This window comes from Canis aureus, chromosome 4 (assembly GCF_053574225.1).
Source record: "Canis aureus isolate CA01 chromosome 4, VMU_Caureus_v.1.0, whole genome shotgun sequence".
NCBI classification, from domain to species: Eukaryota; Metazoa; Chordata; class Mammalia; order Carnivora; family Canidae; genus Canis; species Canis aureus.
This window is the reverse complement of record NC_135614.1, coordinates 40386622-40498571: the sequence shown is the minus strand read 5'-3', so window position 1 is coordinate 40498571 and position 111950 is coordinate 40386622. Positions and strand designations below refer to the sequence as shown.

Sequence of the window (111950 nt, the reverse complement as noted above, 5' to 3'; positions counted from 1 at the left end):
TAAAACAGACACAGGCAAGAGCAAGAGATTTTTTTTCTTTCCAAATGCAAAACCCAGATAATACTCAACACATATACAATTTGCATAGGAGCTAAAATTTTTATAGGAAAGGCAGAGATTTTTTGTGCCAGAGTTTTGGGGGCAGATGGCTGGGGGAGGTGTTTATAAAGACAGCTTTATAGCCTGTGGCCACTTCCTCATGGTGATCAGCCCATGGGCTCAAAATACAGCAGCTCCCTTTTCCCCCAAGTTGCTCATCCTCTACACGGCTTCCTTTCTCCTCGGTCCTCTTTCCCATATTGATACTTTCTAGTGGCCCACCCTGGGCTAGCTACAGAGATGAGGGATAATCAAACCTGGCCTAGGGGCTCCAGGCAGGTAGGAAGACAGGAAAGGAAAAACCAACAATGAAAATCCAGGGTAATAAAGATGCAGATGAATGCAGAGCACTGTGGGGACCACAGAGTGGGGAGGAGGGAGGAAGGATCCAGGGGGTGTTCGAGGTATTTTATGATCGGTGCAGACAAGGCTGAGGGGTTGCCTAATGCATCAGAATAGATCCTGGCCTTTACACAGAATTGAGTGAATGTCAGCCTGTCGTGGACTGAGAGAGAGCTTCGTGGAGGCGGAGATGCTTGAGCTGAGTTGTAAGAGCATGTTCATTAGGCAGACAGACTGCAAAAGAGGGAACTGCAAGCCCAAGGAATAGTCAAGGCAGAGAAGCAGAAGGGAGAGTCTGGTGCGTGATTTGAACACAACAAAGCTCCTCAATGCAAGCCTATACTTCATTGGAGGCTCAATCAAAGGAATAGCGATCTGGTCCAGGAATGGAAACTAAACAGTCTAATTGTATGGCTCACATCTGATGAGCAAGTCAAGGAATTTTCAAGGGTGGTTTTTACAATATGCAATGCAGTATAAGCTTTTGGGATTTAATGCCCCAGTAAGATGCAAGTGTGCTATGTGCAGCCTCGCAGGCTAGAAATGGTCAGCTGGTCTTCAGGTTAAAGGCCCATTGCTTGTTGGTCATCCTTATGCCCCTTTGTCCTTGGACTGTCTGGAACCTTCTGATTCTCAGTGGCCCGAATACCTAGATTTTTGTCCAAAACTCAGCACAGGTTTTCCCAGATGTAGGAACACAATGAAAGTCTAATCAAGCCCACTCTGGTCTTGGGGATGCTAACCTCTGATTCTCAACTGCCCCAGTCTTTGTATAATGAACCTCTGGACCCCAGAAATGAAGGCTCCATGACAGAATTGGAAGGTCCTCTCCAGGACAAGAAGGAGTGTCAGTGCTGAGACCTTTTCTTTTCACAGTCTGAATGTCAAAACTCAATTGGGTACAACAGACATTGCTTGGATCCGTAATTCTAAAGTGGCCCAGCCTGACAGGCACCAAATAACATCCAAATTTTACCCCACACAGCGAGAAAGAAGGAAAAGCAAAATCAGGCTACTTCATCAGTTTTCTCTCATGAACGCATCTTATGAATATTTTGCTTTAAAAGACTAATGTGCTGAGGACTTGGGAAAATGTATTTGTATGCATTCATTAAGTCTCCAACTCAGAAACACATTCTGGGACTAATTATTTTTTAACTAACTAATCAGCATGTTTCATTCATAAATTGGGATTTATCAGTATAGCACAAGAAAGGAGAGAACATATTATTATTTTAATTTGGTTAATATGCAAAAACGCGCTGTGTTTGTAATGACCTGCTTTCACTGAATAGAGGCAGCCTGGAAACAGTAGCGGCTTCCTGTAATGAGGGTGCTGGCTCCCGGCCCCAGCTGTTCGCCACTAGACACTCTGTTTGCTCCCTGACCTATCAGGGCCTGTGTGTCTCCTGCAGGGAGGCAGGAGCGATTTCCTCACAAGGGGAAAAACAACGCCAGTGTGTTTGTTCTGCTGATAGAACCAGTTACACCCGCTTTGTTAGTGGGAAGAAAAAGCCTGGAGCACGAGGGTGGAGGGTAGTGGGAAGGAGTGTTCACTTCTGTTGGCTATAAAACACACACACACACACACAGACACGCATGCACACATGCATGCATGCACACACACACACCCTGAACCTGTCAAGAATAGGGCCCAAATCCATTAGTAAGAGAGAGATACCCCTGTAATCTAGCGATTCTTGTCTCCTCTCACCCTATTGTGCCTGCCATCCCCTGTGCTGTTTGTCTGTCATGCAAATAAATCCTGTTCTGAAGTCCCCTGATAAAGGGATTTATTTATCAGCCCGACCTGAGTATCCCATTTGTTCCTGCAAATGAGCGGCTCCTCATTGCTCCCACGCACCCTGATTTAGAGCCACAGGAACCGGGGCTGCAGGTTCACCCAGTTTATCAGGAGTCTGGACTATCTCCCCACCCCCTCCAACTGTCAGGTCCTGCTCTGAACCAGAATCATCTGGCCCCTCTGGCTTGCAGAATTGCTCCAGCCTAACACAGAAGTACAGTGTGGGGACGGGTGTGGGCAGAAGTCATCGCCGGCCTTTCGGTGACATACTGGAGCAGGGTCCAACTGCATTCTTTCTGCCCAGCCCTGGTGCCAGTCTGCCTCCGTCTCCGCCCGGGGACATCCTGATGTGGCACATTCTAGGCCAGGCGCTGCTTTTGTGTTTTAAAGAAGGACATTTCCTTTTCCATTTTTTTTTTTTTTAATTTTCACTCTAGGAGCTATTTTTAAATTATGAAAGAGATACACACACTCATTGTAGAAAGTTTAGGAAAAGCAAAAAACTGTCCATTAAAAAGCCTGTAATCCCACTACCAAGAGACAATCAGCACATACACTCCTAGCTGGGATGTTTCCTTGTGCCCCTTTGTACCTATGGCAGAACAGGCCCTCTCCATAAGAGAGAGCAGTCTGAGCTTCCTCTATTTGTGGAGCAACACTTTAAAGCAAGATGGGAAAAAATCGTGCTGTATTTTAAATGTTTACATGCAACAATCAGAGTCACATGATTGCTAAATGGCAAGAGTGTAACTGTGACTGTGTAACTATTCAGGATATCCCTGTGATTATTTATAAAGCTGCATTTAGAGATCATGTCAAAAGGCTAAATTTGAGACCAAAAGTGAACATGAGACCCAGTCAAATTGCTCTCCTGGGTGGCCCAGCCCACTCCCATGAGTCTTGTAGATGTGTGTTTGTGCTGGTATTATGTTAGAGATCACACTATCTTCACATTTCTGTATTCTGACTTAATAGTTACTTTGTTAACATTTTTACAAGTCAATAAAGACTCTTCTGCAACCAAGTTTTGATGGCTTCCCAACATCCCATATGCAAACTTACCACTTGAGCTTTTACCCATTATTGAACATTTCAGATGAATCCTTTTTTTCCCCCACTGCAATAAATAATACCACATTGAACATCTTTATATGAAAAGCTTTTGTGACTTCCCAGGTGACTTCCTTTGGATGGATTTCTAAAAAGAAAATGACTGAGTGACAGGGTAGGAACATTTTAGTGTCTTATTTCATCTTGCTCAATTTGTTCCCAAATTGGTGGTACTGATTTACCATGAAAGTTAGAACATTTTTATTGTTGTAATTAATCTTTGATTGCAGAAGTAATTCACAGAACATAGGGCCCTTGTTAAGGAAATAGAATTTCTGGGTCTTGGGCAATGCTCATTTTTGATAGACATTGCCAAATTATAGAGGGCTATTTATTTATTTATTTATTTATAAGATTTTACTTATTTGACAGAGAGAGAGAGCATACAAGCAGGGGGAGTGGGAGGCAGAGAAGCAGGCTCCCCACTGCGCAGGGACCCTTATGCTGTGATGCAGGGTCAGGGCTCGTTCCCATCATGACCTGAACCCCAAGGCAGACAGACCCTTAACCAAATGAGCCACTCACGCACCCCTTGAGGGCATTTTAAATTACTTCTATTAGGGATAATTCTAGAATGCCTCGAATTTAGGCTTCATTATTGGGATGTAGATCTGAAATGTTCCATGAGGTGGGATGTCAGCCAAAGGTCTATTTACGTATTCATTCATTAGCCCCTCCATCTCTAGCCTCTGAGGACCCAGCATGGCCCTTCAATAGCTAGTACACAGTCATCGATGAATATGGGTTAGGTGCTCTCCTCCTCACCAGCCACACCCTCAAGGGGCCTCAACCTGACACCTGATTCCTTTCCACACCTGCCAACCCCTAGCTCAGCTTTCCAGACAGCGCTCAAATTTCCCCTCTTCTCCGAAGCCCTCCCTGGAGCTCAGGCTGAGTAAGGTAGCCTCTCTCCTGTGTCCCCACAGCACCCTTATTTACTGGCTTGTCATGCAATATGGAATTTAGTTATCTCTCCCCTATTGCCCTGGATAGTCTCGGGATCTTGAGGTAGCACGCCTTGGGGCATCACCTGATGGACGTGTGTGGATGGGTGATTGAATCACAAGCACATATCCATGGCAGTGTGTCAGCTTTGAAAGGGAATGGGCCAAGTGTATGCAGCATTTTTCATACAGACCTTCACAGAAAAAGGTTGTAAACAATTAGATGGCTAATAGTTGACCTTTGATAGTGATCATGATGTTGATAAAAATGATGAACGATTGGGAAATAGAGCATATCATGAACTATTTCACACCCACAAATTTATAACCATGTCATTCACCTCTCTGGAAAGTGTTCATAATGCTCCTTGCTTCAATATTTCTTCATGAAATCAAGAAGTTTCTTAGGCAATTTATCTTTTAAAATGCATAGCAAGGATGACAAATGGCAGCAGGAAACCTGCTCAAATAGTTGGAATGTGGCAGCTCACCATCATCAATCTCTGGGTAGGGTCTCAACCATGAAAAGAAATTGATGAAAAAAGATTGGAAGTAAAGATATTGAAATGTGAATAATGGTGGCATCAGTGGAGTTAGGGCAACGTGTGAGGTTCTTTTTGCTTTTTTAAACCTTTTGGACTATTTCTCCATGTATATAAATTCATTTTAAATCTGAAAAATAGAAATCACCCCAAAAAAGATCTAGCAATAAATGGCATTGTAAAGAGAAAATTTAAAATAATTGTGACGTGTATACATAAATGACAGAAGAAAATAATTCCAACAGGATTAACCTGAGATATCAGCTCTCAGATTACCTAGTCACTCATTCAATATTCACTGGATACCCAGGAGGACTGTACTAGGGGCAGATTGGTGGGTGCCCCCCTCATGATGCTCACATCTAGTGAGAGCCACAAACTCAAGTATGAATGGGGGTCAGGTAGCAAAGAGAGAGAAGTGAAATCTACCCACTGGCCCAGTCCTAATATTTGCTAACATTTGCAGGCCTAGAGAAAGAAAGAGTATAAATGCAAGTCTGTCTACCATATGCCTAACTACTTTTAAGTTATAAATAGAACTAACAAATTGAAGTATGGTCTAGTCTCCTATTTTGACAAACACACCTTTATAATGGAATCTGGAAGGCCAAGTTCAAGGTTAGAATTCTCAGACTCCTCAGACTTCCTTACCTGAAAATGATGATATGGTCCTTAGCCCAAAGTTCCCCCCAATTACCCAAGCTTTCTCTTGGCCACCCCTAAGGCCGAGGGTATGTACTCTTGCAGTGGTATTCACCTTTAGAAGCACTATCTGAGAAAGAGGTTTCTGCAGGTTCTGGAAGCAGGCACAGGTCACATGGGAAGGCAATTCCAGGCACCAGCAGTGTGGTGTAAAAGAGGCAGTACAGGGGTTCCTTGGCTCCATAAACTCCTGGAAAAGGGTGCCTTTGGAGCGGAGCCAGAGTGGTGCCTCTAAGGCATGGGGCTAGAGGTGGGATGCCACTTGCCTGGTTCCTAAAGCAACATGATCAGCTGGATGGGCAGGGACTATAGTGAACTGAATAGTGAACACCCCATCTTACGAGAACAGCAACCGCTTAACTCCAGCCCCAAATTGCCATATGTAGGAATCCAGATGGCCACATCTTCCATTTAAAAAAAAAAAGATACAAATCTGGGATTTCTTATGAAATTGCATAATCTCTACATGTTAACAAGTAATGACTTTTAAAAAAGCAAATTACTCAGCAGGCCCAATCTAAAATATCTGGGAACCACCTGTCTGTGACATCTATGGAAGGAAAGAAAATTAAAATTCCATTTATATGTCGCTTGACCACTATTTGGCTTTGAAAATGATATGCACCAATTCATTAGTGTCACTTAAGCCTATAAGTAAATAATGATATGTCTCCATTGCTGTATATATGTTTGAATTTCATGCATCTTCTGTTCTCCAGCAGAAATCCAATTTACTTGGTACCTTCTAGTACTGATGAATATCCTTGTAACCCAGCAGGAAAGCCCTGATGTGTGGATTTGCACCTTTTGTTTTTGTGATGCCGACTTTCCTCATGTTTTCCTCTAGCTTGCCATAATAACCTGAGCACATACCCCTCATACTTCGCTTCGCATACACTGCTGTCTTTAGGTCTTTATGTCTGTCACTTTGAGAATTATCTCCATGTCTGTGGGGCCTACTGCAGAGCCTGTCACATGGTAGACACCTGATTTTGTTTGTTCTGAACTGAATTTGTTAGTGGTTGGTGCTCTATAATCACATATCTCCCCAGTCACAAATTAATCATAATCATAGCTGACAGTTCTTGGGCATTTGCTATAGGTTAGGTGCTATGGCGAGAGCTTTACATGTATTGCTTCATATTGTCCTCTCAAAGAACTGCTTGACAATTTTTATCCCCATTTTCCAGGTGCAGAAACTGAGGCTCGACAAACACATCTGCTCATGGGTCATTCAGCAAATGGCAAATGGCACTCTGGTAAATGGTAGAGATGGGATTTGATCCATTCCTGCCTCATTCAAAAGGTGTGTGTTCTTAATCAGTAAGGCAGTGCTTCCCTGAAAGTGCCACTGACAGTCTTTAAGATGCTTTCAGGTGGTACACAGAGGAACTTTGAATTGCTAGGCATTTGTTTGACTCTATCTGTATTTATTTCAGTGTATGTCAGGAAAAAAATAAATGGTAGCATCTGTTTATGACACGACATTGATTTCTCTATTTACATTAGTGATATAAAATTTTCCTTTTAAACTTATTTAGTTAAGTTTTAAAAGTTGAGTCCATTTACAAATAATGCTGGGTGAATAGTAAGATAGGTCATATAATAATACAGCAAAAAATCCTGTGTCTGAGTATATTAAAAAGACTAAAATTTGAAAAACTCTGCCTCATAAACCACCATACAGGGATTAAAAAGAAATACACATATTCAATGAAGTGAATGTTTAGACCCCCACCACGCACTTACAGATTTGTAAAACGTTGCTTAGAAAATGCATCCCAGATCTTGCCTAACGAGGGCTCCAACCAGCCTCTGAACTTCTAAATTTGAAGCATGTTTATTTCTTTTTCCTTTTTCTATTTTTGGAACTTAAATGGCCGAATGGATTAAAAAAATTGCCTCTAAATAAAAAATGAGCTAGGGGCCTGGAGCTCTCCTCTGCCTCATTTCAACTCTGAGCAAATGGTGAATTACAACACCCCTGGACATAGTGGTTTCTAACTGCCAAGCTGCCAGGCTTTTAAATAACAGCCACACAGAAGTGTGGCCATAATGCTACCTATTTCCCTTGCTAAATTATTTATGCATTTATTTTATTTTACTTGGGCTGTTGAACCTGAAGGTACTTTTGTGGGGGCCAGGTCATATCAAGAAACCCATTACTGAGGATCAACTCAGCTACATTAGAGACTGGCACATCCAACTGTATATGATATTGTTCATTAATATTATATAATTACTGCCTCTGCAGTTGTTTTTGGGTGGTGATAACCTTATATGTATGCCTGTGTGTGTGTGTGTGTGTGTGTGTGTGTGTGAATGCACTATCCAATGGCTTCAAGGCAATCCACTTCATTAAGAAGCTGTTTAACATTGAGGGTATATCAATACAGACTAGCTTAATGTAATCGTGGAATGGTACCTAAACTGACTCGGCCAAATGAAGCTATTACCATGTATAATGTGTTTTAGACAAGATTGAAGTGGTTTACTAAGTTTATAAACCACTTGCCAGGATTTACAGTGACTGATTTGCCAGAAGATCAGCAGTGTGGTAGAAGTGCTATGCCAATAGTAACTTGATGCATGCTAATAGGAGATTGCTGTTATTTTTCATAACACAATACAAAATGCAACAATAAAATCTAGAGTGCTCTTTGTAAGATTTTCCAAAGTACACTTCTTGTTATATTCAACCTAAAATTTATTACTTTGGAAAGTTGATTAATTCAACCTTAATTCAACAAACACCCAGTAAAGAAAGCCTACTATGTGCCAGCATTATGCCGAGACCCAGAGGATACAAAGGAGATAAGTTGCTGACCCAAAGGAGCAACTCTAGTGAGTGAGATCTAAACTACCATTTACATGATAGTCAATTATACGGCAAAGTGTCTCTGCCAACTTAGGAGAAGACACTCACCTTTGTTGGGAGGTCAAAGATGGCCAATGAGAATGCTTGAGTAGGAGCTCCCCTGGCAAACAAAGTAGTGTTCTTGGCAGACACATGTGGAAAGGCCTAAGGAAGTTGTGTGGGAAGCCTAAGAGACACTTTTTGACTTCTCCAAAAACTCTCCCTTTACCTTTGCTAGCAGAATCCTGGTTTTATGCTATGTTTCACATTTTGGAGGTTCTTTAGTCTTGGGGAAGGTGGGCCCAGGTCTGGTCTAGATTGTGGCATGTGACCCAACCAGGTTCTGACCAGGTTCTTCCTGACCGTAACAGGAAGTATGCCGAAGGGCCCTTGGGAAAGACTTACTCTCTTTGATCAGAGGAAAGCTCATGACTAGAAACTCAATTCTTTGAAGCCCTTGGTTTCTTGCCTCTGAGAGCCACAGTGTCATGACTGAGTCTGTGACAGACATCTTAAGGCTCTGAAGTAAAGGACAAGAACATCCAGAGATTCCAATCCAGAGCCCTGACATCATTGACCAGTGAGCACGAGCAACTACCCACCTCTAGACTCCTTGATGTGTGAGAAAAATAACCTTTTATTGGTTAGGTCATCCTTACTCATGCATTCTGTTACTTGTAGTAAATAGTATTCATGACTGATGGGAAGTTCAAGGAACCTCAAGTTTTTCAGGATGCTTGGAACAATGCTCTGGGAGAGTTGCCAGATGCTGAAATGTCATCCAGTCTGTCAGGTGCATAGGATGACATGTTAAGGAGCCTGACAGTGCTTTTCAGACAGTAGGTCCTTTTCCAGTGGGGTACACAAGATGATTGCAGGTGGCACCCTGACAAGGCAGTGCATACTTTTAAATCGTGCTGTGAGAAATTTAGTTTCCTTTCCATTTTCTTTCAATCCCTCTAATTATGTAAAGAAGATCTTTAAAGATTGGGCTAGTAAGTCTTTAGCACCATTCTAACCTTATTAATCTTCCTTTTTTAAGAAAAAGGAAGAAGCCCTGAAAATCAGAGCCTTTGAAATGCATATAGGATCTAGAAGAAATTCATAGCATTATTTTGTTTTCCATATTTAAACATGACAATTACTTTTTGGTGATAGTAAATATAGTTGTTTTTCATTTTGAGTGGTAAATCACACTAACTTAAACAAGTTTTTAAGTTTTTTTTTTAGAGGGTAATCCAACTGACAGAAACATTAAATGTGTGACAGTGAAGGAGCTATACCAATATGGCAAAAATTGTGATACTGGAATGAAAATCACTGAAGTTTGAAGAATACAGTTGAGGGGCACCTGGGTCAGTTAAGTGTCTGACTCTTGTTTTTGGCTCAGGTAGTGATCCCAGGGTTGAGACTGAGCCCCATGTTGGGCCCAGCACGGTGTCTATTTGGGTTTCTCTCCCTTTCCGTCTGCTTCCCCTCTCAAAAACAAACAAACAAACAAATCTTTTAAAAAAGGAAAAATATAGCTGAATACATCAGGAAGCTACTTAAAGTGTTTAAACAATGGAGTGATGTAAGTAGACTCCCCATTTAGAAAGATTCAGTGAGCAAAGCCAGGTATTAAGCCTGAAGACAGCATCTGCAAAAAAATTCAGGTGAGAAATGATTAGATATGAACCAAAGAGGGAGACAGAGAGAAGGAGGAGATGCTGAAGAGAGAAATGTCGAAAACCTGGGACCAACTATAAAAGGATGGAGGAGGAGGAGAAGAAGGAAGAGTTTAGGATGACTCCTACATTTGGCTTAGCCAATTGAGAGAATGAATCATAGCACAATTGAGTAAACCAGAGAAAAGGGGAGGAGGACTAAGGCTGGCCACAGTGAATCCGAAGTCCTTCTTAATCCCAGGTGGGGATGTTCTGTGGATCACTGGTTCTCAAAGCATGTTTATCAAACCAGTGGCATTGGCACCTAAAACTTGTTAGAAACATAGATTCTCGGTGCTACCCTATCCCTATTCAATCAAATTCTGGTTTGTTTTAACTTGTCCTTCAGGTAATTCTGGAGCATGCTAAAATTTGAGGACCACTAGGTAGAGGAGGAGCTCTGAGTCAAGATACCTGGGCAAAATAACTGAGTTATTTTAAATAAGGCCCTCCCCTGGACCTGTTTCCTCAACTGCAAAACAAGGGCACGGACTTGGCTATAAGACTCAGGCCAGTCACTAAACTTATCTAGGCCAAAGTGCCTCGCCCATCAGTATCCACCTCCCCTTTTCTTCATTGGTAACAGAATGTCACTTTTTAACTAGGTACATGAGTGTGAAATAAACACCACATGTGTTGTCCAAGTTGGGACCATATAGCCAAGTTCCCACCAGAGGGAGGAGAATGAAAGTGATGTTTATGTCTTCTGAAAAGTTTCCTCAAAGAGGAAGAGTCATGTCCTTCTTCATCTTCCTCCTTTCTTCATTTGAAAACACAGACGTGATGGCTGGAACTTGATCAACTGTCTTGGATCATAGGCAGAACTTATATTTTGAGGAGAGAAGCAATGGGAGAGAAGGAACCTGGCTCTGGTGGTTCTTGAAACCACCCCACCAGCCCTACATTGACTCTCCCAAACCTCTTTTATGTGAGAAAGGAACTTTTGTTTTGTTTTGTTTTAGCCATTCTTATTTTGGGTTTTCTTGCTCTTGCATTATTTTGAGAAAAATCTCTTGAACTTTAAAATTTCATGGGAAAATAGGATGAGAAAACATAATCAGAATATCTTTGGGAGGACAGGGCCTGGAAATCTGCATTTGATGGGCTCCTATAAGGACCGAAACACACTAAAGTGTGAGGTTGGATGCTTATGAATCCACTCTTCTAACTGTTCTTTAGAAATAAATATACTCTAAGAATAAGGAACCAGGAAATTTGGACATAAAAGAAAAGGAACATAGTAATTTTATAGATGCCTTTCTTTGAACCTTTATTGCTTAAAGGTTCTAAAGTGAAACTATTTAGATAGTAAAACTTCTGGCTGAAAGGAAATCATCAGACAAATTGAACCAGTGTTTGTGAGTTTACAGCTATGTTGGAGCTAGAATTTTGGTCTCTGACTCCTAGCTCTCTGACCTCTGGACCCTGAAGCATCTCTGCAAGCTCGAAAAGGCTATTCTTTTTCCAGTATCACACATGAAAATCTTCCAAGCCTATCCACAAGGGTGTAAGATGGCAGCTGTTCAACAGCATGGCCAGGGTTTGGTGCAGGGAAGTGAAGTGTACCCAATCAAAACAGCAAGGAGTAATCTACGTCAGCAGCCTATCCACACAGGTGGCTGAGGCACTAAAGAACCCAAGTCATCCCATGTGATGCATGTCACAGTTTAGAAGGTCAGCCCCCTATTCCTGGTCACCAAAATCTTTGCCAGAATAAGACAATTTCAAGTGAAGCATGTCTGTGTCTTGGACTTTTCCAAGCCATTTATTCAGTAACAATGCATCGGAGGAACTGGCTTCACCAGTCCCACCAAAATGGCTTGTTAACTATGGACTCTATGTTAATGATAATACCTTAAATGGGAAAGCAGGAGGAAAACAGTGTTTAAAATGCAAAGGGTTTGTGCAGATTATAAAAGAACAAATAAGAAGGGAAAATATAACCCAGCAAATTAACTGTAAAAAACCCACAAACACAGTAGTGTTTTCTAGGTAAATGTGCACACCTTTCAATATTAAAACAGGGTGAAGATCAGAGGTGGGGTTTAATACAACCTGCTTTCAAGACTTGGTTTTGTTTCTGTTCAGCTTGCCTTCTGGGAGTGAGCGTCCAGACACTTTTGGAAAAGAAGATACTCCAAAGGTAATTCCACTCATCTCTCTTCCTCTACCTGCATAGGACCTCCGTTGGAATATTATTGTTACATTTTTAAAAATTTTGGTAAAAGATATATTCCACCCTACATTAGAAGGCTTATTAATGAAGCTAAGCAAAGTAACTGCTGAGTATTAATCTCTTAGGGACGGGACCATGGACCTGCCCAGACTTGTCTTCTCGCTACAGCTCACTACTCAGCAACACCAAGGACACTGTGTCCTTCAATTCCATCACAGAAAACTCCTGGGCCACCGACTCTAAACTATAAATGGACCAATTGCTTTAAATACTTCTGCAGGCAATGAGCATGTGCTCATGTATTTTATGGTAGTATCTAGTCGCTTTTTTGTATGGGTGTCATATTTCCATAAGGTGCCTCTGTTTTACTCAAATGAACTGAAGCAGGGTTGCCACACTGTCCAACTCCAGGGTGTGATATTCACATAATAGTCTGTGGTGCCCTATGTAGTTGTTTAGTGCACAACATGAGTGGCCTTGGGTGGCAGCCCTGGTTACTAAAGTCACCAGGCAGGCCCCTGGGGAGTTGGGTGTGTGCTGTTGGGAGAATGCTGACAAATGCATCAAGGGCAGTGGTGGAGGACATCAGAATTGGAATGGGGCAGAGTTCATTCTGTGTGATTATGAGATGAGATTTATATCACCTGCCAAGCTTTAAAAGAGGCTGGTGAAGGAGATATTAGAGCCATGCTTCCTGGGAGGCTTGGATTTGGGGTCTGACCCCAGAGGGGCCGGGCAATAGCCAGCAGGGTACTTGCATTCACTAGTCTACAAGTTCTCTGAAGGTGTGTCAACCTCTTGCTGGACAGGGAGGGAGGGTTTTTGTTTGTTTGTTTGTTTTGTTTTGTTGTTGTTTTTATCTGGTAGTACCTTAATGTTTGGACAGAGCTTGCCTTCTCCGCAACCTGAAAGGCTCCCAGTGAGAATGCTTCACGGAGTAGCTCTCTTCTGCCAGCAAAGCGTTCAAGCCAGCACTCATCTGCAACTGTAGATCCCTTTGGAGATCCTAAATGGAGCTGCTGAATTGTTGTCATGGTTACCCAGACTGGTTTCTGTGGCCAGAATGTTTTTAAGGAGGGCAGTCCCAAGCTGGGTATCCTGGGTTTCTGAGCTGACAACTAACCCAAAAGAATTGTTTTCTCCTTCCCTCTCCCATGCTCCTACTCCCTAACCAGCAGCCCGATGTCTATAGTGATCATCTTAGCTTCATTTCAGCCCAAACCTACTGCCCACATTTGACTTAGTCTTAAAAGATCAAGCTGACCTAGTAGCACCCTGACTGGGACTCGGGTGTGCCTCCTCCATCTACAAACCAACACAGGTTCCTGATTCAGTCATGTACACAGCTGCTTCTAGGCAAAAGACACTTGTGAAGTACAAGTTCTCTATGCTTCATATGGTAATAAGGAACTAATTTTTTTTTTCAAAACCTCAGCCCAACACTTCACATGTAGTTTATATAATTTACCAACCCAGTGAGACAGGAAATATCATTCACATTTTATCTATGAGGAACTAGGGGCTCATAGAGGTAAAGCCCAGGGCAGTGCAACTAGGAAGTAGCAGGGGTAGGATTCAAATTACAATATTGGGTTTCAAAGATAGTCCCTTTTCTTCCGAGTCATGGCTGCCATTTTAGCCACTGAGAATTGGTAGCTGCAAAAGACTCAACCATACGCTGGGTACTGAACGTTCATTCATTCATTCATTCATTCACTCAACAAGCATGTTCCCAGTCTGCTTTGTACCAGACCCTATGCTGGCCATTATGGCTGGCCATTATGGCTACAAAGACAAATCAGATAAAACCTCTGCCCTTAAGAAACTAACTTACTGACATCTAGCAGCAATTTGAAGAGAGGAATCTACAATATGTTAGAGAGAGGGGCAGTCAGGGAAACCATTCTGTTGGCAATGACACCTAACTGAACCAGCAAGTCTCAAGGTATGTCCAGTTGCAGGTATGTCCAACAGCAGAGTAAGACCCAGTCCCTACGCTCAAAGAACTCAGAGTACAGTTGCAGAGGTAAGATTCATGGTCGTGATGTGAGAAAAGAGAATAAAAACCACTTCTTAAGGCTCTAAATAGGTATTGTACATGGAACCGTTAGCAGATTGAGAGACTGAGGCAGAATAAGTTAGGGCCATTCAGGGAGGGCTGTAGAAATGAAACGGAAACCACCTTTGTTCCTAAGATTCTTCTTAAAAGTCTTTGGTCTCTCTTTGTTTTCCTACTCTGGCTCTACTGTGATTTCTTCTCTCTCTTCTTTTTTTTTAAGATTTTATTTATTTATTCATGAGAGACAGGGTCACAGGCAGAGGCAGAAGCAGGCTCCATGCAGGGAGCCCCATGCGGGAGTCGATCCTGGGTCTCGATCCTGGGTCTCCAGGATCACGCCCTGGGCTGAAGGCGGCGCTAAACCGCTGAGCCACTGGGGCTGCCCTTCTCTTCATTTTTCATTTCTTGTTTCCTACTAAAGGAAAACGTTCACGTCTGTAGAGCATGTGCTGAGAGCATGTGCTGATGAGCATGTGCTGATGGAGGTCGTAAGTGGGAATGTGCAAAGGTGAACAAGACGCCCACCGGCGCGGCTAAGGAAGACCTGCCCATCCAAGTTTGAGAGATGAGAACTCCAAACAGCAGAAGAAATGAAATAATTCGGACTTGGAAAAGCGACTGTCATTCAAGGTTAACTTCACCATCGTTGGTTGGTTCATTTTTTCCAGCAGCCATCCCGCAATGCCTCCTCCAGGTCCTCTCCTCAGTGAGCCCAGGGCGGAGCACAGGTCTGGCCGACAGAAGCAGCCATTACCACAGCGTGATGAACGAGCATGAGAGACAGACACAGGACTCAGGAGCCATGGATGCACTTGAGAGAGAGTGGGTAGCTTTCGAACGGATTCCTAAAACGAAACAAATGAAGAAAGGAAAGGGCATGTCAAAACGTTTGGAGCAGCTTAGCGTGGGGCATTTGTTCGGAGATGAGGCGTTGAAGATGCACTGGCCAGAGAGCGGAAAGGCCTTGATTAGCAGACTAGGGGGTTTGGCCTCGTCCACAGAAAGAGATCTGAACAGGTGAGGACCACGATGAGATTTTCGTGTTGGCAATGTCCCTCTGGTACAGCCCGTGCGGTGGACCAGAACAGGACGGGGAAGAGGGCTCCACCACGTACGCTTACGGCAGCTCTATCTTTGTGCTTGAGAGGCTGCACCAGGCGGGCAACCAAGCCAGGCTGGGGGGTGGGGGCGGGGGACTGGAAGGTGAAGGGAGAGTCCGCGCGGGGGATACAGCCAGCACAAGGACGTACGCAGTTCTAGGCACGGCACAGCGGCTGGGGAGACCCGCCTCCCCTTCCAGATCCCTCTGGGGCGGAGCTCGGGCCAAAGCACGTGACGCCTGGGGACCCACCTTTACTGTGGGCAGGCTTCCCGTTCATCCGTGGTTTCACCGGCCGCCACTTGGATCCCCAAGACTCTGACAGTTTTTCCCAGTGCTAGAGGGATCCCTTCTCTTCCGTGTATCCCTATCTGCAACTCCTGCAAAGCGTGGGGAACGGAGAGAAACTGCGAAGGAGTCCCTCTGCCCACACTAAAGATGGCCACCTGCCGCGCTCACTCTGGGTAGGGGAGCGGGTTCCAGGCACCAGGCCTCGCTGGGCGAGGCGCAGACGGAAGGGGCGTCTCTGGAGGTAAGTTTTCGACCTTCCTAGGAGGGAACCTGAGCCGGGGGCGTGGCCTAGTCTAAATCCTAACAGCTGATTGGTAGTTCGGCAGGTGGGCGGGGCGCCCTCGGTACCCTACCCCGCCCTCATCGAACCGGAAGTGTCTCTCGGTCTTTCCAGCTGGTTGTCATTTCACTCGGCTAGGTCCTGAGGAGAAGGACTCAGCCGCGGCTGCGGGACCCGGGCACCGGGAGGCGGTGGCGGCGGCGGCGGCGGCGGCGACAGCGGAGGAGGAAGAGGAGGAAGAAGGAGAGAAGAAGAGCCAGGCGGAGTCCGCAACGACAGCGGGGACTGCGGGACCAGGGTAAAGCGACGGCGGCGGCGGCGGCGACGGCCCAGCAACCGTGAGGAGAAACAAAAGCCTTCTAAATTATAGATTTCTCTAAAATCCGGGGGAAAAAAGAGAGAGCACAAAGGGGGGAGGCCCTTCTCTTTTAGAATAACTACACTAGTGGGTTTTCCCTTTTTTTCCTCTTTTTTTCCCCCTGCGGAGAATCGAACTGAGAGAACTGAACAAACCGCCCCTGGGTCCCATGAGGGAAAAAAACCCCGGAGCCGCAGAGAGGGGAAGAGGCCGAAACCGCAGGACCTTCCAGGTCGCCCCGTTGGCCCCCGCACCCCCGGGCCGCCAGCTCGCCCTCGCCCTCGCCCTCGCCGAGTCTCGCTAATCCTTCCTGATCGCGATCTCCGCCCCCCCCGCCCCCCCGCCAGAGGGAGAAACGGGTGTTTCCAGCACATTTCATGGGGGAGAGGAGGCCGGGGGGAGCCCAGGAACAGCGACCGCAGCAAGATCTGCACCCGAAGCCTCAGGAACAGCCCCAGAGGCCAAAACTGCACCCCGTGAAAGAGCAGAAACAGGACCAGGAACAGCAGAAACCTCCCTGCAATCATCTTTCCATTAGTCAATGCTGATTTCCTCTCCCGCAACCAGGAATTCACCTCCCACCCCAGATAACCTAATATAATCTATATATATAAATATATAATATATAATGTTCTTAAATTATTCCTGATTTTTTTTTTAACCAAGCTGCCAAGAAAAGAACGTATTCTCCTCTTAGCCCTATTCTAATTTTTATGTGAGTGAATCTAAACTGCTGAGGAAGACCATATGTGATTGTTAAATTATATATATATATATATATATATATATTTTTACTCCGCGCAATGCTTATTCTTCTACATCCATAGATGCTTGAGAAGCTGTGTTTTTGTCATTCATGTACATTTTCCTTTGGAAAAAGAAAGCGCCTATTTTACTAACCAAAGACTTGATTTTTACCCTCTTCGTTTTTATTCCCTCCTAGAAATAAGCCCAGTTGGATTCATGTCAATGTTTTAAGAGTTTTTTTTGTTTGTTTGTTTGTTTTTTTAGTTTTTATTTTCTTTCAGAGACCAGAATTCCAAATCAGAACTATTTCAAGTGATAAGCTGCGATCTTTGAGCTAGCTATAAATAAGACATTTCAAACAAACGACTTAAATTTTGGGTAGAGGATACAAAGACGTGAGACATCAGGTTGTCATTTTTTATTGTAAGAATCTGATCCTAAAAATAATAAATGGGGGATTACGGGTTTGGAGTGCTAGTGCAAAGCAATACTGGGAATAAATCTGCTTTTCCAGTCAGATTCCATCCACATCTGCAGCCTCCACACCATCACCAAAATGCCACCCCCAGCCCTGCTGCTTTTATAAATAATAACACAGCTGCCAATGGCAGCAGTGCCGGGTCAGCTTGGCTCTTTCCTGCTCCAGCTACCCATAACATTCAGGATGAGATCTTGGGGTCGGAAAAAGCAAAAAGTCAGCAACAGGAACAGCAAGACCCTTTAGAAAAGCAGCAGCTCTCCCCCAGTCCAGGTCAGGAAGCTGGAATACTGCCTGAATCCGAGAAGGCAAAATCAGAAGAAAATCAAGGGGACAATTCTTCAGAAAATGGCAATGGGAAGGAGAAAATAAGAATTGAGTCACCAGTGTTGACAGGGTTTGATTATCAAGAAGCCACGGGGCTAGGTACTTCAACCCAACCCTTGACGTCTAGTGCATCGTCTCTTACTGGTTTCAGTAACTGGTCAGCAGCGATAGCACCTTCTTCCTCTACAATCATCAATGAAGATGCAAGTTTCTTTCACCAGGGAGGGGTCCCGGCTGCTTCAGCTAATAACGGTGCTCTGTTGTTTCAAAATTTTCCCCATCATGTCAGCCCTGGCTTTGGAGGCAGCTTCTCCCCTCAGATCGGGCCTCTCTCACAGCACCACCCTCATCACCCTCATTTCCAGCATCATCACAGCCAGCATCAGCAGCAGAGGAGGTCTCCTGCCAGTCCCCATCCCCCACCTTTCACACATAGAAATGCTGCTTTTAACCAGCTGCCTCATTTGGCGAATAATCTTAACAAACCCCCCTCTCCATGGAGCAGCTACCAGAGTCCCTCTCCTACACCGTCTTCTTCGTGGAGCCCGGGAGGTGGTGGATATGGTGGCTGGGGAGGTTCCCAAGGCCGAGATCACCGCAGAGGGCTGAATGGAGGAATAACGCCCCTGAACTCCATCTCGCCTTTGAAGAAAAATTTTGCAAGCAATCATATTCAGCTGCAGAAGTACGCTCGCCCCAGCTCTGCCTTTGCTCCTAAATCCTGGATGGAAGACAGCTTGAACAGGGCTGACAACATTTTTCCTTTTCCGGTAAGATTATGTTCCATGAATAGATTAAGATGAATAAGGAAATTGCGTGGTGTAATATCTGTTTAAGAGAGTTTGAATGGTCTATGTACATATCAGAACTCTTCTTAGCAAATGAGTTAATTACCAAATGTTATGGCAGGACAGGAGTATAATTTGGAACAAAATACTTAGCCGTTTTTTGATAAATTTCTAATTGTAATCGTCCCCATGATAATAGTATGAATTGGCATGATTCTGAAAACAGGTCGCTGGTGATGTCATAATTATTAACTATAACATCTTTTTAGCCTGACAAGATCATCAGGGCTGGTTTTTCCCTACTTTTTTAGGTGAGAAAAAATAATATATAGATATAAGTATATACTTCGTTGTGGAAACTGATGATCATTTTCTGCCCAGATGAAGTAACCGTATAACAAAAAAAAATCATTTTTTTTTTCTTCACTGTAGGGTAGTGATTCGCTGAAAACCAACTATTGAATTATAGTTTTCTCACTGGTTACATTTTAAACCTGGAACCTCTTTGAACCTTGCAGTCTGAACAGTCTGAATTCATCAATTCAGCAATTCCTCTTAAACCTCTTTGCAAATTCCAGCCTGCCCTATGTCAGTAAGGACTGGTACAGAAATGATCTAAATGTTTTCTTCATCCCCATTTATTTTCAAATACCATGAAACTGTTGATCTCAGAGTGACTCTTTTATGATGCCTTTCATCCATTTGTTTATTTTCCAGTGTTAACACTAGGGGTGGAGATAAACCATTCCTAAAAATAGATCCAGGCAAAGATCACTTGTCTTTCTTGCCACCAGTGTATCCTTATTCTGCATGAGTCACATGGCTTGATGTTTTTGAATTAATAAACAGCTGGTCTAGTTGATAGATATAAAATAAAGGGAATTTCATAGTTAATTGAACATTAGACGCCCCACTGAGTTCATATACTTTGGGGGTATGATTGTTTATATGTGTTTAGGAAATTTATATGGGATAATAACCTAACATTGAATCAGTCCTCTCAATGACCCCTACAGGGTAAATTCTATTATCCCCATTTTGCAGATGAGAAAATTGAGTATCAGAAAGATGTAACTTGCCCAAAAGTACACAGCTGCTAAGAGTACAAACTCTAGGTTAAAAAAAAAAAAACAAGGATTAAAATATGTATCTGTATACATGTATACATGTATATATAATATATACACATGCACCACAGATAGAGGGTTATTTTAGAGCTCTTTCTGCAAGGGCTAAAATAGATTACAAACCAGTTTCAGTGTTCCCAAATACGATATCAGTACAAGCAGAATTATCTGTTTTGATTAATAATTTGTTTACTGTTAAGGCAAGTTTGCCAAGAGAAGCTTATTAAATGTCCAAGGAATTAAATGTCCCTTTCTTGAAGGATTCGGGCAGAATAGTTAGAATGTATCTTAAAGTATTTGATCAAGTTTAGTTTTAGATTTTTAAAAATAATTTTTGCCTAAATATCAAAAAAGCTGTTGGCTTTTGCTTTAAAAAGGGTTTTTACTCAAACTGAAAAGCAATTATCTTGCATTAGTGGGAAGGCTTTTAGACACTGGCAATTTCATGAAGTCTATTTTTTAAAAATCGCTTTTAATATTCTTTGGAACATAAATTTAAAGAAAAGTTAGTGCAAAGGTGACTTTTTTGAATTACTCATATGTTGCTAATTTTAAAATCTAAGATGACTTACCTGGATTAAGATTGGCTCAGAATTGAACACTTTTTTTTATTTTGCTACAGTACACTGACAGAATGAATTTCTATGACCTCATGGCTTATTTTCTGTTCTCAGTTTACTGGTTTTTGATAAAGGTTTGCTTTGGGAAAAACAAAAATTTCAGAAAATGAGTAAATTATACACATGCATATTATCAACATTTTGGGGGGCTGATGGAATGTGTTTACATGTGAAATCTTTTGGATCGGTTGGAGATTAAGCTGGTTTATGAAATAATAATAAAATCGACCAAGATTGATACTAAAAAATACTGCTAGAAACTATTCCTGTAGAACTGTTGTCTGTTATGCTGAGGATGGAAAAAGGATGAGTCAATATACCTGGCTCAAATATGGTAGGATTAGAAAGTAAATTGTTGATTTCTGCTCATCATCCCCCACCATTTTTAGGAAAGGGAAGAGGGTTCAGGAACCAAGACCAAGTGTGGGGGTAATTTGAAAGTCACAATAGGGTTTGGGTTTTGAAAAAAGATCATGAGAAGTTAGTAAACTGAGTACTGTATACTTACTTGAATGTAGTCCTGTGTGTGTGTTTTAACAATTACTCTTTTGAATTGTTTTTTGGCAAAAAAGAAACAATACAGTTTTGGGTTGGTATGAATTACTTGGTTAAAGTTGATATGAAAAACTTGGAACATTTATTTGACTGGGAGCCTCGAGCCCTAGGTTGTGCTCTTGGCCCTATCAGTATCAAAGCCTTTGGCGGCCTCAGTTTCTTCATAAAATTCGAGGGGTGACAGAGGTGATGCCTAATCTCCTTACGGTTCTGAGGTGAGCTACTGTGAAATCGAGATTGGTGCAATGACAACCATACTCTTTCCGAACTGCTGCCATCTTATTTAAATTTATTACCCTAAGCACTATTAATTTTAGGGAAGAAATTTTACAGATATTAGTAATTTAGTTTTTAATGGCTGTTGTAAAGAATTCCTTAGGTGTTATAGAGAGATCTGGAAATATACCACGAAAATTACAGAATCCACCTTACATGGCTACATTATAATATTAATATTCAATTAAAGGCCAGCGTGGTTCTATTATGTTGAAGGGAATGAATTTACCTGATACGTAACTAACACTGGGCAATGTTTATTTTGAAATAAATCAGAATGTTTTTTTACATTTGTTTAATGCAAGTTTGGTTATATACAGTGAATTAAAATTAATGATAACATTTTTAGTTAGTGTTTTTGTCCAATCTTAACATTCTCTTTTACCTATGTTTGTGGAGCAAGAACAGAGATTTCAAACATGAAAAATCCTCTAAATAACTGATACGGCAAGGCATTACATTTTGGGACTTTTTTTATATCACAAAAAAATTAAGTCTTTTTCTAGTTTTTTTTCTTTCTTTTTTTTTTTTTTTGCTTAGTTTTCATTATATGAACTCAAATGACATGCCTCAAATCCTGTTTTCACATACAACTAAATTAATATATATTGAGTAATAGCTAACATGCGTATGATTTCTAAATGTTTTATATTTATTAACTCATTTAATTCATTCAATAATCCTATGAGGTGGAAATTATTATTACTATTTGTACACAAGATTTAGCTTTTTTTTTCTTCAGGATTTGGCTTTTTAACCAATATATTACATAGCCTCTTCACATAAACATAATACAAGTGTGTGGAAAGAGGGAGGGGGAATGCCTTCCAGAAGCAAGATGAGAGGAAACATTTTACAGTTTGAATGATTGATGTATGATCATCAAGAACTGATTGTAGATAAAGTTTTGAAAGTGGAAAATAACCGAAAATAATAGACAAAATAGAAAAAATAGACAATTTTTTTTTTGTCTATTTTTAGTGCATACTATATACCAGGCACTGAGCTAGGTACTTTCACATGTTATCTTACTTCCTATGAGGTTTGGTTCTATTGTCCCAATTTCAAAATGAAGAAACAAGGTCCATATTCATGTGACTAAAGGAATGATTTGACCCTTACATTAGGGAGAAAAAAAATCCTCTGTGTCCTGCCAAACATATCCTGGAATTCCCATGTCCAAACCAAATAATATATTGGGGCACTTGCCAATAATTTTATTTGAATACAGCACTTCTTTGGAGGGTTGCCTAGATCTTCTGTCCTTACAGGAAAGTAAAGGAGAATTTGTATAGCATATATTCTGATAGTCTTTTATCTTCAGCTCGATTATGCTCATACCTCCACTAGTCACAAAGACCATCTTAAAACTTGATAGGGAGACATTTTGGGATTTAGAGCCCGTTTGCTCTTTAGACACAGTCACCATGGATTTGTTACATTGTCTTAAGCAGGCAAGTAATTCATGTCACTTTAATAACTCTACTTGTGTTGTCAGTTTATCGATCCTTAAAATTATATATGGCATCTTATATTTGAAAACAGAAAGTTACTGTATTGCTTCAGTTCTGAAAGTCATGGTGAATCATTACAATTGTCTATAAGTACAACCTTGTTACACTTTTTTGTTTTTTAATATAGTCCTGAGAGGGATCTTTGTAGGGGAAACATTTTCTTTGACTTTGTATTTATTTATTTTAGAAGAAGGGAAATGAATTTTTCTAACTATAAAGCATGAGTTGGATGGTTTTGGATCCAGCAGAATTGAGATACCGGAAAAACTTTGGGAAAAGCATACCAGACACAATTTTACACCTTTTTGTAGAAAGCCTTTTAACTAGGTTTAATTGCTTTTCTAATGGAATCAAAACTTGGGTGGAGTAGAGTTTTTTTATTATTTTTTGTTGTCTTCACAGAAGCCATGGAATATGATCAACACATTGTTCCACATCTTTCAGGAAAAACCTGTTTATAGCAAGCTGAGTGAATATGTTTGTTGCTAGTTACAACTAGAAAGATGCTCTTAGATCATGGGTTCATGCTTTTGAGAATAATCCTTGTTGGCGTTTGTGAGAAAGAAATGGAATAGTAGTCTTAAAGTTAATATATGCCTAGTTTAAATTTTATGGCCTATATTTATTATGTTATGACTTTATCTTGCTATAAGGAAAATAAGCTTGAAGATCCATGATCACATTTTTGAGCACTACATTGTACATCAGTTTCTGGTCCCATCACAGATAAGATAATGTGTATAATGTGTTTCTTTAAGGTAGGGAGCCCATAATATGAGCATTTGTTTTAATATTTCCTGACAAACTAATTTTATATTTAATTGTTCAAAGAAAATTATTCTTACAGAAATGAAAGTATATTTTTACCATGATAAAGTTATAGCAATATTTAATTGTTTTACCTAAAATTTAGTAACGATTCTCATCACATTTTGTATTATTGAAACAGGAGTTCCACTTTCAGATTTTCAGAAAATTCTTAGTAGATAGAATGATAAAGGTGTAGTCCTATTTTAAATCAGTTTCTGAAGGTGAAACTTGGCTAATTACTGAGAAAGTCTATTTTATGAGGCCAAGCATGTAGTAGCGTGAAGTATAGGCTCTGGATCCAAGCAGACTTAAGTTTGACTCTGCACTCTAATTAGCTGTGTGACCTTGAGCAAATCACTTAAATTCAGGAAGAAAACCTCATCAAGATAGTAATACCCAATAGTGAAGGGTTTTTGTGAGGTATCTTAAGTATGTGGCCATAGTAGGTAGCTTAAATTTTCTATAAATTTCAAGTATGGCCCTCTAAAATATGTAAAGTAATGAAATTAATTGCAAACACAATATCTATGAAAGATTTTGAACAGTCCTTTGTTTTGTTTATCATCTTCTATATACTTTGCTTCTTAGATTACTCCTTTAGAATAAGCTAGATGCAACTTAGGACAGATAAAACATTTAGCAGAATTATCAGTTTTCTTGAGAAGTTTTATAATGTATATATCTAAACTTTCATTAGAATTGGCAGACTGTATTTTTCCGTATTTTGAAAGATTTTGCCTATGGTTATTTTAAGAAATTTAGAACATCTGATTGCTTTTGTATACATTAAAGAGACTATTTCAAAGAAGAATTTGTTTTTTTTTTGTTTTTGGTTTTTTTTTGGTTAAGAGATAGGAAAAGGTACTATAGATTTGAATTGGGTATATTTTAGTTATTATCCTGGAATTCAGTTTTATTTTTTATATTTTAATTATTTCATACATATTTATTGAGCACCTCGTATGTTATAGACTGGGGACAAGACTAGATAGCTCATAAAGTTATTTTGGTTTGATTTATAATGTATTTCTGATCTGTGCTAATCCCTGAATGATACTAAATATGCTTTTTTCCCCTCATCATAAACAAATTAGCAACTGATAGTTTCCTGTCATTTTAATCATGAGCTGTTTTAAACTTTAAGGCAAATTAACAGATCCAACTTTAACAGATCCACATTGTATACAAAAACAATGTGTAAATGGTGTTTTCAGACATTAATAGTCACATTTATAAATGTATTACTTGTATGCTTGTATGCAGTGTGTGCTTGTTTAATTTCCGTGGCAAAATGGTACCACAAGAGGCAAACTTTATCCTTTGGGTAGCAGAATTCAGGTCTCATTACATGTCAAGAAGGAAACTCCATCAGCCACTTAGAGGTCCTCTCCTCATGTCTGCAAACTGAATTATTAAAGTTCAAAGTCTTAATCTGTATAAGTACTTTTCATATTGTAGAGTATTTGGATTGGGCAATTTCTGTTTGCTGAATATTTACCAGAAGTATCCCAATCATTTTTTTATATATATCTAAACTAAGTTATAGTTAATATTTCAGTATTATACATTTTAAAGCCATATTTATATTTAAACATTATGTAATATACTTTTAATAGTAGTCCTTTCAGGTGTTTTTGAGGAATGCATCTAGTGCTAGTCAGTAAAATAGCTATTTTCATTTTACATCTGTAAGAACCTTTAAAAAACAAGTCAGCATAAGAATGTTGCTATTCAGAAAAATCTCCTAATTATAGTATGGAAGTCAGATCTGGGTTCTAAATATGGGGCTGCCACTTACTAACTATATGACCTACCTACCTAACTTTCCTGATCCTTCATTTTCTCATTTGTTTTTACTGGTCATCAAATAGAAATATTAATTCAAAATCTTGAAAATAGCATATATTTTTAAAATATGAAAGCCAGTATATATCTTGTGTGTGGCAGTTTGAGCTTAATTTTAAAGAAGAATTTCAGGCAGCCTGGGTGGATCAACAGTTTAGCCCTGCCTTCGGCCCAGGGCCTGATCCTGGAGACCGGGGATCGAGTCCCATGTCAGGCTCCTTGCATGGAGCCTGCTTTTCCCTCTGCCTGTGTCTCTGCCAATCTCAATCTCTCTTTCTCTCTGTGTCTCTCATGAATAAATAAATAAAATCTTTAAAATAAATAAATAAAGAATTTCATAAACTGAATTATAATTTGTAAGAATAAAGTCACTGTACTTAAATAATAGTGGGAATCAGGCTAGATGATGTCCTCGTTTTCTTAAACACTGGTAAAAAATTTAATGACCAATTTTTTTTTCTTCTTTTTTCCCCCTCTCTCTATTTTGGTAAAGTATTTTCCTTCATGTCTTTTAAATCTTTTATTAGGGAAAAATTTAAGCATATTGAATAATAGACAAAATAGTATAGCAAACCCCCATGTGCGTGTCATCTGGCTTCAACAGTGATCAACTCCTGGACAAACTCCTATCTTCTTCCTAACCCTCTCCTCTTTCATGTTATTTTAAAGCAGTTCCCAGATATCGTATCATCCCATTTGTAAATGCTTTAGTATGTGTCTCCAAAACATTAGGAATCTTTTTTTTCCCCACGTAAAAACAACAGCAACAAAATTTCCTAGTGGTTTTTTAAGAAAATATGGTGAGAAAACTGAAGCAAGGCCCACATTTCTGTTGCACCTGTGCAGCGTATTTCACCACTCAAGCTGGTACTAGTCTCTAAGGACATCAGTGCTAGCTGGCATCATCTCCTTCCTTCTGGGCAGACAAGGGTGCTGGTGGTCTTAGGCCATCAAATAAGAAGGGGGGGGAGGAGACATCCAAAAAGTGCCAAAACATCAATTGGGGACCAGAAATCTGGGAAGAGATTGTTTATAGTTTTTCTTTTTCCAGCTTATTCTTATCTTTACTCCAGGTTTAGGCTTCCATGGACTTTTGTGGAAAGGATCTCTAAAAAGAGAGAGAATAGAACAGGACTGGGAGATCTTTGTTGTATTTTTGTCTGTTTTTGTTTTTAAAGAAGAATTTAGAGGTTTGAGGCCTTTTGCTGACCTTTGGACTGCATCAAACTTTTTTACATCTCACTTTCAACCTACAAAGGTTTGGTATTTTCAGTGGCCCATATCCTGGGAATACATGACCAAGGCAAGCATGTTCCTTCTCCTCATGATGTGTACAGTCTGGTGACATCTTTATACCTGAGTGTTTAGAAGTGCCTTCTGCTCAGGAAACTCTTGAGAGCTAAAGTTGTGGGGGTGGGAGTGTGAGGGCCCAGAAAGAAGACTATCACTGGGCATAGTGGGCATAGGCTGCTTTTTTTTTTTTTTTTTTTTTTTTTTTTGACATTGCTCTCAAGACTCACAAGAGATTTTATGGGTTATAGGACACAAGCAAGCCTCAGTTTAGGAATAAAGATTGTGCATCTGTTGACCATTTTCTTTGCTGACTCTGGACCCTGATCAGGCCCAGCAGACATGAAACAGAGGAACTCTGACGGCCAGTAAGCAGCCAAAGACAGAGGAAGGGCCAGAAGGGTCTAAATGACTTCATTCCTTAGGGTTGAGTTTTAGTAATATTTGCCTATTTTCCTGAAACTAGTGACTTCTTGACCTCAGTAGCTGATTAAGTAGGAGGAATATTTTTTCTATTTCATTTTGTTATGAAAATGGGCTACAGGAAATAGCATAGAACAGCTGAATTATTCAGATATAACAATATCTAATTTAATATATTAATTTCAGGCTCTTGCCATTTTACCAGAGAGAGAAGCAGCAGAGGGAATGCTTATTAAATGGGTCTACTAACTGCTGGGCATTTTGTACAATCTGCCAGATACCTTATTTCATTTCTCCTCACCAGTTTTATAAGGGAGGGTTATTATCCTTATGTTGCTGATGAAACCAAGGTTCAGAGATTCTGCACTGTCAAGATCACTTGTCTAGTAAGTGGTAATTTAAACTTAGATTGTGGAGACACTTGGGTGGCTCAGCAGTTGAACATCTGCCTTAGGCTCAGGGTGTGATCTCAGAGTTGTAGGATCAAGTCCCACACTGGGCTCCCTGTGAGGAGCCTGCTTCTCCCTCTACCTATGTCTCTGCCTCTCTCTGTGTGTCTTTCATGAATAAAAAAGAAAAAAAAAACTCAGGTCGTGGAACAGAAAAAAAAATACACACACACACACATATATATATATTAGTTTTTAGAAAGAGTACATGAGAGTCAACCTGGGGGATGGGGCAGAGGGAGAGGGAGAGAATCTTTAGGCTGCACACTCAGTGCAGAGCCCGACATGGGGCTTGATCTCATGACCCTGAGATCATAACTTAAGCTGATAGATATCAAGAGTTGGATGCTTAACTGACTGAGCCACCCAGGTGTCCCTTGGAATAGAATAGATTTTAATTATTGCTCTCTGCCAGGCAAGGTGAGAATGCACAAAATAGTCAAGAGAAGAACGAGTCTGTTGATCCAGGCACTGACTAATCAAGTCTGGAATGGCAGTTTTTTAAATTCAGTTAAGTGGTGACAAGAAATGTGTATCATTTCAAGGATTTCTAATGCTCAAAATCAGTATGGTTTATTTAATGAAGGTGGAGTTAAAGAAAATTTTCTCAAAGGCTTTCTGGAGAGAGCTATTTAATCCATTCACATGGGAGTGAATGGACCTGTTGATCCAATCAGAGTAGTACACCAAAGACATTCATTTATTTATAGGTTCTTATAGGGAGCATTTGGTATCCTACAGTCTGTAAGATTCTGCCTTCATTGTTAAGCCATCATAATGAGAAAGTACTGATTGAAGACATAACATGTTAAGAAATACAAGATGCTGAACTGAATGTGGTTTTTTCTACTTTAGATAATTACCTCTTGGACTTTAACCTCCGACCCTTGTTCTCAGCATTCAGGCCCTCTATATATGAAGGACTTCATACCTGCCAGGTGTTTTTTTATACATTGAAATTTCTAGGTCATGACAAGAATGAATGACTTATTTAAATGAACCACTTTTCTGAGCTTCTGCTCTGAAGTCAGACTCCTCCACTTACTGTGTGACTTTGAGAGCAATTAGCTAACTTCTCTTTGCCCAAAATGGGAATGATAATTACATACACTTTACGTGGTGGTTGTGCGGAACTAATGTCTGTAAATCATGCATAATTCACATAAGATGTACAACAGTGAACCAGGAGAAACATGTTAGCCACTTTAATAATGGTGGTGATGATGATGACAGTCTTAGAGTATGCTACACATATGCTGCAATGTGTGGCTATGGAGAGATGAGTGACCCTCACGGTCCACTGGGGGCATAACTGTAAGGGGATTTGTCAACATCATATGAAATGGCAGCATCCGGAGGGGATGGAGAAAAAAGGACTTGTGCCTGCACAGGGATGCGAAGGTCATCCGGAAGTGGAATCTTGAAAGTTGACTATGTAGTCAATTTTTGATGCCTGTGGGCTTAAATATTTAATCCAAGAAGAACATTTACATTTTGGCACATCTCAGATTAAAACACCCATAGTACCTTTGATTAATTATGGGCTCGTTGGCATTTCAAACTTCCTATTTATTTTGGCAGCTGACATACTGGCATAGACTTTCCTTTCAAACCAAAATATTTTCTTTTCCCTTCTTCACTAGGGAAAGTTTAAGCCAGAAAGAGAATCTTCATTGACTGATGCAGACACATAGCTGTCTGAGAAGTGATGATTACAGTAATGTCTGTCTTTATAGGGAGCGAGTGAGTAAAGGGAGTAGCTGACTTCTGACATTGGTACTTAATAATGTGGTAATATTTGATTAAGTACTTTTTGTGTTTTAGACCCAGTCCAGTGATGTGAAAACATACTAACTCAAGTATAAAAAGACAAGACCAATAATAGAGTGGTCATGGTGGTTGATTTGTTGAAATTGAACTTGTGATCTTTTTCCAAGTTAGGTATCTGAGAGCTTCAAGAGGGCTTTGTTTTGGGTTCTGTGAGTAGAGGCTACCTCTTCACATGGAAACCTTAAAATGGTTGATGTAGAATATTTTTTTAAAAGATTTTATTTATTTATTCATGAGAGACACAGGGAGAGGCAGAGACACAGGCAGAGGGAGAAGCAGGCTCCAGCGGGGATCCCAGTGTGGGGCTCAGTCCTGGGACTCTGGAATCACCCCTTGAGCCAAAGGCAGATGCTCAACCACTGAGTCACCGAGGCGTCCCTGATATAGAATATTTAAGCTGGACTGTATTATGGCCAGTCAGCTACAAATCACAATGCCAAGTATCTAAGGAAATTAACCTGTTGAATATACTTGCTTAACTCAGTGCTTTTCAAAGTGTGGTCCCTGGCTTCACTTAGAAACTTATTAGAAATGTGAATTCTTGGACCCTACCCAGACCTCCTGAATGAGACACTTTGTGGATAATCTATGATTTGACAAGACCTCCAGATGATCCTGACAGGCTCCCAAGTAAGAGAAATAGTGGCTTGGAGTAGCCATCTGGATGGATATTTAAGAAAAAAAGCGACGGATAATGATTTAGGTTTGTGGTATAATTGCAGTCTACAGTTGTTTTTTCTGCTGGCAATAAACCAACAGGTTCACATATTTCTTTTGGCTATTTCTGGAATATTATGAAAAGTCAGGTCATCAGTTATTTGCTGATGTCCTATTTTCCCATGGAAGTCAGGATTACTTTGGTGTAAATTAAAAGGATGGGTTCTGATTTTTGAAATACTAATTTGTTTTATCGGAACATTATTTTTTATCAGCTTTGATTTCCATATTGACTTGTATGGTTTTTCCTTTGGAAATTGTCCTGTGAAGTAGAGATGACAGAAACCAAAGCCAACCAGTAACTGACATGCAACTCAATATTTTCAATACAACAATCAAGATAATAAAATGAGGTCTAAGTATGGTAATCAAGTTTGCTTTGCTGAGCCTTGAAGATAATTGGTGCTCTTCTATTTTCATTCATGATGGTTTAGCTTACATGTTGTAGAGTCAGAAGGCCTGGGTTCAAATTCTACCCCTCCACTTACTTTGCATTGATAGAGTTACTTAATCACTCTCAACTTGTTTCTTCATCTGTGAAATGGGATAATTTTACTGAACATAGCTAATTGTGTAGGATTTTTGTGAGGAATAAATAAGATCATGCATATCAAGCATTAGAAGTTGATAAATGTTAGCTGCTGATTTTGTGATTATTATTATTACTGTTACTACCATTTTGTACTTCTGTGGTTGGCAGTAGATAATCTAGAAAGGCATTTGTGGTAGCTTTCTAATTTGTGCACCACATCTTTTTTGTCACCTCAATAGGAAGAAGGAAGATAAGGCTTCTTATCTTTTCAGTACCTCTGATATCATTCCTGTATTATTCTTACACATACATTTTGTGTATTTTTGATTTATTGAGAAATATCTGAGTGACTACTATTTGCTAGGCACTTGCACGTTCCTGCTCCCAGGACCTTTAATAGCAGAGTGTCTTATTTATTCAAATGTATGTCTTAATTAGTGTGGTCCTTTGACTTCCATGTTCATTACTTTACCCAAGGAATTATCGCCTGCTTTGGAAGGAGACTTAGGCTTGAATCCCACCTAGCTGCTGAACTATCCAGTAACCTGTCTGTGCAGTAATTATGAAATTTCCCTTAATCTTAGTTTTAATTATTAAAACAGGAATAATGTCATCTAATTTATAAGGAGGTTTGAGGGTGAATTAAGATAGTATGAATAAAGTACCTAAAATAATGTCAGGTACTTATTAGATAGTCAATGAAAGATAGTTCTATTTTTCTACCTTTAGACTGTCAGGAGAAACTGATGATGGTGGGTTGAAGCACATTTGTTTGCTGATATTTTTTTGTTTTGTAATGGATTCTCTGCCCTATTATCTGAAATCAGGCCATCCTACTTCAACAAATCATTTTAAGTAATTTTTTTTATTTAAAAAGCTTATTATTTTGCATTATGTATAGCATAAGAAGATATAGCAACTGTCCTTCTAATACTCTAAGAGTTCATTTTCATATTACCTATGATTGGCCCTTACCTTTTTTGTGGGCACAAAGTGATGAGCTTTCATTAGTCATTCTCATTTATGTTTTGCTTTCTGCCATAATCATCACTATAATTTAAACTAAATCTTGGGAAAGCATAAGCTGAGGGTATTGGAAAGCTAGAATACAAATATATTTTAGAGCTACGAAAAGGACATTATAGATTCAATCAAACTCTTTCCCTTTTCAGATCAGCAAAGAGGTTTAGAAGATGAAAGTACCCAAGCTCACATGACACACCACTGGTGGAGTTGGGGCTTCCTAGTATCTAATGCTCATTCTACCAATTTATGCTGATGCTCATATTTTGGTTGTCAGCTCAAGTTCAATCCAAAGAGTTGTCACTTAGCAAGGTTTCTATTTTATAGTTAGTTTACGTTCTGGAAAACAGATCCAAGAAAATAGAGGAATGATTATGATAGTTGGCCCAATTAGCAATCAAAAAGGATAAAATCAAAGAATGAAATAGGGACATCCAAACCCTCCTGATTTGCCAGTTTATTTATTGGGTAGGAAAACCAGCATCATTTGTGCTGCTGTTCTTATTCCTTGGATTTATTTATTTTTGCCTACTCCTCCACCTACTTCCTAGTGGCACACTTATATTTTAGTTTTTTGTTTTCGTTTTTAATTAGAGGTTAAAATTGGATGGAAAAGATCAGTGAGAGGGAGTAAATCAAGAAGGATAAACTTTAGATCCTCTCTGAGAAGAGAATGTTTACTTGACAAAATATTTGGCTTTTGAACTCTTTGAATTGCCAAAGCACCATAAGAAATAAAATGTTATACAAATGTCATCATTTATAATAATTATAATAAGGTTGGACTGTGGTGATAAATACCTATTAGGTCAGGGTTGGCAAGAATGTGGTAACTGTGCCATTGGGTCCTGTACCTTGCACTTAAATCATCAGCAGTCTATCCAGACACTGTTCCCTTCTGAATCTGTACAGAGCCTGAAAATCCTTCCGAACACATTGCATCTGAGAGTTGATACCAGTTGATCAGAGTTTGTATATTGGTATTGATTTGTCACTCTTGTATTAAATCATGACAAAGGAAAAAAAAATCATGACAAAGGAAAGTTAGTATAAGTGTAAAAAGGATGAAGGGTTTGTTTTTAATCCCCATAAAGCATTACTTGAAAATTTAAAAATTTCACTTGGGATTTTGATATTAGTGTATTCTAACAAATAGAAGTCAGGCAAAAATCTTTATGTTTCAGGCAATATGTGGGGGCAGGTGGGTTACAAAGTGGCTTTGCTGAATTCCAGTACCACATATAGAAACTTATAGGTAAAAAGGATGCTTCTTTACTTAATAGAAACAGCTGTCATAAACCAAAACACACTGTGTAATATTCTTTATCAACTGCTTCTTTTCAGTGATCTTGTTATTTGGCGATTGGCAAAATTCAAGTTCTGGAAATTCGCAAGGTTGCTTACTTTAGTTGCATTAAAAAAAAAAAAAAGCTGAATACTCCCATCCCACTACCCATTACAGTTATTTTGGCAAATGAAAACCTGCAATTCTACAGCAGGAAAGGGAAAATGTAAAAAACCTTAAGGAAGTAGAAGGGAAGAAATATTTTAAATATTTAAAAATTACTTGAAGGAATTCATTTATTCGTTGCTTTCGCAAACGTGTGCTTTCTACCTGTCACTTTCTGCGTGAGGCACAGTGATAACAGAAGTGTAGGACAAGGCTTCTCAACGTGTTTCACCTCCTGACACACATAGAAAACATAATACTGAAGCAGAAGTCACCTGCTAGGAAGTTCCTGTGGGCTTAGGAGATGAGTATCATGGCATACTGTCATCCTTTGGAGTTGTGCACATTGGGAACATTTGATGTAAGACATAACTTCCTTCCTTTGGGAAACTGGCTGAAGACATAGGCAAGTTACTAGACACTGAGAATTATTGCCTCCAAGATTGGTTTTGTATTGGAGGTAGCAGAGACAGTGGCTGGCCTGGTTATGGGTGTGGTTCATAGATTTCAGAACAGAGGACAAATCTAGTAACTGTAGAATGAGATAGTGGAATTTTATATTATTCTTTTTCAAATTATGCCTCACATCCACTTTGCTTCCAAAAGAAAATGAAGTATGAATTTTGATTTAATTCAGTGCTTAAGATGAGGAAGGATAAAAAACAGAATGGTGTTTCCCTTTTTGTGAATTAGAAATTCTAATTCTGGGCATGTGTCCTCCTGCTTCTCTATTGACCATGTTGAGTAGATGAAGATGAGGAGGAAAGACTTAGGAACAAAAGTGGGAAAGATGTTCTGGAAGGAGTTATACTATATTAAGGTACCTGCTTCCGATCCCCGTCTTCCTTCTCTCTGCACACCCATCACCCCGCTGCCCCCCCCCCCAAAAAACCCTGTAATACTCTCTGTTTTAAATATGGATTATATATAAATATAACTGTCCTTGCATTCCTGAAGTTGCAGACGTAAAAAAAAAATGGTACCATAAAACAATTCAGTGAACATTCAGAGTATCCACATGGTGGGGTAGGGTTAGGAGAAGTGATCCCTATTTCAGAGAAATAAGACAAGTAGCATTATGGAAGGACAGAGGAGAGAAATGTCAGGTCAATAAAAAAATGCTCTCTAATGGAGAATGTGCCCTATCAGCCTTAAGGTTCTAAAAGTTAGCTGAGGGGGTGGGGAAGTGAGATTCAACAAGTTAAAAAAAAAGAGTGGGGAATAATATCAGGTGAATTCCTTAAAAAGCCCAGAGCTTTGAGTTATAAGTAACGTAAGAGAAACTAAAGCTGGAAAGAAGGTTATAGAATCCTGCATGTCAAATTCCTGTGGGAGCCCCCTTTTCTTTAGTATTCTTGCAGTTGTGTCTATGTGTGTACCAGTTTTATTCTTCAAGTGGGTCAGAAACCTGTATTACTGCTTCCTTTCAGAGTTTAATTTTAAAATGTTTTCATCTCCTACTTTTCACTTATCAAGCTACACTTTAATTTTTGTTGTTTCTAGTACTTTTCCTCCAGAAGAATGCTGGAGCAGTTGGGTCATTGTATATTTTAAGATTCTTCACCCACTCTTGAAATGCATTTTGTTAAACCAGGGTTTAGACCAACAGTGTTGACACCCTGTCTCCCTTTAATTTTAATGGCAACGAAATCAAGACCACTTTGCCACTTAGTGGTCTTACGGACCTTGGATAACTATTTTCACGCTTTGGCTTAAAAAATAATTACAGCTATTCTGAATAACTATTCTGAATATAGCTATTCAGTAGCAGTATCTACTGAATGCCAGCCTAGTATATAACTGCCAGAGCAAGTTTGGGAAGTTTTACCATGTTACTACAATCTTAAGTGGCAGATAAAGATTATGAATTTTATTTTACATTTGCTTCATGTTGTTGACTATATGGAAATTGGTTTTAGTTGCCTCTGTTTTATTAGTAAAAATTATACTTTTATTGAAATAATTATTAGAAATCAAATCCCTCTTTGCTGAGCCCTGGCTACTTTTATGATTTTGATGTTTTGTAAGTGTTAAAAGTAAAATGCAATAATAATGTACCTTATACAGAGAGGGAGTAAAATTGTCCCGTTTTGATCTGTGTCCCATTGAATGTAGCCTATTGTCTCCTTTTATAATTAAAAGTTTTTTTAAAAGTGGTTTGTGGCTGTTGTGTTTACAGGATCGCCCCAGGACGTTTGATATGCATTCACTGGAGAGTTCACTCATCGACATTATGAGAGCTGAAAATGATTCCATTAAAGGTAATTTTAAAAGTCTCACTATTTGATTTTAGTGAAGTTAAAAATTTGTATTATCTATGTAATCTCATGAGCAATATGGCAAATATGGTTTCATATTTTGTATGTAGTCAGTTCCATCAACTTTATACATGTACCTCTCATTAAAAATTCAAATATGTTTGATGGGCCATCATAATACCAATTAAGAGAACTATAAGAGTACTACTCAATGAGGTGGGCAGTTAACTGGAAAGACATGAACCTACAACTAATTTTTTTATGTCTGAGGCAAAAAATGCTCAGTGCCTCAAATCTGTACGTCTCACCCATGACAGTGACTATACATTGGTAAGAGTTCAAATGTTGATAGAGTTTTTGGACTACTTTTAAAGAATTGTCAAGGGTTTCAAAGTTGAGATGAAGTTTTTTCTTTTGAAATATTTTTTATGGAGCATGTCAAAAAAAAATAATGCTACTTGGATTCTGATTTCAATTCTATTACTAACTAGCTGAGTTATCTTGAATAAGACATTTCATTTTGACCAGGTCTCAATTTCTAAACTTTGTTATAAGGGACTTATACTGGGGAGCTTTCTTTTTCTTTGCTCGCTTTTTAAAAGAAATTTGGAATAGTTGATATATTTGGTCATCCCACTTGTTTGTTCATTCATTCATTCATTCATTCATTCCGTGCTTAGGGTCCTGCTTTGTGCCAGATGTGGCTTTGCACTAGGGTCAAAGGTGGCAAGACAGACTTACTTTAAGTGGTGACCAGCCTGGTCTGGTTTTCCCTTGAGTTTGGTTTATTACATTACTAATGCAGTGAAACTTTTAAGTATTTTTCAGCAGACCAACAATGGTAACTTTTTTAATGAGGAGAGCTCTTTGAGGTCTGGAGAGATGAAAAATAATATGTGAAAAATATGCATCCAGCTGTTAAGATAACTTTGGAAGAAGAATATTTTTTTTTAAGATTTATTTATTCATGAGAGACAGAGACAGAGACAGAGACGTAGTCAGAGGGAGAAGCAGGCTCCCCGCAGGGAGACCAATGTGGGACTCGATCCTGGATCCCAGAATCATGCCCTGAGCTGAAGGCAGATGCTCAACCTCTGAGCCACCCAGGTGTCCCTGAAATAAGAATATTTTGAAGATCTCTACTGAACTCCCCATGAATTCTGTTGGGTGACTCTAATCTAGATACACACTCTGTTTCTGAGGAAAGATGATCTCATTCAGAGTCAGCTTTATTTTTGCCATTTCTTAGCACTCTGACTTTGGGTAGTGTTTCAGCCTCTTTGACCTTTCTTTTTGTTTTCTCATCAGAAAAATGAGGAGATTCTTAAGGCCCTTTTAGCACCAGAAAAACTGCACACTCTTAAAAAGTAGCTAAAGGAGAAATTTGGATATGGTTTTTAGATTGTACCAATGTCAGTTTCCTGGTTTGTACTATAGCTACGTAAGATGTCACCACTTGAAAGACTGGGTAAAGGGTATATGGGATCCCTCTGTGCTGTTTTTTGCAACTTTCTGTGAATCTGCAATTACTTAAAAGATAAATACAGAAAAAGGAGTAAAGGTAGAGGACATTTGTTTATTCTTAATGTATTGGATTCCTTTGGCAGCTTTCTTTTTTGGGGGAGAGAGCCTCTTATGTACTTGATACTAGGAATAATAAATAATTAGAACTCATTTTCATGATAAGCACCTATTTTTATTTTATTTTTTATTTTATTTCATGATAAGGGCCTTTCAGAGAAAACAGTTTAAAAACAATATCAGATATAAACCATTTATTATGTAATGCTTCTAAGGAACAAGCCTCTAACTAGTACTTAAGTTAAATGTAAGAGTTTTACACATTATTCTAATAAGATTAACAGTAGTATTTCCTTGATTTATCAGATACAGCTAGATGTCTCTTGGGTTTATTATTATTTCTTCTCCTAGTTTTCTAAATTACTGTGTAAAGTTCTGCTTTTATTCTGTATTCCCTTTTTAATTTCTTCTACCAACTTTTACTTAAATCAATTTTCTTTTAGCTAATTTTGTAGGGATAATGAAAAGTTAAGTCTGATGACAGAAAACATTAAATCTGATTTGCCTAGTCTGGGAACATAAAAGTTTTATAAAATAGTTATTTATAAAAGGAAGTGTGTGGCAGAGTGGAAAGGCCATGGGTTTCGGAGTCAGGTAGATCTGGATTTAAATTGCCATTCTGGGATGCCTGGGGTGGCTCAGTGGTTGAGCACCTGCCTTTGGCTCAGGGCATGATCCCCCAGTCCCAGGATCGAGTCCCACGTTGGGCTCCCTGCATGGAACCTGTTTCTCCGAACTCTGCCTGTGTCTCTGCCTCTCTCTCTGTGTGTATCCCTTAAATGAATAAATAAATAAAATATTTTTTAAAAAATCGCCATTCTGCCACTACAGTTTGTGGTGGTTGTGAGGATCAAATGATAGGATATATCTATGAACTGCAGCATACTGTGTAGCTTATAGAAAACACTTAGTAAACGGCATAGATTATTACTAAATATCTATTAAGTCTATTTTCATGGTTATCAAATGAGAAAGTTAGTTTCGATATAAACTTAAGTGCCAAAGTGACTTAAGTATATTAAATGAAGTTTGTCCATTTTTTTTCCTTCAAAGAGCAGTAAAGAATTCATAGATGAATTCATGGGCCTAAAATGCCAGATTATAGTTATGCTTGATTTCTTTGTAAACCGAGATGATGAACTTTTTATCACCTAGTCTATCACTATCAAAATGTAGTTTGGCTCAAGGGAATACTTCATTAATTGTCAAACTCTCCTTTGCTTTAGATAGCTATTAGGAAAGCTGTGCTTGATTTTGACAGTGATTCTATTGTGAGATTTTGTTTAAAGATGATAGCAAAAGTTGAATATCTTAAAAACAACATGTTGTCCTTTTAAAATATGAAACCTGCTAAATCATTTTGAAGATAAAAGCCCTTCCATGTGCTCTACTATTTTAGAAATGAAGAAAACAGAAAATGGACATGGATTCTGTAAGATTAGTAGAAAAATGCCTCTCAGAAAAATATTATAAGAATGCAATTAAAATAATTTGAGAACTATTTTAAAAAGAGCCCATGATAGGGAGGCAAATTTTATATTTGGGCTTATTTTATCTTAAAAATAATTTCATAATGTATATTATGAATGACTTCATTTATTTTTATCCTTCATTTGCAGTTCCTTATAGAAATGTGGTTTGTTGTATGTGTTCAAATAATAAAGCCTAGAGTTGATACCAGAACTACAAGTCAAATGGATTGATACAGCTATTAATACTATAGCTGTATTAATCCTACAAACAAAACTGAATTTTGCTTTTCCTTTTGAGCCAAAAAAAAAAAAATCTCACTTAATGTAGTGCAGTTTAAAATTTTATTTTCACAGTCAACAGACAAAATGTTTAATATACCTAGGAACCTTCAAATATAGGTTTTGAGTTTCTTTATGAATGTATTATTAGATTCCAACTGGCTTGTTGAAAACCTTTCATTTTTTTAAAACATTTTAACAAACATGCAAAAGGAGTACCTAGGCTTCATTTCATAATTTATATTAGTTTTGTTTACAGTTTAAATAGTTTCTCTAAGAATTTTAAGGCTACTATAATTTTCTCTATGTACAGAGAATTAGCTTTTTGGGTGGAAAAAGGTCCTCCCACTGCCTTATCTCCATGTCCTTTCTCTGATCAGCCGGCATGTCTGTATGTTATTTTTATTCACGAAATTGTACATTGCCTTCTCCATAACCAATGCCTGTAACAGTCCACAGAAGCTCTTCCCCAGAGACCGATTTCATTTTCTTTACTGCACACCCTGTCTCATAAGCTAAGAGCGTAAGCTACAGATAGATTTTGAATTTTGATATCCCAGGTGGCACCTTGCTCATTGCTGCAAAATTATTAGGTTTATCAAATATTTTCTTCACCTGGACAGAATAATCTTTTACTATTGTAGATAGTCAGCTGATCATTTGGGAAATATTGTATCTTACTGTATTTGTGCCTTTGCTTGACTGTGAAATTGGTACTTACTATTTAGAAATGGAGCAGCATGAAATACATTAAAACCACATGCAAGTACATCTGTTTTCAGCCTTCTGAAGCATAGGTTGGACACAGTGAAATAAAGATTCATGAAATTATATTATATTCTGTATATAGTAGGAAAGACCTCTGAAAATTAAGGAGCCTTTTTTTTCTTTTTGTGTGTGGAGGAAATAAAAATATAGATATAAACCAAGAAGTAGCAGTTATGGAGTGGAAGCAGAGGGAGACCACACTGGAATAAAGAGGGGAAAAAAGTACTTGAAAATTATCAGATTATCAGATGGAGCTGAACAGTCCACAGTTTGATAATAGTTGTTGAAATGTATTTTCAATCCTATATATGAAAACAATTTAGTATCCAGTTTGCTTCATTTCACTAGAAAGCCAAATGAGACAGCAAAATTATTGAGAGAAAAAAGGCAATCTATAAATTGTCAAAACATTATAATTGTTCGTCAGATATTAACTAAATTATGAGTCAGAATATCATTTTTCCTCAGGATTGTGAAATTGGAATCTTTTTGTCTTTATACTGTTATAGAATGTATCTTGCTTCCAGTTTTTGGAAAAGGGAACTCAACATATCCACCCAACCCCTCTGAGTTTCAGGCATTTTAAATACTTGATTTGAATGTAAGCAATAATGATTGCATTCCCAGAAATGCAGGTTGTTTCAAGTGCCAGTGTTTTACATATCCCATGGTGCCCAAGAAACCTATTGCATATGGAGAGTAAGTAGTGGAAGTATGTTATACAGTTAGACATTGCTGCCACACTTGCTTCATGCATTCATTTAATAAGAATTTATTTTAAGAGCTGGATCTGCTCCAAAGATACTATGTATTTAATTCCTAACTGCGTAGGGTATTGTGACCCTGTGTTTTAATATTTTTGATATATGTTTTCTTTCTTTACTACACATTAAATTGGGGGGCCCTTCCCCCACTAGTTTCATTGCTGTGGGTTTGTTTGAAACAAATGCTTAAATGAGTAGGCAAGCGTTGATTCCATCTGTGCCTCTTTTCTTTGTTGCTAAGCAAAAGAATTTATAATGATCTTTCTAGAAGAAAATCATGAAACTCTGCTGAAAGTTTAGTACACAAGGCCTGTTTCATTTATTTTGTATGAGTTTTTTTTTTTATGTCACTGTAAGAGAATGACCGTTGGGATAATTTAAATTCTTTATCTTTTCTGTAGGGGGAGGAGAAAGTTAGTGCTACTTAAAAAAAAAAAAAAAAAACATAAAAAATAACCAGGAAATCTTTAATTTTCCTTTGGTGCACATTTTTTTTTTAATATTCCTATGTTCCAAATTGCAGCCACGTAGTTCTCTATTTTAAAGAACAGATGTTGCAGATACACGTTTTAGAGCATATACAGCATACCAACTTTATGTGGCCTGAGATAGCTCCAAAAACTTTCTACAAGAGTTACTGAAAATAGGACTAAATTTAATATCGCTATAGATTTGAATTTTGGAGTAACTAAAATTATAAAAACAAAAGGCGCTTTTATTAAAATAAGTTCTGTTGCTGTAATATTAAGATGATTTATTTCAAACGGTTATGAGTATTGTTTCTTACAGTATTTAACCTTTTTCTGGTTGAATCAGTTTGCCTCTGGTAATCTGAGAAAAGACTTCTATATCTTACTCTGCACCCCACACCTCCATCACTTTTGTCAAAGACTAGATGGACATTTTCCTTTAAGGAAGATATAACGGAGCATGATATACAGTACCATAAAGAAGAAATGGATAATGCAAACCAGCTAATTTTACTTGTGATTCTTAATCAAATTTCACCCTTCAAGTAAATTACTATTACTTGGTGTCAGATGCCTTCTTGTGACTTGCGGGATCTTTAAATATTACCCATCTTGAAGCTTCAGAGTCCACCAGGCAGCTGCTAGGAGAGCCCTGCAGGAGCCTTCCTGAACTCAGCTAGTTCCTTCTTGCTCTGTTTGGATGATACCAAGTAACTCAAAGCAACATGGCAGGGGAGTGGCCGAGGCCTCCAGAGAATAAAAAATTGCCTTCTAAAAGTTTCATGAGTAATGGAGTAAGGTATATAGCAAATATAAAGAAAATAAGACAGTTTAAACTCGGCTACAATGGACTTCCTGTGTGGCCATTTAGAAAAGAAGTAGTTTCTTCTCCTTTTGCACTCTCCCTTTCATGGCTGCTGAAATGGAACATCCTAAACAGTCTTTCTCTTTTGCTTGGCTTAGTTGGGCGGCAGGATGGGACCTGGGCTTCTGTGTTGAGGTAACTACTTTTGTGAGCAAGGAGAGGATGAAGTAATGGGGCATGATTTTCTTTGTATTATCGATACAGGCTGTATTCTTAATTTTGAACAGCCTTTCTGGTTTCCTACTGGTCAGGATATGTTGGATTCCTCACACAGCACTGTGTAGGCAGAGCTTTCAAAGGTGTGGATTTTGAATAGTGTGACTGCGCTTTTTCAGATGGGGATTGCTGTTGCTCTTGGTTTGGTTTGGTTTGGTTTGGTTTTCAGCGGGAGAGGGGAATGCCTGGGAGAACAAAATGTGTGTGAACATCGATGTGCTCATAGTGTTGGATTGAAGTCCTCATCCTAGCCTCTGAATTGAAACCAGCTCAATTCATATTAAATACTCCTTGTACGGTGTCCAGATCCTCCTCTGCCTAATTTATTGACTTAACATAGACTGGTAAGTAGAAAGTAGTGATCCTTTGCCCTCTGCTCTCCACACATTCGTGGTAGAATATTGACCCTTGTTTTTATTTGTTCTGAAAAATCATGTAAGCAGTTGTCACAAAGGGGGAGTTTGTCTGATGTCATCTGTGATGTTGGGTCCATAATTACTACAGCAGGCCTCTTAATTCTGAACATGGAACACAGAGGCTTATTTTGAGCCCATGAAAACGGAGTAGTCCTCTTAAAACATTGTTAATCTCTGATTTTACCTGGGTGAGAGGTAAGGGTAAAGGGGATGGGGGGAGTAAGTGAGAGTGAACTTTTTATGAGACTAGAAGGTTCAAGATCCTAAACATTTCTTTGAAAGAGGCTTTTAACTTAATAACTTGTTTTTTTTTTCCCTTTACAAATTGTGTTAAGGCTTACATATCTTATGCCTGTTGTGATTTAATTTTGTTGGATACACATTCAGAGCAGGGACTGGTGAAAGGAATAAACTACATGTGATAGTTAACACTTAGAAATAACAAAATAATAACTTAGAAAGCAAGAAGCAGTCGGGTAGCAAATTAACAAGTGCTTTTCCATAACATTCCCTTTCACGGTGTTGTGTACAACTTACTAAGTATGGATATTACAATATATGGACAGAAATTAATGTTTTCCATTCAGAAATGAAATCAGAATGACATTTAAGTAGTGGAGTTTTCAGACTTTGTCTCCAGTTTGTCAGTGTTAAATATTAGGAACCTCCCCACACTATAAAAATCAGAAAAGGAGGTCTAGAGTATTTAGAGAGATCCATTTTGTTTCTGCTCTAATAGTGTATTTGCACCTTTTGGTACTGTCACTTATTATTTTTCTGTTTTCCCCTTCTGTATTATAAAATTCTATGGAGCGGTAACTTGCTCTCTCATTTCGTGGCAGGTACTAAACCAGCCCTGTATACCAATACTTGTATAATGAAAGCTCTTTTGATAGTGAAGTAATACAATAGTGAGCTGTCTGTGAAGGTCTTAAGACTTTCCTTGATCTCGTTATATAATCCTTGAATGTTATTTGCTGACTTTGGGGAAGGGAAGCAATGCCATCTGATTCATAGCTGTCATAAAAATATCCAAGATTCTCTTTGCACACAGTTTAGTAACAGGAAGGACAGCACAGTTGCACAATTGTGCCACAAAATTATTTCTTCCTTGATATGCATGGAATTTCTACCTGAATATGTATGCAGTAGATTTATTTATCACCTTTGTATGTCTCATACAGTGAATTTCTCTACCCCACTGCTCTTTATTTTTTCCCCTCACGTTGCCACTGTCCTCACTACTAAAGTTAAGGGTGGAAAAGAGAGAAAACTCAGTGAATTTGTTGTTTAGCAGTAAAAAATTTGCCAAAGGAATACTTTTTAACTAATTTTGAACTATTACTACTTTTTAAAATCAGGTATTGAGATGGCTAGTCTGCCTCTGGGTTTTATTATTTTGTCTAATTGACTGATTCTGAATTCAGTCCCACGCCAGTGCACTCTGTTCTAAAAGCAAGGCTTTGTTTTATTCCGGGTATTACCTGGTAACCAGTCAATTAAGAACATTAGTGGAACTCTGAAGGGAAAGCAGTTCTATAATCTCTTTGGAATCCAGTTGGGCTGATGCCAGTTGCTATACATTGGGAAAGAGAAGGAGGAATCAACCAATTAGAGGACCCTTTTTTAATTCTCAAGAAACCAACAATAAGTGCAAGTCTTAATTCTGAAGAGCAGCCATGATTAATTGAAGTATAAAGAACTTAAAAAAAAAAAAACTAACTTCTACTGCCTCTAATATTCCAAAGAATAAGTGCCTGATATGGTTAATTAAATACAGATATTTAAATTAGCTACTCAGTCTCTTTGTTGTAAATGATTCAGTAGTTGTTAGATTATAACAGACTTTCCCAAATTGTAAGAAGTGAAAAGAGAAGTTTAGAATTGCGTTTGAACTTGGCTCCGTTAGCAGTTATATGGTCTTAGGTCCATCGCTTCTCTCTAGATCTTGGTTTCCTCACCTAAGAATGGAAGGATTGAACGTAATGACCTTTACATTGATAGTAGCAATTCCATACAATCTTTCTGACATGGTATTCCACAGTGACAAAATTGAGGGTTTTTGTAGTTTAATGACTAAAAGTAGTGTATAAATTTCATGTGAATTTGGGTGTGGCAGTGTTTAATATTGAGTAGTTATAGAAAGGGTATACCAGAAACCAATCATATGTAGTCCGTTGAATGAAGGCTTTGTTTTTATTTTTAGACTGCATCTTTTCTTTTTTGAGATAGGCCTAAAAATATTATGTTTAAGAAGCAGTTGCTTAAACTTGGCCTCATGGAATATTTCTGTTTTCAGGTTGTGGGCTACAGGCCTCTTCATCCATAGGAATTATTTGATAGGGCCTATGAATCCATTAGGACTAAGTATTCCAGTTAGGTGATATGTCATTTACATGTGCAGGATTATCTTTCAAAGTCATGTGCAAGCTGATGCGCAATTAAAATACATTTAAAAGTGTTGCCAAATTCACAGTAGCCTTGTACTATTAAGGTTGTTTGTTGTTGTTTTATTTGTAGTATTCACTGGAGTGAGGTGGGGGCCTCAGCATGGCATGGAGGCTCTCTGTAATATTTTGATTGAAGTCGGTCTTAATAATTACAGAGTTTATGAAACACTGCTTTAGAGATGTTCTGCTTTAAATTGCCATTAGAATGTACCCCATTACCAACAAGAATCTAGCATAAGAAGGAATTTAGTAGAGAAGATGGTGAGGATGAAGATAGAGGAGGGAGGAGGTAATTTGCCCTATCCTAGATGATGATGATGATGATGATGATGATTATTATTATTATTATTATCATCTCCACCAAATCGCATTTTTGAACTTTGTCTCTGACATCTACAACCGTCTATTTGCCCTATGAGGCAGGGCTAGGAGTGTGGGCTGTTTAGGTTGCATCTGCCATGATGCTAGGGTGCAAGGGGAGCCATATGACAAAAGGAATGCCCTCTGGGGTTGGATATTAGGGGGAGACTGCCTTCTTTAAGTCACATAGTTTGGAAGTATCTAACATTTTAGCTTCTGCTTATATTCTAGTTCCACAAATATTTGAGCACACTCTATATACCAGGTAGTAGTAGATCAGAGGGCACATCTGATGCCAGTCTACATTTCTCTTTTTTGAGATAGACTTGGACATTCTGTATGGAAAGCAGTGTTAACAACTAGTTCCAAGTGAAAGAACACTTCCTTCTGATACTTCTCTGACTTTTACTCTGTGCCCCTTCTGAGATTTATATAACTTAAATCCTTACAATAACCTTTTATGTGAGTTTTGTGATCTTCATTTTTTCAGTTGGAGAAATTGAAGTTCAGAGAGACACAACAGCTTCAGTAGTCACTCAACTAATTGGTACCTAGAGGATCAAGATAGGAACACACAGCTTCTGATTCCTGGTTCAGTCGTTTGGATATTTATTGTGTGGCATTTAAGAAGGAAACAAACATAAAGAGAATTTAAACATTTTCTTTTTTTAGTATGCTTTAGGCAGAGAGTATGCATTAAAGTTTCCTAATTTCTACTTAGGAGAGTGGGTATAGAATTTAAGATCTGGATTTTATCATGATCTTCTGTAAAAGATTCAGATCTGACATCTGCTGGTTTCTTATTAAAAGGTACATTATTGGGAGTGGAAGTCAAAATAGAATCACTGAGGGAACTTTTCCAAACTGGCTTATTATTTTCCCTGATTCTGATTCACCAGGTTTGTCATGAGACTTAAGCATGTGTATTCTCCAAGTGATTCAAATACACTACTCTCTTGCCCTACCCCCGTCTTCACTCCTTTTGTGAACCACTGTGATATAAAGTCCTAGCCATGGGAAGCAGTTCATAGCAAACACATATCAAGAATCAACCATGTGCCTGGCACTATTTTAGGCTGTTGAGATATATCAGGGAATAAAAACATTCTCCTGACCTCGTGCACCTTATCCTTCAAATAATTAGCAGATATCTCTGAACGGCTTGTTTATTACTTAGTTTTGAAGGCTAAAAAGTAAGAGGAAGAGTCCATGCCTTGAATATTGATAGGGAAAAATAGAAACTGGGCCTTCTGAGAAATAACAAAAGGTGAAATTACAGCAGGTATGAAATTCAAGCATATTTTTCGTTAAGGTTCAGTAAACTCATCAGAATTTGTATTAAATAAGTGATTAGAATTGATGATAAGAATGTATGCAGAAAGCCAAATAATGACTTTGCTGATTGCTTTTGGGGGGTTGGACTTCAGTAACCAGTTTTAAGGACAGATTATTACTCTTCTCTAAAGTTCTCAATCTTTTGCCAGCGACTTGGCATATGGTCCCTAGTCATTTCATGTTTGCACGGATCTTTTATGTTCATGTCAGTACAGAGAGCCATTTCTCAAAATCATTTTTACCTTGGGCCCCGATCTATAATTCTTTATGTTTATTCACTGGTTCTTTTAAAATGTGTCTCTTGTAACAGATGCCTTTTTAAGTCAACCTTTTTTTGCAAGGTAGGAGAATTTTAATTTACTGCCTTGACTTTTCCAGATTACTTAAAACTTTTCTACTACCTGTTGGTCTGTTTTATCATTTTTCTTTACATTATACTATCCTTTTAACTGGCTTTTGTCAGTTTAAATTTGGGTGAAAACTATGCCTCCTTTTTAAACTTGAAAAATTATCATTAATCAGTGGTATCATAACATCCTCTTAAGGCAAGTTATCTTGTTGCTCTGTCCTCTAAATGTAGCATCCAGAGTCAGAAGGCCTCTGGCAGGGATAAAAATAGCCTTCCTGCTTGCTGGCTTGTTGTTGGTTTACTGGCAGTAGGAAATCTTTTGAATTCCTTAATTGGGTCAGCTCTTTGCTAGTTCTATCTAGCCATTCCCTTCTGCCTGACATTCTTAGATGCTTTTACATTTTGCAACTTTGTACCTACCGTGAGTTGCAGTCAAAGCCATCCTTCTCTTATATGAAACCTCCTATAATCTATAGAAACTTACACATTGACTTTTCCTTTATCTTATGGATAATTTTTTTTTTTTTTTTTGGTCACTATTACAGTCTCAGATCACAATTGAAAAAGTAAATTTGAGCCATTGATACAAAAGGAAGACCTCCTTGGTTTTTTTAAGAAGAATGTTTTTCAGTTGAATTTTCAGTTTTCATTTCCTAAAATACTTCTGCTACTTTGCCAGTTTAGCTATTATAAAAGTAAGGAGTTTGATTTTTTTTTTTCTTCTTTCTTGCCTCTTCCTAAGAAGAATGACATCCATTTGTAACCAAGAACACCACCAGCAAACTCTCATTTCTTTGAAGGTGAAAAATCCCCCAGATGGCCACTCCCTTCTCCCAAGTTTTCAGTTTGGATCTTATTTGGCTAAAACGAATCCTTCCTTTTTCTTTCACAAGTGGAAAATCGTTGGTTATCTCTGGCATATAGTCTGAGAGGGGAAGAGTTTTAATATTAAATAAAGCACCTATTCTATACTGGGGGGTTTTTCTGAGCATTCCGCAAAAAATTGTCTCATGAATTTCTCAACAGCAGCCTTGTGAAGTAAATGGAAGTATTTGTTTTACCGAGGTTCATGGAAGCTAAGTAATTTGACCTAGTTCACAAGATGGGATTAATCTGACTCTCTACCCTTTCCACTGTGTAGTCCGTGGCAGAGAGACTACCCGTTGCCGGCTTTGCCTCATTCATTCATTCAACAGCTGTTTATTGAACATCTCTGCTCCAAACTCTACGATGCAAGACCCAAAATTTGTCCTTAAATATTTTGTTGCCATAGAGAAAGATTTTAGAAATAGATAATTTTAATATAGAATAATAATTGTAGAGAGTGTTGTATGGAGCTCATGAGGTCATCTGAACCAGAGAGCAGGTGGTTTAGGGCAGGGAGGACTTTCTATAGGATGTGAGGCCAAGATAGAAGTTACCTGGGCAGAAAGATGGTGACTTGAGTGGTGAGACATTGGGAACAGAGAGAGGAGGGCATTCCAGACAGAGGAGTGATCACATAAGTAAAAGTTAATGGGCTAGTAGTTCTGAGTATATCTGGAGTACCTAATGTGGAAAGGAAAATGGTGTTGTGGAGAGATGAACCTGGAGAGAGAGGCAAGAGAAGTCAAGAATTTTTAATAATCCCTGGCTTTTAAAAAACTGAAAGCTACATCTTTCCCAGAGAGGGGTTTTGTTTAGCCTAAAATGTGTTTGTGTTTGTATGATTTAAATGGCTCTTTGGATGGGTGAGGGGCAAGATTATCCAGCTGATGCCATTTGCAACCAGCTTCTTTGTGATATTGCATGGAAACATCTTTACTGAAGTTGGTTGTATCACAGATAGGTAAAATAAGGTACTGATTTTGATTTGGGGAGTTATTTCTAGGTCAATAGAATAAATTATTAAAAATAATTCTTGTTATATCATTAAGTGATAGGATATATTGGACACATTTTATTAGTTCATATTGATATGTTTTCTGCATCTGTGTAAGTATAAGCTTGGTATTCAGAAACAATTTATTACACATTTCTTGAGCCTTGTGCTGCGTGGTCTAGGTCCCCACAGCGCCATCTTGCTGCAAGTCTCAGACAGTGTTGGTAAAAATAGCAACTGCAGAAAGGCAGGTGAAGCAGCACGCTTACTTTACACAATTATTTGTAGCAGTATAGCTTTGACTTACTTAAATGTGAACTAAAGAAAATTAGCACGGGTAGAAGCAGGAGGAACACTTCTTACAAAACAACAACAAATATATGTTTATGTATTTATGTGTGTGGTGTGTGTAAATCTTTGCTCTGCCTTAGAAATTGGTCTAAGCCCCATACTTATTATCCTTTTGCTGTTAGAAATTTTTAATGGTGTCTACTGAAAACCCTTTCCTTTTATTTGGAGTATCCAAGCTTTCATAGTGTAAGTCAATAAAAAAATTAACTTAGAATTTCACATTACTTGTCACTTAATAGGACTGCATGCTATATTTTGGATAACCCTGCAGTAATCCCATATCATCCTTCCTTAGCCTACACACATCACCAACAATGCTTGTATGACTGAAAAAGAGAAGGTTATAGCATGAAATCTAATAACACTGTAGAACATTTGATATATTTTAGTGTTTGTATATTTGAAATAGCATTTATTATATCATTTCCTGCTGAATCATCAGTAACAATAATATCTGGGTTGTGTTTTAGAAAATAACTTTCTCCAATTTTAAAAGTAATACATACATTTATATACTCTAATGTATTAGAATATTTCCTTCTAGTCCTCCTTTCTTTCATCTCATTGACTAGGTTACTTTAGTTCGTCTTAAAAGAATATGATAGTACATACTGTTCTTTTGGGCACTTACTCCTCCAAGCAGTTCCTAGTCTGGTTGGTAAACATTGGTTCTCCAACTTGCAGATGCTTGGCATAGAATTGCCTAGTTGAAGTACAGATCTTTTCTGGGCTGTAGAATTTGGTAGTGTAGTTCCCCAGAGTCACACTGTATCAGTTGCCTATATTTGGTGAGGTTGAGTCATATCACCAAATATGGTCTATGCCTTCTGCATGATGTATGCCAGGCTTCTGGCTCCAAATGCCACAACTGGCCTCCAGAGACAACTACTTTCCTGTCATAAGATTAGGACTGCTGATCAGGCAGTATTTCTTTATATTTATAACACAATCAATGCCAAGAGCTTTCAAAGATTGAATTTTATCCACCAAATAGTGTTCACTTGCCTGAAATCCCAAGGCTCTCCATCTCCCTTGAGAAATTCAATTCTAGATATTGCCAAAATCTGGGTTATATTTATAGGTAGATGAGTTATCAAAAAAAAAAAAAAAAAAAACACCACAAACACTGGATTATATTCAGATTCAGATAGCTCATTTATTTTTATTTTACTTCATTTTTATTAATTTGAAATGCTAGTGTTTTAAGTTAAGTGGAATGAACCCATTGAATGCTTACCTGCTATCAAACAGGAAACTCAAGGTACCTTAGTAAAAAAAAAAAAAAAAAAAAAAAGCTCTTCTTAAAGGGTGCTATTCCCTAAGAAGGTTGGCTGTTGCAACATAGCTAGAAAGAAAAGTTAGTGAATTAATCTAAAAACAGGGTTGCCTTTTCTGGAAAGTTGCCCTGGAAAGGGATGAATCAAAGAAAAAAAAACTTGAAAAATACCCTACACTGGCAACAAAGGAAAATGGCATTATCTCAGATAAGAGAGGGGACTGTCCGTGATCTAGCTGTGGAATAGAAAATGCAGAAATGCCTGTGTAAATTGGCATCCATAGGACAGAGAGGATCTCAGAGCAGAAATGAAGGGTGTACAAGGAAAATGAAAAGATGTACAGGACAATGAAAAGAAGACTTGAAAGTCCCATGGTGTTTTTAATGAAAGTTTATGGAAGATTTCCAGAGAGGAAGTGATAATGTGTTATACAGAATCGATGTCATGAATGGATGACTCTACATATTTTAATTTTAGAAAAAATTTACAGAAAGATAGGACAGGCAGGTTAAGAAAGCATTATGAAGTTGAAAAAAAGGTTTTTGACAAATGTCATTCCTTATATTTTTAAAATTGAAATAGAAGGCATTACTGACTGGTTAACAAACTGTCACAAGCATATTTGTTACTCAGAGGCCAAAATTGATTGGAGCCTGACAGGATTCATATCACAAGACAAGATTAGAAAATTAAAAACAAGTATCACTTTCAGAGTTAAACTATGAACTTTGCCAATGATTCTTCAGTGCCCTATTGTCTTAGCTGAAGGGTAGAATTACTGCATTCAGAAGTCTGAAAAGCAGAAAAAGTATCAAAGGTCACGTACCTTGGCAGTAGAGGGTGGGATCTCTTCAGGAGCTGTGCATTGAGGCAAACAAACTCTGGGAAGTGAGTTAAAGGACATTTTTGTGCCTGTCAAGTTGAAATATTCTTATCTCTCTCTCCTTAAAAGAGGTACCCAAAAGGTGAGTTTTTGATAAGGTGGAACTTGATTTTAAACTGGGCCAGCCAGGTTGATAATTTATTTTTTGGATTCTCATTGTTGATTATCCCTTCTTGGCATCAAATGAGAGGCCATTTAGTTCATATGGAACAGTTCTGATTTCAGTTGAAATGTTAGCATTAAAAAAATTAGAATATCTTCTTCGAAATAAAAAAATTTCCTCTTTGTTTAATATAAGTACTTTGTGTGTTGACCTATATCAACTTTGACTTTGTGTGTTGACCTAACTTAAAAAATGTTTTATGGTTAATAAAAAATGGTATGTGTGATACTTCTGTTATTTACTAGAGGATTTTTACAGCTATAAAATGTATACAAGTGTTCCATTACAGAAAATCAGCTGCTACTTTGAGTTAACTGATGCAGAAACACTACTCACTCCCTCTTAACTTTTCTAACAGTTAAGATCATGTTCTTTTTCCAGTATCTCCAGTCTGTGCTTTTTAAAAAATGTGCTTGTGACAGATCATATGATCCAGGTTTATAGTTAAAAGCAGCTCAGATGAGATTCACTGGATTTGGATACTTGGCTGTGTATATTAGCCTTAAATAATTGAACCAATTTTTAGGAAGGAATTGAAATATTAACATTAATTTTTTATTTTCCCCATCTCCATCCCTAGCTTCTCTCTAAATAGGAACAAGCTGAAATTGAAGTGAACTAATTAACAATTTAGTGGCCCATGTATTTGGTTTTAAATTGTAGGAAAATTGTTAAGTTCAGATTTTGTTTTGTATTAGACCCCCAAGTTTTGGATATGGGTTAATTAAAGCTATTAGCAATGGCATGAGTTCATTTCTTTAAGAGACTAATTCAAAGAAGCAGAATTTTGGAAAATTGAAAGATAGTTGAGGCCTAAAGTTCCTTTCTGAGGAGCTATAAGTATATGGCTGGTGGATTGATAAGACCGCATATTAACTCTGGTTCTCCTAGTATTCAGTAGAACTAGATGGAGCCTTCCTGGTGCTTGGAAGGCCTGCCCCAGCCTTAAGGCATGGGAGAATCTCTGTTTCCAGAGCTTTTTCCATAGCTTTGGAGAGTCTCTTGTGATTGTGTGGGGTTCGAGTTTAGACTGCTGTTTCCTAATGGAATGTCTGTAATTATGAATCAATTTTAAATTCTCACACTACTCTCTGATTTACAGAGTACTGCCTATGGTAGATAGTTAACAATCACATTCTCCTATTCGCTTTTTAGATGAGCAAGACCTATAGAGGGTTTTCCATCATGTTTATTAAGGTGGGTGTAGATGGGCATGTAGAATATGAAGACTTAAAAAAATATATTACCCTAATTTTTTTTTTTTTTTTTTATAACTTACAGCATAGAACTAGGCATATGGTATGGTACTCAGAAGTAGGTACAGGGTATGTAGTCTAGATACCTTAACTAAATATATAGAAACTCTTCCAAAATGGAAATGTAATTCCTGATAAAGGGAGAAATCCCAGTGCTATTCCCCCCACCACCCTTATTTGTGGCTACCAATTTGGAAGACATTGCATCCTCCAAAAATTTTAGTACCATCACAAATTCTTTTTGATGGACATCTTGGGTGTCCATTTTAGGTTTAAAACTAGATTTTGAACCACTTCAACATAAGAAGGAAATGAATTCAGCAATTTTTGAGTATCTGCTGTGCTCTGGGCATTGTTCTATGTGCTTTGATATTTTCTGTCACATATAAGTACAATGATGTTTTCCTTTACTTTCTGTTACTTTTCCTCCAAAGTAAGAATTTAAACCCATCAGTCTGTACCTGTAGGCATAAGTTTGGCACTTTTGTTACAAATTATATGGAGAAATCTTCTTGCTAGTTATGTACTTTAAAAATAAAAATAAAAAACTACATACATGAAAACACTTTTACATTTATGGGGCAAAAAACTTATTTTGAGTTTATATTAGAATATAATGTTATAAAGAAAATTACTTTGTATGGGAGTTTGGAAGTTAGAGACCAAATAGTTAAATATAAAGGATATTTTATTTTCCCCACTTTCAAACTTGCCCTTTTTAGATGTTTGTGAACATGCTGATTGATATGTCCTCTGACTCATTGTGTTCATTAGCACAGCAAAGTTTTATCCCGCAAGAAAGCTTTTTAAAAGTACCTTAGCTATTAAAGCTATTAATTCAGCTTTGTTACTGAATACATTTAAACCATCTATGAAAAAAATAATTTAGTAACGGCCTTCTTTTACCTTCAGGTCGTCTAAACTATTCATATCCAGGATCCGATAGCTCTCTGCTTATTAATGGTAAGTGATAATTGATTTACCTTAGTGAAGTTCACAGAACTGAAACAAGTTAGTCCTAGATGAGAAAATATAGTAGGTATGCTTTGACAAGTGGAAAAAATGACATTAGTTTGTTCTGTAATGATAATTGCAAGTTACTATTAATTTATTAGTGTATAATGAATAATTATTTTTCCTCCAAATTGTGGCAGTAATTTTTTTAAACTTTGAAAACTGACTATTCTCTGTCTTGAAATTAATGACAGAATAAATGAGAATCCCATAGTGATACATAAAAAATGGTTTAATCTACCATTAGATTCTATAGAGTGACCTTTGAAATGTCAACATGAAAACCATTTCCATGTAGTTAGAAAAATGTTCCAGGAGAAAGGGAGGGTAATCAGAAATCTGAAACCAGAAAAAGCAGCCTGAGACCACAGGGCTTGACATTGTAAAGGACAAGGTCATTCACTGTTTGTTGTCTAATGAGAACAAGAAAAATGAAGTTTTACTGGCCTTTACAGTGCCTTTGGTAAATTTTCCCTTCTGGTTCTAAATATTACCAGTGTGCTGTTGAGTTCCCTTTTATGTGCATAAGCTGTAGCAGACTAAATTTCACAAGGAAAGGACATTTCCTCAAAGAAGGAATTAAAGACTCAAAAAGTGTGTTTTGTATAACTATAGTTTAATTGGGTAGAATACAGAAGTCTTACTTCTTTTCTACTCATATGCTATTGAATATGTATTTTAAATGTGTGTGTTCATAATGCCTTTCATCTGTCAAAGCTCATTTTAAGTCCACCACCTCTGAGAAGTGTTCTTGACTAAGTAGCTATATTCTCATCATTCCAAAAACAAAATGAAACCAAAACAAACAAATAAGCTTTGTACTCTTTGTCTATGGTATGTTGTGAATGGAGGATTAAAAATTATTTTTATGACTGGAATACTTTTGGTTAGTATTTGCAATTAGTATTCTGTAGAACATAGGATTGTTGAGCCAGGAAAAGTTAAAAGAAAATTTGATTTATGACAGTTGCCATGGATGCATCAGATCCTCTGGAGACTATATATACAGTTTATAAAAGCCTCACTTACTTATTCATCAGACTTTGGTCTTTTCATGCTACAGCAATCAGAAATAATGCCAAAATATAATATTTCAGCATAAATGTGGGTAGACGAAAACCAAACCCAGTGGTGATAATGGCATCAAGATAAGAGGGAATAATATAAGGGTTGCCATTATAGCAGGATTTTAGCTTTTCCTGTGGAACGAGTTCCAGAGTCTGTGTGCTGGAAATGGCAGTGAACCCAAGATTTGAGATACTGATGTGTGATCTTAGGCAAAGTGGTCAACTCTTCTTTGTCTCAATTTCCTCATGCAATTGCTAAATTAGATCAGTTGCCCCTGGAGTCCATCTTTGTTAAGGTGAGACTCTCTAAAGGGTTTTCCTTAAAGCTAAATTCACTTCATTGTTTCAGAGTCTGTTAATTGTGAGATTGCCTCCTCTACCCCTGCCATCAATATTCTTTCTTTTATGAATAAATTATTTTTTGTCACCCTTATTTGGCAAAGAAAAAATAAAGGTAATCCCCCCCCCCCCCCGAGTAATTGTTTTAAAACTTTACTAGTCCATAGACTCTAGAAAGGGACTGGATGGTTTTTGTAGTCATGTACATGGAAGTTGTGTTTATTAGAAAGGTATACTGGCTGAGGTTGATATTGTCTCAAACTGAAAGATAGGAAGATAAAGAACAAAGAGATGTAAAAGAGAGAGAACTTGCTGATTCCTTAAGCATAATCCCAGAGTGGGATTATGACTTCCATGGTCTCAGATCTAATGTTCATCTCAGAGGGTCCTAGAACTTGATTTTATCATATTTGATCAAGTGTTAGTCCTTAACAACCCACCAGCTAGGACCAGATGCCAAGAATAAAGCTAGGTAGACCAGATGCTGGAGGTAACTGACAAGAGTCATTTTCTCTTTGATAGCAAAGTCCAGATTATAGCAGATTAGTTTAAAATCATGAAATAAAGCAAAGTCACTTTGGTGTGGGTGAAAGCATTGCCCATTCTCTTCAGTCAAATTTATGAAACCTCTATGGTGGATTGCTTCTATAGATAATTAATCTTATTTGTGTGTTGATTTTTTTAGTGACTTTGCTGGCAATTTAGTTCATGTTTTGGGGGTGCCCATCTTGTAAATCTAATGTAAAGCATTAGTTGTATTGAATGAAGATAAACTTTGGACTTACAAATACTACCCATTGCACAGAATTGTGATGAAGATGAAATACATGTAAATCACTTTGCATAGACTGTTACACAGTTAAAATAATTGGAATGGTTAGGAATATTTGTGGCTAGGAATATTAGTGCTAAAAATTTATAAGGAAAAACAAAAAAATTGATTAAGATGAGTGTAAAAACTGTCTATAGTTGAACATGCATTCTTTGATTATTAAAATAGCATAAAACTTACAATATTCATTTTTAAATGCAGTCCCTTTATATCTTATGTCCATGCAATCTTTTATTAAAACTGAAGATAAAAGCCTAGTACATTGTGTTGCTTTACATTCATTATTCAATTTTAAGACTTTAGGGAACTATAAGGAGCTATTCTTCCCTGTCCACCATAAATAATCTATTCAGGCTTAAAAACCTTTAGAAAGGTGATTATATATATAGTCTACTTTGTCTCAACTGTAACTTCCAGAGCTTTTTCTTCCAAGCCACTGTTTAGTTGAAAGTCATTCTTTCGTGTTTAGAGTAAAATATGTAAGAACTATTTACTTTCTTTTTCAATGAACATCTGAATTTCAACTATGATTTTTATTGTATAACTTGTTTTGAAATTTTCAAGCAATCTCAGAGCTTTTTGGAAAAGAAGTAGTTTAAATCCTGTATAAATAAAAAGAAAAAAAATTCAGAGTAGTCTCCCAGCTTCAGCAGTTTATATTGGAGTAATGTTGGGATTTGCATGTTCAGAGATAAAAAGAGCTTACTCATCTAGTGGATCAAATTACTTTTTTCCCCCTTGGCCATGCTCAAATCATCAGTTTCATACTATGCAGTGCCCTTCATATACCACTCATGACTTTTAAAGGACACTGCCAATATAATTCAACAAATAATAACTGATAACTGTGCTAAGAATGTTGTGGTGCACATTCTGGGGAATTATTCAATCTATTGCTGTTACTATTTTTTTTTAAGGGACATTCTTGGATTTTAAGTATGAAAAAACAAACTTTGTAGCTACTTTCTGTATGCCATATAAGTTTGCTAGAACTGCCTTAACAAGTGCTACAGACTGGTGGCTTAAACAAAAATTTACTTCTCTGAGGTTCTGGTTCTAGAGGCTAGAAGTTCAAAATCAAAGTGCCAGGAAAGTTACTTTCTTCTGAAGCCTCTCTCCTTGGCTTGTAGATGGTTGTCTTCTCTCTGTGTTCATGTGATTTTCCCTCTGCGAGTGAAGGGTGTCCTAATCTCTTAAGGACATCAGTCATATTGGATTAGGGCCTACCTCAATGACCTCATTTAACCTTAATTACCTCTTCAAAGACCCTGTTGCCAAATACAGTTCTACTCTGAGGTTCTGGAGATTAGGACTCTAGCATATGAATTTTGAGGAGGGAACACAATTCATCCCAGCACAGATACCTTTTCCTAGTAAGTTTTATGTAATAGGAATATAGTTAGAACATCTATTTTTATGGTTTTGAAAAGCAAGCCTTAAACTGTGACTCAGTTTCTCAGCCACGTCAGAAAGGAGTGCTAAACTTGGGCTAGACTTACCTTGGATTCCTCTGGTATGTCTTGGTGTAGCTTTGAGACAGACCTCAGACTGAAAGATTAGTTTTCCCTTTCCCCATCTTGAAAATTTATTTTGCCTGAGAAAACTAACATGTAATGGCCACCACCTCTGTATAAAAGTGCTTGTGCATGGTACTTTTTCCCCCAACCTCCCATTCCACTGGTTTAGCCCATAGGATTAACTGCTTAAAAAAATGAAACTTCTGGCTGGGAAAGTTATAGAATAACAGCAAAATATGTTAGGTTTTAACAGATTCATATATGTATTTCCTTTTCTCTGTGGAAGTTTTTCACTTGGAAGCATCCACTAAAATATTTGCTTGTCCCAAAGGAGGAGATTAGTAAGAGAACTTTAAAAAAAAAAAAAAATGGTTAGCATAGAGCAACTCTTGATTATAGTTCTTTGGAATGAAAGGAGGAAGATTGCCTGCTTAAGGTTTAGTGGCGGGGTGGCAGAGGATGGGGTAAAACAGAAACCTATGAAAGAGGGGAGGGTATAATTTACCCAGGAGAAATGTAGATTATAGTCACTCACTGAAAATGTATATAATGTGGTTCTAGTTGCTACAGTTCAGAGCATGTTGAGAGATACCATCGTGAAAAAGATAATATGAAAACATACTGTAAACTCTAAAGTGCCCTGCAATTGTTAGCCTTGGAATAGTAATGAAAAGCTGAGAGTAATTATTGAAGACCAACCTCAGAATATAGATACATGAGTTTATTCTTGCAAAAGGCAAAAATTTGCTGCTTACTGAACATCTCACTGTGTGGTCATCATGTATACATAGGGTATCTTTTGTTATTCTCTCATTAGCTCTCCATTTTTATAAAAAACTGAGGATTAGGAGATATAGAGAAACTAGAGTCCCATTCTCTGCCCTACTATAAGAGACCTCTTTACAAATCTTTGTCTCATCTTTATTGTATCTTATTGCAGTTATTTGAATATTGTATCGAGTATAAACACAAGCCAATGTGACATGAAATTCTAACCATTAAGCATATATTTAAGCATACATTTAAAATAATTTTGTGACAATGAGTCAATCTGTTACATTAGGAATTGATTTAACAAAAAATAAATAAAAAAAAAAAGGAATTGATTTAACAAATTTATTACTGATGTATTAAATCAATCCCCAATTATTATAAAATCATTCTTTGCATCTTTGTTGAATTGTATGCCCTGGTCTTTATGATTATCTGCTTTTTGGTTCTATCATTTTTATTCTTTTGTTAACACATTAATTCCTTTTAGCTTCCAGCCTTTGATTTCTATCATTTTAAATGATTGATTTATTTGACTAATTCCTCCACATACTTTTTTTTTTTTTTTTAGTCCTACTGGAAAAGTCAGTTATTTGATAACATTTTTTAATCTGAGCCCTCGCCCCTTGTTTTTTTCTGAATAGAATTGCGATCTGGTTTCTCTACTTGGGGGGCAATAAGAGGTAAGTGGAGGGCCTGAGGTGGGACAGAGGAGCCTGAGTATGATCAGTCTTTCATTGCCTGCTGAAAGCTAGTAATGTCTTATCCCTCATCTTTTTTTTACAAAGATAATTAACTCTTCTCATGTAGGAAAGTATGGTTTTCTTTAATACATCATCTGTTTGTTTTTAACATTAAGTACCAAGAAGAAAATCAAAAAGGGTCCATGAACAAGTATAGTAATATAGTTAATAAATGTAAATAGTACAGAAAGGGATAAATCAAGAAGTGAATTCCTTCTTTCCTTCCCCATGCCAGTTTTTGTCTCTAAGGTTCTTGTGGTTTTTAGAAAAAAGATTTATGCATATTCCCACATACCTATTTATGTTTTCTTTATTTTTAAATGTACACAAAAAGAATCATACAATACACACATAGGAAACTCATGGAAACTACATCTTAGAGAGCTTTAGATACCAGCTCAGGAATATGTGCTAGTCTTAAAATGGCTACATCCTAGGTGTTTACTTCTTACAATTGTATCCCTGTTATGTGTACTTTTTCCTTTTTTACTATAAAAATGAGAAAAAGATACTTTTAAGAAACAAATATTTTCATTTCCATAATGAAATATATAGATATAGATCTAATGTATAGATCTGAAAAGTCTTTCTGTATCTTCTTTGCAAATCTAGCATCCCAGAGTAGTGGAATGTTTTACTAGAGGGAATTTAATGATGAACATTGGACATTTGTAAGCAATCCTGTAAAGACATTTTGGAAATAAAGTGCTTGCAATAGATCTAACAACAACGTGTATCCAGAAATTATAAAAATTTATAGTAGAATGTTTCCAGCCCATTTAGAACATTCTTAAGTCATATTAGTACTGAGCATGAAGTTATTGAGGACTTTATAGGTAAAAACAAATAAATAAAAATAAAAAGATAAATCTATAAATAGTAGTCATTTTAAATCCTATGGGTACTAGACGGTTTGTATTCAATAACAGCATGCATTTTAAAAATCTTTTTAACAGTGTACTCTTTGGTAATTAAAGGAAAAATCTGGGCAGAGTTTATTTCAGCCAACTTAGCTAGAAGTTTTCCAAAATGTAGATTCTTTAAACATATTTAAAGTGAATTCTTTTTTTTTTTTTTAACCTGCCGCTTCCTTGGATGTTTGAGAACCATCAAATAATATGCAACATTCAATAATCATGAGATTGGAAATCTGTCTGTTTTCCTCAGTAAAGCTGTAAAGATCTGTGTTACAAATATGGCATCATAATGATCTTGAGCCAAGTATAATTTGAAATAGTTTGGAAAAAGGTGCTTAGTACATCTTTGACATGTAGGATGAAGTGGCACCATTTACCATTTTGTTACTGTCTGGGTTCTAGTTACATAGGTATGTTCATGTAATGGGAAATTCATTGAGTTCTGTACTTATGCTTTGTATACTTTTCTGTATACATGTCATGTCAAAATCTACATTAAAAGTTATAGTTATTACGGGCATTATAATAAGTAGAAATAAAAAAACGCTAATTTTCTGTGTTCCAGAATATCATTTTTTAAAATTTTTTGGTTCAAATTTATATTAATTTTTCTTTCTGATTTGGAAGTTTTTATGGTTGTAAGCATTGTACACCTGTAACTTATTTTCTGTTAATGTGGGAAAACATTTCTAGGTAGTGTTAGGATTTTAACCATGAATTCTTTTATATTAACTAGCTTACTTTTGTGGTACAAGGTCAGAATTTGAAAATACACGTTTAAAGATTTTGAGATTTATTTGATTTTTGTCTTTAATCTGTAGCACTTATTGTTCCTAAACCTATATTTATTTTTAATAAATGGAAACTATGAGAGTTTTATATTAATTTTGTAGCTTTTAAAAGTCGATTCTTTTCAAATATCTATTTTCTTAGAAATCTAAGTAACATCCATCAACTTTTTTAAGATTGACAGAATCAAGATTTTCAAGTCCTTCATTTTCCCAAACTTCCTTGTTATTGAAGCAGTCATAAGAATAGAATGTTCTTAAGCATCTGTTTTTATAAAATTTTTGTCTTTCTGGGGATCCCTGGGTGGCGCAGCAGTTTAGCGCCTGCCTTTGGCCCAGGGCGTGATCCTCGAGACCTGGGATCGAATCCCACGTCGGGCTCCCGGTGCATGGAGCCTGCTTCTCCCTCTGCCTATGTCTTTGCCTCTCTCCCTCTCTCTCTCTCTCTCTCTCTGTGACTATCATAAATAAAAAAATAAAAAAAAATTAAAAAAGAATTCTGTAAAAAAATTTTTTTTTGTCTTTCTGGCCTATGTCAGGTTGACTGAGAAAATACCATTCCCACTCCAAATTTAAGACCTCTATTAAAGTGAAATCCTAGCCGAGAGAGATTTTTGTGTAGATCCATTTATTCAAGTACATTGGTGAAAATCAGTGTACCTAGTAATGGGAGAAATGTATTTTGGTATGAGACAATTTTATTTTGGAAAATACATACATTACTTGTAAGTTGTAAGTCAATTGTAACATGTTGAATATTAATCTGGTGGGCTAAGAATTAAAACCCTGGCCAGTCTGTATAATGACTTTTTTTTTTTTTTAAGATTTTATTTATTCATGAGAGGGACAGAGAGAGGCAGAGACATAGGCAGAGGGAGAAGCAGGTTGCCCTCAGGAGGCCCGATGTGGGACCTCCGGGATTGTGCCCAGAACTGAAGGCAGACACTAAACCACTGAGCCACCCAGGCGTCCTGTATAATGACTTCTTAAAGGCTATACCTTTAAACTCAGGAATCTATCCCATCTTCTTGTTTGAACACCTCTCTAGCCAAGCCCTCACTTGTTCCATATGCTTTTGTACCATGCACCTTTCCCTGAACATTATACGGCATCCCTATTTGCTGCATTGCTCTTTGTTTTTTTCTTAAGATTTCAAATGCCATCCCATCTCCTTCTCAAATGCGACACCCCCATCTCTCATTCTTTGATCAGAGACGGTTGCTTCTCTTCCTTTGTTCTGGTTGCACCTAATACATAACTACAATAGCAATAGGCATGCTGCATTGTCATTATTTGCTTATGTGGCTCTCTGGCATTTAAGGTTGCTAGTTCCGTGTAGTCCGGGCCATGTCCTGTTTATCCATGGTCCCTAGCAAGAACTGGCATTTAAGCAATGTTTGTTGATTAGGATTGAGGTATTTGGACAAGCGGGGCTTAATAAGTGCCAGTTTGTTTCAGGGAAGACATTTTCTCAAAAGGTTCTTGATTTAAAGTTTGTACTGCCATTTCCTAAGTATTCAAGGAAATACGTATAAGTATGTTATATACTTATCTTCTTAGCTGTAACCTACTTGGCAATAAAATGCCAAACCTTTTACTTTTCAGCATTTGGGACATGGTAGAAAATTTGACAAGGGACAAGAAACTTCCTTTAGCTAAAAGGTGATTTAAAAATTGCCTAAAGATTCATTTGTTATGATTTTCTTTATTAGAGGTTAATCATAAAAACATCATGTAAAATTGCTATTTATCTTTTAGTGGTGAAAAAGTCATGAGTTAAATATTGAACTATTTATTGAATTGCTAGTTAGAGGAAATTCTGGGAGAATTTAAGAGCAGTATGGTAGGAGTTGGTTTAGATCCTGTTAGGTAATGTTACATATTATCTTAGTTTCATACTAGTTTGGATCCTGGGTGACAGTTACAGCCAACAGCTTCTCTTACCACAAGTAAAATTCAATATAGCTTTACAGTGTCCTTGAAGAATTAAAAAAAAAAAAAGCATGCATTAAGTTGACCTCTCACTATCCAGATTCCTTGTTTTTGAGACATTTACTAGGAAATGAGGAACATAGCCAATTTTTTTTTCTTTTCTTTTTTTTTTTTTTTAGTTTCAAAAGCTGGTAGATAAAATCACAGTTGATTCTTTTGACAATGTTTGAAAGGTTTTTTTTTTTTTCTTTTTTTTTTTCTCATTTGACATGCAGCAAGGACATATGGGCGAAGGAGAGGTAACATTATTGTTTCTAACTTTTGAATGTACCAGTTGTATTTCGAGAGGTCCCAAGTTTGCTCAGTTTCTTATTACCTTTGTGGGGAAGGAGGGGAGGGGGGAAATGCAACATAGCTTTGATTCATACATACTTTATATGTCATAGTTAACATTATGGACTTTGTAATTTGAAGGAGTCAGAATGGTAGGATTTGGATTCAAATCAATAATGTTCCTGTATTATAAACTCAACTTCTTTATATCTGAAGATTTATTTCACCTTTTTCTTTTCTGAAAGGAATTTCTTAGAAAAAAATTAAGGATCTTAAAAAGGAAAATACAATGTGACTAGTTTCAAAATACCTGATTACATTGGAAGCTCAATTATATTTGAATACCTATGTCTACTTTTTTCTACTAAGTCAGCATGATACATTTGGTTTAAAATGAGATTAGCTAAATCAATGACTGATCCTATAAATTTCAAACATTGGGAGAAAAAGCTCTAGAAATTTTAGGAATTTTAAAGAATCATTTCCTAGAGGTGCCTGAATAAATCTTATTTTTGTCACCTGTGATAGCTTTGCCTTTTTACAAGCAGGTAAGTTAGTCAAATAGCTCAACTTTAAAATGCAAGTGACTTTTAAACATTATTTAGGAAATAACTTCCAATTTTGTAGTCATTTAAAAAAAATTTTATATAACTCTTGAGCTGTAGTTTTGTAGGGTAAATTCATTACAAATATACCATTATTACTTGTGTTTAGTTAGGAAAGTTGAAAGGAAGACAAGTGTGACAACAAAAGAATATTGGAATGTTTCAGTAAAGGAAGAGCACTGAAGCTATGATTCTGTAGGATCCATTAACAAACTCCTTATGTAATACTTAGAAGTAAATTGGCAACCTGAAAAGTGACAAAACAGTGCTTGAGAGATTCTAGTTTTTTGTAGCTCTGTGTTTAGCTTATGATTTACAAAGTTCATATTTTGTTGTCAGGTAAACATGGGAATAATGTTAACCACCTTGGCATCTCTGGTCTTTTCTGCTTGTATATTCTGTATGATAGGATTTTCAAACAGCAAACATAATGACAAATTTTTAGAATTAGATAGCACCTGTGGCAGCTGGTAATTACTTAACTAAAAGAAAATAAATCTTTAGCTTGCCTCAAAATCTTAAATTCTGTAAGACTAGACAGTGAAGTTGGATAATAGCATTAATGGGTTTTGATTATATCCCATTAAGGTAAACCAAGATGAATGCTCACTTTAAAAATCAACTTGTTCATTTTAAGGACAGTCTTAGAGGCAATTGTGTAGGCTATATTATTTGTGTTTTAAAAAAATTTAAGTGACCTAGCATCTGGTAGTCGAATTTAATATTTAGTGTACATGTCTAGGCTGCCCATGGCCATGGGGCCTCACCAAGGTAGAGCAGTCTACTGCCAGCTGCATTCAAAAGAGTACTCCCTCCTCCTGTACTTCCGTTTCACTCACTGAAATTTCTGGATCCCAGGGGGATAGTTGAGCAGCCTTCTATTTAACCATGTACTTTCTCTCTGACTCCACTGAGACTTTCAAGTGATGGGAATTCAAGAGCATATCTAAGTAATTTGTTATTCAGTGAGAAAAATAAAAGCTGTTTTATTGAATCTACCGTTTGTCTTGTTTATTGGTGTAAGATCAGCTGTGGCAAGGAACATTTGCTGTTAGCTTTTTTCCTGCTTTCTATTCCAGGTCAGTCTTCACTGTTTCCAATGGAAGATGGATTCTTGGATGATGGCCGTGGGGATCAACCTCTTCATAGCGGCCTGGGTTCACCTCACTGCTTCACTCACCAGAATGGAGAGAGAGTGGAACGATATTCTCGCAAGGTGTTTGTGGGCGGATTACCTCCTGACATCGATGAAGGTATATTTACAAAGAACTGTTACTTGCACAGTGCCTGGACTGTGGCACATAGTAGGTAACTCACAGACAGTGGTTCCTGTTATTATAATGACAGTCTTATCTGGCTCCAGGTGTTCAGTTTTGATTGCATTGTTCTCTTGTCCGATCTTGCTGTCATAGCATATAAGAATAGTTTATAAAGGAAAAGGAGCAGGACTTTGGGAACCAGCTGTAACAAACAATTGGACTCAATGAAAAGAATAACTGTCTTTAGGAAACTGTCTCAGGAGTCTGTTGTGGGCACACGTACCGCTTACTATGTTTTTGTCTGTGTGTGTTGCCTTGGTCAGATTCAACTATGTGTTTTCCTGTTTGTTTCTTAACTGCCCCAAAAATGTAGTTAATAGAAAAATTTAAAATCTTTGATTAAGGATGAACTTTTGAAAAATGAAAGGGAATCTTAAGAGTTTTTTCATTTTCTGAGTATTTTTTTACTTGTTAAATATTTACAGGTTTTTAAAAATGCCATGCACCATTCTTAGGCTTGTTTACAGGATAACCAAGGTAGAAAGTCCTTGTTTTAATAGAGTTTCAGTTCTAGTAGGGGAAGGCAGACAAAAAGTGTGTGATTGTGCAAGAAAATACTGAAAAGAAAATAGTGTGATACTGTGATATTCAGGGTATCTTAGGTGGTTAAGAAAAGCCTCTTTTTTTTTTTTTTTTTAAGTAGACTCCATGCCAAGTATGGAGCCCAATGTGGGCTTTAACTCACAATTCTGAGATCAAGACCTGAGCTGATATCAAGAGTTGGACGTCTAACTGACTGAGCCACCTATGCACCCTAAGGAAATCTTCTTTAAGGAAGTGATATTTGAGCTGAGACTTGAATTAGGAGCCAGCCAAAGGTTTAGAGGACTGTTGCTCAGCAATATTTTCTTCATCTGTGGGTCTAAGTGACCCTATTCAAGTTCAGACTAAAATTCAAGTAGCAGACCATATAGCAACCCATATATCCTTGATGGTGGTTGTTATTGCTTTCCTAATCTCTTGTGTCTTGGTTACCTGAATGGGAATGGCAATAAACCAACTCATGTTATGGAGAATAGAATAGTTTTCTATAAAAATCTATAAGGTCTAATAATAGGGTTTAATAACTTCTCATTTAAACCGAGATTAAATGTGTTGAGTCACTTCATTTTCCTTAAGATGGTCAATTTTTGGGAGATTGAAGCAAAAAAAGTATTCAAAAAGCCGAAGATTGAAATAAACACTGTTCTCTTTTGTTTTGTTTGACCTATGAGAAATTGTCTTGGGGGGAAACTGTGTTAGGATTTCAGATTAGATTGAATCAGTCTTCATCCTGTTCTCAGAGGGCCTAGTTTTCCAAAGTGTTCATCCTGGGTTGACCATGTGGTCACAATATTGGCCTCTCTAGTAAGCTCCTGGGTGTGGCCTGCTGTTTTCTTTGCTAGAATCTTCATTTTCCTTAGTACTGTGGATTCTATGTTTTCCGACCCTTGGAAGTCAGGTGTTTAGCCCAGATGGTATTTAATGAATGCATTATATGCTTATGTAACAGAGAGTGAAGAGAAGACTGAATTTTATCAGACCTTGCCTAGGTTAAACTCCTTCTCTGGCCCAAATAGTCTATATCTTCTTGGAAAATTACTGAGCAATCTTATATGTGCAGTTTCTAAAATTCTTAGGAGCATAAGTAAATGTGACCAATCTGGCAAAGGAGATTGTTTAAACTGAGCAAAATCAATGGGAATTATGATAATCATCAAGCATATTGATAAGTCAGTAGCAATTTAAGTAGGCAGACCTATCTACTGTAATATATATTCCTGGAGAACATTGTGTTCTGTAGAATTATACACTAAAAGTTATAAGGTTCCTGGGGAAATAGGGTTAAAAGCAAATAATTCAGAACCTAATGAACTTTGTACCTGAAGCACTAACAAAAATAAAATTATTACCTTAGCAATGACTTGGACAATTCAGGCAAGTAGCTCGGTGTGGTTAGAGGCTGCCTCAAGGAATACTGAAAAGACACAAAACCAACAGAGCAGAAATGCTGGCTTGCAGGTTTGGAAGCAGTGCAGATGTAACCGGACCTCTGAGCACCTGAGAAAGTACACACTCCCTGGAGATGAGAGCCCTGAAAGATTGGGAGTGTGTTTCTCTATCAAGCGAGCCAAGTTGCTGTGCTCATTTTTCATTTTCTAAGAGAGTAGGAGGGCTCCTGCCTTCCTATCAGGCAAACTAGAGGCTTTTTCTTTTCCTGATGAAAATTGTAATTCTGCTCCCACTATGCTAGTTCACCTTGCTCAGGAATAAGTCTTTTGCAAACTGGTACAACTTCCAGGTTATAGTGATTCCATTCCTCTATTTACCAGTCTTTCTTACATGAGCAAAATGGTACTGCAGAAACAGGTAGCAGAGCAGAGCAGACTATTGTTTCACAGTCCTAGAGAAGAGGAAAACAGTTCTACCAGCTTGGAATATGAACACATCCCCCGTCTCTTCTTTTCCTCTATCCTGCCCTCCTCCCAGGTCTTACCTATACATGCTTACCTACTCTTTCTGGCAGTTCTTTGGAAATTTATTTTCCTATAGTCTATTCATGAATCTGGTCCTGAGGAGATGGTATAAGCTGAGAGTCATCCTACAGAATGAATGGTCTCTAAACTTTTAACACTGTCAAAGATATAAAAGATAGGAAAGAATGAGAAGTTGTTCCAAAACTGAAGAATACTGATAACCTAGGAACAGGACATTTAAATGTATCATGTGTCCTGGATAGGATCCTGGGTCAGAAAGAGGAAAAGAGATACTATTGGGATACTTTGAAATTGGATGGAGTCTGTGAATTGGGTACTAACATTGTATGAATATTGATTTCCTGATAGGGAGGGTTATATGGTGGTATATGAGGCAATGGCCTTGCTTTGAGCAGGTGCCAATGGTTGTATTTTTATAGTAATGGTTAGGGAATCTAGATGAAGGGGATACAGGAGTTCTTTGTACTGTTCTTGTAAATAGTAGATTTGAAACTTTTTTTCTAAACTCCTCCCCCCAAATGATTATAAAAATATTTAAATTTACTTTTTTGCTTTGCTTTGTTTTTCATTAGATGAGATCACAGCTAGTTTTCGTCGCTTTGGCCCTTTGATTGTGGATTGGCCTCATAAAGCAGAGAGCAAATCCTATTTTCCTCCTAAAGGTAATTCTTAAGATTCAATATACAAATAAAGTGTATCCCTATGCTTTTTCATGTGTAGCCTTTTCATAAATGTTTACGTTCACTGTAAAATTTTCCATTGTTAAAACTTTTATTTTCCCAAATACATCTTTAATATTTATACCTAATACATACTTTTAGTTCAAATTTAATTTTACTTTAAAAAGATGTTTAAGATCTCAAACTTGGGGTTGGAAGATTCAAGTTTTAATTTTTATTACTCTTTTTCCCTTCCTTAGTTTCAGCTTATACTTCCTTTCCGATGAAGAATTAAAAAAAAAAATAGGGAACAAATAAGTTTTTTCCCCCTTTTTATCAGGTTATGCATTCCTGCTCTTTCAAGATGAAAGCTCTGTTCAGGCTCTGATTGATGCATGTATTGAAGAAGATGGAAAACTCTACCTGTGTGTGTCAAGTCCCACTATCAAAGATAAGCCAGTGAGTGCTGTCTAACATAAAAATAGCTTCTTGTTTCTACCTTTATCTCTGCTTTGTTTGAAAACCCACAGACATCTTGATGTATCTGTTAATGGACATGTTTATAAGTAGAATGCTGTTGTTGTCAGCCTTCTAATGTTGATACTCTATGCTATTTACACACATTATTTTGATATTGAATTCTTTCATTAATTAAAATATTAGTAAGTCTTTACCATTATATGACTTTACTTGATAATGCCATTGATAAAGATTAAGTAGCTGAATTTCCTCTGAATAATAGAACTCAAAAATCACAGATATATTTGTCTGTCTCGTTTCTCTCTTTGATCAAGATTTTACCTAGTACTATCCTTAACTTTTTGCATATGGTACTCTCCCAAAGTAAAGTGAATTATATATATTCATAAATGTACATGGCATACTGTTTTATCTTTTTGAAAAAGTTTTTTTTTTTAATCATAAAATAAGTCTTTAGACATAGTAGCAACTGGCCTGTTCTGACAAATCTGGCAAATCAATTCTTTATTATCACTCAGCCAGATCTAGAAATGGGGACAGTTCAGAATGGAGGTGCCTGTTGGTTCAGCTCAAGCAATAATTAATGGAGCTCCTCTCCGTGTCTTGGGATTGTCTAGGTCAGGAACACTTTTCCCAGGGTTCGCATGGCCTAGATTCTTTATTCTTGACTTATGTTCCCTCACAGTCCCCATAGGTATTTGATTTTGGAACCTCTAGCCTAGGACTTTGTTGATGTGCATAGTGGGAATACCCTACTATGAACACATCCATAGCCTTTGGTATGGGCATCTGTAGAAGTTAATAAATGCAAACAATTATGGTGAGGTACACAGTTCTTCGTTGACTAAAGCAATGGACACACCGAAGTGTTTTATCATAAGTTTACTGCAAATATCAACATTTTTACCTTGAAATGCTTTTTGAAATAATGTAACAGATTTGTTAGTAACAGGGGTAGTTTGCATTTGTAGGATTGAGCACACAATCCTAGTTTACTTAGTATTGTATCTTGATCAATATCAAATACTATGCTAACTTAATATTATGTGGCTATTGGGGGATTGGGTAGGATAGGATAAATTTACTTCCTCATAAATTGTCTGCATTAAGAATGGGACATTTCGGTTTGTCTGCTCCCTAGGTACAGATTCGGCCTTGGAATCTCAGTGACAGTGACTTTGTAATGGATGGTTCACAGCCTCTTGACCCACGAAAAACTATATTTGTTGGTGGTGTTCCTCGACCATTACGAGCTGGTATGATTAAACAAACAAAAATACCCCTTTTACCCTTTAGCATAAGAAATACCTTGAAAAGGTTTATAGGAAAAATTATCCACAAGTGTTTGAATTAATGTTCAAGAGCGAGAGTTCTAGAATCAAAGTATCTGGATTCGAATTCATGTACTCTGCTCCCAGTAAATCATTGAGTGATGTTGGACAAATTGTTTTCCCTAATTTTCAATTTCCTCATCAGTCAAATGGAGTAATTAGGTGTATCTTCTTCATATAAAGTTTTTCTGAGGATTAAATGGGGGGAAAAGTGGTGCCAAGTACTTCCTGTGGTGTTAGTGAGCCTCACTCTCATCATCTGAAAAAACCAAGAGTAGATTATGTTAAGAATTTCAGGGTTCGTTTCCCATGCCCTCATTTGCTTACCAGCTATTTACTGAGCTCCAAAATATAGTAGGGTTCTCAGCAGTGCATCGTGTTTGTAGTACTTCTAGAAGAGTTCATCCCCAACTTCAAGTAATTTGAGGTTTATTGGTATAAATTAGATAAAGAACATAGAATGAACAAGAATGCAGTTTCAAAATTATAACATTTCATGGAGAACATGATATATTCATTATTTTAGGTTTTTATAGAAAAAAAAATGGTGAACAGCTAGACTGTAGGGAAAGGTAATAAGGATTTGATGGAGACAGTCTAGAAGGACCTCCACACAGAGTCCACCAGTCAGTTTTCTAGTGGTCACATGGTTGTTTATATTAAGCAATACATTATTAACTGTAAATACATGGTAGCAGCATGGTATAGAGCAGATAGCCCAGGGTGTAAAGCCCAGCACTGTCACTTAACCAACTGTGCCTTGATTTCCCTGGGAAATTACCACCTACTTCCTTCCAAGGGTTGTTGTGAAGTTAAAAAGACAACATATATGAAGCACCCAGGAGAGCCCTGCTCCTTACTTAAAAGAATAAAGATTAATGATTGGTTTAGTAATTATTATAAGGATGTGAGCTCAGAATACAGATGAACTGCTTTAGATGAACCCTTTTGTGAGCTAGGTGGATTTTCCTGTTTCCAAATACCCTCTTTGCTCTTTTATTTAGTGGAGCTTGCCATGATAATGGATCGTCTCTATGGAGGTGTGTGCTATGCTGGGATTGATACTGACCCTGAGCTGAAATACCCAAAAGGAGCTGGGCGAGTCGCATTCTCTAATCAACAGAGTTACATAGCTGCTATCAGTGCCCGCTTTGTTCAGCTGCAGCATGGAGAGATAGATAAACGGGTAAGTCCTAGATTATATTCTGGGAAGTTCTAGAAATGGTCCTCTCAGTAGGTAATTACCAAGATTGGGATGGGGGGATTTTATATGACAGTAAAATTGGCAGCTGATGATTATGCCTCTAGGACCAAGTGGGTGTATCCTTTTAAATACACCTAAGGATTCCTATGAATTTTTTCTGTCCCTTAGTGTTTTGAGTAGCCTAACCAGAAAGCTGTATCAATTTACTCAGGGCAATTTAATCTCCTAAGCTATCACCTCCATTCATTCATTTATTCAGTTAGTCAATCATTCAGTAAATATCATTACATCAAGTACCAAGCATCAATGCCCCTGAGATCTCCTGACCTTTTTTTAAATCATGAATACTGCAGTAATTTTCCAGTGCACTGTTTTCCACTGCCCTGTATAACAAACAACTGAATAAATTCACTTGTAGGACTGCATATCTTAGAAATACTTCGTTATAACAAATTAAGTGGAAGAAAGCATAATCTTTTTCTTTGTAGTATATTCTGTCACCTAAAATTAGGTAGTAATTAGCATTATTTTCAGCATTTTAAATTCTTCTTTGTTGGCTTAGCTTCTGAAATAAAAAGCTGGAGAAAACCTCAGAGATAGTATTCTCCTGTTTTCTAAGGTACTGTATTTGAAACTGTTCCGTTATCCATTTTATTTCTTTGAAATCACAGATTTATCCGTTATTTTTGTGTTTCATGCATTTAAACAATTGTTTTAGCGCCTAGGACAAGAAGTTCCCTGTCCTCAGGAGTTTATGTTCTGATAGATGTATCTTATACTGATACTACTCAAAGTATGGCCTAGATATAACCTGCCAGAAGCAAACAGTTAGTTACTAGTTTGTGGCGAGATAGGAATTTACACCAGAATGTGAATCAGCTACATTAGTAAGCATAATGTTTAGTTCAGCTTTTTTTTCCCCTCCTCATAGAAAGACCCTCTTAATCAAAGAAGCAATGCGTTGATTTGTATTCTGGTGTCAGCTCCTTATTTCATGGGAGACTGGCGCTTTCATTAGGGCTGACTTAGATATCAACACTCCGAGGCATTGTGCTCAAAAAAGTCCTTATTGATTGATTGTATTGTGCTATTCTCAATTCATTATGTAGAAACTATCAAGCCAGTAGAGGTTTACACTTATTGCGTATGTTTCATTTTATGTGTATGCTACTTCAGTGTCAGAATAAAATAAAAGATTATGGTGGAAATCATACTCTGTTGTGAATTTATAGAATTTATAAAAATAAAGGTATAGACTATTATAAACACACAGGAAGAGGGCAACACAAGTTGCAGTATACATTAACAAGCCCACTTGTTTTTTTTGTTCATGCTAAAAAATATATCCATGTAAGCAGTGTCTTCTGCCTTGCTGCTTCATCCCAACACAGGTGTCAGAGGTGTAAGGTTAGTCATTGGAAATGCAGACTTCATTCGTATTCCTCTGCAATCGAGTTCTTTGGCCAGTGTTCTTGCTACTCCATAGATGTTATGGAATGGCCTCAGGGCCAGAAGGCTAATGCTGTAGTTTTGTCTGCTCTTCCTGTCTTCATGTCAATCGTTGTCTTTTGTTCATGGCTAACCTTTGTCAGGATTCCTTGTCAGAACTGGATAGCACCAGTGGTAGCGATAGCCTGGTATAAGGAAATTTAACCATGAATCTCTCCAGGACTAAAAATAACCAACTCTTTTCTCACTGGTGAATTAATAGCCAGGTTATTTTTAAGGCTTGAGAGACTCAAATGACAGGTTAGCCTATTGAACATTGGAACAGACCCAGTTTCATAAATTCGCCTCTGACTTTTAGACTGAAGTCAGCCATTCTTACTGACAAAGAACAAAGCAAGGTTTTAGATTGTGAGTTATATGGCTGCGTCTTATTTTCTCCCAGTTCTGCATTTGTGATTATAACCCAAGATGTGTACACTGTAAATAGAAACCATGACCCAGGCTTTATTACAACTTAGAAGCTTATGACGCAGATGCCAGGCATTTTCTCTCTGATGTGAATATTGAAGTGCTATTTTGTGGAACTGGGAAGCTCTTAGTTGGTTTTGTTTAAATGATAATTCTACACATGACAAAAATCCAGATCCACTAATTAAAGTGACAGTTTGTGTCTATAAATACTCTCCTGTGGGTTTAATCTCAGAATGTTCTAAACAGTTGGCTTCCTTTTTTTCATTTTTGGTGGAATCCTTTTTTCCTTTGAAAAGTGGCTATTTAATAAGACAGAAATGTAAAATGACGGGTATAAAAGTCTTACCAGGTTCTTAAAAGATGGGCTATCTTAATCTCAGTCAAAGAATTATTGACTCTTACTTTTGGGTGCCCTGGCACAGATTCCCTGGCAGTGGATGGAAATGTACACACCATAGTCAGCATTGCCTGTGCCATTTGAGGAAAGATGTAAACTCGTTTCTTTTATTTTTGATTGCAGGTGGAAGTTAAGCCATATGTCTTGGATGATCAGCTGTGTGATGAATGTCAGGGGGCCCGTTGTGGGGGAAAATTTGCTCCATTTTTCTGTGCTAATGTTACCTGTCTGCAGTATTACTGTGAATATTGCTGGGCTGCTATTCATTCTCGTGCTGGCAGGGAATTCCACAAGCCCCTGGTGAAGGAAGGCGGTGACCGTCCTCGACATATTTCATTCCGCTGGAACTAAAGGGGAACTACAGTGCTCATTTTCAGGCCTCAGAATAAGTGCACTCTTCTGTTAATTCTGACCCCTTCCTCAACCTCTTCATGCTGGCATGTCCTTTTGTAGCAGCCCGTCACTTAACAATAGTATAATGAGAAAAATGACCTATAATATAGGTGTTTTGTAGATTCTTGTGTCACTGAAAACAATATGTACGAACTCCTTTTTCGTATTGCCATCGTGTTGCACGGAAGTTTTGTTCTCTTGTTTTGCTGGAGACCAAGAGGATCCAAACTTCCTGTAACATTTTCTTAGAGGAGAAAGAGAAATATTAAAAGAGAAATGAAACAATAGAGTATTTTGGGTTTTTAATTAAATTATTGTTAATAATATAACATATAAGAATACTTTTATTAAAATGAACCATGCACCAATAACACTATCAGTTTGTCCTGACACAGTTTCCCCCCAGAGAAATGCTTTTGCCTTTTCCTTTCTTTCCTTCTTTTTGCCCCTCTTTTTCCTATCCCGCCCTTTTTTATTCATTTAACAGCAGTGGAGGAAGTTAACAATTATTAACAGGAAAGAGCATGTGAAAGCAAACACAAATGCATGAGCAAGATTGAAGCAGCATTAGAACAAATCATAAGGGTTTAGAGGCCGAATAGAATTTCATGACGCCTCGGAGTTACCACCACATCAGAAAAAAAAAGTAAAGTAGGCAGAGCTAGGTTTATTTTCTTTTCAACCATTTTTAAAACTTTAGAATGTAAAAATTGGGTAAATTTACTACTGAGGGGAGTGCACTTATTTATTTTTAAACTTTCTTATCTGGTCACAGCCCCAGGAAACCTACCAAAGCTAGAATTAACGACAACTGGTGGGAAAACTAGCATTTCCTCTCCTGAAGAACAAATGTATAAATTTTATTTTTGATGTTATATATAAATTCTATATCCTAATTTACTAACACTCATCAGGTGTCAGCCTTTGCTCTCCATTTTGACGGTAAAAAACAAGACAAAACAGAACGGATCTAGAGATACCTCAAGGATATCATTTCTGATTTTGTGTTATAGTACAATTGTAGCCAAAACTGGAAAAGAAAACCAATATACAAATTGGCCGCTGATTGGCTTATGTTTAGATTTAAAGTTACTTTGGGTATCCTGTAATTTAGTTGTAACATAGAAAATGAAAAAAAAAAAAAAAGTAAAAAAAAAAAGTAGTTGCAAAGTGTTTTGCACTGTTGAACTAAGTAACTGTGTAAATCTGTGCAAAGGTACGTATGTTTATCTTACTCTTCCTATAAAAATAACATTACCTTTTCAGAACTTAGCATGGGACATAGTCAGTGTTTGAAGTGCCAACTTCATCAAGTAATGCATGCTTTATTATAAATAAAATTCTAGCTTTGAAAGGCGTTATTATGTGTTGAACAGTATGCTTCAGGGGTAAATTTAAAATAGTCTCTTGAAGCCCTGGTCATGGAAGTAACTTTTATGTTAATTGACATTCTCTTATCAAATGCTCTATCCACCATTAAAAGGATCATTACCAGTGTGCAAAACATTAAAAAAAAAAAATCTAATGGCAATCTTCTAGTTGTGCTACCTAACAGTACCATCTTGGATCCTTCAAAACCAAAGACTTGCCCCAGCACTACGGTGGAACCACCTGGCTGATGACCCCTATTGATTATCGTTAGGAAAAGCAGTCATTTATTTTTAACACAGGCTTTAATGAACTATATACCTGTTAAGTTCCAAAGGTCAAAATGGAGGCATATGCTGTCTAATGGTCAAACGTAGAAAGGGAGCTGCTTTTAAAGAATTCCCTGCAAATATTGAAAGCAGTCATGCGAATGGAGGGTGCTCTTGTGTAGCTGGTCAGGGACTTTTTTTTCTTTTCTCCTGAACTACATAATTCTAATCGAAATGTTCATTTGCCTCTTTTTATTCTTTTAAATGCTTGTAGGTGGCTTGGGGTGTGCTATTGTGCTGTTCCTACTCAGTAAACAGGTGTGATGAGTTAACAAGAAATAACACTGTTTGAGAACTAGCTTTGAATAATAATTTTTCCCTTTGTACATGACCTGCTGAATTTCGGTACAGTGTTTTTGTAGCTAACTTATTTTGTCATGCACATAATGTATATTTGTTATGCACTACTTTTGTATATCTTGTTTTTCCAACAGTGAACATTTTTAGGCACACTTTTCACTGACGGGATATCTCTTTATGCAATACCTCAATTTTTCATATTGCAAAGAGTAGCTTTTTGTACTTTTATTACTGAGAGATCTTCATATACTTCATTTTTTAATATAAATAATTTTAATAAATTTTATTTTCTTATATTCTGCTTTTTATACATTTCAGTGCTCTGCATACATTTTAAATTATGAATGTTGTGCACTGGCAATGCTATTTTAGAGTCTGCAGAGAAGAGAAAGCATGTTGCTTAAACATCCTTCCCCAGCACCAGCTATTGGTGTACCTATAATTTAAGAAATAGTCTATGTAAAGTCACAAATTAATGAAAAAGATTCGCATGAAAATGACAGATAACACTGTAGTTCCTAAAAAGAAAAAAAAATTAAATTCATAAGCATAGGGTAGAAATTTAAAATAACAAAATTGTCTACAGCTTCTTACTAAGTTTTTAAAATGATTCATAAAGCAGACATTCTTGGTGAATGTTTAGCCATTTTTAATATTAATAAATTGATGTTAAGTGTTTGATTCAGAGATGTCTGCTCTTTTAATTATATATAAAGAAAAAAATAGCCTGCCGCGGGACAGGTGTGTAATGTTAGTATGCATGACTAATGTAAGAAATTGTTATTCTACTAATATTTACTTGTGATTGTGTGACAAGCGTGTTTACAGATTATTTGGTTACACTTCAATTTACAGGGCATAAACAATTATTATCTATTACTCTGAACTTTATTGATTACATGTCCTTCAGATTACATGGGATTGTAGTTGGGAGTTACCATGTAACTCAAAACATAATTAACATGTAATTAGTTTACAGATTTTAGGGTATCACTTCAATTTACCAAGCATGTAGTTCTAGCGCACTAGCATGGCACCAGCCATGTACTTACAATGTAGTTACAGAGTAATTACATGGTTATTTTTGCAATGTAAAATAAAGTGTTTCTGATTATTTTCTATGTAAAGGAACCCTTTCCCTTCCCCTTCTGGTCCCCACGCTTTGGTATAATATATATACTTCTCCATACACAGACCTCTGCAGAATGCAAAATAAAACTTGCAGTGAATGAATTTAGCATTTTATGAGAGTGCTGTTGGAAAGACTTGATAATTCACCCCTTTTGTTTTGAAGAGTTGAATCTTCTGTTAAAAGGTGATTTAAAACTTGAATGTGATGAATTGTGGCAAGTTAACTTCAAGTTATGTGCAATACTTATTTCAAACTTTTGAAAGATCTTTGCAGTGTAATTCTTTGTTTTTAATTGCAGACATTTAAAAATGTCATTTTCTACTGTTAAGAGTAATCCTCTTTCTTGCTGGTGTTTCTAAAGAAAAGAATCAGAAATCAATCTTTCTACTAATGTAAATTTGAGATTATTTTTAAAAATGGAATAAAAGAGGTTTTGGTCATTTGCTTTATTTTATTATCTTATTTTAAAGCTACTGTGATTGATAGCATTGTAAGAATTGGGACAATATTGTATTCAACTGTTTTATTTTTTATATTTTTAAAATTTAAAGTATAATTAGTTTTTATAATTTTCATCAGATTTTTGTTATATTTTTTGGAAGTGAAACTTTTAGCAAGTGGGTGTCTAGTTTTTACTAATCCCTAATGTTTTTTTTTTTTCCAGTGTATTGCTCATATTATCAGAAGGAAAAGTTATTTAAGTATGTCAGTTAATTGTACTACTTGGCTGAATTTCCATATAGTTTTTACTGTGTATGGGGAGGTTGTAGTATTTATTATAGCATTTTAAATAAGGGTAATTCATTTTTTATTAAAGTCATTTTCACGTTAAGTTCCTATTTTTGTATGTTCTACTCTTAAGTTATATAACACAGTTCCTTTTTTAAAAGAGTTCATTTGTTGAAGTGCTAGTGGAAAATTAATGTTATTAAATAGTTTGCAAATGACTATTTATACCAGTATGCATATAATTTTTAAATATTTGTAATGTGAGATGTTGAATGAATAAAACTTTTAACTCAGCTTTCTTTTAATATACTTATTTATTGGTAACATAAGTAGATTATGCTTCCATGATTAGGAATGTTATTTAAAAAATATTAGGTATTATAATCTTGGGCCAAGGCAGAACAAACTAATAGGAAAAGATGTCCAGTCATGTACTAGTGGCAAGTGTGTGTTTCTCATGTAAGTTTGTAAATATTGGTGGTTTGTTGTCTTTGATCTGCACTGTTTGTTCACATACTGCCCTGCAGAGCCCCCCTCCCCCTTTTTTTCCCTTTCTGTAGCCTTCAGTGTGTGTGTGAGGCCTTAGCCAAGATCGCACTTAAGGCCAAATGTCCAGTAAAATCAAGGGAATGTGTGTTTTCATAATGAAGGTCACTATCTGGGAGATTTAGTTTATGGTCTTTGCTAACGAAGAGCCTTGATTTTTGGCCACTTGTACAAGAGGATCGTGGTTAACAAGTCTTGACTTGACTTTCAACGCCTGGTTTCTCCTGAGATCCTAACATCACAAGATAGGGCCTCTGGGGTAATAATCTCTATAGCATGTGAGTTGAAAGTCTTATCTTTGCTTTGGTCCATTAATCATGTGGGCTACTGAGCTGAGAACTGTAATGTATTAATATTTACATTTTTAAACTGCATTTTCAGACTTTTAAGGATTTCTTATGATATAAAATATGATGCCAAGAATATTCTGTTTTGTCAAACTTAGTTTCTGTTCTTTCTCACCGTGAGTATAGTATTCTTAAGCCTAGAAGAAGCAGTTCTCCTCCTGAGATAAATGAGCTGAAGAGATCTTAAATGGTCTTTCCTGATACGTAGCTTTTCCAGCTCTAGGGGGGCACCTGCAGGGCTGAACCAGTAGCTCATGGGATCTCCCAGGAATACCGGTTCACAGAAGCTTCAATTGACAATAGCCAAAACTCCTGTTCAGAGTTCAGTGAAGGGCCCCTAAGGAAGCCCCAGGGACAGTGGAGATGTAGGTGGCATTTGGTTGCTACCTTCTACAACATCCCTTGGCATTCTGGGTTGGCATTTTTAAAGAAAAAAAAGTGAGTAGATTGTGTTTCTTTATATTAGAAATATTTATTTTAGGCAAGTGCATATCAACTGTAAGTGATGTGACAACTAAATCTTGAAATAATCTTGATGTAACAACTCAATCTTGAAATAATACGTAGGTGCAATACTTTCATATTTTAAATCCCAAAACAGTGAATCTGAAGAGGGTGTGAAAGGCTATTTGGGCTGTGTTTCCTTATTCACTAGTAGTTCACCCAAACTTGCCAAAAAAGGAAAGTTCCCTACCCCATTCTTAACCATTCTTAACAATTAAGCTATTTCATAACCCCTTTTGGTAATGGTTTTTGTATCCACACCCAGTTCAAAAGCAAAATAATTTTTTCAGGGAATTTTTTTTTAAGTTTGATAAATACTCCTTTAATGTCTGATCAGAAGTCATGGGGAAAATAAATTCCTGATTTTAAAAATTAAGCAACTGTGAAGATGTCGATGAAATAAAAACATTTAAAGGGCAAGTCTTTTCTGAAGTATGTAATGACAGAATGATAAACAAGAACCTCAATATTTGTTTTGCAAATCGTGATCATCAGAGCACTAAGGTAGTCCTTATTACAAGAAACAGACAAAATGTAAAGTTCTGTCATTAAATAAACTTAGAAAATAAGGTATTCTGTTGCATGGAAAATCAGAATATGCAGTTAGCTCGTGAAGGCTTTGAGAAGTTTTACAGTGAAGAAACCTATTTTGCTTTGTTTAAAGTGTCTCCCCCAACCAACACCAAATTTCTTTGCCTAGTCTCTGTTTACAGATAACATGGGATCCCACAGCACATACTTGGAATACATTGTTCTACATTTTAGTATGTTTACTGGTATCAGGAAGTCAATCTCGTTTTTTTGTTGTTGTTGTTGTTCTGCAAAGGGCCGTTGGTCCTATCCCTCCCTACTCATACCCAGGGCTGTTGCCATTGTTCACATTTAACTTTACGGGGTTTCGACACGGTTGCCTGGCTTCTAACCCCGGCACCATTTCCAGTTTCGCTCCTTAATTCCTCTCCCTCTACTCCCAGTTCCGGAAGAGAGAAATTGCTTTGCAGAATGAACCATCACCTTCCTTGCAAAGCTATTTTGATTATGCCACTCCCTGGCTCAGATCAGCCCTTACTGCTCATGAGGGCCACCACAAGTACTACTTCAGACAGGCAGCTTGTCTGAATCTGCCCTTCATGACATGCTATCTTTCTGATAATTTATATCATTTCCCTCCTTTGAAAAATTTCCCTTGCAAGTGTCCCCCTGCACCCCTGCCAGTACTCTGAGAACAGGACCACAGGCTTTGAGTAAACTCTAAGAATTCAGAAAATGAACATTTGTGGCCTACAATGAACTCTTCAGCAGTACCAATCCAGTCTCTCTTATTAGAGAACATTTTGTTTTGGCATGCCTGAATCTTGTTGGGATATTTTAAGTTCGAATCTTTTTCTAGTCAAAAATTGGGTGTCATTGTTGACTGGCTGGAAAAAGTGTCTTACTGTGATTCAGTGTGCTGACCAGAGTTGGAAAAGTACAGTTTGTCTTGAGGAAGTTAAAAATGAACAGTGGCGTCCACATGCAGTGCATGTGCAAGCCACCAGTGTTTTCTATTGGGTATAATCTGATTAAGTGTCAGTGAAAAACTGCTGGTGGGTAGATGGGGGGTGGAGGGTGGTGAATCAGTGAATACAAATGCCAAAAGCTAAGCTTGAGCTTTCTTTATCCTTTTCATTGGAGTTCTATTTCAGTAAGCAGGGCTTTGATACCATAAAAATGTCAATGTGATTAAGCAAATGTCACCATTTAAAGAGATTATTTTCAACTCCTCTCCCACCTCCCTTCAACACCAAAAGAGAGAGAAAAGAAACAAATTACCCAGGAACGACCCTTCCACCCCTGCCCCACCACAGAACTCACTAAGGACAACACAGGACATTTAAAATTTGTTCTGAGATGAGTTATCCAGGATAAGAACTGGTGGTAATAAAAATTGTGAAACTGTCTGAAAGGTTTTCAGTAGGGTCCAGTACGGACCTGAGCCTCCTTTTTTGAATGAATGGAGACATCATTCACCTCTCACATTTGAGAGGGAAAATGAAGCAACCCCTTGTGTGTTTAACTGCTGGCTTGAAGATTTGATTCCAAAGACTTGCCACAGGGGTGGGGAATGGCCTCATCTGTCAGGTGATTCTCAGCTCTCCTGACTCAGCAATGATGAAATGGTTTGCTTCTGGAAGAGGAAACCAAGGATTGCTGACCATCTTGGTAGGTCAGGCACTTACATACACAGCATAGATAGCACCCCCGTTGAAGTACTGAACAGAATACAGAACTATCTCCAGGAAAAGGTGGGTGATTTGCAAGGTTACACAGCCTGAATGTGGTAAAGGCTGGATTCAGTGCCCATCTACCAAATCCCACATTCTTTCCCTATAAACCTCACTGCCAAGGGAATAGCAATGGATGGAATTTTTTCAGTTGTTTTTTTTTTTTTAAAGATTTTTATTTATTCATGAGAGACGCAGAGAGGCAGAGACACAGGCAGAGGGAGAAGCAGGCTCCATGCAGGGAGCCCGACATGGGACTCGATCCTGGGCCTCCAGGATCATGCCCTGGGCTGAAGGCAGGTGCTTAACCACTGAGCCACCCAGGCGTGCATTTGTTTGTTTGTTTATTTTATTTATTGAAAAAGAGCTAGAGAGAGATAGCCCAAGCAGGGGGGTAGGGAGAAGGGGCAAAGAAGAAGAGTTAGTGCTGTGAACCCCTAAATTCCAGAATGACAAGGAGTCTGGGAGTAAAAATAGCAATAATTACAAGTAGCACTGATGCCATGCTTACCAAGTGCCAGGCATCTTGCTTGCTCTAAGTGTTTCCTCTTTTCAAAGTCCCACAACTTCACGAGATAGGTACTGTTCATGTGGTCACTTCAGGTGGTTAATGTTCAGAAAAGTTAACTAATCCAACCTGCAAAGCCAGGATTCAAACTCAGACACACAGATTCCAGGTCCTGTTTTCACCTCACCCCTTTTGAGTTTCCAGCCAGCCAAAGGAATTTCATAAATATTTTACCAATAAGTTATACTGAAAGGATATCATTTTACAAATCCATCAAAAAATCATTGCCTTTTATCTTTCAAGGATGTCTTTAACAATACTGTGATACCTATTTTTTGTGGTGGTTATGTCATCTCCTAAATTGAGAGAACTAAGGAGTGGCCCAACCAACCAAATCACATAGGTGCCAAGAAAGGATAGCTATCTAGCCAGACAGATGAGTGGATGGATGGGTGGGTGGGTAAGTAGGTAGGTAGGCAGACAGACTGACAGATTTACATATTATATATATGTCTATACATCCATTTTGTTTTTTTTGTTTTTTTTTTTATTCAAGGAAAATCCCACCCAGGAGAAAGGGTTTTATTTCTTCCTATAGAACTATAATTGAACATGTTCTAAATATAGAATTCAAGCCTTCCCTCATGTATCTCCTTCTTTGAGACTCTGCAAAGTCTCTGTAATCTGGCAAAAATAGTCCTGAAATCCAGAAGAGCAGAGAGAGGCTTTCTTACTGATGAATTTTCCTGGTGAATTTTAAAACAGCACTTGAAATTTTGCTTTTTGGACTGAGATGTCAGAATCATTAAAATGGATTTATGCAGAGAATATATATATTTATACATATTTCCTGATTTTATATATACATATATATACATATAAATATACATGTATATAAACATATATTCAAATAAAAAGAGAGAAGTGTTTGCCATTTTTAGAGCACTGGAGCTCTGGAATGCACAGCTTTGATCATTGCTGCAGCCTGAACAGCTGTTCCTGAACAGATGTGATGCTGTAGAGCCTAGAAGAACCAACTTAGAATGTTTGAACATAGATTTGCAGCAAAATGCCTTTCTTTCTGAGGGAGACATTAAGGCTGCAGCCAAATACAGTCGTCAGCAACTTCCTTTTTCTTTGCCACCCAAAGAATTCAAATGGAACAAAGACCAACACAACATTCTAAAATGGGAAGAGATACAAATGGGGATTCAGATTTGCTCTCCTGAAGTGTCCCACTTAAGTCAGAATCATCCCTGCCCTGAGGGGTGGGTGGCCCAGGGCCGGGAAGAGGGTGGGTGAAGGTGGGGGGAATGGGAAGGACAGGAAGACAAGGGAAGTGGAATTCAGTTACCAAATACAGTTTTGTGCAAGAAGTCAGTGGCACCTCCCTCCACACACAGAGCCAGCTTCTCTTCTCATTTCCAGGATATGGACATTTTGCAGTGATGGCAATAATCACCCATGATGGGAGAAAACTGGAATCTTCCTTGGCTTTCATTACACTTATTTTATAGTACTTTCCCTCTTTGAGTTCATACAAAGAGCGCAGATCCGTGACCTTCCAAAGCGAGGTCTGTTCCTGTCTGAATTTTTCTGATAGCAGTTAGTGCCCTCAGTATGTTAACTATTATTATTAGCATCCCAGTGATTTTTGTTGCTGTTACTATCTATACACTTACAAAGTGCTGGTCCCTGTGCAGGGCTGGGGCAGGAGCGGGTGGCTGGCAGGCAGGAACCCTCGGCTGCCACCATCCCACATTTTCGTTCTGTGTCTCCTCCGGGTCCTGCCCCAGCCAGCCAGCAAGAGTTGCCATGGTGATGGAGAAAGCGTGGAGGCTCCAGGCCATGTGCCTACCTGCCCGCTGGCACCCAGTTCTTGCTGACTCCTTTGCGTGTTGGGAAGAGGATTCCTCCCACGGTGGGGAACCATACACTGCAGCGGAGGGTCAGGAGTCTGTGCTACTAATCTGAACACAAACTCCCAGAGACTATGCCTGGAAGCCTGGTATTCTGGAGAGTTTTGGAGGAACTGAGAATCTTTCTCTTTAGGGAAAGGAGCAGGAAAAGAGTGGTAGGAGCTGGAAATTAGGCCTGGAGTCTGTCAACTGACAGTTGTTATACTGCCTTGGAAGAAATAGGATTTTTAGTTTCTCACCTACTTCCCCTCTGCCCTTGTAAACGGCAAAACGTAGGCAAATGTGGACCAAGGCATGGCATGGGGTAGGAGAGGTGACTTGGATTTTGAAGTTAGGCTAAGGTGGGTTCATAACCCCGAGACAGGGGCCACAGAAGTTAGGGATATGGTTTTGGGGTGAGACCCCAGGATTTCCTCCCATTGCCACCTCTGAGTGAGTGAATTTGGCCACATTACGTAACCTCTAAATATCTCTAGTCTCACCAGTCAGAAGGGGCAAAAAATAATACCTCCATCATCAGGTTGGGGTAAGGCTTCAATGAGGCAATTGTAAAAAAAGCACTTAATAAACATTTGAGACTGTCATCATCACCATTGTGGGCCTAGATCTGGCCACTGTGGGCCACAGCTACCTGAGGGAAGTCCCCTCCCCTCTTGGAGGTAGTACACTCGCCCGTCTATATGGAAGGGACAGGGAGACCCTCTTCCCAGGACTGTGGTAAGAAAAGTCAGGGGAATGCCCTGTGGCTTGTCTCACCTCAGCAGGGCCTCCCTGCTGTCACCTGGCCGCCACACCACCCCTCCCGCACCCCCGCTGTGCCATGCTTTCTTCTCCCGTTAACTGGAGGGAAACCTGCCTTTGCCTTTGCCTTGCCAGACCCTTCCAACATCTCAGGACCCTGGAGATAAACCTGAATCTGTTCTCCCAATCTCCTAGGTCCTGTGGGATCTAGCCCCACCCCCATCCCCACCTCCTCCTTGCTGTGCACTCCAGCCTCTCTGTGGCCCTCTCTCTGTTCCTCTGACACAAGGACCCTCTCTTGGGGCAGGGTCTTCTCCTCAGTTATTTCAACAATGAGAAATTATCTGCCTACCCCACTCCCCTGTCTTCCTGACTTTCTGCTTGAGCTCAACTCCCCTTTCACCCTGCAGGACTTAGCCTAGACATCACCTCTGAGAAGAACTTCCTCTGTCTTTCTTTCGAAAGTCCCATCACCCCGACCCCCATCACACTTTATTATCAGAAGCACTCCTTCTGATTAGGACTCCTTACACTGTGTAATTAGCATTATATATAATTTGTTTACCCGATTTTGCTGGGCGGGGGAGATAAATACAGTCTGAGGCATATTTGTGTCCTCAGGACCAGCCATGTGCCTTGTACATCACAAGTGCTTAATAAATGTTTACTGAATGAGTGACTCACAGGATCTGGACATTAGTTCCCTTTTCTTACCTGTTCTCAAAACAGCCACTAAAGGATCTGTGCTTCAGAAGGGGGTGGGGGTGGTGACAGCAAAAGGGCCCAGAGACTCAGGTATTTCACAAGTAAAGTAGAGATTGGAATGCCAGATAAAGGTAGCTCAGAGCTTGGCAATGCTCATGGGTACCAGGTTCATCTGGGGATGTTGTTCCAATGAAGGTTCAAATCAGCACAGAGGGGGGCCTGAGACTCTGCTTTTCTCACAAGCTCTCAGGTCAGACCAAGCAGAGGACAAGAATTCAGTCCCCGAGAAAGCTTTGGATTTTTAAACTGTGGAGTACCAAGGACAAGGTGAGCGTAGTGGCTGGGAGAGCAGACCTGGGCTGTGTTATGGGTGCACCTCTTGTGCTGGAAGCTGCTGGGACCCAAGACCCAGGGGCGGGGGTGGGGGCCAGAGCAGGCCAGCCAGATGGGGTGAGAGGCTTGGAATCTAGAATGTGCCTTAATCCCAGGGAGAGAATTCTATCCAGGAGTTTGCTCATTCATTTATCCACTCATTTCTCCAGCAAATCTCTGCACATTATTTTTATCCTGAGCGTATGGTGGGGACAGGACAGGTAGTCTCTGTGCTCTTGACATTAACATCCTGGAAACAAAGACCCGAATTTGAGACCGGAAGGGTCTGTGTGTGTGCGTGTGTGTGTGTGTGTGTGTGTCTGTGTGTGTGGTATTTGGGTGAGTCATTTCAGCTTTTGAGCCTGGTGAAATGTGATGCCCATTCTGAACATAGGGAGCTGCTGGGAGGTTCTCAGGTGATAGCCCCTTACAAAGATAAAGTGTTATTATTATGCACAGAACTGCTCATCTGAATTGCGAACTTGCTTCCTTCAGCCAAAGGTGGAAATCTGCAAAGGAGAATCACAGAGAGGGGTTTTCTTGTTCATTCTGTCATTCTTCCAAGTGTTTGCACTGTTCTAGGCTCTGGGGATATTGTGGGGACAAAGCCAGTGAAGTCTCTGTCCTGTTGGCATTTATAGTCAGAAGGGGAAATCAAATAATCAACAAGAAAACACATATATAAACAAGAAAATGTTCTGAGTGTTAGGAGAAAAATAAAACTGGATAATTAGGTGGAGACTAGAAATGGGGCTACTTTAATTGGGAGGTTTGAGAAGGCACTTGGGACAGGTGAGATTTCAGCTGAGACGTGAGAAACCAGAAAAACAAGCCATGGTGAAATCTGAGGGAAAAGTACTCTGGGCAGAGGGAATATCACATGCAGGAGTCCCGAGGCAAGACCAAGCTTGGCGAATTTAAGAAAGGAAGAGCAGTGTGGCTGGACACAGTGACAAGGGGATGAGGTCATGACATGAACTCAGAGAGGTCAAAGGGCCAGAGAAGAGAGAGCCCTGTTAGCCATGGTGGAGGCTTTGGGTTTTTTAAAATTAGATGTAGAGCCACTGAAAAGTAGTGCAGGGGAACTGATTTAGGATCACTCCGGTGATGGTGTGGAGGATAGTTTGTAGGGGAGCAAGAGTGGAAGCAGAACAATTTAGGAGGGCTGGCAGTGTGTTTGTGAGCGAGGACGTGATGGTGGTGTAGACCAGGGTGACAGCAGAAGAGAGAGGGTGGACACAGTAGGGCTACAGGTTGGATGACAGGTACATGAGAATGGCTTGTGTTTTGGCAAAACCCCACAAACTGCTATTTTTGGAGGAGACACGATTTACCATGCAGTAGTTATCCCACTCCCTTAGAACACTTCAGCAAAAGCAAAACCTTCACAGAACCAGAAGGAAACATGGCAGTTCTAATGCTATCTAGACACACAGAAGCTTCAAAAGGAGCCTATCGATGACAAAGGGAAATTTTCACCCTGTTCCCCTCCCTGTCCTCCAAGGTCTCATTGAAATTCTTTTGCTTGTTTGAAAGGGCACAAGAGATCCTGCTTTAACAAGTAATGAGTGGCACTTAGACGCCTTGAGCAGGCTCTAATTCTGATTAAGCATTATTTTAATTCGGAGGGGTTGTATGGAAGGAAGATGAAATAGATGGATGACACAGACAATTTAATTAATCTTAGAGATGGGGGTTAATAACCAGGGGCCGAGGCGTGTGTTGCGCATGAGTATGTGTGAGAGTGTGTTGAGCTGTGGTGGTGAGGCAGCAGAGGAGGGAGGGAATGCTTGATTCCCCTGTATCAGGAATAGAGAAGTTTCTCTGTGTTCCCCACAGGGCAGGGTTCTCCCATCCATTCAATCCCAACAAAGTCAGTGTTAAGCTAGGTCCCCTGGGTTCCCAGGTTCTCTCATTTAGAAAGGGCCAAAAAACAGAGTGAACTGACATTAGCTCGAGGTTAAACAGTGGCCATAGAGATCCACCGACAGGTGTGAGAATTGAACCATCATTCACCTTTACACAGGGTACCATTATCACATCCTCTACCTGTAAGACAAAGAATCCAGTCTTAAAAAGGAACACCTGTAATTTCTTGAGAAACACATAATTCTGTTAAATTGTATTGGAGGGAAATTAAAGTTTTATTTGTGTAATGTAGGCATTCTTAAATATATCATAATTTCTTAATGTTTAGAAATGTACCTCCCCTCTTGCTTCCTTCCACCTGAAATGGAATTGGCCAGGGCCCCTTTCTTTCTCAAGAAGTCCTGGGGTTAGCTTTTTGAAAGTTGGGGCTGGCTTAGCAGCAAAGACCATTCCAGGTCCCCCACCCTTTCTACTCCCAGGAACAAGGGGGAAGCTGCAGAAAGGACTTGTCAGAACCAGTGGAAGTGAAGCAACGGCACTTCAGGCACAGATGAGGTGAGAAGGCCCATTTCCCAGCGTCATTTGTGGCTGCCTCCCTGGGAGACCATATGTCCCCATCCACAGGCCAGCCAAGTGAAATTCATGACTAGGAATATGCATCCGTTGGTTTTTCTCTCAGCTTCTGCAGCTGTTTGTGGAGGGGTGAGGGTGGGAGGAGCAAATCATCTCTTTTGTGGGCTGAGATGACATTTTATATAATTGCTCCTGGTCTTTCTATGCTGTGCACTCCCCAAGCAGGCCCCCACTACCCCGCATCGGCAGCCAGGGCCACTCACGCCATGGGGCATACAGATTGGAAATGCATCTTCTCCAAGTATTATTCTCAGAAAGCTCAAATGAAATAGTCTTAGTTTGAATTCAGGCTAATAACTCTTGGTAAAAATAAAAATTGAAAAAAAAATAAATAAATAAAAATTGAGTTGTTTTTCTTTTAGGGGGGGGGAGAGATTCTTTTTTATTTGGGAGCTGTGACTGCCACCTGGTGGATGATGTTAGCTGAACAACTTCTGTTCGCCTTTTCTAATGGGTCTAGTTATTAATTTACTTATTTCTTCATAAGTACAAGTGAGTGTGGAAAGCCTGTGTGTGTCAGGCACTGTATTAAGTGCCTAGGGACATGCTGTGGGAACAAAAGGGTCAAGGTTCTCGCTTTCATGTAGCAATTGTTGGGGTTGTGGTGTGACAATCAAGAAGTAAGCCACTAAATTAGAAAAATACTTTCAGAATGCCGTGAAGGCAATGTGTGAGGAAGGGACTGGGGACAGGGAGAGAAAGACTCAGGGTGGTTGCTCTCAGGAGGGTTCTTGGAGCTGAGATCTGAACCCTGAGAAGGTTCTGGCTTTGTGAACTCCTTTCACCTGCCAGGCTTTCCTGACATCCCACTGGTTGTCTTGTCAGCAGCCATCCTCACAGACTGCTTAGTGGAGCACTGATGAGCCCCAGGGGGCAGGGGCAGTGAGAGTGAAATCTGTTTGCTCCATTTGGGTGGGCCCAAATATGCTCACAAGGTACTGCAGGCTTCTTTTATGAAAAAAAAAAAAAAAAAAAGATTTTATTTATTTGAGAGAGAAAAAGCAGGAGCAGAAGGAGGGACAGAGAGGAGCAGGCTCCTCCCGGAGCAGGGAGCCCCAACTCGGGGCTTGATTCCAGGACCCTGGGACCATGACCTGAGCAGAAGGCAGACGCTTAACTGACAAAGCCACCCAGGTGCCCCAAGAGGTACAGTAGCTTTGGTCTTATCTGTTCCCTGCATTTGACCCATCTCTGTTGTGGCCAGAGGGCACTACTTTGTACCATATCTACTGTCTCTCCTGCCAAGAAAATAATCAAACACTGGATTAAAAAGGAAAAATAAATCTGTTCAAAAGGATTAAAGAGCTATTGAGGTGAGAGGACTTTGAGGGGTCAAGATTCCAGGGACGAGTAAGGAAAGCACCAAGGTGACTCTACACCATAACTTTCCCTCACCAGATGCTGCCCAGTTTATGAGTGGTAGCTAGCATTCAGTGTCACCCAAGGAGGCCTTAGGTAATGCCCTAGACTTTAAGTTGGGACACCTGAGAAGCTTTATTCTAAGGAGTAAGACTAAATAAGGTATATACCAGACTTTATAAAGACTGAAGCTGAGCTGTAAGTCAACTCAAAACTCCCTTACCTTAACTGCCTGCCAGAAAAAAAAAAAAAAAAGACAGTATCATCCAGGCTCCCAAATAATCTACAGTTTTAATATTGTAATACTATGTAATATTTTTGATATTGTATAATATCTGCCATGCAAAAATTTCCCAGCACACCAGGATTCAAAAGTCAAATAATAAAAAAACATAAAAAAGAAAAAAGTTGTAGCAGTTATCCTAAAGGGATTGAAAATAACTCTGATAAATATGTTCTAGAAAATATTCCAAAGAAATTCTGAAGCTCAGTTTTCATTTTATTCCAGAAATGGAAAACATGACTGAAATTTAGAGCTCAGTAGCAGATTGATTAGTACTGTAAAGAGGATTAATAGACTTCTCTACAGAGCAGTAGAAAATAACCAGATGAAGCAACAAGAGAAACAAGGAGGGAAACTACAGGAAGGAGCAAAAGAGTTATATGGAGCAAGGTAAAAAGATTGAACATGTGTAGTGGGGTCTCAGGAAAAAAAAAAAAGGAAATAATGAAGCAGAAGTAATAGTGGAAGAAATAATGGCCTAGAATTGACCAAACTGATAAATAATATCAAATCACATATTTAAGAAGCATTATGCAGCCCAACCAGGATAAATGGAAAGAACATCATACTGAGTCATTTCATGATAAAACTGCTAAAAAGTGAGGACAAAAAGAAAATCTGAAAAACAGGCAGAGGGAAAAGCTGTGTTACTTTTAAAGGGGCAGTTATATGACTGACAGTGACTTCTCAAAAGAAATAGAAATAGTAAAACAGAATTTCTTCAAAATGCTGAAAGAAAATAGTTGACAGCCTTAAATTTGATACCCAGCAAAAAATTCTTTAAAAATCATTAGAAAAAGCTGTATCAGATAAACAGATTCTTAGTGAACTCATCACCAGTTACAGCCACACTACTATAAAATGTAAAGGTTGTCCTATAGGTAGAGGGAAGATAATCCCATTTGGAAAAACAAATATGTAGGAATGAATACAAACACAATGGAAATGGTAAATATATAAAAAATCAGTAAATCAAAATGAATAATGACCACGGTATAAAGCAATATTAATGTCTGATGGTGTTTAAAATACATTGTAAAATCACCAAAAAAAAAAAAAAATCTATAATGCTGCTTACAACAGTCATTATAAACACAAGATTGAAGAAAGGTTGAAAGTAAAATAATGAAAAAGATATACCATGAAACACTAATCATCAAAATATATACCAACAAGCGTCATTAGAGACAAAGAGGAACACTTCATAAAAATAAAAGCGTCAAATTACCAGAAGATATAACAATTTTAAATGTGTAGGCACCTAATAGCAGTTAAAGACATACTAAGCACATATTGACAGAACTAAAAGAACAAATAAAAAAAAAATTCCTCCATAGGGTGATTTTCAGCACACCTCTATCAGTAACTGATAGAACAGTCTGACCTAATTTAACTGACAGTATAAAATAGATAAAAAGAAAACAAGGATACATTGATTAAGAAACCTAGATAAGACACTTCACAAATTTGATCAAATTTGCATATATAATATGAGCACTAGACCCAACAATACACTACAGAATACACATACTTTTCAACTGCACACAGTTCCCCAAAGTAGACCACATGCTGTGTTCTAATGCAAGTCTCAGAAAATTTCAAAGGACTGAAATCATTCAAGGTATGGTCACTGACTACTATGGAATTAAGCTAAAAATAAATAACAAAAAAACTGAAAAGCTTCCAAATCTTTGGACATGAAACAATATATTTATACATAATTCATATGCCTAAAAAATTACAATTAAAATGTCTTGAATAATGAATAGGAATACGAAACTTGTGGCATGCAGCTAAAGCTAGGCTCAGAGGAAAATGTATATAGCTTTACGTGCCTGCATTAGGAAAAAAGTCTCAACATCCATGATTTAAATATCCATCTCAGGATGTTACAAAAACAATTAGGGAACATTAGCAGGAATTGACAAAGTCAAAATTTGATTCTTTGAACAGAGTAATAAAATTGATAACCTATTGATGAGATCAAATCAGATAAAAAGAGTATATAAATTATCAATATCCTGAATGAAAAGGGGGATATTGTGATGCTCCTATAAACCTTAAAAAGATAGTGAAGGAATATTTGAACAATTTTTGCTACTGAGTTTTAGAATATAGAAGGATTGGACAAATCCTGGAAGAACCCACTTTACTAAACTGACCCAAAAAGAAATAGAAAATCTGAATAATCCTATAACTACTAAAGACCTTTTCACAAAGAACACCATACCTAGATGTCTTAATTAATAAATTCTATCAAATACATAAGAGGTTGTAAGCCATTCTCTCTCACACAGACGTTAAAAGTCTAAGGAAAAGATTAAAAAATCAAATTTAGGGGTCCCTGGGTGGCGCAGCGGTTTGGCGCCTGCCTTTGGCCCAGGGCGCGATCCTGGAGACCCGGGATCGAATCCCATGTCGGGCTCCCGGTGCATGGAGCCTGCTTCTCCCTCTGCCTGTGTCTCTGCCTCTCTCTCTCTCTCTGTGTGACTATCATAAAAAAAAAAAAATCAAATTTAGAGGTATATCAATCATATAGTATGATAATATATCACAAGCAAGTAGGATTTATCCCAGATTAGAGGGTTGGTTTAACACTGGAATTCGATCAATGCGATTCATCACATTTATACAATAAGGGAGTAAAATTACATAATCATCTCAATAGAGTTCGTAGACAGAATAAAAGGTGAATCACAGATGAGAAAAAAAATTGCAATACATACAAGTAACAAATACCTAATATACAGAATATATTAAAAACTCCTCTTAATGATTGAGAACAGAATGAAAACCCCACATGGAAACAAAGAAAGCAAAGGGATTGGGCCTGGGTGAGAACATGGGGTGCTTCTGCACTGCACCATTTCTTAACCTGGGTGGATATTACATGGATATATTTAGTGTGTGAAAATTCATCGATCTGTATACTGATGATTGGTACAGTTTTCTGCACATATTTATAATTCAATTAAAAAGATTCATTTTAAGAAACTATGTCTCTGTCCTGCCTGTTACTCTGGGGAAGTCACTCAGTTTCTTTGCTGTGAAATGCTGCGCGATTTGAAAGGATGGTCTATGGGAGAACCGTTTGCAAAGCGCAGATGTAAAGCTATGGCCACATGCACTTCACAGGGTATGTACCCAATAAACGTGACATGAAGGTGAGGCCTACGGGAACTCTATGTGCCAGTACTTAATAGGCCTTATTTTGATTTAGCCCCGTCATCCTGAATTTACACCCGAGGACACTGAAAGCTTAGAGAGGAGAAGTAGCTTGCCCAAAGGGTCCAGCTGGGCGGCAGCGGAACCACGGGGGGCCGCACGGCGCGGCGGGAAGGACGCCGGCCCGAGGCCCATATGGCCCAGCACGGCCGTGCCCGGCCACGGTGCCCCTGTGCCCCGGGAACGCTCCGGCAGCAGGGGGTGCTGTGTCCTCCCGCTCCCCCAGGCCCCCAGCCGCACCGGCCCGCACCCCAGCCTGCGGGGTCCGCGGCTCACGGGAGCCCCCGCACACCCAGCCGCGGGGGGCTGCCCCAGGGGCCTGCCCCCTTCCCGCACCGTCGCCTCGGCTCAGCACAGTTCTCCAGAGGCCGTGCCCCAGGCGCCTCCCCGCCCCCCCCCGCGCCCCCGCCGCGCGCGCAGTGGCCCCGCCCTCCCGCCGTCCCGCCCGGGGCTACGCGGGGCCTCTGAGGAAACTCGGCGGCGATGGCGGCGGCCGCCCGGGGGCAGGAGCGGGGCCTGCCGCGCTTCGTCTACGTGACGCGCTTCGGCTCGCACCGGTGCGGCGGCGTCGTGCGGCTGGGCGGCCGCCGGGCTCAGGGCCGCGGGAACCCCGGGCGCCGGGCCGCGTGCAGCCCCGAGGAGCCGCGGGCGGCGGCCCCGGACGGCGCGGAGCTCGCCCCCGGCCCCCGGCCCCGGGAGCCCGCCGTCTCCTCACCGGCGCGGGCGTCGAGCGCGCAGGGCGGTACCTCGTCGGCGGCGCGAGCAGGTGGCGCCGGGCGGGCGGGCGGGCGCCTGGGTGTGGGCGGTGGGCGCCTCCGCCCTCGGCCTCCCGTCAGCGGCCCGTCGCCTTCCCGCCCGGCTGCGGAGGGCGCTGGGGCCCGGCGGGCGGCGCGCGGGGGGCGGAAGGTCACGGGCTGGAGCCCCTGCGTCTGCCACCGCGAGGGGCCGAGGCGGCTTCGTCTTCGCCGCGCTGAGGCCGAGGCCCGTGCCCGCTGCGCGCCGGGGGTCTTTCTCTGGCCCTGTTCGGTCTGCGCGCGCGGCTTTCGGGCTTGCCCTGTGTGTGAAACGTCCCTATAGGGTTTGCCCGTGTCTTGTTGAGTTACTTCCTAGGCGTCCGACCTTCCGTTGTAAAAGGGGTTTCCTCCTCCACAGTCCCCTCCGAGTGCTTGTTGCTTGTGTCTAGGAAGCTTCCTGATCTTCCTTCCTTCCCTCCTTCTTTTCTTTCAGAAAGAGCGAGCGAGCTAGCAGGGGGAGAAGCAGACGGAGCCACGCAAGCCGACTCCGTGCTGAGGGGGATCTGGGGGTGGGACTTGACCTCAGGACCGTGACATCATGACCTGAGGTGAAATCACATGAGCCACCCAGGCGCCCCACTTCTCGATCTTAAAAAAATAAATGAACAAACCGGATTTAAGATTCATGTATATACATGCCGAGATGTGATAAGGTTATATTTTTAGTGACACAGTTAAGATCCAGAGCATTTCCATCTCCTGGAAAAGTCCTCCCTCGTTTCTGAGGGCTTACTGCCTCCACCTGTGCTTTTTGAAGAGTTCATGGAGACGTTCACAGTCCAGCTTACCTATTTAAAGTGTACAACTCAGTGCTTTTCATAGAGATGGGCAACCATCACCACACTCAATTTTGGAACGTATCTCTTACCCCAAAGAGAAAACCTGTACCTTTTCGTACTGTATCCTGTATCCGTTGGCACCCACTACCGCCTCTTACTGCCCTCCCCTCCTCCTAACCCCAGGGCTAAGCAAGGGCTAAACTTTCTTTCTTCACCGATTTGCCTATTCTGCACATCTCATATACATTGCATCATACAATGTATGAGCTTTCCTGATTGCCTTCTTTCACTTAGCCTATTGGTTTTTGAATGAACTTTAAATCCTAGCACCTGGCTGCATTCTTTTATTTTTAGAGTAGGTTTTATCATTGATGCTGATTGTCCAGGTATACTCTAAGATTATATGCAAAGAGAGAGAGATAATTTCATCTTTCTTTCTTTTTTCTTTTTACCCATTCCTATGCCTGCAGTAGATTTGTTTTGTCTTACTGTATGCAGTAATACCTCGAGTACTATGTTGAATACTAGTGAAGATTCTGGGCAACCTTGCCTTATTCCTGATCAGTAGAAGGAATGCCTCTAGTGTTCCCCATTAAATAAGTTACTGGCTTTAGGACGAAGGCATATATATTTAAAATGCTAAAAAGGGGATCCCTGGGTGGCGCAGCAGTTTGGCGCCTGCCTTTGGCCCAGGGCGCGATCCTGGAGACCCGGGATCGAATCCCACGTCAGGCTCCCGGTGCATGGAGCCTGCTTCTCCCTCTGCCTGTGTCTCTGCCTCATTCTCTCTCTCTCTCTGTGACTATCACAAATAAATAAAAATTAAAAAAAAAAAAGAAAAATGTTAAAATACTAAAAAGTATTCCTCAGTTTTTATTTTCTTCAGTGTTTTTATCATAAGTGGGTGCTGAATTTTGTCAAAGGCTTTCTCAGATCTATGGAGATACATTGTTAGATTTATTATTATGGTATATAATGTAAATGGATTTTCCAGTATTGAACCAACTTTGCATTCCTGAAATAAATCCTACTTGGCTATGATGTGTTATTTTCTTAAAGTAGCTTGGACTCCACTAATAATTTGTTTAGAATTTTACATTGATATTCATGAGAAATCATGATCCATAGTTTTTCTCTCTTTGTACTTCTTCATCTAGTTTAGGTATTAGAGTGTACGTACTTCATAAAAGATTTACAAACTTTCCTTTTTCTATGCTCTGGAAAAAGTTATATAACAGTGGGACTACCTGGTGTTTGATGGTTTGGTAGATTTCTTTTGTGAAATCATCTGGGTCTAGGGCTCTTTGTGGAATAATTCCATTACAACTTTTTCTATATCTTATATGAAATTGCTCTTTTTAAGCTTTCTAATCCTAATGGGTCAATTTTGGTTATATTTTCCTAGGAAATTCTCTATTTCATCTGTGTTTCTAAATCTATTTGCATAGAGTTCTGCAAAGTAGTGTCTCATGATTTTAAGAAATTTCTTGTGTTTCAATGTCATTTTTTTCTGCATGTGTATGTACTCCCCCTTTCTTTCTTTTTTTTTTTTTTGAGATTTTATTTATATACTCATGAGAGAGACACAGAGAGAGAGAGAGAGAGGCAGAGACACAGGCAGAGGGAGAAGGAGGCTCCATGCAGGGAGCCTGACATGGGACTTGATCCCGGGTCTCCAGGATCATGCCCTGGACCAAAAGCGGCGCTAAACTGCTGAGCCACCTGGGCTGAGCCACCTGGGCTGCCCTATTCCCCCTTTTTCTTGATCAAGTGTTTTGTCAATTAAAAAAAAAAACAGGATTTCAATTTATTAATGAGATGTCTTGTTTTTCTAGTTTCTTCCTCATTGAAAAATAAAGATAAATAATAAAGATGAAACTTTATCTCCTTACATGTGCTTTCTTTTGGTTTCCTATGTTGTTTTTATACTTTTTTCCAGCAGGACATTTCATTCAATTATTTTTATTCTTCCTTTTTATTGATTAAAGCCTTTAGTGCAATGCATTTTCTTCTAACCACTACTTTAAATCCCATAGATTCTAATATGTGGTGTTTCCATCGTCACTATGTTTTTTTAAAATTCTGTAATTTCAGTTTGTGTTATTCTTCTCACTGTAGAGTTGCTTAATAGATTTGATTTTTTAAGAAGCTTCCAGGATTAAAAAAAAAAAAAAAAAGCTTCCAGGACTTTTCTGTTTTGTTGTTAGTAAACTTTGTTTTATTGCATTATAATCAGAGTGTTGTTTGTAAGGTCTCCACTTTTATGGATGCTACTGATACTTTTTTCGTGACCTAATTTATGCTTCTTCCTTTTTGTTCTTTCTCCTGCGGAAGCCATGCAATTGGAAGACTGTCCCTTTAAATCATGCTTGCCCCTTTAAACTGAGTCAGGCCCATTAAATGGCATGATTAGTACTTTATGTGGTGTCTGGCCCTGGCCCTTTAAATTGCACATTGATATTCCTTCTCTGTAGTTTGTGCTCTGACCTGTAGGGTTTTGTTTTAGTATTTTCAGATTTAGGGTGGATTTAATCTTTCTGTTGGCCAGAAAGCTCTCCTGCAGGCACTTTTTCTAGTGCCCTTTCTTTCTCGTCCCTGCTGGCCACAAATCCCTCCTTGGGGTGGGGCTGGGGCCTATGGGACCATAGCTCTGCGATTGAATGATTTTTCTTGTTTTCTTTAAACAGTTACTTTGCAGTTCTCATTTTTCTATCTTCAAGCAATGCTGAGGGTGCAGTTTTGTATAGAATTTTCAAAATGTGAAATTGTTTGGGGTGAACTTTTGGGAGGTCAGTTGCTCTACATTTCCCATTGTCTTCAGTAACTCAAAGTCTAAAACTGAAGGTTTTTGAAAAAGAGAAGAGAGGGGCACCTGGGTGGCTCAGTCAGTTAATCGTCTGACTCTTTATTTTGACTCAGGTGATGATCTCAGGGTTGTGTGATGGAGCCCCACATTGGGTTCTGTGCTCTGCACAGTCTGCTTGTCCCTCTTGCTCTGCTTCTCCTCCTCTTCCTCTTCCTCTTCCTCCTCCTCCTCTCTCTCTCTCAAATAAAAGAAGTGGTAGGGTTAGATTTACTCAGGCTATGCTATATAAAGGAGATAGAATTGGAGGCATGCAAGACTGAAGCCCAATTTGAGGAATATGTAAACATTTTGTTTGTTATCCTTCCAGATTGCTTTGATAATTTAGATGTATAAGATAGTACTCCGTGTGACTTGATTGAAAGCTCCTGAAAATGAGCTGTGGCAGGAAGCTTTCAGAGCTACCTATCCAGGGTCATTACTTTGGACAACAAGCTCTTCTAATGGCCTCAGGTTTTTTTGGTTTTGGTTTTGGTTTTGGTTTTTTTTTTCTGGCTCCTCTCCCAGGGATCTAAAAAATCCAGGGGTAGTATAAGATACTTTAGCCCTCAGTTTCCAGCTTCTTTGAATAATAGAAATAGGATACAAGGTTTATTCTAGGAAGAGGAGAGAGTATGGTGATGGTGGTGGTAGTAGTGGTAATGAGGAGCTCTATAGCTTTGGTAAGAAGCCAAGAAAAAATACAATCGATTCAATTGGGAGCCTATATTGTTTTAGTGCCGTGAATCAAAGGACAAATAATAGTCCATCATCAAGATAGTGCATTAGAAGTGAGGAACACTGAAAGCAGATGAAGAAGCTTCCAGGCGTGAGGGAAGGGATGCATGAATTTGTGCTGGAGATCCCTACCTATGCCAGTTAGAAGTAACTGGGTAGCCAATATAAAACCGGTGTTGTGCTTTTGTAACTTTATGCCGTACAGACCTAGGGTGGCTTTCCTCTAGTTGACTTCTCTGCTGGGGTAGGAAAAGACAATAATATAGTTTGTCTTGAAGTTTGATTTTGAAATTTGGGGATTTTTGCTGCTCCCTTGTGGCAGGGGTGACATGATCAGATCTGGAGGAAGGAGAACTAGGACAGAGTTGGGCTAGAAGAGACTGGAGGCCAGAGCCTGTTAGAGGGCAGTCACAGAAGTCCAGCGCAGAGATGAAAGGTGTGAACGAAGGCAGCAGCAATGGAGACAATGCACAGGATCAATGACTGACTGAAAGACAGAGAAGGAAGGGGTTGATGCCAACCCTGAAGTTCGTTTGTTTTTTCTTTTCTTTTCTTTCCTTTTCTTTTCTTTTCTTTTCTTTTCTTTTCTTTTCTTTTCTTTTCTTTTCTTTTCTTTTCTTTTCTTCTTTCAAGATTTCATCGATTCATTCATGAGAGACACACAGAGGCAGACACATAGGCAGAGGGAGGAGCTGGCTTCCCATGGGGAGCCCAATTCAGGACTGGATCCCAGGACCCTGGGTTCACAATCTGAGCCAAAGGCAGATGGTCAACCACTGAGCCACCCAGGCATCCCAACTCTGAAGTTTCTATGGTAGGTGGATGGGCAGATGATGGAGCCAAGAGCTTCAGAGCCCCTCTGCTGTGCTTGTGAGGCCAGGAATAGTCAGATTTATATTTAAACCAAGGCAGGAAGTGCTTAAATTTTACTCAGTTTGGGATATATATTTAATATTAATATTAAAAGGATGTTTATGTCTGGCTCTCTATGGGGAACTAAGTGAATTATTTATCATTGAACATCTCCCACACTTTGGGCACTAGATTGTGTGCTAGTGACAGATGAATCAGACAAATATTCTGCTCTCCAGGAACTTCTAAATGAATAATAATATGAATGCAAGTTAGTAGACACAAATGCTGTAAGAGAGACACCTTAGAAAGACTTTGATAGTTAAGGGAAAGGAGAGGCATAAAGGCAGGAAATCAAGGGATATGCATGGAGAAAGTGCTAGTGGGAAGGTAGAGATTATTGAGAGCATTGGCTTTGAAATCAGAAAGACATAATCTTGGCTCTGTCATTTATTAGTAGTGTAATATTGGCCAAGCTAGTTAACTACTTGATTCTCAGTTTTCTTATATGTAAAATGGGGATGATATTTTCTAACAGAACAAGTTACTGTGAAGACTAAGTGACAGGGATGCCTGGGTGGCTCAGTGGTTGAGCATCTGCCTTTGGCTCAGGGCGTGATCCCAGAGTCCTGGGATTGAGTCCCATATCAGGCTCCCCACAGGGAGCCTGCTTCTTCCTCTGCCTATATCTCTGCCTCTCTGTGTGTGTCTCTCATAAATAAATAAAATCTTAAAAAACAAAAAAGACTAAGTGAAGTACAGAATGTGTGCAGTGCCCGGCACGGTGTTTGATACAGAATAAATGACCAGTAAATCCTGGCACAATGAATAGAGATGGCTTGGAGGGAAGGGAGGTATTATCCCAATGAGTAGTATATAGTGGGCATGGCTAAATATTTATTGAAAGAATGAAAAGTAAGTTTTGGACCAGGTTGTGGAATACCTTGGAGGCAGTCGGTTTATAGTCACTGAAGATTTTTGAATGGTGGGATGAAGGGATCAGAAACTCTAGAAGATAAAATTGTAAGTTCTTTATAAGATGTAGTAGAACTTAGAAATCCTGGGGCAAGCAAATTAGGAAGCTCTTCAAACATTTAAAGCAAGACTAATAAATCAGTTCTCACAGAACTTAGGAGGTATATTCATAATTGATATATAATGGAGGGTGATGAGTGCTATTGTGGAAGTACAAATAAATGCTTTGGAAGTGGTAATAATTTGAGAATGAGAGGATTAGGAAAGGCTTCACAGTGGTGGAAGCTCCATGAGAGTCACACATGTTGCTGAGCTAGGGAATTACAGGTGGGAAAAATGTGTAAACATTGCCCTGGGTATGGATCCATGATGGAGAGTGATTAGGGAAGAACTAGAAGTATATTTTGAGTGTGTAGAAACAGTGTGTAGAAAAAAGGCTAGAGAAAGATTGAAAACATAAGTTGGGACAAAGTCTTTGGTACACACTGGAGCTTCCCTTAGTGATGTATGCAAAACAAGTAGAAGAAATGATTTTGTCTTTTTTCTTTATCACATCTTCTATACTCCTTGACATATTGTAGATCCCCAGTAAATACAGGTAGACTTGATGGCTCCTACCCTGACCTCCAGGAATAATGTTTAGAATAGCTAAGACTTGGAAATGGAAAACATTTGCAAATGATGCAAGTATAGTATTCCAAAGGCATAGGCATTTAGAGGGAAGGGTACATATGGGTATATGAAGAACAGAGATTCCCAGACTTATTTTCCTACATCATATCTGCATATCATCTGTACGATCACTTACTTAATATATTTATTTAAATATGAACTTTTTTCTCCTCTCAACTAAATTTCTCAACTAAATTTCTTTTTAGAACACTTTACATCATTATCTCAGTGGCAAACTTGTACCATTTGCCACAAATAGAAATTAATTAAAAATAATCAAATAAAGGCTAAACAATATTATTAAATTCTAGCCAAATCGTTTGTCTAATAAAGGTTTTCTGTAGTCATAAATAGAGAGAAGCAAATGTCAGAGAAATCTTAGTGACATACTAGTTCCAAACTCAGACTTTCTCTGTGATGTAATCAGATTGAAAAATAATGGGAAAGAAAATGAGTTTCTCACTGTGTGTTAAGGTTCTTTAGTGCTAGGTCTCTATCCCTCCTAGAATTGGTGATATGCTTTTCACAAATAGGGAAATGCCGTTTTAGAACATACTGTAATTCACTAACAAATAGAATGCTTATTGCATACTTAATGTGTATGGTATTAGATACTGGATCTCAAATAAAACACACTCCTCAAGTAAACAACATGATAAATCTCATGATAACTGAGCATAGGATGCTTTGAGAAATCAGAGAAGGTTCCTGGAAAGCTAAATATTGAATAAGTGGAAGAAAGCCAGGCATAGAGTGGTGGTGATAGGGCAGGAATTAGGTGGGTAAGTGTTCAGATGGGCAGATTACAGGCAAATATAAAAGCTTTCGAGGGGCACATGCTCAGTGTTTTATGATTTTGTCCTTGGACAGAACAAGCCCTTGGGTTTTCTTCTAACAGTTAATATTTGGGAAGGCAGCATGGTTTGGTGAGTAGAGGGAGGAAACTTATTCACTCTTTAACAAACCCTTGTTAGTTCCTACTGTGTCTCTGGTAGTGTGGGTGGAAAGATGACTAAGGCACACATAGCTGTGGCCCTTGGGGAAGTCACAGCCTAGTGAAGGAAACACATTATAAACGTGATATAAAAGTGTGCTAAGTACCATTACCCAAGTGTTTCTGGAGCTAGTGCTGTGTGGGAGACTATAGAGAGGAGGTGAAGGTGTAAGTTGAGTCTTGAAGAGCAGGTAGAAATTTGCCTGCCAAGGATATGTGTGTGTGTGTGTGTGTGTGTGTGTGTGTGTGTGTGTATGTGTGTGTGTGTGTTATCCATATGGAACAGCATGTGCAAAGGCTGGGAAGAGTGTTTTATCCATATGGAACAGCATGTGCAAAGGCTGGGAGATGTTTTAGCCATATAGAACAGCATGTGCAAAGGCTGGGAAGGATAGGAGCAAGGCATTTGAGAAACCATAGGTATTTGGGAGAGTTGAAAGCATAATGTGTGTCTGGAGTTGAACAGAGAAGAAAGATGTGGCTTCTGTATTTGTTAGATGTTACTGACTTTTTGGGGACTCATCTTTCAAATCAATAAAGAAAAGAGACTTCCTAGGCATTTCCAAGGTAGTTTGTCTCTAGTTTTCTTGTTTTGTTTTTTTTTTTTCCCCAGCATAGTCTTAGCTAATTGGTAAACTGATAATATATAGTGTTCAGAAATATACCAACAAGTGTAAAAATCCCCAGACGACTCAAGAGACATTTATAATTCTCTCTATTCTCAGGATGGTGCATCCTTTAAAATATGTGCTAAACTTTTTACCTTTTCACTCTCTCTCTCTTTTTAAAATTAGGTTTAACCCAGAAGAATTTAGCTAAAAAGTTTGATTTCCCCATCCCATTGAATGAAGCTTCCAAAATAATGAAGAAGAAGAAAAAGGTATATTATTATAAAGGAGAATGAACAATATTTGAATTTTAGATTAACCTCTCTAAATAAAAATGTGTAAAGATACTCAACAGTAAAAATAGTTCCATCTTTTGAAAATTTAATTTACTGAAATGAGAAAATAGAATTAATTTAGCAGAAATGGAACTGGGTTTGGAAATATTTATTAACTGTAGAGAACAGCCCTTCCAGTGTTTGAAGATATAAACACATTTCAATCAAAATGTAATGGGAGATTTTTCAAAGCATGAAAATATATGTTTCATAGAATATATAACTTTGATAGTATAATATAAAGAGAAAATCATGGATTTCACAGAAAAGAATAATGTATCTATATTGGTGCCATATTGCTCTTTTAAAGACAAGGGATGAACATTTAGTTTGTAGAAGGAAAGCTAACAAGGATGAATCTTTACTGCTGGACTGGTTATCCAAGTGTCATGGTAACTTGAGTGTTTTAAATACACAAGATCACTAGCTCTACGCATCTTTGTTTTCCACCATATATCTTACACTTTGGTTTAAAGAAATTGTTAGTTGATAATGACACATAAAATGGTATTATTTCTGAGCTTTGAGTATTTATGAGGTGTAACCCCTGTATAGTACAAAATAGCATTCAAAGTAACTCTAAATGTATTTTGAATATGCATCTGATCTTCCCACTATACTAAGAATTATTTCTCCCGAGAATGAATTCCTTTTTTGTGAGGAGAACAGAGTAATAGCCAATGTTTACTTGTAGTTACTGGGGTATGTGCTTTGCATATATTTTTCCTTAATTCTAATAATCCAATGTATGAAATTATTACTAGATGAGATATAAAACATTTGCCCAATGTCAAGCAACTGTTAAGTGGCAAAGCCAGGATCTGAGCCTACATCTGTTTGTTTCCATAGTTCTCATTCTTTCTGTTCTAGTGTATTCATGCTATCTGGTAATTTTGCTTTGGTATGTCCTAGGAGAAATGTTTAATTCTTAACTAGAATAAAATACATTTAAAAATCTCATAATTTCCCAGTGGAATAGAAATTCACTATTTTTACAACTGTTGAAAACAAAATTGAATGTATTAGAACAATTTAGGTAAGACTTTATAGACCTTGTTTTCATCCAGGACAGTAATCTAAACTACAAAGAGGAAATGCTAGGAAGTTTGCAGAAGAGATCACTGACCATGGGAAAACAGTTACATTTAATTTTTTGGTCTCTAAGTGCTAATATTGCTTTATAGTGATATCAATTGACATGCAACGTGGTTGAGTCACTGCCAGTTGCCTCGGTCAAATATACACTGTGCTTATATTTTTAAGGTTTCAGTATGGAATAAAGTGTACAAAGTCATTTCTAGAATGCTTGAAGAAAATGAAAAATATAGACTCAGACTGAAATACCAACAATTATCTTGTGAAAGTAAGTTGACACTATTTTGATTGTATTAAAGAAGCCTGTCTTCCCCGACAATTTAGTCACCCTAGGGTCATATTAGTCTAGTAGTTTTCCTAATTGTCACATTCAGTGTACAGAGCTATAGAAATGCGGCTACCATATTATCACTGTTCATCATAATTAAACATACAAAACATCTTAAACCATTGAGTTATAGACTAGACCACAGGCCTAAGTGTGAGTGGAGGAGCACAGAAGGTAAATGTTGACTAGCATTTACTGAGCAAAAGGAACACACTTGTCTGTTAAGCTTGAATTTTAATGCCAGCTTTTAATACAAATTACAAAACTCATACATATTGACAAAGAAAAACATTTTGACTGCAATAAAATTTATACATTCTGTGTCATTTCATACAGTTACTTCCTTCCATGGATGCTGCAGTCTAATTTAATACATTTAACAAAACTGCCCTTGAATTATGGCCTTGAAGTCATGAATTCATTCCTAGAAAACAACTCATAAATTAAACTATGTTCTAAAGCTGCAACAGTATTGAATTGATATTTTGGGCAGAGCAAAATTAGATGTAATCTAGTATACTTATTAAAGTAATTGGAACTTTTGGATTCTCAAACAATGAAGTTGGATAAAATTTATATAACTAATAATGCCACACGAATTGATAAATCATAACAGTTATTTCCTTTCCTTCACATGTTACTATGCTAAACACTTCGATAGGTTCTTAGTAGTATAGTAAAGTATAGTATAGTATAGTAGTATAGTATAGTCACTCGATGACAACTTCTATTTTGACAGTAAATCTACAGAATTTAATTTTGTGAAGACTATTTTCATAAGATAATTAATTGGAACAGAATGCCATTTTGTAAGCATTGTTACTCTGGAAACTCATCACTGTTCATGTAATATTGCATTAATAATAGCATAAATTGTTTGCAATAATGACGTATAAACCAATGTTCAGATTAGTGATACTCTATTTTATTTATTCAGTTAAGGAGAATGAGGCAGAAGGGATTAGGAGAAAGAAAGTGGTTCGTGGTTTTTTTAGGTGAAAGGGATTGTTTGAGGCAGAGCAATGTGCAAAGACCCTGGGCATTGTTCTGAGTTAATCCAGATCCAGTTACTTTAATGAACAGATTACATCTAATTTTGCTCTGGCCACAACCTTGAACTTGTCAGTTCTCTTGTGCCCCAGCAAGAGGCCTTCGATTAAATGCCAAGTAAACTTATAAGGTTTGTTTGGCAATTTAAAATAATAATCTGTGTTTTCCAGAAACAGCCTGTTACAAACAAATATCCAGGTAATTCATTATTTTATATTATAGATAGTTTTAAACCAGATTACAAAAACTAATAATGTTTTAGAAATGTATTATAACTCTTATTTTGTAATATGTATTTATTAATGGGAAAACCAGTGCTAGAGGCCAACTTGAATTTCCCATATATTTTATGTTGTTCCTAGACTCAAATTACAAAAGATGAATCTTCTTATCATCTGCTGGTAAGAATCATAGGCTTTATTTCCATCCCTTTTACATCTTACTGTCTCCAACCTTTAGAATACCCATTGCTAATTCCAGCCTGTTTCCTTCCTTAAACCCAGTGTTTGGCAAATAGTAAGCACTGAATAAATATTTGTTGAAATTTAATAAACTTCATTTGGGCCCCATATTCACAATGCTATTGAAACTACTCTTTCCATGGTCCATGGTTTTTGTTTTTGTGGGAATTTTTGTTTGTTTGTTAATAATGTCTCTTACTTCCCTTTTCTCTTTGAACTTGTCACATTTAATATTATCTTACTACTGCTTTCAATTTTTCTTCTTTCTTAGTGTCCTGGAGGTTATGACACGGTTCTCTTTCTGCCTTTCTGACAGCATTTTCTGTGTATTTTTTATTTGTTCCTTTTGTTACCACTTAATAACAAGTGTTATTGGTTCTGTTCTCTCTTTACATATTTATTCTGAGGTATACCAACCCACTTTTATAGCTTCAATTACTCTTTCTTTGTGTAGGACCATTAAATCTCTCTTCTACCTTTGACCTCTGAATTCCTTTAGGCAATTCTGTAGTTACTTGATAATATTACATGTTTTAAATCGAGTGTATCATCTTTCCTCCTTTCATTTCAGTTGTGCCTTGGTTTGCTAATCATGTGAGTTCATTAAATTTCTAGGGAGAGATTATATCCAGTTTGGTGGTGTTTGAAAAGTACTAGAAAAGTAAGATGGGTGTTAGGAAAGAGAAATCAGACTTTTGTACATGGGAATGTGGGGGAGGGGAGTATACTTTAGACATGGACATGAGCAAGTTCATGGAGTCCAAGAAGATGTTCAGGAATGTGTAGTTTGATCAAACCTTGTTTACGATAGTCATTGTAAAGAAAAGTCTAAAATACTGAGACTCTTTTTCAAAGGGTCTCACGTGAGTAATATTTGTACTCCATTAAGTAGGCAATAAAGAAACATGAAACATCTTATTAACCCTTTATTCTAAATTATCCAAATGTACAGAAAAGTTACAAGGGTAATACAAAGAACTCCAGTATAACCTTTACCTAGTTTCACTGATTTTTAACATCTTGTTACATTTACTTTTTCTTTTTTTTTTTTTTAATTTATTTATGATAGTCACACAGAGAGAGAGAGAGGCAGAGACACAGGCAGAGAGAGAAGCAGGCTCCATGCACCGGGAGCCCGATGTGGGATTCGATCCCGGGTCTCCAGGATCGCGCCCTGGGCCAAAAGCAGGCGCTAAACCACTGCGCCACCCAGGGATCCCTACATTTACTTTTTCATTCTTAGATGCCTTCTCTTTTTCTCTATGTGTATATGTGCATGTATATAAAGTGTTACCCTTTAAGGGGTGCCTGGGTAGCTCAGTTAGTTAAGCATCTGACTTTTAATTTTGGCTCTGGTCATGGTCTCAGGGTCATGAGATCAAGCCCCATGTCTGGCTGCATGCTCAATGTGGAGTCTGTTTGAGATTCTCTCTCTCCCTCTCCCTCTGCTCCTCCCCTCAAGCACTCTCTCTCTAAATATATACATACATACATATATATATATATGTAGGATATAATTGTATATAGCATATAAACATTACCCCTTAATACTTTACTGTGTATGTCCTAAGAACAAAGATATCTCTATATAACCATACAACAATGATCAAATTCAGGAAGCTTATTTTTCCTTTTGTAATTACTAAGTATTTTATGGAAACATAATAAAAGAATATGCAAATACCTTGTACATCATCAGTATAGAATATTTTAAAGCAGTGGATTGATCAGATTTGCATTTTGGAAAGAATCTGATGTTATTTTGTGCAAATATTTGGAATGGAGGGCAAGACAGGAAGTAAAATCTAGAGATTCTAAAAGGATCCAAGTGAAATGGGAGTAAATGGGAGTAGCAGAGTGGGTGGAGCGGAGACAAAAGATTTGCTAGGGGATAAGAAAGATGATCCCAAGTTCTGAGAATGAGTAGATAAGAAAGAAGGAAGTCAAGAGAAGAACTGGTTTTATGAAGCTACTGAGTTTTATTTTGTCATGTTGAATTTTAGCTGTAGTGAGGTATTCAGGGTATTTGGAAGTATCTTATTTGAGCTAGTGTGCAGTCTATGCTACGTGGAAGTCATAAGTAGTTGTGATAGTAGGTGCGCATGAAAACCTCCATATGAGGATGGAGTGGGAGGACAGGACTGAGAACGCAGTGTTGATGATGTCTAGGATGAAGAGGAATTCTCAGTTCAAAGAGGGATTCTAGGAGCTTAATCAGAAGTAATGAGGGGGCAAAGAGGGGTACAAGTGAAGCAGGAGATTAGAAGCTTGGCAGTTCAAAGGGTTGCAGTGGCCTTGTTCAGTGAGAATATAGGGGTACAAAAAATAGGAGTATAGAAATATGTTAGCTAGGAACAATTCAAAAGTTTCAACACCTAGAACTAAAGCAGAAATGCCAAGTGATGACATTATCCAAAGCAATAACCCTGCTTATGAGTGGCATGAAGTGGCCTGGAGATAAAGGCCTATGATAGAGTGTTTTTACGACCAGTTTCTATAGATGGAGCTGTTGAAGTCATCAAGATTATTTGCGGGAGCTAGAATGGAGAAGAAAAATATGACTTACACATTGAATCTGTTAGAAGCTTTTTATGGTGACTAGAGAGAGTAAAAGTTACCAAAAAGTAAATACAGGGAATGGCTAACTGTTGCTTTGCAATCCTAGAAATGTTAAGTTATTTCGATGACTATTGACCATGACATTTTATCTTAACAAGATTCAATTTTGTCATCTTTTATTTAGGATTAACCTCTCTTTGGATCTGTTTACCAAAGAAGATTGTGAAGAGTTTAAAGGTGGAACTTTAAATTGAATTATAATTATATGTTAATTTTGGTGTGTTTTGTTGGAATTGGGACTTTCATAGTTGAATAGAAAAACTACCTTTATTATAAATTAATAGTATTTCTTTGCAAGTTAATACAGATTTTTGTTAAATATTGTTATCATGTGCACATGAGTGTTATGCAAGTGTTCTTCAAGTGTGAATTAATATCCCATATTCTTTTAAGTTCCTCTTATTCATAAAATTTAAATTGAAATAGTAATATAATTGTAGGCATGTACAATTGCCATTTTTCCCTTTTATTAATGCATCTGCAACCATCACTTTATCCTTCTTTTAGATGTAAATGCTTTAAATTAAACTTGGATTCCATTTAAATTGTTTTTGGCTTCCTTCTTTTTTTCTAAATTTCTCAATTGCTTTATGACAAAAGTCTACAATTTACATAGTGATAGCTATTTTGAGTGTTAAAACTAATGGTTAGTTAAGCCATCTTTTCGTCCTAAGGAAAATTAGAAAATTTGTGCAAATTCTAAATTGTAACATGGAATATTTTAGGAAAATTTAGGGGCAAAGATCAGAGGAAACATTCTTCTCCTTTCCAGACCCCTCAATAATATTATATTATGTTTTCATCAGTGAATGAGAAACTTAAAACTCTGAAAAGAATTTATAAATATTTCTCAGTGAAGTCTCATTGTTTTCTACTCAACTATTGCCAAGACCATTTTTTTCTGCTTTTTGTTGATGCAGTCTCTCTCCCTAAATTGTATCATAAGCCTAGGTAGAACTGAAAACTTAGGAGAAAAAGACAAAAAGAAGTTTGCCCATGATAAAGGCAAGTAAAACAAAATCAAACAGAAAAACTCCACATGCATCCTGAATTCTTTACCATAAAAATCAAAGCACATGTCTGGTAAACCTCTTTGGTTCTAGAGGCAGTACATTCCTCACCTAGAAATATTGGCCAAACCCATGTATTAGGTGACACAGAAAGTTGCCAACTTTGAGTGGGAACCAGTGCAGGAAAGGGCTCTGCAGTAGGTCCAGCCCAACATGTAAGCAGGCCTGCTGCTTGTGTCTTCTGACTTGGAAGACCCAGTGGTGTTGGAGATACCATTAGTGGGAAAAGATGTAGTATAAAGCTTATGGAAAGCCAAACACAGACTTCATGATGGAATTATAAATCAAGGCCATGCTGTCCACAGCATAAAATTAAATGCCATGTGAGAGATAGTTTTGACATGTTTGGGGGCTCTGGTAGAGACAAATTGCTTCGCCCTGAGGCAAATAAACAAACTTCCTGCAGCAGACTGTCTAAAATGGAAATAGTACATCTAGGAAGGAAGACTTCCCAGTAGAAAGTTCCTAAGTGGGAACCAAACAGCACAAGCAGACTATGTGAACAGGTTGTCCAATCCTCAGGTCACTCACATCAGTTATACTAGCTCCCTTCCTCCTGCTTGCACCTATGGCCATATGAGCAGTCTCCTACAATAAGAAGAAAAAGGAGGAAAAGTCTGAGCTTTGGTTTATGAATGGATTGGTTCAATTGTGGGTTCAATTGGTTCAATTGTAGGTGCCGCAAGGGTGGCAGTACTATGACCATGTTCCAGATTGGCCCAGAAAGCACTGGAAAGGGAAAAGGATGGAATTGCAAGCCCCATACCTAGTCATCCACTTTGTGTGATAGGAGGAATGGCTCAGTGAGAATCTATGTGGATTCCTGGGCCAATGGCTTGGTCATTTTATCTGGGGCCTGTTAGGAAAAACTGGTATAATGGAGACAAAAAGTAAGATATAGAGTAGAGGCACAGATTTTCCCATATGTCCTTTCCCATATGTATGAGCGTATGGGAAAGGACACAAAGTGTGAAGATTTTTGTATTACATGCTAACATTCGTAAGAAGAGACACTAAACAACTGAGTAGACAGAATGATGAGCAGTTAGTTGATGTTAGCTACCTGTCATCCTCCAGCTACCAAAGAACTTGAGTGTCTTTCTGTTTTCAATTTCTTTAATTTCAGTTATTATTTTTTTCCTTATGCTTGCTTTTTTTTGTAGATTATTTATTTATAGATTTATAGATTCTTAAACTGGAAGCTTAGATTACTGATTTGAGACTTTTCTTCTCCTAATGTATGCATTTAGTGCCATAATCTTCTCAGCACTGCTTTAATATGTTGCATTTTCATTTTTTAATTTAATTATAAAATTTTCTATTCTTTAGGTTCTATCAGTCTTTTCTTTACGTATTTTGTATATTATTTGGTGCACTCATGTTTAGTATTGCTGTGTATTTCTGGTAGATTGACCTTTTATCATTATAATGTTCCTCTCTGTTTCTGGTTATTTTCTTTGCTCTTTAGTCTACTTGATAGGGTCATAATATAATTATTTCTACTTTATTTTAATTAATACATCTTTTCTACCCTTTGACTTTTTTTTTTAACCCTTTGACTTTCAATTTGCCTGCATCATTCATTACATTTGAAATGTTGCTTGTATGCAGCATATAATTTGGTCGTATTTTTTAATCCACTTGATCAATCTTTCAATTGATATATTTGTACTATTTACATTTAATGTAGTTCTTGATGTATGAAGGTTTGACTTTTCTATTTTATTTTATGTTTTCTGTTCCTTTCTCATTTCTGTTTTCTTTTTCCTACCTTCCTGCTCCTCATGTGATCTCCATTGACACTTGAATCAGTAAAGAGAGGGGTGGTCAGAGGAGGGTAGGAAGAATAGAAGGCTCATTACTTGCTAGTGGGGTTAAAGATTCTACTTAAGGGCAGCCCGGGTGGCTCAGCGGTTTAGCTCTGCCTTCAGCCCAGGGTGTGATACTGGAGTCCTGGGATCGAGTCCCACGTCAGGCTCCCTGCATGGAGTCTGCTTTTCCCTCTGCCTGTGTCTCTACCTCTCTGTCTCTCTGTTTCTTATGAATAAATAAATAAAATCTTTAAAAAAAATAAAAATTCTACCTGACCTTTTTCTGACATAATCCCATTGGGGATTGGGTTGAGGGTATGAGGGTGCACTTCAATTCAGGGGAGAAGTGGAAGTCTGGGGTCCCCACTCAGGCTTTGCTGCCATAAGTGTTGTTTGGGATCCATTTTTTTCTGTGGTGTTTGCCTGGAGAAGAGAAGTTATTACAATTTTCTGTCTTTCTAGGCTATCCTTTTTCAGATGAAGCAGGCTTTTATTGAGACTTTTTTATTTGTGCCCATTGGCATTTCCAGGCTACTGGCTTTCCTACCTGCAAGTCTGGGGTACATATTTGAGACTAAAAACCAAAACAAAACCACAGGAATTTACCACTGTGTTGTTCCTTGGGTTCTGAGGTCCTTAGCTGATTTGTCTTCTTCTTTACACATTTCAGGGTCTTTTTATGTTTGTTTTATATAATATCCAAGGATTTTAGTTTTTAATACTTAGGGAAACATATATCTATTTTATTTTCCTAGAAGCACAAGTTTCAGTTAATATTTTAAAAGGAAATGTACAAAGGCAATTCAGTGAAGAAAAGTAGTCTTTTCAATAAAGTGCTGAAATAACTGGATATCCATGTGCAAAATTATGAACCTCTACATAAATCTCATATAAAAGAATAACTCAGAATGGATCATACATATAAATGTAAAGTGTGAAATCATGAAATGTTTAGAAGAAAATGTAGGAGAAAGTCTTGATGATATAGGATTAAGCAAAGAGTTCAAAGTGGGTAAGTTTGGTTTCATCAAATAAAAAAATACAGAAATATTTATAACATCTTTATTTCTAAGAGCCAAAAGTTGAAAACAACTCAGATATCCTTCAGTGGATGAATAATTAAAGTGTTCTCCGTATCATGGAATACTACTCAGCAATAAAAAGAAGCACCCTATGGATACACACAAAAACCCGAACAGATCCCCAGAAGAT

At 38.1% G+C, this 111950-nt stretch overlaps 2 protein-coding genes across 8 annotated transcripts; both read left to right on the top strand.

Moving 5' to 3' along the window:
- Positions 1 to 16129: 16129 nt before the first annotated feature.
- On the top strand, positions 16130 to 77734 carry CPEB4 (cytoplasmic polyadenylation element binding protein 4). Of its 6 annotated transcripts, XM_077895503.1 has the most exons (11): positions 16130 to 18691; positions 35350 to 35431; positions 53457 to 53507; positions 58729 to 58767; positions 62740 to 62763; positions 64482 to 64655; positions 67771 to 67860; positions 68198 to 68316; positions 69479 to 69593; positions 70673 to 70854; positions 73313 to 77734. In XM_077895503.1, the coding sequence occupies exons 1-11, from the start codon at positions 17567 to 17569 to the stop codon at positions 73538 to 73540; spliced, it is 2229 nt and encodes a 742-aa protein (XP_077751629.1). In that variant the 5' UTR covers positions 16130 to 17566; the 3' UTR covers positions 73541 to 77734. The 6 variants fall into 6 exon arrangements, with proteins under 6 accessions (XP_077751629.1, XP_077751631.1, XP_077751630.1 ...); XM_077895505.1 differs by lacking the exon at positions 58729 to 58767; XM_077895504.1 differs by lacking the exon at positions 62740 to 62763.
- Positions 77735 to 93168: 15434 nt separating this feature from the next.
- C4H5orf47 (chromosome 4 C5orf47 homolog) lies at positions 93169 to 108402 on the top strand. Of its 2 annotated transcripts, XM_077895502.1 has the most exons (5): positions 93169 to 93481; positions 102156 to 102241; positions 103568 to 103667; positions 105140 to 105178; positions 107982 to 108402. In XM_077895502.1, exons 1-4 carry the CDS (start codon positions 93199 to 93201, stop codon positions 105157 to 105159), a joined length of 489 nt encoding a protein of 162 aa, XP_077751628.1. In that variant the 5' UTR covers positions 93169 to 93198; the 3' UTR covers positions 105160 to 105178; positions 107982 to 108402. The 2 variants fall into 2 exon arrangements, with proteins under 2 accessions (XP_077751628.1, XP_077751627.1); XM_077895501.1 differs by lacking the exon at positions 105140 to 105178.
- The last annotated feature ends 3548 nt before the right edge of the window (positions 108403 to 111950 follow it).

Bases quoted from the DNA above. Each gene is read 5' to 3' on its own strand.
- CPEB4 (XM_077895503.1), top strand. From the start codon at position 17,567: ATGGGGGATTACGGGTTTGGAGTGCTAGTGCAAAGCAATACTGGGAAT. The intron at 58,768-62,739 runs GTAAGTGGAGGG...TTTGACATGCAG, and splicing joins TACTTGGGGGGCAATAAGAG to CAAGGACATATGGGCGAAGG. The intron at 70,855-73,312 runs GTAAGTCCTAGA...TTTTGATTGCAG, and splicing joins ATGGAGAGATAGATAAACGG to GTGGAAGTTAAGCCATATGT.
- C4H5orf47 (XM_077895501.1), top strand. From the start codon at position 93,199: ATGGCGGCGGCCGCCCGGGGGCAGGAGCGGGGCCTGCCGCGCTTCGTC. The intron at 102,242-103,567 runs GTATATTATTAT...TATATTTTTAAG, and splicing joins TAATGAAGAAGAAGAAAAAG to GTTTCAGTATGGAATAAAGT. The intron at 103,668-107,981 runs GTAAGTTGACAC...TCTTTTATTTAG, and splicing joins CCAACAATTATCTTGTGAAA to GATTAACCTCTCTTTGGATC.